At 43.6% G+C, this 144,179-nt stretch overlaps 1 protein-coding gene across 1 annotated transcript; it reads left to right on the top strand.

Moving 5' to 3' along the window:
- Positions 1-12,019: 12,019 nt before the first annotated feature.
- TBX15 (T-box transcription factor 15) lies at positions 12,020-102,942 on the top strand (the record flags this gene model as incomplete). The annotated part of the gene is made up of 8 exons (XM_081113042.1): positions 12,020-12,224; positions 62,747-62,960; positions 67,756-67,857; positions 69,532-69,703; positions 70,774-70,941; positions 79,061-79,125; positions 92,168-92,265; positions 102,158-102,942. 8 exons carry the CDS (start codon positions 12,020-12,022, stop codon positions 102,940-102,942), a joined length of 1,809 nt encoding a protein of 602 aa, XP_080969168.1.
- Between the last annotated feature and the right edge of the window lie 41,237 nt (positions 102,943-144,179).

Genomic DNA, 144,179 nt, shown 5'->3' on the forward strand with positions numbered 1-144,179 from the left:
CAAACTCTGCTCAACGAAGCGCGTGGGGGCCCAGGGGGCGCCGGCCTCAGCCGCCGGGCCTGCAGAGCCGCCGGCGGGCTGTCACACTAAACCAGATCCGTCTCCCGGAGCCTCGCTACCCAATGCCTGGAAAGCCGGGGGCTGACCCGGGTCCCCCGAATCATCGGAGTCCTAGCCTAGTCCCCAGTCCTGCGGGCGGAGCAGGAGTGACCTGGCAGCCTGGGCGCAGGGGAGGCTGGCAGGGAGCCTCGGCCAGGCACCTGAGGAAGAGCATAGCGACTTGGTGGCGTCTCCGCGGGTTGTTCGGGCATTTGGTGACTTGACGGTCCTGTCCTTTCCGCTCACCACGCCCCACCCCACCCGCCGCACCGTCCAAAGTCAGGGTCCCAGCAGGAGCCTCGGGCTCTGGCCTAGCGCGGGCGCCTGGAGGTCAGGCCAGGCTGCCCTGCGCGCAAACGTAGGCTCTCCCCCACCACGCCCCCCGCGAAGCTGAAGGGAGAGAGAATTTGAAATCCACGGGCTGAAACGCACTCTTGAGAACACTTTGAAGTCGGGTAACTGTGACTGCGCCACTCTCCCCCTCTCCTCCCCCATCTCCCGCTCGGCCAGATGCACCAGAAAGCGGCACTTTGATCTTGCAAAGCAGCAATTTATATTTCTTTAAATTTTTTTTCTCTAAAAAGATGATTGGACCGGGGAGAAAATAATGTAATTCCGCGGACGCGGGGCTGAGGAGACGCTTTCTGAGCCGGACCAAGGGTGGGCCGGGGGCGCCAGGCACATCTGTTCGCCCGGGTTTGCAGCGCATTCCTCTTCGCTAGGGTTTTTCTTCTCCTTCCCTGGCGGACCGTCCTCGTGATTTACCCCCGGCAGGAAGCTGGGCATTATTTGTGCCTGACCTAGAGATGCTGGGAGGTGTGTGTGTGTGGGGGGGGCGGGGGAGGGGGAGTGCAGTAGGAAAAGCTAAGACTGAGGCTCCACGTTGCGTGAATTGAATTGGAAGACAGGGGAGGAGGAGCCCAGAGAGAAAAACCACCTCCCGCCTTCAAGTGGAGAACTCGCTACATCCCCCCTCCCGCCCCCCCTCCAGGAAAGGGGAGAGGGCAGCTGCAGACTTGGTGGGGGAGGGCGATATCCAACCCGTTCCCATCGGTCTTTGCAGCCAGGGGACTTACTGAAATAAAACCCACCGGTAACCTTTCCCAGCATTTGGACTAATAACCTCAAATTGGATTAAAATTTGGGAGAATATTAAACTCCTAGAGCGCCAAACTCCAGACTTTCCACCAACTCTTCCCACCCTCACACCCGGCTGAAAAGCCCTCCCTCCTCTGCCTGGGCACCCTGGCCCAACTCCCGCCCCACCGGGCCTGAGCCCAGTCTCTGATTCCCTGAGGTCCTCAGCCCTTTCTCCTCAGAACTACGCTCTCTTTTCTGCTCTCTAACCGGAATCTCTTCCCTTTCCTCTCCCCAGACCCGGGGGTCCTATCCAACACCTCAGTGCTTGAGCAAGTGGCGCAGGAGACTCGCCCATTCCTGCCCTTCAGTCTGCAGGTCTGCAGGCTGGTCCGTCCAGGCCGTTGGGGTCTCTCTCTGCAGGAGTTGGTTTGTGCTAAGAACCGTTAGGTGAGGGCTGCAAACTCTAGGCGGTGGGCCATGGGGGGCTCTGCCGTGCTCAGAAGACCCATTCCAGGTCTCCTCCCTAAACCTCTGCTCTGACTCACCCCAATCCTACTGTGGGAAGATGGTTCAGAGTGGGGGCCCTGATTTTACACCCAGACCAGGAGTGGGGCTGGGTTTCAGGAATTGAAACAGTCCTAGCCTCTTTTTTTCTATTTTTCTTTCTCTTGGTTTTCTATTTTTTAATTTTCCCTTTCTGTTCTTTACTTCTTCCTTAACGTTTGTCTTTTTCTTCCTCCCATCCTTTCACTCTTATATTTCCCTAGCCCTTACTTTCTCCAGCCCAGAGAGGGACTCGGTGGTCTTCCCAGCCCTTTCCTCTTCTTTGCCTAACACACCTCTCCTCACAGCCTTCCCCAAGAGACGCTTGCGAGCTCAACTTCCAATTATAACACGTAAGTCAGGAAAAGCAGATGGAAAGACAGCAAGCGATGTCCAGGGCAGGTAGGAGAGAAGACGTGGTCAGCTGGCTGGGTGGAAAAATGCATCTGTGGCACCGAGGGGGAGGGACGTGGATGGAGGTTACTGGTGAGAATGTGAGAAAGATCGAGGAGCAGCATGGATCTCAAGCCTGGGGCAACACCCCACTGCAGGCGTTTACTGCGGTGTTTGCGTGGAGCAAGTCTGCCAGTGAGACTGGATTTGCCATCATGGGGAGAGAGAAAAATAGCCCGAGAAGAGAGGCTGTCAACATTCCACTGAGACACCAGCATGGCGAGAAGGGAGAGGGAGGCGGGAATGTCTTCTTCCATTTCATCTCTTTCAGGATCTCTCAGCTCCCTTAGCCCTGCAGCCCCAACTCCCCAGGCCCACCTTCCTGGGGTGGGAGGGCTGAGCTAGGCCTGCGACCTGGACGAAGGGAGGAGGCTGCAGCCACCCCTACAGGAAACAGGACCAAACTCAACTTGAGCCTCTCAGAGTCTGAAGGTGGCATAGGACTATGGGGCATCACTGCCTAGGGGCACCCTTTAAGAAATGGGGACACCGATGACAAGTGTGTGTCTCCTGTGCAGCCCCACTTCCCAGGCTGGCCTGTGGCTTTGCTAGAAGCTCTTCTTGGATCCTGGGACCTCTACTTTACACCCTCTCCCCACCAAATTAAGCCCAAAGTCCCCCCCCCCCCCCCGCTCCTCCCACGCACATACACACCAAGCCAAGGTTTTTCTTAGATGCTCCAGTTCTCCCTTCCCCAGGACCTGGGTATTTTCCCTCTCTACCCCCTCTTTTGCAACAAATCTGAGTTTGGAATCCTCAGCTGTTCTGAGGAATAAAAGTAAATGACCCACAGATAGAAATCAGTGCTCCCGTCACAGGACCTGTTTTTTAGTGGTATGTCAAAGGAATCCGAGCTGTAGAACTAGGGATTACAACAGAGGAAGGACCTGGGAATCCAGCCCTGTGAATGTGTGTGTGGGTGAAGGAGGCACGAGGGCAGGAGGAGAACTCAGTGTAAAGACATTGGAGTTCCCTGGGGGGGCGGGGGGGGGCGCGGCAGGCATCCGTGGATGCAGGGAGATGGCCCCCAGGCCTGATCGACACACCCTGCCCTCAGGAAGCTCCGAATCTGAGGGCGGAAATGGTCTGCGCCGCACTGACTACCTTCTGGGACCCCGAGGGCAAAAACCTCTGGAGGACAGGTGCTGCCAGCTGACCTGGATGGAATCGCTCAGTTGCCAAGCGCACGTGTTGTGTGGAGGATTGGCAGCTTGGGGAGGGTGGGGGTGGAGAGAAATCAGGAAATATTCATGAATAGACTGTTTGGGGGTTGAATCAATAATGGTTTGGAGCCCCGGAAAAAGCGCGCTTTACAACGAAGCAGCCCAAGCCGTGAGGGAGGGCCGGCCATGGCGAGTCCGAGGGGAGCGGCCGGCTAGAGGTGGGTGCCGCGGAGCCACGAGCCCAAAGGAGTTTTGCGCCTTGATCTTAGTTGACGGAGCCCCTGCCAGGGATGACAGTTCCCTCCCCAGAAGCAACCCGTGTGGCTGGTAGCTTTCCGTCTTTCCTGCTTAGCGCCAGGCCACACCTTGCCCCGAGGAAAGACCATGGAACCGCTACAAATATGCCGCACTCACGCTGGGAACATCTCCTGCGTGTGTGCATTTTACATGGAGGCAAACCGTTTTCTCCTGTATTAGACAATTCCATCAGTGCCCTCTCCCCAACTCCAGCCTCTCTGCCAGTCACTTGTAGGCAGAGAGAGTGGGTTTGTGCCTAGAGCGACTGGAGGCATAGGGATGAAGAATTCTGGCTTTAGAGCTAGATGATCTGCATTAAAGAATTGTGAGACCCATATCAAATTGCATAACCCTTCTGTACCTCCGTTTTTCTCCTGTGTGAAATGGGGCTGGGAACACTGGCTCTTGGTTCAGAGAACTTGAAGTGGGGGGAATGAGTTAGGGCATATAAAGCACTTGGCACGGGGCCTGGCACAGAGTATAGGCTTAATAATATTAGCTCCTCATAAGTGGTGCCAACCAAAGAAAGAGGAGATACAGAATGGTCCTTGGTGGCAGGAGAGGAAGGTTGTGAAAAGAAACACTTATCTTTTCTCTCTCTGATCCTCCTGGAAGCAGGGGCCTCTCTGGATAGAACCGCCTTCTGCTGTCTTTTGAGATGGGTCAAAAGTTCTCATTTCCAGTGAAGGCAGCCAAGGAAAGCAATATTGGGGGCACATGTCCATGGTACAGTTCCAGCCCACCGTGGTGCGCCTGCCCCACACCTTCCAGGCCCCTGTGCCGCAGACACCGCTGAGAATTAGGGGAATGGGGATTCACGCATTGTTCTGCACAGGGAACGCCTTCATCTGCCTGGAGTTGTTGACTGTCCTATGAAGTCCTTGGAAAGTATGTGAAGTTAAGTGAATATTTTTCCTGATTAGGGATAGAGAGCTTTCCTCGCCCCTGGCTTTCTGGGGTACTTGGCTGTGGGCCAGAGCACAATGCCTTCTGCAGCTGTTTCAGTGAGACCAGTGTGGGGCTGCTCCCTTCCCCCACCTCTTCCGCAGCAGCGGGGCCCTGGAACTCCGCGATGTGGGCCTCTCCACAGAAACCAAGCATATGTCTTTGTTCTGAAAGACCCCGGTCAAGATATAAAGCTGAGATATATATGTTATATAATATTATATAATGGCTTTTTAATATATAAAAACCAATTTCGAGGGCTCATTTGTCCAGCCATCTGGGGCTCCCCTCTCCCCCATTAGTAATCTTCCTACCCCGTTAGTTTTGGTGTCACTGGAAACGCCACACACTTCACCCAAGAGTTCTGGATTCTTTTTCACCCCCTTTCTTTGATTTGGTTTTGCCTAAGAAGGGTCAGAAAGGTGGCCTGTGAATTATGGATTGAAACTAACCAAAAGTCTCCCACAGCCCAGCTCACCTGCCCCTTGCCAGCTCCTCCCTCCACAGTCCAAAGGCAAGTGACCAGCTACCCTAACCTCTACACACCAAGGATTTATTCCGAAGGCCCTCCTCGGAGCTGCTCGGTGATTTCCACTCTCTTTGTATAATGGACAATTCGTTTCCACTCGTGGAGAGGGAGTGACTGATTCATAAGGAGGCTGTAAAAAGTTTGCAGCGGGCCGGGCCAGCTGGCATAGTTCTACCAAGGGCATTTTGCTCGTGGGTGGCCGATTTTTATTAGTGACAAGTGAAATCTAAACACTTTTGGAAAAAAAAAAAGTCATCACATCAAGGCCCTATGCCTCAAATCATCTGACTTTAGTGGATGGTCCTCGTGGCGACCCCAGAGCAGTGCCCTTTCCCCTGCCCAACCCCTACCAGCCCTTCCCCCGAACCTCAGGTACCCTGTTTAGGTGCCAGCTGGCTGTGTTAGACTTTGGGGCCTGGCTCTTCCTTCCCCCTGACCCCTAGAAACTTTAGATAATCCTTTCTCTCAAAACCAAAGAACTCTTAACCTTGTTCACCGAAGCACCTGCGAACCCAGCAGGAATGGGGAGATGGAGTCACGTTTAGGGGACAAACTTGGAGGACCTGGGACTCCGGGTGTCAAAGGAACTGAAAAGAATGCTCCGCCTAGATCGAGATGTCTGGGTCCAGGGGTTTGGCTTTTTGGCTGGTGGCCTGCTGGCTGGAGGGTGGAAGGGGCTACATATGCTTAAAAACTAAAGGACACCAACACCTGCTCGCTGCTCCTGCTTGGTGCCAGTATTTCTCACTGTCCCTTCTGCCGGGCTTTGGAGGACAACCTGGTCTCCCTCAGGCACTGGATGGCTCTCCCAAGGGATGAGGTCTCAAAGCTGGGGGCTTAGCATGTTTCCTGTCTTTTGTCACCTAAGAGACCCTGACCTCACAGGTAGCTCTGTGCAGATGAAGGAGAGGAGGTTGGGGGACAGCCACATGGATTAAGTTTCAGGGGGCCAGGGAGAGCCCCCGGGAGCTGAGGAGTCGGGGAGATAGGAAGCAGGCTGTGGAATTCATTCGTGTACATTTCTGCAGGCTTTGGGCAGGTTGAGTGTATGGCCAGGATGCTTCCCCATACGCTTGTGTGCACCCAGGTGTGTGTTGTTTCACTGTGCATGTTTGATTCTAGAAAGGTATGTGTGTGTACACAAGTGTAGCTGTACATGGTGTGTACATGCACAGGTGTGCAGCTGGATGGATATAACCATGGCTTTGTGCAGTCGGAAAAAATACATGCTGAACCCTGTGCTTACAAGCTTACTGTACAAGTACATAGTAGTTACTGATGTACACACTTTTATTTCGGGAGGTGGGCACTTTGGTGGCTTCAAAAATCCGCTGACTTTGGGTTGAGTTGCTTGGGGCTGCCAAGCAACCCTGAGTTCCTGAGGGTGTGGAATGTTACCTTCCAGCCCAGCCAAACTGGCAAAGGAGAGAGGCGGAGGGCCTTCCTGGAAGCCCCCTCGCCTGGAGCCCAGGGCGACCTTTGCATAGCATCTGGGTGTCCAGAGCCAGGCTCCTCCCTTGCATTCAGTGGGCTCAGCGCAGGCTGGAGGTTTCGCTTCCTGCGAAAGCTGGCAGGGCCGGGCTGGCAGGGCTGGAGCTGGCTCCCAGCGGGGCAGGCGGACACTGAAGGCCAAGGTCAGCCTGCAGGGTGGCAAGATTTGCCCAGGGGAGAGCAGCGGGGCCGGGGGGAACAGGATTTCCTTGCCTGCCGGCTGCACAGGCCCCCTTTGTGGAGGGCCCAGCTCCTGCGCAGACCCAAGTCAGCGAACAATAGCGCAATGTTGCTGCCCGCCGGGCCAGGCTCTCCCGGTTACACTGCGGCCCGCCGAAGGCGAGGAAACCGGGTGGCGCTTTTTTATAGTCGCAAATATAAAATTGGGGCTTTCTCCCCTTTCGCTGCCCCCTACTCCAACGCCGATAGAAAGCAGATAAATTTATGAAGGGCGAGCTAAGAGAATAATTACAGAGTGAAGGCCGTTAAATTTTATTTCCAGTCCCAAAGGCAAAACCTGCGATTTTATTGCAAACATCTGGAAGGACTGAGGGGAGGGCACGCTGCTGGTTTAAAATAAAAACAAAAGATTTTATTTCGCAAAAACAAAAAAACATCATTAATGACCCTTTTGCCCCCACGGACTTTTATTTTTGAAAAGGGTGAGGGGGTAGTTGAATAGTCAACGACTCACGGACCGCAGCTCCCCGCGACTGGAGATGCCATCTACAAAAGTGGGCCTGTGCCATCTCCGCATGACTGGCACTGGGCAGATGTTTCCAGAAATCGGCTCCCTCTCCAGTCCACCTAAAGGCTCCAGGACAGTTAAGCCACCCCATAACTGGGTGCCAATTTGGGATAAGAAGTGAAAAGTGGGTACTTGGCCTCACATTCCCGGAAGATTCAATTGCAACAATAATAAGATCCCGGGTCTGTCCAGTCTCCCACCCATTATCTTGCCTGCTTTGCTTGCTTATAAAGTATTTAAGGCCCCTTGCCCCTGCCAACAGGGAGACTGAGGCACAAGCCATTAAGTGACTTACCTAAGGTCACAGGGTAGAGCTGAATGGGACCTGGCTGCTAGGCTCTGCTTGTCTTGGAGCCGCATGGTTCCCTCCCACACCATAGTCCTCTCAATGTTTTATACCTGCCCAGTCAGGCCGAATTCACTGTAATTCCCAAGCTCCCTGCCCACGTGTTTAAGGGCAGCCTAACATGGCCCGCTGGCCAACTATTTTAAACTTTGTTTTCAATTACTCACTCAAAACTGCAAAAGCACCGTGTCTGGTGGCTCACCTTGAGGCATTAGCAGTGGTGGTATTTCGGGGGATGTTTAGTGTGGAGAGAAATACAAAGCAAGGACAGGCATGGCGGGGGGGGGGGGGGGTTTCGGGCTCCAGACTCTTGTCCCTGTGCTGGAGAATTCTGTCGGGGTTTCTTTGAAAACATTTCAAAGTGTTGGGACAGTGCCCGTTTTAGGTGAGCACTGTGCTGTCTTCCCTTTCTTGGTTTTCCTCCTATCAGGCTAGTCCTGGTTATCTATCCCGTGGGGGGCCGGAGTTCACCTTCCCCTCACCCCTCCCAGAACCGCCCCCCTAGATTTTTCAGAATGATTATCCTCTTTGGGGCCCTGCAGGGGGTAGGGTGGGGCATCCTGCTTGGTCCTTGTCAATGAGCTTCAGGCCTGAAATAGACCTGAACTGGATTCACTACCTACAGACTCTACTCAGGGCCCTAAATTGGAGCCTGTGGTTGGGAAACTCGAGGATTGCCTTGGGACATAGCCTCCTACATGGGGGGCTCCACTCTTATTCCTAAGAGTTAAAGGAGTGAGCAACTTGGATAACCAGAGGAGAATCTGAAAGTTCTTTGATGCAATTCGTGGAAGGAAAATGCATTTATTACTCCCAGATTTTTACATGTAATCTCCCAACCCTCTTTTTCTTCTCCCCAAGCACATAAATGTACACACCTAAGTCACAGACATTAAACCATCCTGCTTAATCTTTCTCCAGACTCTTCCCCATCAGCACAGGTCACACGCTGAGGGGTGCATGCCCCTGGGAAAAAACTTAGATTGACCCCAATAGTCACAAAAAGAAAATGTCCCTGCCCCTTCCATTTACCTAGAGCAGTGGTTCTCAACCTTCCTAATGCCACGACCCTTTAATACAGTTCCTCATGTTGTGGTGACCCCCAACCATAAAATTATTTTCGTTGTATTTCGTAACTGTAATTTTGCTACTGTTATGAATCGTAATGTAAATATCTGATATGCAGGATTTATTTTCATTGTTACAAATTGAACATAATTAAAGCATAGTGATTAATCACAAAAACAATATGTAATTATATATGTGTTTTCCAATGGTCTTAGGTGACCACCCCTGTGAAAGGGTTGTTGGACCTCCAAAGGGGTCGCGACCCACAGGTTGAGAACCACTGACCTAGAGGCAAACTACTCTTTTCCTGATTGTTCCGAACCAGCCTGGCTTCATTACCATCGGATTTGTTTTCATGGCCTAACCTACTTTTAAGGACGTGAGTGTACATAGAATGGGGTGGGGCGACCTATGTAACCTGAAGGATGCAGGGGCTCTTTCTGAACGCTCTCTGCTGAGGGAATGGTTTGGGGGTAAGGTGCTAAGGCCTGCCCTTGAAGGCTGTGCTCACTTCTCTAGGTATGTCTCTGGGACATGTGTCTACGGACACCTACATTGAGCAGGCCTTCTGGACCTGTATGGAGGTGTGTGGATAACCCAAAATTCCTCTTTTTGAGAAGCTTTTACAGCCTCAGGGAGAGTATGTGGCCTATGGTGCACCTACTTCTTAATTCAAATCAGGTCTGTGTGAGAAGGCCAAGGCAAGAGGCTGCCAGAGGGAGGAGATGTGAGGTACAGATGACGGGGACAACACAGGCCAGCCCTATGGCTACCCCACTGGGCCTGGTCCCACTGGGCAGTGGAGACCAGTAGCGCAACCAGAATGTGGAACCCAAAGAGAGGTCGGAGCCTCAGGGGAACATAACTGAGACGTCTCACTGAAGCCCAGGGGTGGTGAATGCTCTGTCACTTTAGGCAGTGGCTCCTGGAAGCAATGCCAGGTGGTGACTGGAGCGGGAGACACTGTGCCTAGCCACCCCAGCTCCTGGGGAGTTTGCTAGGCAGCATGGCGGGAGACACGGAGGGGCTCGGCACCCAGCTCCTGCATCCCAGGGTTTTTAGAGAGCAAGTCAGAAACGCAGGCTCCTGGAAGGCCCGGGAGGCCAAGCCTGGATGAATCACACTCATCCAGTGGCTTTTCCATTATACTTTCTGCATTTGCTGCCCCGTTGGCTGATTCTCATCTGGGCTGAGGGGGCTCTGAAAGTGGCCTGTTTTGCTCTCCTGCAAAAAGGCCCAAGTACATTCAGGACACTAGGTTGTTCAGGACACCAGCTCCAGAGCACTTCCAAGTACAATAGCAAGGACTAGATTTCCCCAGCCCCTCCGCAGTCAGGAGGGGAATGTGGCTTTTCAGAGGGCTTACAAGCCCTCCCTTCTCACCCAAGGGTGGGAGGATCAATGGGCACTCCTTCCAGGAGGGCCTATGACACGTCTGGGCCCCTCTGCCCTAGGCCTGCGTGTTCAGACCCTGCTCAAGGCCTGGCTGTCGGCATGAGTAGTCTGCTGGGCCTGTAGAGCCGTTATTCTCACACCAGGGAGCTGACTCTTTCCTGCCCCTTCTTGGGGGGCATAGAAGTGTCTCCACCAGGGCTTTGGCACGGGAACATCAGGCTGTGGCGAGGTCGTCCTCTGGGAAACCCGAGACCCTTTTCCAGGTTGGTAAGATCAACTTCTGGCCCCTGTGAATTTGCTCTGCGCTGGCCTGGGCCCGGGGTTTCCCTGTAGCCCTTGACCAGTAGCGCAACCTAGGAAGGGGTGTGGGAAATCAGAATAGCCAGAAGAATTGGACTTTAAGTTCCTTAGAAATCCCTAGCGACCGCACTGCCCTGAAATATTTTTTTTTTTTTTGGTAAGGGTGGTGGGAGGATCAGGGGGGCGGGGAGAGCCGTACTCCGGAATGATCGGATTTGAAGGGAATTTTGAAAAAGTTCCTTCTCCGCTGTCCAAGTTCCCGGGCTGCACTCCTCCAGCCCCTCTCCGTGGGTTCCCCAGAACGAGCGCCCTGAGCGGGCGCAGCCCGGCTCAGCGTCCCGCGCCGAAGGCAAGAGGAGCCTTTGTTGCGGGCGGGCCCAGTCGGAATCCTCTGCAGAGCGCGCGGTAAGCCCGGCGCCCCAGCCGGCCTTCTGCTTTGCGGGGCCTACGTCTCTTTCTCCAACAGGTAGAGATATAAGGAGGTCCTTAGATTTTCAACAAGATTCTGGATAGCCAAGGGGGGTTATAATTTGTTTCTTTCGTTTTGCGTTCACCAGCGTTGTTTAGAAATAGTTCAATCGGGAAATAAGAACCTGTGTGTCGAAATCCTTAGGAACCAGCGAATCTGAAAGCATCTATCTAGGCCCTAGATTCTAGGGGCAAGCGCGAGATTATTAGAGTCATTTTCTGGCGTTTTGGTCAGGTTGACATTTTGAGCCCCCAAATTCCAGATCTGTAATGAAAATGACTGCGGGCTTGCAGCATCTTTGAAACCTAGCAGATTTGGGAGGAAAAGGTACGGATTGGGGGCTGGCAGGAGTTTGTAACAGCACAAATCTGACCTCGACCTTCAGCTCCCCTTTCCCCCCATGAGGAAGCCACGAGACACCGGGAAGCCAGGAGTTAAAGTCAGCCCTGGAGCATCTCAGGGACAGCGGGCGCTGAGCCCTGGCCCGAGCCTCAGTCTCTCCCCTCTGCTCATTGGCCCGCGCTCTCAGGGTTTCTCCTGTTCCCTCCTCGCCATTGGTCGGGGGCTGGCTTTCCCCCCCTACACAGTCTTTCTCTTCCTCCCCCCTCCCTCTCCCTCGCCCCAAGGACAGGAGCGCACAGCCTGCCCCCAGCTCCTCGGGAAGGGAGGAATTTAGAAAAAAAGTTTCCCAGAAGTTTGGAACAGAGGAAGGACGGGAAGACCGAGAGAGGAAGAGGGAGAGGGAGGAGAGAAAGGGAGAGGGAGGAGAGAGAGAGAGAGAGAGAATAAAAAAAAGATGAAGTCCAGTCTACACAGCCTGTGAGCGCCTGCCCGGGTGGGTGGGAAGCAGGACACGGGCGCTCATGCTGCGAGCGGGCGGCGCTCCGGGCGCTCGTGCGTAGCCGCTGGGGCAGCTAGGGGCGCCGGTCCCAGCCGGCGGCGGAAGGAGGGGGAGGGCACAGGGGGCGGGTGCCAAGTACCCGCGGAGCTGCCGCCTCTCCCGGGCCCGGCCCGGCGGGCGCTCGGAGCGTGAGGGCGCGGGCTGCTCCCTCAGTAGCGGGGGCGAGCGGGGGCCAGGGTGCGGGCGGCTAAGATGAGTGAAAGGAGAAGATCTGCAGTCGCCCTGAGCTCGCGAGCACATGCCTTCTCCGTTGAAGCCTTGATCGGCTCAAATAAAAAACGGAAACTGCGCGACTGGGAGGAGAAGGGGCTGGACCTGTCCATGGAGGCGCTGAGCCCCGCGGGCCCACTCGGAGACGCGGAGGACGCGGCCGCACACGGCCTGGAGCCTCACCCGGGTGAGTGCGTAGGGCCAGACCGCGGGAGGCGGGCGGCCAGCCGGCGGGCCGAGTGGTGAGGAGGGAGGCCCTGGCCGCGGCCGCCCTGCCCTGCTCCAACGCGGCTTTCTGTTTCTTTGCACAAATGCCTTGAGCCTGCCCCAAATTCGCCGGAACCAACTTGGCAGAACTGGCCTAAGCCTTGCATTTCGTCGCCAACGTCAAGCAAGGAGGCCTCCTTGCTTGCATCCCCTTCTCCTCCGGGAGCGGAGCGCAGCGTTCCTGGTGCCCGCAGCTAAGGGGCTTGCAGGGCCCTGGGGTGAGGAGGGGCGCCGATGGCCGGCAACGACGGGAAAGGAGCGGGGCTGAGACTAACTTCTGAGATCGCGGAGGTCTTGGCCCGACATCCCCTCTTACGGAAATGCCCCGTTTATCCCATTTAGCTTTCAACCTCGGCCCTCGCCCTCCTCATTCCCCCACCAATTTTTCTAGGGCTTAAGTTGTCGAATTTCCCCTCCTCCAGTGACAAGGGAGCATAGTCATATTTCTACTTCGTTGACTTTTACCGAAAGAGGAATGTTAGACCCCTTACCCTGCGCCCTGGGTCATGCTTCAGGGTCCATATCTCCGTGTTTTGGAGGGCATCGGTGCGATTGATTTGTATCTCGGATCCATACGCCCACATCGCGTATAACACAGGGGGGAGGTTGATGTCAGTATTTAACACAATGGGGGGTAGGATGGGGTGGGGGAGACGACTTAACGTTTTGTATTAAGTGCCAAGATTTCAACTGTGCAAAACAGACGGGGGGAACAGCTGTTGTCAGAGGAATTTTGTGCGCGCACGCACACACGCACACACACACACCCGCTTGCAGCTGGGTTAGTGACTTCAGAAACTTTCCAGCCAGGACTTCTAAAACTATTCTGGAGGTGCTCCTTCTGACCAGCTAACGCTGGGAAGTGAACCTGGGTCAGCGCACAGGCCAGCGCGGGGGCGGGGGGAGGAGGAGGAGGCGGTGGCCTGCATAGGGATGGGGGAGGCCTTCGGCCCAGGAACTTGGGGGCTGGAAAACTGGCCGCCCCAAGGAGGGACAGCTGTCGCTTACATTTTCTCTTTCGGCAGTGACAGTTCAATTTCCATGCTCCCGGGGCTAATAATAACGCGATTAGCAGGTGACCTGCAGAGACAGAGTTTTATGAATTCTCCGTGTTCTTGTGGCCCGTTATGGTATTTGGGTTTAGTGTTGGGGAATTATTTTTATTAGTCGATGAAAAGAAAATTAAAAGGAGATTTATTTCATCCGCTCAAGTTTCCCCCTGTATCTGGATGCGGGTGCCTGCCTACGCGGATAACTGCGTGGGCAATCCAGAAAGAAATGCGCCGCTAACGTGTTTCCCATCTCTGGCCAGACTCTATTTCCTCACCACATTTATCTGTTGTCAAAATCTCGCTTGGGCCTTCACACAGTTTAGTGCAAGTTCTTTCAGGCCTTATGACAACGGACGATTTGGGGGGTGGGTTTACTTTACTTTCCCAATGGTGGCAAAGGCACACTTTACTTAATTGCGCGTGGCAGACGCCCTTTCCCCGGGTACTTTTCTCTAGGGAGCAGGTCAGGTCCCCAGGAGCCAGCCTCAAGTCGCATGTTAAAAAAAGACCAACATGCTGGGTCATAATCAGAGACTCAGCAGGAAATTTTCTTTCTTCCGGTCTTCTCAGCCATAAGCCAGGAGAAAATAGTGAGGGCATGGGCACGGAGATGCCAGTCCAGGGCCATGAACCTGGTATCCAGAATGCTGTTCCCTCGCTGGAGCTGGATGGGAGTAGGTGGTGAGGACCCCACACCGAACTTTACATAACAGAGTTCAGTGGATCCGTTCTCATCACCTTTATCATTTTTTAAAAAAAGAAAAAAAATAGGGCCTTTGGCTTAAAACAAAACGAAATATGTCTGTGGGGCAAAGTTCCGGGAGGAGGAAGAAACCGGAAACCAGAGCGCTGGCGGGCTTTCTGCCCAGGGAGCGGGCCTACTGGCGGGGCCTGGGCACATTGCGGGCTGAGGGGACTCCAACTTGGAGATCTCGAAACCCTTACAAATCTCCAATGTGGACAGTAGCCGAGGTTTTCGCAGCAACCGGACGGAGGAGAAAAGATCTCAGAAAAAGGGCGCGGTGGCGGTGGCGTGGAGACTCCGCAGTCAGGGGAGCAGAGGAGGCTGAGCTGTGGGCTCCGGTGCGCTGGGATGGTAGCAGAAGGCAGGGCCAGGGCTTGGGGTCCCCTGCAGGTCTTTTTTTTCTTTTTGGTCTCTAATTCAGCGCCCTAACAGTGGAACCCACAGGGCCTCATTTAAAAGAGTGTGTTTGGTGGTGGAGGTGAGAGATGTGGCCCTTGTGATTCCATTGTGCCCAGGGCCATGCCTCGGTCCAACCGGGCCTCACAATTCTGTTTTACCTCTCTTTTCCTAATTAGGACCGAGGGGAGGGGGTTTGGACCTGCTGCGTGGCTCACCCCTCTGTCTTGATAAGAGCCTGGAACAGAAAACAAACAAACAAAAAACTACAAGAAAAACAAAACTGCCACGGGGCTGGGGAAGGATTAAACGCTGGATCGCACGAACGCGCGCGCACACATACAGGACAATGACTTAGCGCAATTGTATTTGTCACTCTCTCCATCCCCTCTCTTTGACTGATACCATTCTCTCCTGCCCTCCCTTTCCGAGCCTCAAAAACCCGGGAACCTCAGGCAACCCACGGAGCAGATTTAATGTTTCACTTTTATTCAAAGACGTGGCCTTTGCTTTTTCGCAGCCCGTTTTTCTTTCCTTGTCTGGACAGAGCTGGCTTTAGTTGGCGCCAAGCGCTGGCAGCCTGAGGCGCCAACCTGCGGCAGCGGGGGACCAGCCCGGCCTGCACACTGTAGGCACTCACACATCAGAGGGCACACAGTATGCATTTCAAAAATTTCCACCGAGCCTGGTGGTCCCGAGAACTCACTGAGACCTCAGGGCTTTGGAGAAGGGCCTGCGAGGTGCTTTCAATATTACATCGGGGCCAGCACTCCGCGTCTTTTGGAGAAGCCGCCAGGCCTTGGCCGCCGCGATCTGGGGAGGGTCTCAAAACCCATCGTGGAGGAGCGTGACTCTCTAGAGCCTGCTCGCCCCCCCCCCCCACTTTACGCCGCCCCCCCACCCCCAGGGCAACGGAGGAAACTTCTCCAGGAACAGCTGCTGGGGCTCCGTGGCCTTGGAAGTATATTCCAGGCACGTGGCGGCGCCAACGGCGCTCTTACCGCAACCCCGGCTCCCCTGTCTGAGTTTGGGCCTTTCCCGCCCAAATCCATAGCCAAGTGCGCTGAGGCCCGGTTTCCCGCGGAGCGAAATAATTTAAACCTTCTGCGGGGGCATTTTCCCGCTACAGAGCCCGCAGACTTGAGTCCTGGCGGTCTTAGGAGGTGGCGAAATATGCGGGTGGGCACACAGAACCGCACACGCGGGTAGGTCGGCACTTAGCGCATTTGCACACACGACAGGCGCCCGCGCTCGCTTTCTCCCACGCATCCGTCTACACAACCCTAGTGAACCAGACAAGAAAAGCCCTCGCGGGGCCCCAGAGCATTTTATTCTCTGGAATTATCAACTGCCCCCGAGCATTACTAGTAATATGCCAGTTTATGGCTTGTTTGCTCAGAGTAGCGCTCCAATATTTTAATTCTGACACCACCCCTCTACCTACCCCCAACCCCCAATAGGGAAACACTGACCCTTTACTGCCATTTAAGTAAGGGAGAGAAAGCGATCAGCGAAAAGTCGGAAGCCAGTGGGGAGAATGTGCTTAAGCGGGGAAGCACCAGCCAGGTCCAGCTGGGACCGCAGTGCAAGGCTGCGCCGCGCGCGAGGTGAGCCGCGCAGAGTCTGCCTGGTGTACAGTCCCCCGATGGTGCGTGTGCCCCCGCACCCACATAGGCCTCAGGGGTGCCCGGCCTGCGCCCCCAACATGACCAAGGCTCCTCCTGCTTGGTCCAATAAGCGGCCTTTCTCGGTGGCTGTCCCTTTGGTAAGTAACCTTGCGTGAAGGGGAATGGGGGGAGGTTAGGCAAGATCTGAATTCTTCTTAGGTGAGGATGGTGGTTTGCTTGGGATGATGGCCAAATAATTTTTTCGTGCGCCCGTGGGATGGTGGCTAAATCAGATGCCCTCTGGCTGTGTGGGCCCTGGAGGACGCACCCCAGTGGCTTGCAGGCGTGGGGAGGACTATGAAGACGGCCTGTGTAACAGTGCGGCCCTGGCGCAGTGGCACAATAGAAGTCACTAGGAAGGAGATAATTCTAACTTCTTCCATCCCACAGACGGAGCAAATTGTGGGAGACCGGTGGGGAGGACAGGGAATGGGGAGAACCTTGGTGCCCAGAATTTGGACTGCAATGGAAAGAAGGTGGTGTGTGCTATGGTTTGCACCACCTTAGGTCCCCGTTCCCCCAGCGGTGTTCAGAAATCCGTGTGATGGGTGTGAGGTTAACAAGGGAGTGTGTGTGTTTGTGGGGGGAAGTCTTCTGATTCTTGGCCAGAGCAGCCCCTGACCCCCCACTGACACCCACCTGGCCCCTGGGAGACCCGTCCAAGAGCACAAGCCTAATAGGCAACAAATGCTGTCCTAGACAGAGCAGCCCTCAGGCCAGGGACACAGCGATTCTGAATTTGTGACTCCATGGCCCACCCAACACTATTTCTCATTAAACATTTTTTGGGGGGGTTCAGAGTTGGCCACTTTGGGTTTCCTGATTTTATAGAAAAAACTCCCAGAAAGAAAAGTTCACGAGGTGACGCTCATGCAGACGGAAGGGGACTTCAATTTCTTACAGTGGAGTTTGGACTGAAATTATATTGACACGTACCCACTGTTGTTTTCCTGCCCCCCATATCAATTACTTCAAATGGTATCATAAACGTTTTTAATTATAAAAATTGGTTTAACGCCTCTTTAGTTAGCACACCCCGCACATGAATGAGTGAAGAATGGTTTGAGATGCCTGACCTGGGAGCCAAAACTAAATGATGGGGACTGCTGGTTCGTATCCCTTACTGATTTGTATAATTTCCTTTGCGTGTGTGGACTAGAGTTTAATGGAAGCAAGTCCCTCATTATTAATCCTTCATATTAGGCCACAAGGAGAGAGGGACAAGTACGTTTTGGCTCCGAAGACTGAAACATTTTGTTCATCCAAGCCTCTCCAAGGGCATTGCTAGCATTATTGAGTGAAATATTCCAGGTCTGTCACAATCATTCTCTCTGTTGCCAAAAATATATTAAGGAGATGAGAACCCTTTTTGAGATCCTGATCATGGACTCTATTAAAAATTTATTTCTCGTACTAGGGAGGAAAATGATTGCAGCACTTCTTAAATCTAAGTTCCTTCTCTAGGTGACTGTAGGGTTGTTTTTATTTTTTTTTATTTTGTGTGTGTGTGTGTGTGTGTGTAAGAGCAAGGCTGAATTGTGCATATCCCACAGGGATAAAGAGCAGACTGGCATTTCACTTTCTGGAAATACAAACATCCATCCAATGATTATTCTGGGGTGTAGCTGGTTATTGCTTTCTTAGCCCCAAAAGACAAAGGCGTTCAGCAGGAGAGACTATTTAAGTGGTTTTTGAGTTTTGACCTTTTGGGGATACTTTTCCACAGAGAAAAGTAGGGAGCTGTTGGAATGTGGACTCTTTCCTCCTTCTTTCTCTCTTCCATGTGGTTTATTTTTGTTTTGCTTTTCCTGGTTTCTAGTGAGCTTTGAATTTTATATGTGCACGACTGGGATACTCAGGGGTCTGCACTGGGAAGGGCAATTAGCAAATTTATAAATTAGGGTCTGTTTACACTGCTTTGGGCAAGGATAATCATTAGTTAATTTAAGTGAGGCCCTGGCTCTAAGTGTCAGGGTGGAAAATGAGACTCAGTAGGGAGGACCGGAGGTGAAATGGGAAGAGGTGGGGAATTCAAGCGACTGGTGACGACAAATCAACATTTATTCATTGCCATTAATGGCCTCACTTTAAGGGAGGACATTTTGCTGACTACAAACTGATGAGGAGCTTTTGATACCAGAGTGAAAATAGGTCTTGAAATCATACATACGAGTATAAAGTGTATTAAAGCGTCTATACACAAATGTAATTGTTTATGCACAAATTTATGTGGGAATACCAAGTTCTGAATGGGACGTAGATAATATTTCAGAGAAAAGAAACTGCCGTGTGTGTGTGTGTGTGTGTGTGTGTGTGTGTGTGTGGCCAGTTTAAAAAATTGGGAACACATAAAATTTGGAGGCGAAAAATTTTTGTCATTTCTAGACATCCTTTGACAATTCGAGAAAATCCCAAATTTGAAAATTCCAGTTGTTGGGAGAAAACAAGACTCTCATAGATGCAATTTAAAAGAACAGGGTGAGTGGGAGTTTTCCTACCTTCATTTGGCATTTAATTTTGTGTAGAATGCCATCATCATTTCGGATGCATTCTGCTGAGCAATTAACTCACTGAGAGAAACTCGGATAATAATAATAATGGTTAACAGAAGTAACCAGTAAAACAATATGATTCGGGGAAAATAATTTTAGAACGTAGGCGACATATGCAAAAATATAGTTGCTGAGGCTCTAATGGGCTGTTTCCAAATTGTCACACACTTTAGCGGATTAAAAAAACAACCCCCTAATTCTGGATTGCACACGTAATAGCCTAATATAGTCTCCTTTTAAAAACCAACATACTAGAAATAACATTAGAGCTCCCTCGAAGGGATGACTAGAGGTCATTACCATACACCCAGCCTGCCTTGGAGTTTTAGCGCCTAGCCTAGTTCACCGGGTGAATCGAAATTCTTATTCTATTCGGAACTCCTGCTGCCATTGTATTGCCAAAGCGGGGCCACGGAAAGCAGTTAGCCCCCCTTTTTCTTCGTCCCCCACCTTCTTCCCCTCACCTCGACATCCTGTTCCCTTCCCCCAACCTCCTATGCACACATTGAAAATGACTGAAAACACCCATATTTTCCCCCACTCTCAAAAAAGCGTCAGTGACATTTCACCGAGGAGAAGGAATCCGGATTACATCGTGTCCCGCGAAACCGTGCTGGGGACAGCGGGTAGCTCAGGGACCTTCACGAGTCAGGGCGCCCGGGTCTGGCGGCGGGAGTGGTGGCCAGCCTTGGTGCGCACTGGCCCCGCGCTCCCGCCCTACACAAGGGAATGGTGGGTGCCTTTCTCAGCCCTGGAGAAATGCGGGGACACAGGGGTCATCGGGAAGGCCTTGGCCCCCATTCCCCCTTCCCCCCAAAAAAGATCAGGGGAAAAACCCTCCAAGCAACCAAACACCAAGCGGAACCCGCCGGTCCTACACCTCGCGCCGGAGGGGAGTTTGAATTTTTTGCTTTCATCAGGCTGAACAAATTTTCGAGGAATCGGATTGACTTCAAACATTAGCAATTAGGAACCAAGAATCCCTCGGCCGAAGAACTTTTAATCCCTAACCATTTCCAAATGGGTAATTCTAGGGTCAGTAAATATCCTAGCCGGCGTTAGAAAGGAAAGTCGCAGAGGTTCCCCGGGTGCTTAGGATCCGGAGAGGCAGAGGTTCCCCGCCCAGAGACCCGCATCGCCAGCCGAGACAAAGGGACAGCAAACAGTTGCCCTCCATCTTCTTATGGAGATGAAAAACAATGAAGTAATTCACTTCTTAAAAAAAAAAAAAAAGGAAGAAAGAAAGAAAAAAAGAAAAAGAAAGAGAAAGAAACCACGCAACCTTGAAAGGAGATTGAGAAATGGCTAGTTCTGGAAGAAGCAGGGGGCCTGGCTGAACACTAGCAGAGAGGGGAGTGCAGCCTCGAGGCATCCTTGCTTCAAAAAGTCAGTCAACATCAGAATTGTAACCTAGGGGTTAGGTGACTTGGGTGGCTCAGGGCTTCTAAAAAGTACTTGGTTTTCACAGTGGGGAGGCTCAGGCATTTGTGCCAATAAGTGACTGTGAACACTGCAGAGTTTTCTCTGGGTTTGACAAAAATTCCTTAACTCAGAAGCCTAATAATTTGATTTCTTTCTTTCTTTCTTTTTTTTTTTTTTTGGCAGTGAGCTAGGGAAGGGCTGTATATAGGAGCCATACATCTATGAATAATTTAGAAAAAGAAGGTTTAGTTAGAAAACAAGTAGTATAAGCAAGGTAACAAAGGAATACTGAATTGTAAAATATTTCGGAAACCGCAATTGCTCATGTGCGTGTATCTATGAGACTTCACTATACTACAAAGCTTTCATATTCTAGATTATATCCATGTATCCTGGTAAGAAGAGGGCTAGCCCTGCTTAAATTAGACTTAGATTGTAGCTTAGCCATTGATATTGGAACCAGGGATGTTTGTTTTAAAGGCAGACGTGTAAATGTTGAAAAAAAAAGTTTTAAAGTTGCTGCATAGCCACTGACGGGGCCTCGATGCCTGGTCTGTGAAATGAGGGAGAGTGGCTCAAATGACACCTGAGGCCCCTTCGGCAATAAGAATCCGTGATTCTGTTAATTTCTTAAAAAACTACCATTTTCTTCTAATGCGCCTTGGCCGTCACTTGGCTCATCTTTACTTTGTTGCAATGAGGAAAGCTTTGCTGCGGTTGTAGAAAGTAACAGTGCAGCAATACAAAGCCAAAAAAAAAAAAAAAGATTTTTACAGCTAGAATTAAGAGCTTTCATAAAGCTCTTGAAAAGTTTTTAGATTAATATCACATGTTCAGAAGTCCTGGATCGGTGAGTCTGAGTCCTTTGTGTTTAATGTAACCTGTTGTTGCTTGTGTGAACGCCCAGGACCTTCTTGCCAAAAGAATTCCATGGCATTTGTGAATTTAAAGGAAATGTGCGTTATTTTATGCTCTTACCATTTTTTGTGCCATTCCCAAAAAAGGCTGGAAAAATTCTGTGGATTTGAAAAGTGGACTGAGAAAAGCAACTTCATCACTGGTAAATTGAATTGGTAGTATTCCCCCCCACCCGAAAAAAAAAAAATCAGTTGCCCCTCATTACTATTGGAGCCTAATGGAAAGCCCTCATAACTATTTTCCATGTCTAGTCTGCTAAGCCGAGACCTTGATCTGGCAGAGAGTGAGAATGCTAAAAGGATGACTTAGTAACAGGCAAAACGCTTGTCAACAAGATAGATCAGAAGACAGCTTAGCATTCAAGACCTCTATTCATAGCTGCTGAACTTGAAGGCAGGGTCAGACAGAAACACTGGGCGCAGCACTCACCTAGGAGGATTTCTCATGTTTTTATCTTGTGGGACTTTATTTCCTCACCGACTTCTACAGCTGGGCTTCAAACCCCAGTGACAGCTCCCCACCCTCAGTGGATGCCCCCCCTTCTCCGCAGCCCGCACCCCTGTGCAGGACCCTGTCAGCACGGAGCTTGTGGAATGACTGGTCGTCCAATCTCTCTACTGCCCTATGAACTGCTGTGGGGCAAGGACCTTGTCTCATTGCTTTTGTATCTCCAGAGTCTAGCACAAGTGGCTGGTACAAACACAGTAAATAATGAAAATATAAGGATAATACAACAAAAACAATGATAACTAGTAGCATACATTGAACACTATGTGCCAATCAGTGTACTGTTATATGTATATATAATGCTAATTATATATAGTGTTGTTATATATACTAGTATGTATATATATTAAAAATGTGTATCTACACATATAACATATATCCTAAATACTAATATGTAACAATTAATATATTTAAAATAATATGTAATTCCATATATTTATATATATATTATATACTACATATCATTACTTATATATAATACATAAAATTTCAAGACACTCTAATGAGATAGATACTTTTTTTAAAAAATATATTTTATTGATTTTTTACAGAGAGGAAGGGAGAGGGAAAGAGAGTTAGAAACATCGATGAGAGAGAAACATCGACCAGCTGCCTCCTGCACACCGCCCACTGGGGATGTGCCTGCAAACAAGGCACATGCCCTTGACCGGAATCGAACCTGGGGCCCTTGAGTCCGCAGGCCAACGCTCTATCCACTGAGCCAAACCGGTCAGGGCAGAGATAGAGACTCTTATCATTTCTGTTTGGCACGATGCATGAAGGAGTGATATAGGATAGTGGTTCAGGCTCAGGTTCTTGGGGTTGACTGCTTGTGTCTGAGTCTGGGTTCCAACGCGTGCTAGTTGTATGACCTTGAGCAAGTTTCTAAATCTCTCCCAAGCCCAGTTTCTGCATCTGTGAAATTGTACTAGTAAACGTATTCATCAAAACATGGTCGTGAGGATTCAATGAGATAATGTCCATGAAGGAACAAAGGATTGTGCACCGTGCCTATTATTCCTACACAGTTGAATCGACACTGATTACTCACCTCAGTGACTAACCTGGATAAGAAGCTGTGGCAGATTTCATGTCTAGTGGCACCGTCCATTCCTCCAGCCGTTTGCTTTCAAGGAGATGTTGGACTGTGAGTGGGATCACACCTGGTGTATAGCCTATGGTTAGAAACAGAACACAGAATCTGAGCACACGTGCTAATCAGGTGAAATAGGACGTTGAGAGCTGCTGCTATTCAGGGTTTCACTGAGGCAAAAAGCCAGTACCTGAGGGAGCACCTGAAGGAGGAAGAGAGGGCTCCCAAGGGTGGGGATCAGCCTCTGATATAAGGTAGGAAGAGGGGGTGGGCAGAGGGCGGGGCCGGGGAACCCCAGCTTTACCAGCTCCCCAACTTGGCTCTAGCAGAAGGCAGAAGGGCCTTTCTGAATGCAGGGAAGTAAACTAACACACCCATATGTCTCTGTGAAACATGTTATTTCTACCTGAAGCCCAGAAATCCCCAAAAAGTTAGGTTTAGGAAATAAGGAAGATTCATTTGTATAAGGCCATATGGACCCTAGGATTCTGGGCAAGATGAGCCAGGTGTATCAATTAGTTGGGGCTACAGTAAAGGATATGTAGGTGTTGCATGGTTCAGTTTTTTCCCAAGTGTACGGAAAACCTCTAACTAAGCCGACTGATTAGCTGGGAAGAAGAGGTTGGGAAGTCTTTTTAGGGAAACAGCAGAAGCCCCAGCCATCGCGTTAGAATTAACATCTGGCCACACCGTTTTGTAGTTTTCTTCCAGAAAACAGAAGCTTGGATTTGACCATTTACTATTTTAAAAATAATAAAACCAGTTACACCCTAGATTTTGTTTAAATTGATTTCTCCATTTGGCAGTGGAGGGCGAAGGTGCATTCCCAGGGGGAGAGGAACAGAGGAGGGGTCCTATCGAGGCCTCCCCCATTCAGGGAGCCCAGGGCCCGTCATCACAGTGCTCAGCCCCCGCCTGACCATCCAGAGGAGCGGGGAGCTGCTCGGCACCGGCTGGAATCCAGGTCTCAGTGTTCAAAACAGCCTCTCTGCCCCCCGCTTTATTTTCAGGACATGTTTCTAGACCTCCCCAGCATCATCTCACCTCAGTGCCCACAATGCCATCCAAAAGAACTTTCAAGGATTGAGGGTGCATGCTGTACCAGGCACGGCACTGATGTTTTTATTCACATTCTCTCACTGCATCCCCCCAATAGCCCTCAAAGCAAGGTCATTGTTTCCCCATTTTACAGAGGAGGAAATTGAAGCGCAAACAGATTAAATAATTCCCCCCCCCCCCCCACACACACACAGCTCCAATCCACTTGAAGTGGACTGGCCAGAATTTAAACTCCAGAGTCAATGTCCTTAACCACTAGACTATATTGCCTCCCCCTGCAGATGGCTCTTCAGTGCTCCAGGGAGAACTATGAACTTGTGTAGATGGAACTTTATGCTTGCTGTTCATTCTGCCCTCCCAAACAGAAATTTTCAAGTCATAAATGTGAGAGAGCTGGTTATAGTTTCTGGTCTCTATCTTCATTTCCTATTGTTATTTAAATGTATATACTTTTACTGATTTCAGAGAAGAAAGGAGAGGGAGAGATAGAAAGAAACGTCACTGATGAGAGAGAATCATTGATCGGCTGCCTCCTGTGTGCCCCACACTGGGGATTGAGCCAGCAATCCGGGCATGTGCCCTGCCAGGGAATGGAACCGTGACCTCCCGGTTGATAGGTTGACGCTCAACCACTGAGCCACTCGGGCCCCGCTCCTATTGTTATTAGTCTCTCCAGTCCTCAGGTGCCTTCTCCCTACCAGCTAGCAGAAGCTTCTGTGACAGTGATATAGGGCTGAGTTTCTAAGCCATGGCTTTGGATTGGCACATGCACAGCCTTCCCAACGTGACTTGCTTTTTTCTCCGACTGTAATGCACAGAAATCTCAGTGTCTGAAATGCGGTGGCTACATATTGAATGTGATCTAAAACCCCCTCATCCTAAATCTCCCTGTGCAGTGAAATGCAGTGAGCTCTGTTTTACCCATTGCCTTCTCCATTCACAACGGGATGGAAAGAATCTGATTGGTAATTGATTCAAAATGGAACAGCTTAGAAATGTATCAGTTGCAGTGACGAGCAATTCGTGCATTTCTAAGTATGGTTGATTTTTTTCAAACTCAGCAATCACAGCTGAAATCCCTTTGCCATGGATTGAATTTACAAAGGAAGAGATTCTGATTTCCACAGTGGCTTCTTTTTAATGCCCAAGGATTAAGAAACCGCCTCGAGGACCCACAGCAAGTACACCCGCTCTCAGAGTTGTGGCTTTAACTTTAACCTCTGAGTGACTGCTCTGAGTCATTTATTTTGTAACAGCTCTATTTAGGGTGGCCTTGTTTGGTATGGGATCAGTTATTTGCAGAAATCTCTCATGCCATCAAACACTGACACCCCTTTGCTCTTCTGACATGGTAAGTGAACGTGAGCCCAGCAGTGAGTTTTAGGGAACTTAACATTGGTTTTCAGGGGTTCTTGGTCCACCTGTTCACTGTTTCTCCATCACTTTCCTCCCACTCCCACTAAGCATCCTCTCTTAGGAAGTCTGGTGTCTCCAACAGGGATTTGGAGAAAAACTACACCCTCTGCTTTTGGTGGGCGGACTTCGTCATTAATGTACTTCTTGGCTGTCGGACTGTAAGGTCTATCATATTCCTGTTCGTTGTGCCCAGTGATAGAAAAGTGGCTTTTATAACTAAGGAGAGAAAGATGTAAAATCCATGTCTGTTTTAAATCTTTGCTTTCTCCTATTGCCCACCCCACTCTGCAGGCAACGATTGATGGGATTTGATAAGCTCCTGTAGCAACAGAAGCATATGAATCTCCGGGCCCATTTCCTTTCCCAAAGAACCCAGGTGGAGCCAAACTCTTGAAATATAGAGTGTGGCAGAGGATAAGGTGAATGCTGCAATTTTGGGTGATTTATTGGATCTTACCCAGGAGGTCCGTCCTATGAAAAGTGTATATTCTGCAAGATAGGAAACCGGCCAGGCCTGGGCCATTCGTTTTCCCTCCAGTGTTCAGAGCACTAGTTGCATGACCAGCAGTAATCCTGTGAGTGTTGGATCTCATCTGGTGCAAGAGCGAGTTACCCAGAGAGGTGACACATCTCTGATATTCTGATGGCCTGGTAGGGACTGCAGGAGGTGCTTCCTGAAGACACAGGACCACTTAACTGCTATAGGGGTGAGCAAATGGCAAACTAAGCTGTAGGGGTGAGCAAAAGGCAAACCAAGCCCAGGAGAGAGAGAGAGAAAGAGAGAGAGAGAGAGAGAGAGAGAGAGAGAAAGAGAGAGAGAGAGAGAGAGAGAGAGAGAAGGAAGGGGAGGGCTGGGGCAGAGGCCCCAGGCATGTTATGAAGGGCTGGGTGTAACGGTTCCCCAGCCTGCGTGGGCGAATTGGTTCCGGATGTTAACATTTTTTTGCTTGGGGCTTGAATACATTCTCCTTTTTCTTTGCCTGTTTTCCTGCCCAAACTGTTAGGCCTCCACAGCTGTGTGGCTCATTGCTGGCGAATGTTGAGAATGACAGATCTGGCTTTATTGCTGGGCCAGTTTGGGGGCATGTGTTTAGGTAGACTTTTGAGACGTTTTCACCCACCCACTTTCCTGAACTTTGAGGCTTTTTCTGTCCATTTAGTCGGCTGAGTACCAACTCTCTACTGCACTGGATGGCCTGTGCTAGGGAATGAGTATGACATGTTATAGAAAGCAGATGGTCCTTCATATCCTTGAAGCAGAAGAAATGGCTGGTGTGGGGAACTAAGACAACAGAGAGCTTGGGGTCCGGGTCAGGGAGGCCTGACCCAAGCACATAATTCTGGCTGTGACCTTGGGCAAGTGACTTAATTCTGTGCCTCAGTCGTGTACATGTGAAACAAGAGTAACGATACCTGCTGCCAGGCTACGGTGAGAATTAAGTGCAAAATGCGTGGCATGGTGCCAGGCACCAGAGAAAGTGCTCATAATTAGGCTTTTGGTAAAGTGAGAAAACTCAGAAACTCTTCAGTGTTCTTATGAGAAACTGATCAGTGTCGGACACAGGATGGTCCCAAACTACCCTTCTTAGCTTATCCCACTGATGCCCTATTTATAGCACACAGTCTCTGTTTATAATTGACATGTACATTGTATAAGTTTAAGGTGTACAATGTGTTGATTTGGTACACTTATATTTTGCCATATGATTACCACCTCTTATGGTGAGAACATTTAAAATGTAGTCTCTTGGCAACTTTAAGGTATTGTTCACTGTAATCACAACCCTATGGGTTAGACCCACAGAATTTATTTAGCTTCTAACTTCAAGTTAATATCCCTGGATCCACATCTCCCATTTCTCCACTCCCAGCCCATGGCAATCACAAGTCTACTCAATTTCTATTTCAGCTCTTTGAGATTCTATATGTAAGTGATAGCACACAGTATTTGTCTTTCTCTGTCTGACTTATTTCTCTTAGCACAATACCTTCGTGGTCCATTCATGTTATCACAAATGATAGGACTTCTTTCTTTCTCATGGCTGAATAATATTTCAGTGTGTGTGTGTGTGTGTGTGTGTGTGTGTGTGTGTATCTATCCATTTATTCATTGATGATCACTTAGGTAGTTCTTATATCTTGGCTATTTTGAATAATATGTAATAAACACGGGAGAGTGGATACCCTTTCAAGATCCTGTTTTCATTTCCTTTGGACACAGGCTGACTTTTTATCATCCTCCATGTAGTGCTCCTGCTCCTTTTCTGTCTGGAGTACTTTCTCCTTTTCCTCCCTTAAGTTCCTTCTGAAGAAATTTTAGCCTATTTTCAAGACCCAATTTAAGCACTTAATGTGTCAGAAATATTCCTAGATGAAAAAAGGGCGATTTGGTATAAATAGTAACTGATAGGATGTACAGATTCAAACACGTGATCACGACTTCAGAAGAAAACTGCCTATGTCTATGCAGAGCTCACAGATAGTCTGGGTATTGCCACGATGGAAGAAAGTCCTCAGTTGTCACCAACTTTATTTTCCCTTAGAGCCTACTAGAGAGAGATCTTCTTTTAGGGGTCTATGGTTTCCTAGCACTAATGGTGCTAGTGTGCTTCTGTGATTTTATAGTCCCAAGGGAGTCTCAGCTGGGTAATCTGCAATGCTCAAAGGTGTAGCCAAGATGGTAAAAATACAGGGGTCCTCCAATGGCGACCTTCATCAGAAAGCTCCTCTTGAGATGACGTCTTCCCTAAGTAGCCTGATTAGACTATTTCTGAGCAAGGCTCCTGTCCTGCCCTTAGCTTCATAGCGTTCCCACAGGCTTCATATTACCAGCAGTCCAGTAATTCCACGTTAGTCCTTTCTTTCCATGGCAGGAAATACACCTGTTCTCTTCTAGTTGTCCTATTGGATTGGCATTAACCTCTAGGCTCTTGGACAACGGATGCCTGTAGCCAAGGAGAAAGTGGCTTTGGCTGACTCTGTTCTGTGGCTCTCTTTGTGCACACGAACACACCCAGACATACTCACACAATGCTTTTGGTTGACCTTTTCTACATTTTTAAAGTTGGTCACAGAAAAATGGGTAAAGTAGAAGCCTATACCAGTGTAGTACGTTGTACCTTTCTTACACTCAACAATGAAAGCTTTTTGGAGGGTGCATTTGTTTTATAAGCTGATGAGATAAGGGAGCCCTGGAGAGCATTGTGTCTTACTCATCTCAGAATCCCTGTTAGCACTCCGTGAACATTTGTTGAACTCACTTGGTATTTGTCAGAAGTTAGCGATGGGTTTTGTAGCCACTACAGCCACTTTACAGATGATTTGGCTTCAAGATGGTCCTGGAGGCCTGGTAGGAGGTGTCTGCCAGTTGCTTCTAGGTGTGATCTTGGATGTGTCAATTGATATCTTCATACTCTCAAGTCTCTATCTCTAATGGAGATAAGACCAGTGGGTTTTAGTAAGAAGGAAAGGATAGCAAATTATACTAATGACAAGGCATTTTTGTAGCTAGAAACTGCTGAATGCTCTCTGCCTGGAGTCTTATTTCGGAGCTCTCTTATGTCGAGGTATTAGCATTTAGAAATACAACGAGTCTGTGAGAATAACTGTACCGCATCTTTCCCTATTTGTTTCAGGTCTTATGTTCATGGCAGCCTCTGTTTTCTGCCCAGCAAGGAAGAAAAAGAAACAGAGTAAAGGCAGTTTGAAAATCCCCAGAGTTAAAGAGAAGAGCAAAAATATCTCTAAATGAAAGACAGATTGCCCGAGGTTGCCTAAGAACATAGAACTGGGTTAAGCTGAAGCAGAATGATAGAAATTCTTCTTGCCTTCCCATGAGCAGTGGGAAATATGTGAGTAAACTGATGGGGGTGGGGGTTCCCAGCTCCAGGCTCAGCCCCATGATGGGGGAGAAAGCATGTTGTCAGGAGAAAGCCCTCTGAAACACAGGTCATCTTTGAGCAACATGGAGGGCTGAGGGAGGCAAGACAGCTCCTCTATGGGAATGCATTCACAGCGACAAGTCAGGGATAGATGTACAAAGTGCCAGGTAATTTTTGGTATCCATCAAATTACTTATGAGATCCCTAACACTGTCCTGGATCTGGCTCAGATGGTCAAGGAGAAGATGAGCCTCACTTTGCTATTTCCGTGCATTCTTTGTCTTCTGACCTGCCTGCCTCCTGCTCTGTGTGGCTGGAACTTGCTTTGGAGGAAAAGGCTCTCCAAACTCGTTTGTGTGGGCTCTCAGCTACCATGTCCACATTTATACTTTTCAAAAAATCTGGAAGCACCTAAGATTGAATTTGAAGCCTGGTGTCTTAATCTGATCAAACAGGGAAGCTCCCTGTGCCTGGCTCAGGGCCTGTGTTCATTGCAGACTGCAACCCAACACCCAATCACATGCTTCTCTATAGATGGGAAGTATGAACCACCAGCCCCCGAACAAATTTCCACGCTCAGAACATTTAGGTCTGTCCTTCTTAATGGGCAGTAGGTAAACAAACCATCCTGTTTACCTACAAATGCAAAATATTTTTACCATCACTTCTGATATCTGAGTAGCCTATGCCAATAAATTTGTACTTAATTTTAACCAGTGGTAGGACTGTTGACATTTAGGTAGGTGCTGCTATACCTTACTTTTTTTTTTTTTAAAAAAAATGTATTTTATTGATTTTAGAAAGGGAGGGAAAGGGAGAAAGAGATGGAAACACCAATGATGAGATCCCTAGTACTGTTCTTCTGGGGTCCAACCCCAGCAGGTCCAGGGGTCCCCAAAGGTGTGGACAGAGTCGGCGAAGAAGGAATGACACAGAGGCAGCGTTCAGTTGATCAGCATGGTTGGGTTCTCTTGCCTGGTTCTATTGCCAGGTTCTGTAGCCAGGTTCTGACTCTAGGATCTTCTGCCAGGTTCTCTCGCTAGGTTCTGTCTCTAGGTTCTGCGTCCAGTTTCTGTCCAGGATCTTTTGCCATGTTCTCTCTCTAGCTTCTGTCTCTAGGTTCTGTGGCCAGTTTCTGTCCAGGATCTTTTGCCATGTTCTCTCCAGCGAAGTTCTTCTGTCTGTTGTCTTGTTACATCTGTATTTATACTAGTTGATTTTAATCCTGTCAATTTCTGTTGCAAAGGTTAGGGCGTTTCTTATCTCCATTCCAGGGAGTAAAGATTATGTAGCTTAAGCATGATTGTTCGTAGTTAAAGTGATTAATTACCCGCCTGACCCTTAGTTAAGGGGTTTTATTTCCTCCCTAACTTCAGGGGAAAATTCCTACCTGGGGAAACAACCTTTCTCAGAGAGGTGACCTTGGTTAAAACACATAGTGCCAAGAAGGTGAGCAAACATATTAAGAACAGTATGCCATATATGCCAGGTCCCTTGAAACAGCAAGGATGGACCGGCTCCCGGCACTGTTCTGGGTCTGGCTCAGAGAATCATTGATTGGCTGCCTCCTGCATGCTCCCTACTGGGGATTGAGCCTACAACCTGGGCATGTGCCCTGACTGGGAATCGAACTGTGACCTCCTGGTTCACAGGTCGATGCTCAACTATGGAGCCATGCCAGCCGGGCTATACCTCACTTTTTGGAGTATATAGATTTTCACCAAATATGTACACTGACTCTTTGGGCGCTAAACTTACTTTTCACAGTACAAAGAGTATTTGCTGTTTTGGGGTGTTCCAGCATGAAATGCTATGAGAGAGAAAAAATCCGTTGATAAAATGAAGGCTAATTTTGTCAATGCCAGAGTTTCACATACCAAATTTGCTAAAATGAAGTTATGGCTTCCTGTATTTGTGCTGGGACTTGAAAGCAGACTTGTTTTGTACACTTGATGACTTGGATTTCATCTTCTGCATTGCCAAGCTCACCAATTCAATGTAATTCTAATTGAAAACCAAAGTGCCTAGTTTCAGGGAATTTCTTAAAGAAAAATTCAAAATACTTTATAGAGGTCAACTTCTAAGACATTGCTTAGGTCATGGCTCGGGAAAGGGCCCTGATTCCATTTGCAGAGTAGACTACTGGATGGAAAGTCCTACGAGGGAAAATGTCAGGGGCTGCAAGTATCAGGTAACTGGCAATACAGGGTGATCCTCTACCCTCTCTGCATCCTTGTTTCTCATGGAAACGGACGAGAACACAGTCTTCCAACCAGCTATCTTTCAGAGGCAGTGGAAAATAGCCTTGAATGGCAGAGACAGGCTCTGGTTATTACTGTTTTTCTCTTTCAGACAATTAAAACACATTTCATTATGAAAATTTTTCAACGTGAAAACACCATGAACCCTGATGAGCCCCACCATCCACCTTTCAATACCATCTATATTTTTGCTGCACGTAGCATCTCTCTCTCTCGGTCTTGGGAGCACTTTTCAACAAACCTCAAACTTTACATCATTTCACCACTGAGTACTTAGGGCCATTTTCTGACCTACATACAATGCTATCATATATAACATGATTAATACTAATCCTTAGATATCATCGTAGTCAATCATACACATTTTCTGATTTGTTCAGAGCTGTTGCGCCCTCATTGCTACCAACCTTTCTCCTCTGATTTGCTTATTTGTGTTTTTCTTTAAAATTGATTTTTAGAGAGAGGAAGGGAGGGGGGAGAGAGAGAAGGAGGGAGGGAAGGAGAGGGAGAGGGAGGGAGGGAGAGAGAGAGAGAGAGAGAGAGAGAGAGAGAGAGAGAGAGAGAGAAGAGAAACATCAATTGGCTGACTCCTGCACCCCCCTACCGGGGATCAAGCTTGCAACCTGGGCCTGTGCCCTAACCAGGAATCAAACCGGCAACTTTTCAGTGCATGGGACAATGCCCAATCAACTAAGCTGCACGGGCCAGGGCAGTTTTTTGTAAAGGATGCCTCACACCAAACAAGAGTCTCTACTAGGTTGGCTGCCCAGTGTACCTGAACAGTACTTTACCAGGATGGATTCTGGGGTCCCAACCTGGAGACCTGGACAGGGAGGAGGAGGTGAAGTCTGTGCTTTAGAAAAGTACTCAGATCATTTTGATGGGCAACCAGGTTTGGAAACCACTATTCTACATTGCTGTTTTTTTTTTTTCCGTAGGGAAGTCTAGGAGACAAGGAATGAGTTAGCCCATGATTGGGGTATGATACTAGTAAGAGTACTCTGGAGCTTGTATTTTAAAAATTATTATAATAGTTCTACCAGCACCTAAATAAATGCCACAACTGAGAACATTACTTACTGTAGCAAGGCCAGAAAATTACTTTTTGCTTTAATAGGAATGACTTGTGGCCACTGAAATAACGTGGGGGCAATAAGTAATATCTGATTCCTGGCTCTCTAGGCAAGTGAGGCTCAGGATGTTTCTCTGGTTGTGGCGAATACAACTTGTTATTTTATAGAGGTCACGGAAAATGAAACTCCTCTAGGGTTTTCCCATTCACAACAGAATACCATTCTGGAAGTGAATTAAATTAGAATGAAATTTAATTTTATGCAGGTTAACTCAGGGAGTTTTGCCTAACATTGGCGACTCAGAATGATATTTAGACCTAAATGAAACACCATGTTGAACAAAGCACAAGTTTAAAAGTGAAACATTTGGTTAACCTTTTCTTTTGCCTACATGGCTTTAAACCACTGTTTTGTCTATTTTATCTGTACTTGTCCCTTTCTTTCATTTCATGGATGGATGTGATCCACTAAATCGGTGGAGAGCTATTGTTTGGATGGAATACAGCTTATGTTTGTCTGGCACATGGAGGAATAAAACCCGAGCTTCATGCTGATGACATAATATTTGAAGTTATCTTAATTGAAATATTGCCTAATAATGCTGCCACGTACAGGCCATTTAGTTAACTACCAGTGTTCATACCACTGTGAAATTTGAAATGACCACCAATAATGGGGTCATTTTTGGTCCCTTAGATTTGAAATTGTTCAATGAAAAGGTTGACTAAATCAAAACAATACTAAACAAATATATTGACTAATATGCTGTTACAAAAGATTACTAGTAATAACTTGCACATTTCCTTACAAAGACATGTACAGTTTAGTAAGCATTTGTTATTAGTCTATATACACTGGTATTTGGGGAGACTGTATTTGAAGGTTGGTACTGATACTATAGGTATCACAGGGTCAACCCTATTGTTTTTCTCCTTGGCATTTTGCTGGTACCCCTAATAGAGTACTGTAGGGATGATGTTCATGTGTCCCTTTGTCTAGACCAGACCTGGCATTCTCTATAGGGCAAGAGTCTGTCTTCTCTATCTCTGTATTTTCAATCCTCACACCACCCCTTGCTTTCAATAAGTGCTCAATAAATGTGTATGGTAATTAATGACTTAATCCAAGATTGCGTTTGTGTTAGACTCTCAGTATTACTGTTTTGACTGAACCAACTGACTGGACAATTTATTCAAATTGCTGAAAAGTTCACCTATATAATACTGCTCATATTTTACATTTGTACAGCAGTTTATTTTTTCAAAGCACTGTGTGCCTTAGGATGGAATATCATGTTGAAAATCTCATTCTTCTCTCAAAACCACACAAAGTGGAGCCAACAGTCATCTTATTTTAGAAGTGGAAAAACAAATGAAGACAAATGGCCCGAGATCACAGCCAGGTATGAGCACTTGTGGACTTCCCATGTCTCAGTACACCCCACTTCCCTTACCCTGGGCAAATAATGTGGTGGTAGGTTGGAGGATGTGCTGGAGGAAGGCAGAATACTGTATTATTTATTTATTTATTTTTAAAATATATTCTTTATTGATTTCAGAGAGGAACAGAGAAGGAGATAGAAACATCAATGATGAGAGTGAATCACTGATTGGTTGCCTCCTGCATACCCCCCACTAGGGATCGAGTCCACAACCTGGACATGTGCCCTGACTGGGAATTGAACCGTGACCTCCTAGTTCATAGGTCGAAGCTCAACTACCGAGCCACGCCAGCCGGGACAGAATACTGTTTTAGATTCTGAGGGCTTCTGGCTGTGCAGTGGTTTTCCTTTAGTTCTTGAGGGATCTAGCTGAGGGCTGGGCCAACAGGCAGGTGGTAGGAATGTGGGAGGTTTCCTTTACTTTTTTGGAGGAGCCAGTGGTTCTGGGCCCAGAATGTCTGCTGTGTGTTCCTCCAGCTCTGCCCAGCAGGCCCAGGAGCACTGCCCTGCACTGTTAGCTAAACCCTTGGTGAGTGATAGTGCTCCTTAGGGACCTCCTTCCGGGGATGGGCCTCTGCTTACCTCTACACCTGTTAAACCGCTGTCTGCTTGGCAAGTCATTTAGATTTTCCCTGAAAGACTGACTCATACCCTCTAAATCACAAGATGGGTTCTATGCTTTGTTTTTCCTTAAAGTACCAGGCCCACCCCTAAGTCTCAGGTGATCATACTGATGTGCAAGATTCTGCCCTCTAATAGGCTCTGACAGTTGTTACTTAGTCTCCTCTTTTACTTAGTTTTTTAAAAAGTCAGATAATTGGTACACATCCAAACAGTTCAAACAGCACCAAGAAATCGCTGAAAAGCATCAATTAAAAAGTAATCTCCCACCCGTAGTCTCCTAGCTATCATCCTGAGTCATTGTATGAGTGGTGTATATGAATCACTATGTATGTATACAAACATTAAAATTAAAAACATAAAGTGTGGCATAATAAACAGTACTTTGGACTTTATGACTTCAATTTCAAACTGTTATAGTGGAGATTGTTAAATAAACATACTTATAGGTTCCGCCTTCCTGCTGTTTTAAAAGAACCAAATATTCCATTGTGTGGATTTGTCATAATTTTTATTGAACCTATTTTAACAGACATGTAGGTTGTTTTTAATCATTTGCTTCTATAAATAAAGCTCCATGATTACTTTTGGACATGTTTGTGATAGCATTTATAGAATAAATTCTGGAAGTAGAGTTGTAGTGGAAGTTATATCACTTAAAATTATGATGGAAGTTCCAAGTTTCCCTCCAAAAAACGTTGTTCAATTTACACTTCCTCCCACAGGGTATGACAACCTATTTTCCTACCCACTTGCCATCAATATATTAGAAAATGTTTCTACCTTTGCTAATATCTTTGTCTTTGAAAAGTGTTTGCAAAAGTGATCTTGTCATAAATCGCCTTCAGCTCTGCCTCCACTTCCCTATGCTTTGCAGGTACAAAGCTCAAGTTTATAGGTCTGTGGGGCAATTCTTCCCTTTAAACAGGCATAGGGTTTTATTTAATCTCTCAGGCTTCTCTGCTCCTCCATTAATTACCAATCTACTTTAACTCAATTCTTTTAGGATCCCGGGGTGCAAGTCATCAGTGCCCGAGGCCTTCAAGGTATTGAGTAAATAAGATATGGCAGCAAACATTTCTTGTTAGTGAGGGAGAGAATAAAAGGCATGTCACTCAGGGTTTCTGGGTGCAACTTTGGTTCAATTATCTTCAGATGTTTAAAATCAAGGCTGTTTCCAGACCATTTCAAAGAACAGCAGGGCAACCTGCTGAGAACTGTGTGAAATGAACACCCTGTTACAACTAATTAGTGTTACTGTTTTCCTTGCAGTCGGGGGTGAGAGGAAATATATGAAGGGTGTTTATCCCTTCCTGTAGTAGGGAAGAATTGGAACCGCTGGAAAGGCCTGGAGGGGGCCTAGGGGAGGTTTGTTCCCACCTTTCTCCAAAGAATGGCTGAGAGCGGTTATGATCATGTTGCTGGTTTGATTCCAGTGCTCATGCTTTTTTTGGAGCCATACACCAGCTCTTCTGGTTGTTTTTACAACAAACCTAAGACAAATAGTTCCTTCAATGAAATCCAATCACTACTCATTGAACACTTAGAGTATGTAGATGAGTAAGGAATGAGCTCTTCCCTACGGTTTTTCAAATCTAGGCACAAAAAAAAATAAATGTGTAGGTAGGTATTTGAGCCCCCGTAAGATTGCGAGGAGAATGGTGGTCATGGGCTTAGACTGGATTTGAATTGTGACTTTGCCCCTTACTGGCTCTGAAAAGTTGGGCAGGTTGCTTAACTTCCCTTGACTTCAGTTTCCTAATCTCTAAAGGTTTGTTATAAGAATGGCATAAAAGTCATCCATAACTTGTGATTAATATTAGTAGGTGTTTTGTCATTAGGGCTATGCCTCAGGAAGATTCATGTGACAGTAGTAACTGAGATGATAGAGTTCATTTATTTTTAAAAATTGATGAGAGAGAGAGAGAGAGAGAGAGAGAGAGAGAGAGAGAGAGAGAACGAGAACATCGATTGTGCCAGACCAGGGATCAAACCTGCAACCTGAATATGTGCCCTGACCAGGAATTGAAAACACCACCTTTTTGGTGCATATGATGACACTTTAACCAACAGAGCCACACTGGCCAGGGTGGGAGATCACAGTTTAGTCAGGATAGGTTGTGCAGCTGTGACAAACATGCCCTGAGCAGTGCTCCTTTGCTCCAGCAAAGATGGCCACCTCATCCCAACCAGTGTTGTGCAAACAAGGACTGCTCTCCAACATAGCAGTACCCTCTCCATTTCAGGGGAGGGACTGACTCACACTTTATCATGGCAGTAGTTAACTCACTCATTCCATAAGCATTAACCTAGGCAGACAGGCTATTGGGTGCTGGGAGGCAGAGAGGTGAATAAAGAATCCTTGCTCTCAACAAGACAGATATGCACACAGGTAAAGGAAACACAGGGTGATGAGTGTCCCAACAGAGTATGCACAGCCTGGGGGAGCACAGGGCCAGGACACCTGGCCCAGCCTGGGTGAGGAAGGAGCCAGGAAGTCATTTTTAGTCTCCTGATTCCCACCAGGTTTCCCAGAAGCAGGGCCTGGATGAAGGAAGACCTGGCATTAATGTCCAGTCCCTGTGTGGTCACCCCTTCACTGCTGTCCCACAGCCCAGTACATCTACCACTCCTTCTTCTGCTCTCAGCCTCGCCTGCTACTCCTGTCTGTGGGTCTCTGGCTATGGCTGCCCAGTGTCCATGACCACAGCAGTAACAAATTGTCCCTCCCTCACACCAAGAGGATGGGTTGGGCCAAGCCCAGGATGATTAAATTGCACCACGAGTCACTGCTGGGTTGACCAGACCTTGGTTCCTGCCCTCCTTCCTCTCCTCCTGACTTCAAAGCAATGAGTAGCAAAAATTCTGTCTGATTGAGTCAGAGTGGCCACTTGTCTCTATTTCCTCACACCCGCTTAGCTTCGGAACATGAAGGCACAATGCTGAGGGGAAGTCTGCCGGCTCGCACGCTAGCCTGCTTGCGAGGCTGTGTCATGTCCTATAAATGACAACCCTGTGCTTCCTGCCCTGACATGCATTCCCTCAGCCCTTCCCTTCATTCTCCAATATGGCTCCTGCTCACCAAAGCCCAGACTTGGGTGCTTCTTGGGACTGGCTCCCTCTTCTGGGGTCCTGAGAAGCTGGCAGCTGTGGACACAAAAGCCCAGAGATGCCCAGTCGTTGAATCTGGTCACTCAAGCTGGTCACTTCCAGGGTTAGACGGGGGAGCTGGTGACAAGTGCAGTGACAAGCTACAGATGTTCTCTAGGTCTGATTTGCACTGTTTCCATCTGATGGCAACAATGCATTGGGCTCTTGAAAGCAGAGCTTCCCAGTGTGAATCCATGAAACCTGAACTGTGTGGAAGGTGGTGTGTTTTCCAGAGCAAGCCCAACGAGTGTACTTGGGTGGAAAGTCATGTTGGGCCTGTAAACACAGCGAGATGGACAGACTGCCCAAAGCAGGAGCAGAAATAGCAGAGGGTCCCCCATCCTGTCTGCCTCTCCCTAACCCACCAGCTCCTGCCAGACATCCATCTCCCTTATTCCACCTTCTTTCTCATCCTTGTTTTTCTTTCTCTCTCAGCAGTTGTCTTGCCAATCTCTGAGTTGCTAGAGCTTTTCTTGGGGTGCAGGAAGACACAGGGAAACTCTTCCCCAAGGGCGTCTCCTCCCTGGGAAGCCACAGGAAGCATGCATTCTCTGCTCCACCCCAAGGCAATATAGTCCAGGTATCTGGACAGGAGACGGCATTGGCTCCCAACTCAGATTATAATAAGAGTGCTTTTGGATGTGTTGAATTTGCTGCAGATAGTTGTGCTTATTCTGGTTTTGAAGTCAGATTTCATCTTTTTCTCATTTGGTCTACAGGCAGCTCTCCTTGCACACTGAACTGAGTTCACTCTCTATTCTTCCCTAATGATGAACGGGGAGGCTGGAGCAGGACGACACCGTTCTGGAGAACAAAGCTCAGTAATTTTGCTAGTGCTCCGAGTGTTAAGGAGACTTCGGGAAATGGGTAAGAAGCAATGGGAGTGAAATAGGTACTGTACGCTGGCTGCTCCAGGGAGGCCTCAGCTCAGCTTGGCCGGGATGGTGTGATTTTTGCAGTCACAGAGAATGGAGCCCCTGCAGTGGTGACAGAGGTCATGCACTGGCAATATCAAGGATCATCTTTTAGACACCAGCCCGAGACATTTTGTACATTTCATGTTCTGATGCAAAAGGCCTTGTACACCTGGCAGACCATAGCTTTCTGCCTTCCAACAGGGAGCACGGGTGGTCTCTCTTGCAGATGTCTGTAAATACATACTCTTATTCGCCTGAAAGCTTTGAGGTATCAGGCAGAGTGTACCCTCCACAGCCTGGCGCTGAGGTGGGAGGGTTCGGTGCGGTCATGTGGGAAGGAGCACCTAGCACAGGTCGAGGTGCAGAGCAGGCACATAATCACTGATCTTTCTTTCTCTATTCCACCTCCCTTTTCTTCCTTCTTCCTACCTTCTCCCTCAAGGAAAGTTACCAGAACATGCATTTAATTTCCCACTACATATATAATGGGAGATGTTATACTCTTTGCTGTCTGATAAGGCATCATCTCAGTCAGACTTCCCATGAAAGAGTATTGATAATACTGGGACACTAACCATGATCTACCATCCTTTATCAATTTGCCATCTCACTATTCTGATCTCTCTCTTTGCCCCTCCCAGGGTAAAGACATCTGTTTAATATTTTCCTTCTTTGGAACCAGGCCATTGGAAAGCAGAAGAGGCAGAGCTGGCCAGGTGGAGTTGCCTAACGAGGCAAGACATTGCTAAAACGCAGACCAGAAACCATGGGAATGTGGCTACTTCGCTGTGGGAGTGTGGGCTGGTGGCGATATGTGAGGATATTGTGGTGGGAGCATAAAGTAAGCCTTTGACTCTATTTCCTAGGGCGGGGCCAGGACTAGGGTGAGGCAAAACTTCCTTACTAATCAAGATAGGTAATATTTCGGGCATTATTTTTATTTTTTAGCATTTATTTGAGAGAGTGGAAGGAAGGGAAGGGAGAAAGAAATATTGATGTGAGAGAGACACATGGGTTTTAGGGCAGTATTTAAAAAAAAATAAAGTTAATGTAAAAAAAAATCTATGGTTAACTAAGTATAAGAAGTGCAGAGTAATACTGGCACCTGAGGCCAAAGGAGAAGTTAGCAATACTGATCTTGTCTATATGAGTGGGCTTGGGCTGCCACAGAAAAATATGGTAGACTGGGTGGCTTCAACAGCAGAAACTTATTTAGCACAGTGTGGAGTCTGGGAAGTCCAAGATCAAAGTCCAGCAGAGTCGGTTTCTGGTGAGATCTCTTTTCTCAGCTTGCAGGTGACTGCCTTTTCACTGTGTCCTCATATAGTGGGGGTGAGGGTGAGAGAATTAATTCTCCAGTATGTCTTCTTCTAAGGGCACGAATCCCATCAGGAGAGCCCCATCCTCATGACCTCATCTATCCCTAATTATCTATCCCAGAGGCCCCATCTATAATAATAGAAGCATAATATGCTAATTAGACCAGACAGCCCAATGACCTTCTGGACATCCTTCCTGATGATCTTCCAGACAAAGCCAGGGCTGCGAGGACCAAGGCAAGCTGCTGCAGCTTCAAGGGCTGAGCCTCTTGCCCAAATTTTGTGCACTGGGCCTCTAGTTTTCAAATAATATCACATGGCGGCGGGGGGGGGGGGTAAGACAAAGACATTCAGTACATAACACTGTCTTTATTTAATAGTTTATCTTGAAATTTTTGGTGCCTCCTTAAATTTTGCACTCCAGGATAGTGCCTCACTCACTTCACATTAATCTTGGACCTGCCCTAGGGAAACCCCAACTCCTGGGTCTGGGGTTGGAGCACTGGGCCAAGGCATCACCATGAGCTAAAGGATCAAGGTCTGACCTCTCATTGGATTGGTCCAGTGCTGACCAAATCCTTTATTTCCTTTTCCTGGCTTGATTTTTGTCAAGTATTTGGTTGCATTTTCAACACTTAATTATTTTCATTGTTTCACAGTATTTTGCATTCCATCCAACACTGCAGTAGTCAACTATAATATTCCATAATCAAGTCTAATTTCCTAAATTTCTCATTTGAATGGAGATAGACAGGAAGCAGAGAATCCATTGGGAACTTCAGCTTTGTTAAGTAGACTTTTGTTAGAACTTCTGTAGTTTGGGTGTGCCAGCAGATTTCATCTAATCTAAAGAGTATGAATGTCTCTTCAGCTCTTTGATAATGTAGTGACATTTTTCAGTCTTTGATATTTTCTCCAAATTAAACATTTTTTAAACTTTTGGTTTTGATATAATATAGTGTTTATAAAAAAGTTATAGGAACTGTATAAGAAACTTCTGTCTGTATACCTCATACCAGTTTCACTTATTGTTTATATTTTGCGTTATTTGCTTTATGTGTGTGTATGCTTATATGTTGCTGATATATATACTTATGCATGTACATATACACATAAGCATACACACATAAGCATATACACATAAATGCTTATGCATGTGGGTATATATATCTTGCTTACGGGAGGAAACCCATTGATGTTTCTCTCTCACATTGAGGTTTCTCTCTCTCTCTCTCTCTCTCTCTCTCTCTCTCTCCCACTCCCCTCTGTCCCTCCCTCCCCTTCTTCTCTTTCTAAAAATCTGTAAAAACATATCCTTGGGTGAGGATTAGAAAAAGCCCTATGACTGTGTCCCCCTAGAGTTTTTAACTCTCAGATTTGTCCATGTGGAGCCTCAGCAATTCATCAGTTTCAGGTCAGGTTTTCCTACCTGGCTCCGGTGCCTGTGGGGGCCTGTGCTCATGGGTTTCTTCTCCAGTAAGTCATGATTCTCAGGACCCTGACTGTCTCTTCAGTTTTTTGAGAAAGTGGTTTGCTCTATGATCTCATTTCTCTGAGAAGAGTTGTTGATTTTCCAGTTTGTTTGGGTTTTTACTTGTTGCTAAGATGGAGTGATGACGTCTAAGCTCCTTACATACTGGACCAGAGACTGGAAGTCCATTGACGATAATATTTTCATCTTCATCATTCCTTCTATATTTATTAGTTGACTGTCTACTTTAAGAGCTTTTATTTTTTATTAATTAAAATATTTATGTATCTTTATTTACCTATGTATCTATTTAAGTGAACCAAGGGACTCATGGAGTCAGATCTAGTTTATTTAATGGACTGTAATCTGTCCTTATTATTTATTTTGATACTCATATCATTCCGATTAGCTTCTGACATGTTCCCAATACTTTGGAGCATTTTCTTACTTTCTGATGCAACAAGATGTTCCGGGCTGGCCTTGCATTTTTTCTGCCCCAGGGTTAAAACAATATGATTACATTTTAATTATTTTCCTTCTGGGGAAGGTTATTGTAGCAGAGGCTGGAGTTTGGATGTGGAGTCCAAACTGGATGTTATTTGTTGTGTTCACTGTACTTGTAGCACATTCTCTGTGGGATGTCATCAGCATTTCCAGTGCAAAGGGGTCATCTGTTAGCCTTCTTTGAATCCCATTCTCCTTTGGTTTGACATTTCAAGCCTGGGTGTGATTCATACAGGTGCAATGCCTTATTATTTTGATTTAGGTGATTGATTTATTTGGGTACATTTGTTAAGAACTGCAATAAGTACCCTAGTTAACTCAATATGCTTCTTTCTAGTGCTCTGTGCTTAGACTTTGTTAATTCTGTAGAGCATAAAACATGGTCCCTGCCCTTGGTCACTGTGGCTAAGTGGTTGAACTTTGACCTATGAACCGGGAGGTCACAGTTCGATTCTAGGTCAGGGCACATGCCTGGGTTGCTGGCCCGATCCCCAGTGTGGGGTGTGCAGGAGGCAGCTGATCAATGATTCTTTCTCATCACTGATGTTTCTATCTCTCTCCCCATCTCCCTTCTTCTCGAAATCAATAAAAATATTAAAAAACAAACAAACAAACAAACATGGTCCCTGCTCTCATGAAGTTTTATATACTAGCAGGCAAGACAAAAAGAGCATCCACTAAGCCATGGCAAATACCACACGAAAGTATGTAAATCATCACCATCTTCTATGGTGCCAACAGTAAGTCTACTAATTCTGAGGAGGAGGTTATGGATGGGGCAGAGAAGACAAGCAAGACCACACAGCTCATAACTGTCAGGCCAGGAGGTCTTTGCAGACCTAGGATGAACTCTGTGCACATTTACCTTGCCTGAAAAGACAGATTCTTTTCTAGGCCACCTTTTCACACCTGAGCTCTACATCTAATGGGATGCATATAAAGAGGAATGGGCTGCTGCAACCAAGCCTTGGGTCTCACTAAATTTCCATACCTAAGCATTCCTTGCAGCCTAGAAGAGGGTCGTGGAGAAACAGGAGAGCATAACCTTAAGAGATTCTCTTTTTTCACTCCCTGATGGGTACAATTGTTCTTCGAGCTGTTTTTCCTGATCCTCACAGAAAGAGTATCACATTGCAGAAAAGCATGCCGGGGATTTTTTTCTGGCCCAACAATTTTATATTTCCATGGTGTCTACAGTCTAGTTTGTAAATGCCTTGGAAGCAGGGCCCTGCATTGTACACATTAGCACCCACCCCTCCACTGTACATACTCAGTGATAGATTTGCTCCCTGTAACAACCCTGGCTGCTTTGGGATGTGTGAGATGGGAGATAGATGATGAGATTTGTTAATGTGTATAAATACAAAGTGTCTGTGGTGTTAGCTTAACCTTAGGGCCCTGGGTGGCTCTAGACTTTCACTCGTAGAAGCAAAATCACTCTAGCAGATCCAGACCTCACTTTTCCTAAACATTTTTTTAAACCACATTGTTCCTTATTTAAAAAGCAGATGGCCTTTTTAAAAGAAGGGGGCTCCTATACATTGCAAAGTCTCTTAAATAAAAATAAAACCATACTCTAAATCAGCGGTCACCAACCTTTTGGACCTCACGGACCACCGGTTGCCAACCCCTGGTCTAGATGACTTCCACTGTGGAGTTGTAGGCAAACTTAGGGCAAGAGCAGTCTTCCTGGCAACACTAAAATGGCACCGTGTTGGCGACTTCTATGCTGCCTATGAAGACCTCTTCTGGAAAGACTTCATTCTTCTGACTTGATGTTATATTGGGCCTTCCTCTTGGGCCTGATGATACCCGCAGCTTGGTTTTGAGTAATTCTTCCAGCCAAGGAGGTGCTGGAATTCTGTCCTCTTAATGGGAGGGGGCAGGGGCAGGTGCTGGTGGAGCTTGAAGGCTGTACTGGACCCGCTGGATCATGTGGTGCTTCCAACTGGGATGTTCGTGAGCATCACTTGTAAAAACCAACAGTTGGATTAAGGAAATCCCTCAACCTGAAATGAATATTGGTTTGAGTTATTAAGCCCAGAAATATTTCCTGTTTGAATTTTGTAGGCCAAGCTCGCCTTAGGTTAAGGGGTTGGATTTTCCCGTAAGCACTTGAGCTCTCTTGCTATTTTGGGTAATCACCTCTCTGCATACATATGCTTCATCAGGAGCCGGGGCACAGTGAGTTTTGTCGACTTTGTCCTGTGCTGCATTAGGGTCTCTTCCTTGGACGAGTGAATGCTCTCGATGAGTTTGTTCCCTTCCGTGAGCAGGTTGTAGGGTTTTGGATTAGACATTGTTGCGTGTAATCCATCCCATGTTAACAGGCGTTCCTCCAAGTGACGACAAGATCTGTCTCGTGGTGGATGACGGCTCTCCCCTGGGATCTGCTGGGGACAGACTGGTGCTTTTAGAACTGCCGTGCGCCTTGATCTTAATTTATCTGTTGTATTCAATATCATTGGAAGCCGGGAAAAGGCCACATACCTGACCTCTGTTCCAGGGCTGTGATATTGCACCCACTCCAAGCTCCCTTTGATTCCTTTGATCCTTGCCTTGGCAAGCCAAGTAGGGGAACTCCTTAGCTTTCTCTGGTCCCCAAAGATCCATCTGACTCTGTTGATTTGTGACATTTAGTCTTCAGATTAGAGTTTGATTTGATTGCAGGCTGCAGAGAAGAAGGCTTTGACCCTATACTGGAAAGTAGCTGATCGGACTGAGGCTTTTCCTTGTGTCCCCATGAAGATCAGTATTTCTCTGTCATCACCTGGCTGTCATGTGACAGCTCTTGAGGGAAAGGACACTGGGCTTTATTTGGGCTTCCTGGTTATGAGAGCTTAGAAGGGTGGGCAAGGGCGACTATAGACAGCTTACATTATTTATATGAAGTCCGCTCCCATTCTAAATAAGGACGACTCTTCGGCCCTGTTTATTTTAGAATGTTTATTTGGGATGAAATCAACTCTACTGAAATATTATCTACATTTGTATGGGGGGAGAGCAAGAAAATACTCACTAAATATTTTCATGCAGTAAAGAGGAAAATTGTTGACTTTCTTGAGCATCAAGACCAATAAACTTGAAAAGAAAGAAGGAAAGGAAGAAAGAAGAAAGAAAAGAAACTTGAAACACCGTGTGTCAAATATTAGTGCTGGGTTAGGAGGACATGGGTTTCAGATATAGTTCCCATATATGTAACATTATACATATTATAAGCACACAGCCTTTCTCATGTATTTTCCATTCCCATCTGAAATCTTATTATGTGAACTGTGAAATAATGAAAGCGCATTTTAAAATGTGTTTTATAATTAGAATCAGTGGCCTTAATGAATTTTACCACAAAATAAAGTCTTATAGAGAATATCTTCAGCTGTCCCAGGCCAGAAACAAGTCCATGACAATATAGAAAAGTCAGAATTTGGGTCTATATATTTTTTAAAAATACCCTCCTTTTCTCCAGCCTTCTTTCATGGCTGCTTTCTCAATTTCTACACTGCTTTAAGAGGCCTGAGCTGAGCTTAGATCTAAATATAGGATGCACCATTCCTTCAAGTGCCGAGGGCTTTTTCTTGGTGGTTTCCTGCCCTTGGTTTCTGAGACATCAGAATTTCAAGTAAAAGAAGTACTTGACTTCTGTCTTTTATGGGCTCTAGTGAAGGTTCTTAGTCCAGAAAAAAAGTCTTTGTCAGGTTTCCCAGAGCAAAGAGTAGCTCTAATTCTTTTGCTGAGCCTCCTTTGGCTAGTCCACTGGGGAAGTTCAGCAATACTTCACGAAAATGCCCAGTCTGGACATTGGTGGGTGTTTAAAGTTATGTTAGGGCAGGTTGCCCAGGAGATGGAGGGATTAAATACCTGGAACTGATGGTTGGCTCCAGGATTGTAAAAAGTCTTATAGAAAGAGTGGGCCTAACACTGTTGCCTCTCAGTGAGGGCCTTGGGTAGGGAGAAAACTCACACTGAAAATAATTGAGAATGGAGTCTTGGTCTCAATCTGAAAACATGGTTGGCTTTAAGCACAGAAATTATTTTAAAAATTACACTGCTTGCTGAACACTCACACCATCTTCCACTCCGGCGCTACATTCCTGTAAGCTGAAGGCACTGCTAGAGTCACATTCCTATCCATAACAGGGTGGGACAGGGTCCTCTCACATCTGTGGTAGGGATGGCAAAGGCGAGAGAACTTTGTCGGGGCCATCGGTCTGGAGAAGCAGTGAGGTGGGTGTAGGGACAGGGGACATCAGACTGGTGACCTTCAGAGTGAGTGCTGCAAACTGGCAGGGATGGGAGCAGATCAATGGTGCCCTTCAGGTCTCACCCCCTCCACCCCCCCAACCCCCGCCTCAGGGTCAGGAACAATGGGGTATTGCAACCAAGGCCACGAGATGAAGCATAAATGGCCCCTGTGGCTGCAGCAGGTGAACTTTAATGACAGCCAAGAAGAGCTCAGGAGCCATTTGGAGACCCTGCCAGGCAGAGGGAGGACCAGGGCCTGGGATTCCACATGTCTCCTGCCCCGGGCTAGGAGCCAAGGACTGATGTTATTGTGAGTGAAAACCCCTTCAGGGCCTTTCTCCAGCAGGGAGAAGCAGACCAGCACAGCTCACTGCTGTTCCTTAGCAGCGACACGTCCCTGCTTCTCATTCTGTGCACTTGCTCCTTAGCAACGACTTGTGTGTGGCACAGCACAGAACTCAATGGAGGACTCGGCTAAGAATTTACAATACCACACCAACTGGGGACAGTGCCTCCTACTGTTGGGAGATTAAACTTCTTCCCCATTATTTTGCTACCCTTCTGATAGCTGGAACTTGGACATTCTAGACTTCGAGGAAGGAGAGGCAGAAAAGGTAGCACCTGCTTCTGTTGTGCTGAGACTCAAAGGCCTCAGCTGAGGGCCTCCCCACCAGGTCCCTGCCAAGGCCTTTTGCTTTCTTGAATGACTTGATAGCACACTGATGTTTCAAGGCTGGGTGCTCCCCAGCTGGAGCCCTGGAAATGCCTGCGTGGCACGCTAGAGAAAGGAACTAACTTGAAAGAAACTCCCATGAAGTAAATCACCAGGACCGGATGGTTTTCATCCAAGAGTGGAGGAAGGAAATGAAGTGTGAAATAGCACAGATACTGATGAAGACATTAGTTCTCCATTAGATCCACAGACGTGTCAGAGCAGAGGAAGTTCGCTAACATGGTGACCTATTGCTACAGGCCAGAGATCAGTGGCCCGTCTGCTGCCTCTGGAAAACCTGCCCCACCTGAAAAGAATGACACAAAATATAAACAATGACACAATAGCTTTTGTCACCTTAAAACAGGTAAGAGGTACGGTGTGGCTATTCATGCATGGCAGCATTTTAGTACAAACCTTGGAAAGAGTAAGACAGTGAGTATATGACATGTGGGGTGCTTTCCCCTCATCCTGTGCCCATGGCAGACATCACTAATCAATCCCATACTCTCCTCTCTAAGCTTGGATCAGTCTTCATACTTTTTAATTTTGTGCTCTCAACTGCCACCATCCAATGACCAGAGTTGACATATACGTTAAAACTCACTCACCATTCTTGCCTAAGAGGATGTATTTTATCATGGACCATATTGGCTTCTAATTAAATTGTAAATAATGGCACAAAGGAAGCCCTTCACAGGTAGTTTGGTTTAGGAGCATGACAAGAAACACGCCACATTCTTTCTTCTAAAGGCCGAGTTAGCAGAACATCTATCTCCAGGGACAGCAGTTTTGTGAGAACTGAATCCAGATGTGTAATCCCCGCCCCAAACCAGGGGAGGGTCTCTGGGAAAGCAGGGGAAGTCACTTCCTCTCTGAGGCAAGGAGCAGTCTGCTTCAGAAGGTCCTTTTAACAAACGAGAATCAACAGCAACATTCTTCATTAGCCTGTCCTTGTAGAATTTAAAGAAAGTTGTAAGCATGGTTGAAGAAGTACATGGAGAGAGAAGAGACAGGAACGTTGGATCCTGGAGAAGCTGAATAACTTGGTGGAAAACTGGAGGTTTCACTGGGACTGGCCTTTATTTCACATGTAGGGAGCAGAGGCCAGGGACTCCCAGGGGCTATGCGCACAGCACTTTGCCATCAAACTGATCAGAGCCTCCCGTCACTGGTTATGATTAAAGTGATTTGGCTACAATCACTATCCTACAGCCTAGTAACCTCCATGTTGAGGGATTTGTGATGGGGCAGATCTGGAGTGGACTGAAATCTGGCCATTTGAAGAATGAACCTGCCTGCCCCATTAGGGGATGGGCTGTTTTGCACCCCTATGTTCATAGCAGCACAATTCACCATAGCTAAGATTTGGAAACAGCCTAAGTGCCCATCAGCAGATGAGTGGATTAGAAAACTGTGGTACATATGCACAATGGAATACTATCCTGCGGTAAAAAAAAGGGAACTCTTGCCTTTTGCAACAGCATGGATGGAACTGGAGAGCATTATGCTAAGTGAAATAAGCCAGTCGGAGAAAGATAAATACCACATGCTCTCACTCATTTGTGGATTATAGAGAACAACATAGACTGATGAAAAGGGACAGACCCAAAGACTGAGAAACAGCGACCAGGCTATCAATCCCCAGAAGGAAAGTAGGGGAGGGCGGGGGTAAGGGGAAGAGATCAACCGAAGAACTTGTATACATGTATATAAGCCAAACCAATGGACATGGACAACAGGGGGATGGGAGCATGAGTGTGTGTGTGTGGGGGAGGTTGGGGGTTAATGGGGGGGATGAGGACACATTTGTAATACCTTAACTAATAATAATAAAAAAAAAAGAAAAGAAATGATGCTACACAGTTATTAACAGAGAATCAGAATGCAGTAAAATTCACTTATCATGGGCGAGACCCTCATTGTCCTGTGATTTCTCATTGATAATTCAGGATCTTTGTGCCACAGGTTGTCACTGGGGGCAGGGAAGGTGCTGTGGTTCTGAGGCCATGGCAGCAACGATAGGATGGCATCCAGTTGGTCAGCAGACCTAGGTTCTAGTTCCCACTGCACCCGTGACCTTGGTCACATCCAAGTGGAGTCATAGGTCATGGGACGAGATGCTGGGTGACTATTTTGTCTGGATCTTTGCCTCATGGGAGCCAGGGATTATAACCTTCATCTTTGGGACAATCAGTAGATGAAGTGAGCAGCATGGGGAGGCGTGGATGAACGAAGAGAAGAGACTTCAAGCCCAGAAAGCAGGTCTTCTCACTTCACCGCTTTGCTCCTGAGTCTCAGTTTCCTGTCTTTAAGGGGTGCTGTGACGTGAGCTCGGGTTTAGTGAGCTCGATATTTACAGCCCCGGGAGAACTCTCTGTGGGTAGATGATTAAATGTAGTGCTGATAGTGTACATTTCTAAGGCACTCACAGTTTTCCAAGTGCTTTCATCTCCATAATTTCACCCTGCTGAAGACTCACTGAGTTGGGTAAGCAGTTGGATTCCTTAACTGCTTTCCACAGATGTGTCAACCGGGACTCAGCTGGATGAAAAGGCTTCCTCAAGCTCAGCACCAAGGCTCAAACTCCTCCTACCTTGTGATTCTGAATCCAGGGTTCCTTTCCCCATAGAATGATAGAGAATGGAGAGTTTACTCTAATTATTTTGACAGTAGAGTCTTCGGCGTCACAGTGTGGTAAAAATAGACTGTGAGGACAGGGAGGATCTTGGGAGCAAACAAACTGAGCTCACCAAGGTGTTCTCTCCAGCAGCTTGGTGGCCATGGCCTTTAGGAAAGTCTTGGCAGTCTCACCATGGGCACTGGGCAGCGGGCATTGGGCAGCGTCACCTTCTCACTGTACCCAGCTTTCCCTGGGGAGCTGTCCTGGAGGCCCTGGGGCAGGGGTGGGGAGAGGAGGACTTTTTTTGAGGTGTGGGGACCAGGGACGAGACTACATCCCAGGTGAAGGGCCTGAATTGTATGTCCCCCAATAGCCAACAGGCCGTGGCTGTGGCACACGTGGGGAGGAACAGCCTGGGAGCCCTGGTTCCTGTGCCACAGAAGTTTTTCTGAGAGGCAGGGGGATGGAGGAGGAGAGTCTGGAAGAGTTTATTTAATGCAGTCTCATTTTCATTCACATAAAGATAACTTCTATTAATTTTTATATATTAATGAATTTATTAATAGCCATTATTATTAATTCCCTACTCCCCAAAATGATATGGCGTACAGTAAAAAACAAACCCATCTATACATACATATATATGTGGTTAAAATAAAGGTAAAAAGGGACTTGGAAGCACACAGAGGAAGTTGGGGCAGTTCCATAGGGCCATTTCACACTCATAGAGAAACACAACCACTCTGTCTCCATAAGAGAGACAAAGGATAGATTTTTATTAAGCTTCAACTCTATATTCTGTCGTATTCTTTGGGATCTCTCTCTCCCACTGGAAATACCTGGCTGAGGGGAAAGGCTTTATATGACAGAAGAGAGGTTGGCGAGTGGACGTTTGTCCCACGTGAGGAAAACCTAGACTGCCAGCACTCTTTTTTAGGTCTTAGATTCCTTTGTGAATGCCATAAATACTCTCCTCTTCCCAGAAAAATGCAAGCTCTTACAAACGTGACTTAAGATATTAGGTCACTTACGAACTCCCAAAGCCCCATCTATTGACTTTAGGTGCATAAACTCTTCATTTAAAAAATAGGAAATGAAAATTTTATGGAATAATTTTTTTCTTTACAAAAAGGTTCATTGCATGCAGGTGAGATGATTGCAATGGAACATGTCCTATTACAAAATATTCTGAGGTCTATGAAATTCCCTAGCCTATAACATTTACATTTACATATGTAGTCATCGTACATTCACTTATAATTTTTCTTAGTCTTTTACTGGTTCTTTTAAAGATGCTATATAATGTGTACTCCACTGTATTTGTATCTGATAACATGAGCAATATTTGGAATAATAAGGAAAATCTGCCTTTATTGTTAAGTCCATTTTGATTACATGTAGAGTATGGCATATAAAGTAATACTTTAATATATACAACAGCCCACACGCCATCAATAAGATTTCATCCTCCAGACTTGTGAATTTTTGGAAAAAATTACTTCCACATGTTCTTAAAACTACTTAAGATTTTTGACTGGTTGGTGGTCTATTGATTCTAAATATCTGACCTGTCAAAACGCCATCTTTAAACTTCAGTGATGCATAGAGGTTTGGAATTAGTGGGGCTGAATTTATTACAGAACAAAGGGAGGCGATGATTAACACACCCATCTGAGCAGTAGGGGAGAAAATAATCCTTGAATGGATTAGATGCCATGATCCTAAAACCACATTCTCTGAATGTTGGGTCCTTGCCCAGAAACGGGAGAAGCCAAACACTGATGTCTTTTATATGATGGGGTAAATCCATGGAACTCTGATCAGGAACACTGGGGCTGAGAGTGGGGGGATCTAGACCACTGTGTGTGCAGTGACCCTCAAAACTGGGAGCCCACTCATTAAGTGTTGTGCAATTATCAGTCTGCCTGCCAGGTGGAGGTTACATGAAAATGCAAATGAGTGAGATTTTTATTTTTTTATTTTTATCACTAACCAGGAATCACAATTTTTTTTTTTATTCCAGTAGGCTATTTCCAAGGCTGGCACAGGGGCTGCCAAGATGAAGCCAATTATTTTTCACTGTCCCACTAGGAGCCAAGAGTCACAGGCAGGCTCTCTCTGTTTACTGGCAAATTCTGGTAGATTCTGAACTCCCAGGATATAATTTCAGGGAAACTGATCTTTGTAAGAATAGTCCATGAACAGAGAACACTAAACCCACTTTCTGGTGGACTTTCCCCATTATTTTCTACTGATTCCACCATGTCTTGCAAGCTTTACAGAAAGCATGGCTTTTTCAAATATCATAGAATGGCATTGATGGAGACTGACTCTCTGAGAGAGGTCTCCAACAGATAGGTACCTTCCCGAGACGAAAACAGACCATTAGGAAAGTCATTGTGACCCCCATTCCCTGGGAGGGGAAGAGGAGCATTTGAATCACAAGCCCAGGTGCTCAGGAAATCTCCTGTCACTCTGAGATGGGCTGGGACATGGTGCCATGTCCGAAGTTTCTAAATACAGTTCAGGCTGGGTCATCATGACAGATGCTGAACTGGCACCACTACAGGGACCGGAGTGGGAACTCTGACAGCACTTAAATGCCACAGCCCCTGGGCTTGAAGTCTTCCTGGGCTGGGACAGGGACAGGGACAGGGACAGGCAGTGCAGAGGCTTATGGGGAGGCAGGCAGGAGCCGCTTTGGCAAGGAGATCCTGCTGCTTCGGCAACACCACTGCTCCTTCCGAAGGCCATGGACACCCAGCCACGCTTCAGCTATTTTAGAAGTGGTCAGTTTCTGAATTGCTGGCACACTTGGAGGACACTGTCTCTTCAATGGTCATTCTGACCCTTCAAGGTAGGTAGGCCTGGGAAGAAAGAGAGGCGTGCTTTGTATGGCCAAGGCGGTGGATGAGGAATGAGTGGAATGAAGTGAGCTGATCAAGATGACTCAAGGAGTCAGGAATGGAGGTAGGAATAGTATGTTGACTTTGGGATTCCCAAATCAGTCTTTAGTACACAGAAGACAGGGTTAGGCACTTCCTTACCTCACTCCATCCTTCTCTTTTTAGCCATCACCAAAAATCTACCCTGGGGTTAGCTTCCTTTAACAACTCATTCTCTCCTGGGAAGGGCTTTAGAGGAAAAAAGGAGACAGGAGAGACTCGAAAGATAGGCTTTTGCTGGAGGGGCGGGGGGTGGGGGGGAGAGTCTATGACATGGGATGTGAGGGTGGGATTCTAAGTTTTGTAGGCGTCCCAAACTGGGGTTGGTGAGATGTAAATATAAAGACACTGCTACGAATACAATCAATCCAGGGTATTTGTTTCATTCTCAATGTTCTCCCCGTGCCCCCAAAGTGGATCCCTTTCTGTTGTCAAAGCATTTGATTTTAGGGTTACTGAAGGTAGTGTGGGGTGGTGAGTTCAAGCCTTGGAATAAGACCACGGTTCTTTTCTTCTCTCTGATGCTTCTGGGTGGGTGTTGCTGGGCACGCTTGTTACCTTGGCTAAGTCTCAATGAACTCACTTGTCAAATAGGGTTATAATGCCCAGGTCTCGGTCAGCCTCACCCTCATTACTTTGGAGACCCCCTTAGGCACTAGGCCTTTTCTGCCTCCTCACTGTGTACTTTTCTCCTCCCGAGCCACAGGGTGAATGCTGTTGACAAGGTTGCCAATTTGGAGTCAGGGGACCCTGGGGTCTCCCAGCTGTCTTTCTGTATTCCCACCTCTCATGAAGTCTAGGGCTGCTGCTTCTGCTAAGGTTGATCTCTCTGCTTCTCTGTTCAAAGCCCCAATTCCTTACTGAAGATCCAACATATATAACTTTTCAACGGACTACCCTGTTCTCGCTTCTTTCAGATTCTAGTCACCTTCCCTCTCAAATAGTGTGGCTGTCAACTTGGGCCAGGAGAAGCAGACCCAATGAAGTAGACCCACACAGAAACAGGCTCTCTCAGCTGCATGTTTGCTGTTTCTTTGCTTTACCTCCTGCCTTTCTGAAATTTCTCTTTCTAGCACCATTGAATTTTGATAGTTTTTGCTTGGGGCCCTGGAATCTTTCCTTCACCAAGCGATTGATCGCTTCCTGTTCTACATTAAAATTTTTCTTTATTAGGATTTGCTTTTCTCTGCTTGAAAGAACACAAACATCCTTTTTCCCTCTCAGATATGGTCAGAGAAATGACCAGGAAAGATCTAACCCTTGTGGTCACCTCCTTTGCCAAATGATGGAAGGAACTAACATTTAAAATACTTCTATGTGTGAGCCATCAGCATTTCTACTGTTTTGATGAGGAGACTGGCTCAGATAGGTTAAATTGCTTGCCCAAGGTCATGGCTGCGTATGTGTGATTCTAGAGGACTGTGCTCTTTCCCCTTCCTGGTGGCTTCTCTGGAAATCCCACTTCACTGCAGGCAGTAGGAACACCAAGGGTATAGAGGGTGCAGCAGTTGTCTGTGCAAGAGTCATTCTGTTCTCAAAGGGGAGGACATCTCCACTGTCCTTCCTGCCACGCCCGACAGCTTCTCTAGCTCCAGCACTTGGGGAAAGAGCTTGTTCCTGCCCCCATTTTATCCTCAGGACCACAGGCACCTATCTGAGTTACTATCTGAGAATTTTCTAGATGACTGACCTTGACTCCTACTCATAGAAGTGACTGAATTCACTGAACTCATTTGATGCCCCTGAAAGTTTTAACACAACTCATAGTTGTAGAAGGAAAACGTAGTTTCCAATAGTTCAGATTGTGTGTGGAGATGACATTTCTGAGATTTCACTGGGAACATGGCATTCAATGAAGACACCTTGTTATTAGGGATATACTGGTCTCCTAAAGAAGATCAGAAGACTAGCATTCCAGGTTCTACGTCTGGCTCAGCTTACCCTTCCTCCCAGCCCTTCTCTGGACATACCTCTTCTCTTACTTGGTTACATATACAGCAATTCATTCATTCATCCATCCATCCATCCATCCATCCATCCATCCATCCATCCAACTAAAACAACATTTTATTGAGTGCATAATAGGTAACAGACCTTGTCACAGGTGCTGAGGATGCAAGAGGAATAACACAGGTGTGTCTGAATTACTTGCTGTTCTCTAATCTGCTAGACTTTACTGCCATGCCTTTGCCATAAATTTCCCTTTTCCTGAAGATCCTTCTCCTTTCGCCAGCTCTGCCTTTTCATCTTGCAAACATCTCTTCATTAGGCCCAGAAAAGACCTCTGGGCTCAAAGAGGTGCTTTTCCCATAGCATTTGATTGATACTACTCTTAGATAATAATACATGGAAATTAGCATTTATATATTCCTTTTACTATTGATAAATATTTACATGGACACACTTTGTTAGCGATTCATAAAAATTTCACAAAGTGGAAAAAATAATTTCCTTATTTTACAAATGATAAAACTAAGGCTTAAAAAGGCTAGGTGACTTGTTCAAGATTAGACAGTTGAAAAAAGAGGAGGTGAGCTTTAGAACTCGGTTCTCAACATGCTATGTGCCATGCTGGATTTTGACTATTTTAACTTTATTAGCTTATTTATTGACCTGTCCTGTCTCCTGAGTGATTTCTCCAGGTTTGGCTTGGTAGGTTGGGTGGATTTAATTTTTTTATTATTATTACTTTCCCCTCACCGTTTATCCTCCATCTATCCTCTTCCATCTCTCACTTTCCCCTCTGCACTCACCACACTGTTTTCCGTGTCCATGAGTTCTTTCTCTCTTTTTTGTTCAGTCAGGTTGGGTGGATTTTAAACCTTGAGTAGCTGGTGGTCTCCCAAGCATAATTTGAAAGGCATTGCATATTCCTGGCTGTACTCAAATGTCCTACTTACATGTTTGTAATTGCCACCTCCAAAGGGGACTGCCTCCAGAAGTCATCATTAAATTACACTTGTTGCTTAGAAGTTGGCGGCTTAGTTCTTCCCTTTTAGATTATTAGCATGAACTTGTTTATTTATCGGTGCATAGTGAGAATATCCTAACAAGGTATAAGGCAAGTTCTTCTAGGGCCTTTGGGGGAAGGCTTCCTTTCACTTCGTGGACATTTAAAGACCAACCAATGTGGCACACGTCTGTCAGTGGTGGTGTTGGGAGGTTGCAAGTAGTTGTGGTTGCAAAGAGCAAACAAGCGCTGGCTTGGGGATGAGTGAATGTGTCATTTCTCCCAGAAAAAAAAAATGCCAAGAGCCTCAGGAGGGGCCTATGTTGACAGCTGCTGGCCTAAAATCGACTGGTAAATCTTGAAGACCACCTAATCAGAATCAACTTTTGGAGGACCTCTGATGCAAGAGATATTTAGATTGAATATTGCCATATGGCTTGAGACCAATTGTTGATTATTCCATTTATGCACTGTCTGTGCTTTCATCAGGGATATTTTCTGAACCAAAAGTTGGTCTCAAGAATTTTAGATCTAGCTGATTTGGCTCAGTGGTAGAGCATTGGCCTGTGGACCATAGGGTCCTGGGTTCAATTCTGGTCAAGGGCATGTATCATGGATGCAGGCTCCTCCCCGACCCGGGCCCTGGTCAGGGCTTGTGCAGGAGGCAACCAATCGATGTGTTTCTCTCACACTGATGTTTCTCTCTGTCTTTCCCTATCACTTCCACTCTCCCTAAAAATCAATGGAAAAATATCCTCGGGTGAGGATTAACAACAACAAAAAAAGTTTTAATTTTATGGGGAGAATGACATAAAATATTTGAAATTAGGACCATTCTAGAAAATCCAGTACATGTAGGTGTCCTTATTTTTTCTTGGTCTTCCTGATTAAATTGGTTATTGGCATATAACCTTCTATGTTAATCTGATATACTGCTATTTATAAAGTGCTTTCAGATACATTATTATCAGATGAATTCTCTTCAAGAATACATATCCATTTAAAATCAACAACTTTGGGTCCTAAACTCTGACCCGAGTTAAGCCTAAATAAGCCAAATTTTGCACAAGAACTATTTCAGTTGCCTTTTATGTCTTCCAATGCTGTCATTACTCATTTCTTCAAGTCCAGACATCTTCCAATGTTATTTTGTACCTTCTAATGTTATGTTGCTATGGTCTAGGACCGTGGTCAGCAAACTGCGGCTTGCGAGCCACATGCAGCTCTTTGGCCCCTTGAGTGTGGCTCTTCCTAAGCCTTAGGAGTACCCTAATTAAGTTAGTAACAATGTACCCACCTATATAGTTTAATTTTAAAAATTTTGGCTCTCAAAAGAAATTTCAATCGTTGTACTGTTGATATTTGGCTCTGTTGACTAATGAGTTTGCCGACCACGGGTCTAGGATAAAGCAAAAGAGTACTTGACGTTGACTGTGATCTTCAGTGGTCTGTCACATTTGGATGTTTTACCCAGAGGGTACTGGGGACAGGAAATAAAATACAACAAAGAGGGCCTTTACCAATGTACTTACTTATTAAATAATGTTAAGTTTGAGATGAGACCTAAAAGATTCATGAATGTAACTACCATGCTACTGAGAAAGACAAAGTCCCATATGACCTTGGTTTGAATATTCTCCTCTCCCTAAAGAACTGACAATGTTTTAGTTTCCATAGAGCTATCTTCTGACTGAGCCTGAACATGAGTTCTGCACTGCCAAGATCAGAGTGGGAAGCACACAGCTTTTCAGGCCTGGTTCTGAAAATGGGCAACAGTGTCTGGTAGCCAGAGCATCATCTCTAATACCAGATTAATTTAGGTCCCACTCTGACTCCTCCCAGTTATGTAATGTGAGAAAAGCCCCTTCATCTTGTCAAGTCTCAGTGTCTCCATAGCAGCAATGATGCCTACTTTCTAGGGTTTTCTGTGAAAAATTGTGTGAGATGATAGGGATAACTAACTATCTAGTGTAGTGCTTGCTACTTCTAACCTGCTTTTTTGCTTCCACCTTCAAAGCATGCTGGAGCCCTTTAAGGCTGAACCTTTGATGACACTGGACCTTTGATCAACAAGAAATAGATACAAAAATTACTGCTGCCACTTCTTTGCAAAGCCTCTTTGCAGAGGCTTAGATCTCAGGGATGACTTTGGGTCCTCACCTCTGGTTCTGTGTACCACCAAGAGAGGTGCTGGTTGTCGGGTGGACAGATATGTGCTCTTACTCTCCTTAATTGGCTTATTGGCATGAAAATTGCAGGCTTCAGGTTACCTCCCCCTTTCTTCCAAATAGAACTCGGAGGGCATGGATTGCTTAGAGACTTCATTCCATTACTAATCATCTAATGGGATCATTTGAGTGTTTGCTATCATCATAATTTTATTTTAATCCAACCTGGGTTATAGTTCATTCGCTTGAAACTCTGGACTGGGTATCAAATTTGGGCTCAGTCCGTACTCAGGTCAATGCCAAATGCTCTGCTTCTGCCATATTTAGAATTACTCCATGAAAACTTTCATCACCAGATTTCTCTAAGCTCCCTAATAAAATCTGACGTCCCAGAACCAATTTCCACTGCAGAGGTCCTCTGGAAATAGGAGTTTACTTGAGCCTGGTACAGAGAGTACTGCCTGGGTTATAAGCTACCGATGTCTGTCCTGGTGTGAAGGGGAGCCTAGAGATGGCTGTGAGTGTTGGTTTAGAAACTTTGGGGCTTAGGAAGTAGACCAAGGAATGGTTGCCCTACCATTATCAGATAGGAATTACCACTCAATATAGTTGTGTCCCAGTTATTGGCAGGAAAACACCCCAAACAAAAACACCACAATTGTTTGATTATCAGATGGGTGGGGTCTTTCTCCTTTGTTTCAAACTATTTTCTTCCTTGGGGCAAAATATGATAGCTGAGGTGCAGTATTATGGAAGTGGCACTGTGCATCTAATGTAAGATGCACATCTCTTATCTACATCTCTTTTTTTTCTAAATATATTTTTATTGATTTCAGAGAGGGGAAGGGAGAGATAGAAAACATCAATCATGAAAGAGAATCTTGATTGGCTGCCTCTTGCATGCTTCCTACTGAGGATCAAGCCCACAACCCAGGCCTGTGTCCCCAACCGGAATAGAACCTGGGACACTTCAGTCCCCAGGCCGATGTTCTATCCACTGAGCCAAACCAGCCAGGGCTCTTATCTACTTCTCTTATCTGACTATAGCAGTCTTCCATCACTCATCTCCAACAATGACACCAGGCTATCATAGCATACATCATTCATTCAGGAAAGGACCTACCTTCTAGGTCATATTATTTTCTATTTTTCTTAGTCTCAATTTTCTCATTCACAAAATGGACATAAAAATATATGTCATGGCTACCTCATCACATGGAAGGGCATATTAGATAATGCACAACATATAAATTAAGAAATTATTTCAAAAATGCTAGTGTTTTGCATAAATTGAGAATTGAACTTGCTCTAAGCTAACCCCCACTTTTTGTGGGAACTGAGTATCCATTTTATCCACACAAGATAGGTAGAGATAGAAAGTGAGTAACACTATGAACTGATGGTTAGAATTTCTTTTTTAAGGATTTTTTCGATGGGATATATTGATTTGATCCTATGTCACACGGTGTTCTTCAGTGACTTATAATTGGCTCAGTGCAGGTTCCCTAAGTTTTCTCCTCTAACTTCCTTAGTTATGTGCGATGTTATCATTTATGCTCCTGATTTCCTGAAATTCCCCTTGTTAAAGTACTATGCACAGGAGACATCTGATAGCCAAGAAGTCTTTCCAGGTCATTCAAATGAGTTTCTAATGATTATTTTTTGAAGGCAGGAAGTCACAAATTGCCAAGAGTAAAAGAACTTGAAAACACAGAGGTGTTTTCTGATCTTCAAGGGACTGATTATATTTCTGAATGGAAGGCCTTATTTGATTGAAATAACCTGCTGTGCATTTCTTATGTTCATGACTTAGGTAACTCAAGTATACATTGATTAATAGCTGAAATAATTGATCTGATTAGTCTATTTTATATAACTATGATTTAGAAATGTATTTTAAAAAGAAGTAAACTTTATTTTTACCTAAGCTGTAGATCTTGACTCTGAGATTACTATTTTAAGGATATTATAGGTAGCTTATATTGCAGGTAGCCCTAACTAGAAATGTATATATATAGTGTCCCAAAAATGTATACACACACATTGAATAATTATAAAGGAAGTGTTTATTAAACTACATTTCATTTTCAAAATTGAGCTATCAGCTGTTAAAGTGTGTATACATTTTTTTTGGATACCAGTGTATATATATAATGACATTAATTTTACTTCCAAATTATGACATGTAAGAAACAATTGAGAATGGAAAATTACATGGTACCTTCATGTTATTGCAAGTGTGGGCCAGTGTCTGTATTCTGTATATAACAGTCACTGGGTTCTATTTTGTGGGGGACTGAGAATCTAGGAGCACCAGATATTTCCAGGGAAACAAATGACTGTCTCCGGAAATCCTCTTCATGGGCAAATATGACCTGTGCCTCCATAGACTTGCCCATTTCTTTTCCAGTAACCATGGGTTCCCCAGGACTGTTCTCAGGTCCCTCTCTTTTCTGGGTTCCTATAACATATAAGACTGTATATAAAGGTGTGGAAAACTGTGTGACAGCATTTGCCTTTGTCTCTAATTATTTGTGGATGTGCCCAGTTCCCACTTGTACTGTAAGTACCTTTAAGAGGAGCCCCATTGTGTACTTCGATATTTCCCAGGATCTAGCACAGTACTGGGCACAAAGTAAGCACTCAATAAACACGTAGTTAATCAACATTAACTGGGAAACTTCTCAAGGTCTGGGATTCTGTTTCAAATTACCTACATGGTACCTAATATAAGGCCACGTGCTCATAGGTGCTTATTGATTGATTTGATTGAAACTATAAACAGAATACCCATTCAAGTCTTTAACTCCTGTGATGATGCAAACTTGGGCCCCCAGTCTTTTCCTCATTTAACTTATCTGGCCCCAACAGTTTTAAATTTAATGTTTCTATCTGAGATTGCCTCTAAAAGTTGCATTAGAGAAGATTCTTAATTCTTCAAGTCATCAGAGGTAGAAGAGATTAGAAAAGTTTTCACTTCAATCCTTCTAATGGCATGATGAGGAAATCAGTCCATTGTGGTTAAGTAATTTGTCCAAGGTTATCCATTCATCCATTTAATGTTACATTTGAGTACCCATTTTATTCCAGATGACACGGTGAGTTAAGAGTAGAGACTCTTATTTCCTGACTCTCCAGCCATAGTCCCTGTTCCAATCCCAACCACAGTTTGGCTACCATTAAATATTTAGCACTTAGTGCAGTGAAATCGTTCCCTCCTCTCCCCTTTCCTAAACACACATTAGAGAAATCATATGTCCAAGCTTTCTGCTGGGCCCTACTTATGATGTCTATTTCCAACTTTTTCATAATTACAGCAGCCCTTATGGCAAGGAGATTTCATAACAAAGGTAAGACAAGACTATTTTTTTTTAAATCTTGCCGAGAAGTTTTTGAAAAGTTTACAATGTTCATGATAAGTGAGGAACTCTTGGCAAATCACAGAAACAAAATGGGATTTGGGAATCCAGTTCTCAGAGGATTGGAATGACTGTTTGGCTGAGTATGTGATGACTTAAGGGCTCTGATATTGACAGGCTTACAGGACCGGGCTAGGAAAGAGATTTGTCACTCCACAGCAGTTCTCGTCTTAGATAAGTAGCTTCACTTTTCTGTGCTTGAAGGAAACCAAAATTAGTAGCTCCTGTTAAGTCCAGGCTATAAAATTATATGCTTAGCCATGTAAAACTAAGTCACAATTTTTTTTATTTTTTTTTTTAATTTATTTTTTGGTAAAGATGGTGACTGGAATAGTGATTGTGGATACACTAAAGATCATGGGCAGAGACTTTTGTGTGATTTAGGAGCTTGGTTGAGTTCTGCAGCCCCCGGATGCCTTCAGCAGTGAAGGGTGAGGAATCGGGGAGGATGCAGAGAGGTGGCACTTTGTTCCCTGTGGCCTTTGCAAAGCTGTGGGATATTCCTGCCAGAAATGCTGCCTGGGTTTGTGAGAGAAACACACCAGGGCTATAAGAAATGGAAATTAAAGGCATCATGGGCAGGGTTGTTCCCAGGCCTAGAACCTGCTACAGGTAAGTGAACATGGCAGCAAGGTGGCCTGGCATTCTGGGCCATCCTTCCCCCTCCCTGCTGGTGTCAAGGACTGATGCCAAAAGATCATAACCTCTAACAGCATTGCAAAGTTAGGTGCCAGGGTAACACACCGCTGTTTCCAACCTTTATGTATGTACCTATTTCCAGGGGAAGCAATCAGATGGATGGCTTAGAGAAACAGCTTCTTAGGTTTGGCTTGAAGTATCATTTAGCCTAAGAAAATTGTCCTAGCTAATCTGAGCTTGGAAATTCTTAGGAGATACAGTTCTTGGCACTGGGGCTCTGAAAGTAAAACAGTTAAAAAATTACAGAAAATACTCTGGTAAATCTGACACTGGCCTTCTCCATCAGTTTACTTGCTGCCCCCTCCTCCCCCATGGGTACGGAAGACACACAAGGAAAGGACCATCTGGCCCAGCATGCCAGCTTTTTATTTGGTTGCTCTCAATCCTACCTTCCTGTTTGGATCACCCCTCTCCTCTGCCTATACTTCAGAAACCAATCAAGGTGTCTCCTGAGCTCATTTATTCCCTTTGTTTCAGCCGCCTTCTTGGGTAACTTTTTCCATATGCTTACATCCTTGCCTCACAACGGACTCTTTTTTTTCTTTCTCATCCAAAATGGCCTGATTGAACTCTTAGAAAAGGCCATGTACTCGGATATGGGACAAAGTGCTTCTAAAGATCCCCAAGAACATTTCATTACTTTTGATGACCAGGATATATATGGGGGGTGGGGGTGGGGAGAAATTGCTATGTTTAAAAGTAATTGACTGATGGGCAGTGATGCCAAGTAGGATGGAATTCAAGAACACGTTGTTGTTAGTATTGAAACCTCCCCCTCCCACCCGAAGTGAACGAGTCCAATCTAGGTTGAAGCTAGAGTCTGTTGTTGTTGTTATTACTACTATTATTAAAATGTGGCCTTTATGTACTTTGTTGCCCCAGCTTGGCTTCAAGCCCTTCAACATGGTGACATTAGTATTCTTTATATTGCCTGTTGTGGACCAATTTTCTTCAGCTGTTGCTAAAACTTACTAAAATGCCAGATGTCATGTTGGAAACATGAAACCTGAAAGAAGGTCATAAATCACAAAAACAAACCATAAAAAAAATAATAAAATACCCTGAGTGCTGTGCTCTGGAGCTTCCCAGCTTCAAGTCTCCCTTTGTTCACCTCTCCCCCTCTCCACTCTGCCGCTCTCCCCACCTCCATTTTTCAGGGTTGGGGTGTTGAGGGGTGTCCAGCAGTTTCTCACCCAAGGCTTGATGGTGTGTTTTGCAGATTCTGAGCAGAGCACGGGTTCAGACTCGGAGGTGCTGGCTGAGCGGACTTCCTGCTCCTTTGACACGCACGCTGACCTGGGCCCGGGTGCTGCAGGCGCCGTGCCTGCTGCCATGGCTTCCATGGAGGAGATCCAGGTGGAGCTGCAGTGCGCTGATCTCTGGAAGCGGTTCCATGACATTGGGACTGAGATGATCATCACCAAAGCGGGCAGGTAAGAACACGTTCCTTCGAATGGCCACATTTAAAGAACAGAGGTCAAAGCAGGAGCTGTTCTATTTCTTCCTTTCACTTATTGGTGGTAGGTAGCACTGGTGAAGCCAAAGTCACATGCACTCATGTTTTTGCATCTGGACATCTTGACGAAATGATCTTGTGTTTTCTGTGACTTTGCCATTTTTCTCCAAGGGCCACTGAAACCTAAATCACTTCTATCCTCACAAACATTTCTGCCTACACGTGTTTCCGTTAATATTGGAGATCCATGGTATGTAACAGCCAAACGGATTGCCAAAGCAAGTGTTTCTTCACCATCCATCGTTCTCAACAGAACAAGTTTGCTCCCCAAGCAAAAGCTTGCATCTTCTAAGGCATTTAAAGCAGCCAGAGGTTTTTTTTTTTTTTTTTTTAAATATATTTTATTGATTTTTTACAGAGAGGAAGGGAGAGAGATAGAGAGTTAGAAACATCAATCAGCTGCCTCCTGCACACTCCCTACTGGGGATGTGCCTGCAACCAAGGTACATGCCCTTGACCAGAATCGAACCTGGGACCTTTCAGTCCGCAGGACGACGCTCTATCCACTGAGCCAAACCGGTTACGGCCGCCAGAGGTTTTTGTAAGAATTTTGGTTCTGGTATGAATTGGGCTTGGCTTATCTTCTGAACTACTGATCCATTGTATGTATTGAAAGTATTACAAAACTTTCATGCAACCTGATGGAAACTCTTGAAAATATTTATGTAGGATAATAAAAGTTTTTAAAACACAATTTCTTTTGAAATACACTAAGCTATTCCTTCATTGGTATCTTTCAATTTTCTTGAAGGACACTGTTTTGTTAGTTATCTATTTGTGCTGGACACTCAATGTATATTACATTATTTAAAATTCACAGGAATTCTATGAGGTCAGATATGATAATTCCAAATATGGGTGAGGGTGTGAAGGCCAAAAGAAATTAATTTGACTACAGCCACATGGGCAATAATGGGCAGCTCCAGAATTCTACACAACCCTGTCTGGCTCTAAAACTATGGTCTCAACTATTTATAACTCTGCACTGTTAAGAAATGGTTGCAGTTCTTGCCCCTTGGGTTCAAAATGGAAATGATTTAAATAAAGATAAACTGGGGCTACACTTCTTGAGTACATAGGGACAGTTCACTGAAATAAAAACAACAATGCTGCTTTCATATTTTCCAAGCCATTATATGCATATATACTCCATATGCAGTCTCACATCATGGAGACCAAAAAGACCCACCTCATTGATCAAGAGCTGTCTACATGAACATGGACATTTAAAGTAAAATAATATTTTTATTGGGTCCAGTTCACTTGAATGAATATAGTGAAACCTCCCAGTATAATAAAACACCACAAAAACATGAGGTTAAAACGAACCTGAAATATTGTTCATTTTCTTTCTCTTCCAGAACTAAGTTTTCTTTCTCTAAGTTTTAGCAGCGAATAAAACTATTAAAATGCTTCTTAGGAGGCACATCTTTGAAGGATAATTACTTTCCATACCATTTCCTTTTTGTTGCTTGGGTTTCAGTTCTACATTTTGAGATGTTATGTCGTGGAAGGAAATAGAACAATTCAAGGAAAAAGTGTTTATTCTTTTTCTTAGTTTTGGGCAAGAGGCTTGATTGGAGAGCGAGGGAAAATTACTTTTTTTTTGTCTATAAGATTTTCCAGTTTTTATCTTGGATTTTCACTTTCTACTATTGAGTCTGTGTATTTTGGTCATTTTTGTTCTCAATATCATACCATTGTTTCCTGCACTTCACTGAATTCAGTTCATCTGAGAACCTCACTGACAACTCTTCTGTGACCTCCTTTTGTGATTTCTTCTGCAGTGTTTTCTTTTCCATATCTCTACCTTCACAGATTGACTTTGATTCCTGAATTTATGCGGATATTCACAGGACAGACATACAGTTTGTTCTTTAGTTGTACCCCTTTATTTAGATTTATAAATTACATTAATTGTTTCTGCATTGCATTGCCTCAGGTGTTGCAAAGAAGGCTTTCTCTTCTGTGAACTTTGTTTCCTCCCTCCCCATTCCCACAGTTATTTTCTTCCTTTTCACTTCCTATGTAGTATCCTTTTCAATTTCCATTTTCTTAGTTAATGTTAGTTATGTGTGACTCTCTTTTCTTTTTCCTGCTCAGGAGGGCTTAGTTACCATCTACTCCTCACAACCAAACTGTAATCCTGTTATTTAGAACCACTGTTGTCTACAAAGCTCTCAGTCTTTGAATATAGCAACATAATCTGTATAATCAGCACCACGGACAGAGGTGCATGTAGGGATTAATGGCTTTAGAAGACAAAAGAATTGGCCTAAATTTAGTCATAAAAATAAAACCAAACATATCTCACTTTGTAAATCTGAAAGATTATTTTTTTCTCTAGGGTGTTATGACTTCACTTGGTATTCTGTAATAAAATGGTGACAAAAAGAAAAAGCAACTTTTGATACATTTTAAGAAGAGAATTAAAATATAGTCATAGGGATTTGAAGCAGAGGGTACTTCGGAGATGATCTAGTTCCTTTCATTTGTGTTATAAGGGATGGGGTTAAAGGACTTATCCAAAGGCACCCAGCTCATTCATTTTAGAACTTGGGTACAGGGAAGAGACAGGTAGCTTTTCTTTTCTAATTTTATATATATATTCATATATATTCTTATATATACACACACGTGTGTATATATACATATACATATATACATATATTCTAATATATACACACACATACACATACACATACACATACACATACATATACATATATATTCCAGAGAGGGAGAGAGATAGAAACATCAATGATAAGAGAGAATCATTGATTGGCTGCCTTCTGCAAGCCCCTTACTGGGGATCGAACCTGCAACCCAGGCATGTGCCCTTGACTGGACTTGAACCTAGGACCCTTCAGTCTGCAGGCAGATGCTCTATCCACGGAGCCAAACCAGAAAGGTAGCTTTTCTACTTTAGGTCATATAAAATGTTCCTGACAAAACAGTTAAAAGACACCTAATCCCTTTTAAAGTCACCAGAAAATAAATTAATCTTTTTCAATTTAACAAATCTCTACAGGTGGTTGGAAGGAACCACATTTTCTTATCACAGATTGCAAGTAAGAGGACTTCCTCTCTATCTCTGGCAAGATGCCTTCTAGCCACTTATACATACAGGACAATTCTAAGTCATTGGTATTAAGAAGGGAATTACTAATCTATATTTAAATTTATAACCAAGGTTCTCAAATTTTTGGAATTAGTGTGGAACAAGGTGCCTAACAAATGTTAGATTTAAGCATTATGAGTAGCCCACCATCAAATTTCCTTAGTGCACTATAATACTAAAACATAGGGTTTCCTAATTAAACTTGTGAGGGCAGAGGGAGAAAATCTAAATATACTACTAATAGAAGCTTCTGAAAAATTATAAAGTGGAAAAGAAGGAACAGTTATATATATATTCTTTGAAAATACTTAAGAATTAGCCATCATCCCTGTTGTAAGGACTATGGTCTCTCTTATGCGTTCCCCAAATATGATTATGATGTCACTGATCTCATACAGAGGACGTTTGCTTTTTGAGTTGCTTTTGTTGGAATGTGAGACTAGAAAGCCCCTCATATAAACAACCAGTGCACATTTGCAAGATGGCTGTCTGGGGCCAAAGTATGGTCTATGGCCGTGAAATGAAGCAAAGCCAATTAGGCTGTATGTGGATCAAACCTGTGACCTTGACCTCATTAGCACTGTGCTCTGCCCAGCTCGACTAAATGGCCCCAGATGGTTAAACTTAATGTAGCATTTTGTGTACAAGTACCCTACAGAACATTCAGGCAATCCAAATTTTTGAACCGAGCACTTTTTATGTCTGGCTCCTAAATGAATGACATACAAAAAGAGCTTGATGTTTTTCTTCTTTCTTATGGTTAAAGAAGAATGGTGAATTTTATTCTAGACTCCTTGAAACACAATACCTCTTTGGGTTGCTCCCTCTTCAATTATGAGAGCAGTTGTAAAGTGCCATATCCTGACCTCGCTTGCTTTGGCAAGTTTAACAAGCCATTGTGGTAGAAACAAGGTATTGCCCAGAGGCCACTAGAATTCATTTGGTATTTGCTCCCTATTCCACAGGGTCTTTCTCATGACACACATGTTGACAGCCTGAGAACTTGCAGAAATTTTTCTACATTTTACCCATTAAAAAAACACTTTGGTGGCCCTTTGTTTGGGAATGGTAGCACCTTCCTTCTTTTTTTTCTTAAGACATTATTTTTAGAGTGGTCACTTTCAAATAGACTCAGCCAATCAGAAATATTTTATGATCAGCAACTAACAGCTGTGATAAGCTACTTGGAGAGGAAGATGATTATAAATTATTCAAGTATGGTAAATACATGAGTATAAGTATATTCAAGAATGTTATAGCCTAATAAGAAATGTGTATGTGTGGATTCATACACATCATCCATCTATCTAATTAAAATGATAAAGCAGGGCATTGTATGTGCCCTTTGTGTATATGAATCATCAAATAGTTCAATGTAAGTTAAGAAGAGGTGCTATTTCAGCAATATAAGTCCTCGGCATATTTTATAGTGATAATTCCCAAAGTGAAAAAAAAAAGCTAATTTTGAGAATTACAGGACACTAACTTTGGTGTGCTTAAAGTGCCTAATGAGAGAAGACTTTCTTAGCTTTTACTCCTGCTGCTTCTTCCCCTCTGATTGCTGAGCTTCCTACTTTATTCCCCTTCACAGGAGGATGTTTCCTGCCATGAGAGTGAAAATCACTGGTCTGGATCCACACCAGCAGTACTACATAGCAATGGACATTGTGCCTGTGGACAATAAAAGATACAGGTAATGAATGACTCTGAAATGTGGAATTGTGGGTATCACTAAAATTCCAGAACTATCCTTTAAACTCATTTGATGAAGCATTTTAACAGTGCACTGTACAATGCTCTGTATAGGGAATAAGGATGGAGAATATGCCAATGGCCTGTGGCAGAGCACTAGGCAGGAAGGAGTCACTAGAGGCAGGAAATCAGAACTCAGTAATGGTTGGGTCTGGAATCCATCTCCACTGTATCTCTGGAGAGAGTGGGATTGCATATAGTCTGCCAGGGTAACAAAAATCCAATCCAATGAAATTAAGTCTAAAATTACTTCTGTTAACATAGAAAGTAATTAACATATTGAATGATTTGGTATATGAAATGCTGAGGTAAAATGACTGATTTTGAAGAAGGGAAAGAGAAGTGGACCTGAACAGTACATTCAATCATATATTTGATGGATCACCCTGTGGATGATGGAGGAAAAGAGTAGGAGAATTGGGTGAGACCTCAAGAAGAACATCTAGTTAGGGAGAGTTTTAATTCATTAATATGGGTTGCGAGTTTACTAAATATTTTTCCTTCAAAGTCATGAAAAGCTAACATAGTCTCCATGTCTCTTGGATTGCTCACATGGAGGTCTTGTCTGAAACAAGTTGGGGCTTAATTGATCTCTTGAGATCTCAATCCAACCAGTGAATCATGGCTGATTTTTGAAATGCCTGAGAACTTGGCCCTAAATCCATGAATTTGGAAGAGAGGGAGAGATGAGTGGTGAAGACCAGGACTAGTGTGGCGGGTCAGAGAGTTGGCCCAGAGAGAAGTGGTCTTGAATGCAGGACTTAAGAAGGGAGAGGCTTCTAATCTTTTTAGAGGATCTTGGGAGTTGAGATTTGGACTGAGTGCCTCTGTTTGCCAGGACCCAGGGCCCACTAGCTCCTTTACTAAGAAATAGGAAGTATCAGATCCATGGAGAGCACCCTTCAGAACTACAGGGCAATTGGCAAAGCCTGGAAAACTGACCTCCTTTGCTACCCAATAGCATCTCATTTCCAGTGGCTTTGTGGGAAAATAATGTGGGAGATGATGACGTTCAAGATAGAGTTCATCAAAGAAAACACTGGGAAGACTTGGTGTTGTTTCTGGGGATGGTTGCACTAAGGCAGAGGCCCTCCATTTTCCTAGAAATGCCTCAAAATCAAGATCCCTGGCAAGGAAATGGTTAACAAGTGAGCTGCTTGGAGGGTCTCTGCACATGGCTGTGTTTTATAGGACGATATGGAAGATGTTTTTAATAAGGAACCAAATCCTGAACAAGTGGCCAACGGATTATATGGTTTGCATTTGAAAGGTGAAAGGTTGCAGTAAAATACCTTTTCCATAGCTAGGCACGTGGGTTAAGGATGCCTGTGTGCACACAGGGGTGCAAGGCAAGGAGAGGGAGAAGAAAGAAAAAGGACTGTGAGAATGTTTTTCTTATGAGAGCTGCAGCTTTGATCATTAACCACAACACCTTTTTGCTCTCCCCCACCCCATCTCATTCTCCATTTCCCCTTATCTCTCCTTCACTTTTTCTTTGTGTACTACTTCTCCATTCTTGTCATCTCTTTGCTCCTCTCTCCTGTCCCTACTTGCTCTCTGGACTGCTATTCCCTCTCTGCACACATCTCTGAATTCTCCTCTCTCCCTCTCTCAGATACGTGTATCATAGCTCCAAGTGGATGGTGGCTGGCAACGCTGATTCCCCTGTGCCACCAAGAGTTTATATACACCCTGATTCTCTAGCTTCCGGAGACACTTGGATGAGACAGGTGGTCAGTTTTGACAAACTCAAGCTGACCAACAATGAACTGGATGATCAAGGACATGTGAGTCAAAGAATCCCATCTCCCACTTCCTCCTCCCTGCTCTTCCCCTTTTTGCTTTAGAGCTGACCAGCCCCAGGCTTTTGCAAACAGGTAAAATAAGAATCTCCATGCCACTCTAAGTCATCTTAAGAAAATAAGCATGAAGTTCTTTTTTTATTCCTGTGACATTTCATTTATTACAAATCTAACATTTAGCAAATGTCTACTATGCATCAGGTTGTGTTTATTAGAAGTCTTGTGCTCCAGGTACGCATAGTCTAGTCAGGGGAGAATTCAGAGACAGAAATACAGGACAAATAAAAAAATGGTGAAAGAAATCACAACATTCAGTAGAACAATGCACAGGGAAACAACTGAAGTGACAGTTTTGGCTGATTGTCAAGAGAAGAATTTATAAGAGAAGAATAGACCCTAAGGCTTTCCAGGTGTAATTAGATCACCTGATGCTATCAATTTACCTTTTGCAGTAAAACATATACTGAATTTTCACTGAATGCCATGATCCATATTGGGTGCTATGGGAAGATTGAAGGAGCTAAAACCCTGGCTCCTATCTTGAAGGAAATGACAATTTTCTGAGGAAGGGATAATGTACTTACACTACTCACTCTCATGTGACATAAGAGAATGTCTATAAATTCAGTAACAAAGTGCAAATAATAGCTTGTAGAATGTAAAGACAGCGTGAGCCCATGTTGCAAATTTGAAGCAGGAGGGAACCACTGTTATGTGGCAGAGGTCTGGGACCTTTTAGTGGAGTGACGTCTTCTGGTACCAGAGCAGTCATTCAGCATTTACCCAGTTAAAGCAAGCATCCACCGCCCATGATCGGGATAATCTGCTGTATGGTTCCATGTGATGCTTTCTAATCACTTAGTCCTGTCCGTGGTGGGCAAGTATACTGATTTCTGGTTTCTTGTACATCCCACCCCCTGATTTCTGGTTTCCCACCCCCAATCTGTACTCTTTCTAAAATGCTTCTACTCTGTGATTTTATTTGCATGAGAGCTTGAAAAGATGTAAGGACCATAGCGTCAACCCTGGCTTAATGTTTCTCCTTCTCATTCCAGATCATTCTGCACTCCATGCACAAATACCAGCCTCGAGTTCATGTGATTCGCAAGGATTTCAGCAGCGACCTTTCACCCACAAAACCTGTTCCTGTTGGGGATGGAGTGAAAACATTCAACTTTCCTGAGACCGTGTTCACCACGGTCACAGCCTATCAGAACCAGCAGGTAGGAGGCTGCCTTGAGAGTTCCTAGCGGTACCTCCTTTTAAAAGAGCTTATTCAGGAGGCTTTTGGTAAGAAAGGCTTTGTCCTTCCACCTGGTACTGGGGAGCATGGAATGAGAGACAGCAGGCTTGCAGGGCACACAAGGCACCCATGATGACAAGGCAGGAATGCCGAGGAGCAGCTGGCATGGTCTCGATTTAGATCAGAGACCAAATCTTTGCCCAGGAGGAGCAAACCTAAGTCATCTTCATGTCTCTCTGTACGTGTAACCATGTTCATAATCTCTACCACATCCTGGCAAGTGTTTCTCATTTGCAAGTTCTGAGGTTTGATCCATTCCTTCCCTCTTATCTGCACTTTTCCATGTATCCCAGCACCTGGCTACATTAGAGTCAACAGGCATCTAAAATTCCATTTAAGATCCACGGCTTCACTTACACTTTCAGATGAAACTTACCTGTGATCACCAGCTACACCCTAAGATCTGTATGTTTTAATGTCAGTAATATGTCCATTCATTCCATACATATTTAGTGGACACTGATGAATGAACTCATTAAGATCAGTTCTGGAGACCAGGAGGGTCACTATCATAACTCAGGCTGAACTTAGAAAGCCACAGATCACTGTGACAATGAAAGGAAACTGAACACGGGTACCTGAGATCCCTTTCTCTTCCTCAAACTTCTCTCGTAGGCATTGTCCTGTGTCTGAGTACATTCTCACTGTATAAATATTTTGTCTATATCTGGACTGGGGTAGGGGCTGTGGTGGTTTGGTAGGGGTGGGAAACCATAATTAAGATAATGAGATTTGACAGCAGACATATCTGGTTTGATTTATGACTTTTCTATTGATGAACTGTATGACCTTGAACACCTTTCTGACCCCCTTTCAACCTGTTTCCTGGTCTGAAGATGTTCTAGCTTCACAGAGCTACAAAGACTAGAAGAGGTAACATGTCTAAAGTCACTGACACAAACCTGGCATCCAATTAATGGCAGTCAGACATTGCTAAATGACTGGGTCCATAGACATGAAGAAACATGGGAAGTAGAGTCATTTTAAAAGAATAAATTGCTCAGCCCCGACCAGTGTGGCTCAGTAGTTTGGAGCATCATCTCATGCAGCTCTCATGCAGATAGCAGCTCACTTCCTGGTCAAGGCACATGCCCAGATTTCAGGTTCGATGTCCAGTCGGGGCGTGTTCTGGAGGTAACCGATCAGTGCGCTTGCACGCTCTCTCTCCCTCCTCCTCATACCCTTCTTCTCTCTCTACAATCAATAAAAAACATATTCTCGAATGAGAGTTAAAAAAAAAAAGAATTGCTCATTAAGGAGAAAGGGGATTGTTGGGAACTGGAAGAGCTGCGTTGGCTCTTCAAGATATTGTAATCAATAGGTAACTACTTTGATCTCTCTGTTCTCGTGTCATGTTCGTGAATTCATGATGTGCTGACATTCAAAATAGATGAGTCATACTCAATTCTGCCTATTTTGAAGTCAAGATAACAGCTTTTGCCTGTTTAACAAGCCTCCAGTCCCTGGATAAATCAACAAGCACGATTGTTTAACATTCCCTTTGGCTGCATAGATATGATTTAATATAATGCAGTGACTTACAATAAAGCAAACTAACCTTAGCTCTTTCCCCCAGGAATCTTGAGGTTTGCATCCTGTAAGAGAGCTGTGAGCGAACAATAATTTTCAGACTTGTGTCGAAGATGCTGGGCAGCATAAACGGTTCTCTTTTGTGAGCTATATGCACCTATTACTGTGTTTGTATTGCCCTCAACCTTCCAGAATGAGAACAATTAATATTTTATGGCCAAACTCCTTATATTTCTTTTTAAGAGAATGGTTAGGAAGCCTATCAGAGTAAAGAGGAAAAAAATGAGTGGTAGGTTTGTTGTTCTCAGGAGCTTGTTTGCAGTAACACAATGAAGAAAGTAGGAGAGCAGAATTGAAATGAAATGTTACCCAGTTTCCTAAAGAAGGTGTCTTGTCCACAGAAAACAATGGGCTAGACATTTGGAGACCTGGGCTTTAGTCCTAAATTTCCCACTAGTTACCTGTGTCACTGGGCTGTGTCTTTCTGGGCTTCAATTTCTTCAACAAAATGAGCAGTTGGCTTATGCTTTCTAAGGTTTCTATTAGCTCTGAATTTATAATTTCTCCCTCCTTTCCTCCTGCATGTTTTTTTTAATGAAGGTTGGGAGCAATTTATCGTTATCAAACAGAGGCAATAGACATATGATTTTCAACTATTAAAAATTATGAATGTTTATGTTTATAAACTTGTTTAAATCCCCACAATATTTTAGACCAGTGTAGTTTTAGCAAGTCCATCCTTGAGAGGTGGGAACATGGTGTTTTGATGCTGGTAAACAAAACACTGTAACCTATACTATTCATTTGTGTCTCCTCCCATCCTCTCCATTGTTAACAATGCTTTCTATTGACTTCCATCTTGTCACCAAGACTGGACACCTGACTCTCCCACATCCAATCTACCATTAAACTCTGATGCTTCTACTGATGCAGTATTTTCTTCTTTCTAATCTCATTGCTTCTGCCTTTATTCTGGACCTGCCCCCTTTCTCCCAACCTTGGGGTATTGTGATAGCACCCGGCAGAGTCACCTGGACTGCAAGCTCAATGTCTCATTGCCGGATGCATCTTCCAAAAGCACAGCTCTCACTGCATCATTTCTGTGTCAGAAATTGTCAATGACTCCTCAGTGCCTTGGGAGCAAAGTCCAGGATCCCAAGTCTTTCAATTAAGGTCCTCTGTGCCAGTTACCAACTACATTTCTAAGCTTATTTTTAATTAATCCTCATTAAGCATCCACAAGAGTTGAGCAATCTAGTTAGAATTTTACTATTTGTACTTTGCAGCTGCCTTACTTTTGCCTATGTTCTTCTTTGCAGAAATGTGCGCCTCCTTTCATCTTTATCTGTCTAGTGTCCTTCTATTCTTCAAGTTTGGTGCAATTACTATCCCCCACCACCTTCCTTACTTTTTCAGGTGCAAATGAGCTTTCCCTGATGAAAGTGTTAGTGAGTGTACCTCTCTCGTGACCCTATCACTTGCTGACCTGTGTATGTTTGTTTAGTCTTCCTCTCAATATCTTAAGCATTTTAAAAACAAAGGTTGAATGTTCTACAAAGAACAGTGAGACATGGTAGAAAACACCAGGTTGGTAGTTAAGAGACTTGAGTAGTAGACCCAGCTCTGCAGCAGATGAATTGCACTGCCTTTGACGAATCCCTCCACCTCAATATTCTCATTTGCAAATTGGTGGTTTGATCTGAATCAGTGTTTCTATGTCCTCAAGCCAATGGAGAAGCTTTTTATGGTCCATTGAAAGGTGAGAAAAATAGAGACAGTATAGAGACTTTTCATACATGTAAACATTCATTTTAATAGACTGTACAATTTTTATATTTGTCCTTTCAACTTTTTTGATGCTAGAGTGTCAAATAATGATGGCAAGAGATAGTGGGCATGAACTCCCTTCACTTGGTAGAATAAAAAATTGGAATATCAATGTTGATCTCTCAAATATTGGAAGGGAGAATTAGAATTGTGAAGCCCAGAAACCACTAATAAGATGAAGGACAATTCCATCTCCACAATTCTAAGACATTTGTGTCTGTCCCATAGTGCAGAGCTCTGAATATTTCCTTGGAAAATGGCTGAATGATTAGTCAACACCATTCTACTACCACTGTCTTTATATATCTGTGGTTCTTCTTTTTTTGGATATAATAGTAGTGAAGTGTGAAGAAAGAGTTTCTATTTCATGAAATATCTCATGCTTTTCTTTCCCCTATTCCCATTTCTTCCCCCCCCCAACCCCCCCGCGGACTGACCCATAGACTCCTGGGGCTGCTAGCATACTGAAGTTATTATTAGTGCTATTTGCTCACAGTGTGCCAACTTGGCCAGCCTGTGGCAGAGAGGAAGGTACCCCATGCCCAGAATCTCATCGTGGAGAATAAGGTGGTAGAGGTTGGAATAAAGGTGACTCCACACTTTATGTGTTTTCTTGGAAGAGGCTGATGCCAACATGTTCTCATGGAATTAGCAGGAAATTTCCATTACAGAATCTGTCTTCTCTAGGGGAAAAAGCCTGCTGAACCTTGAGGGTTTTTTATTTTTCCCAAACAGGAAACTAGATTTCCAAAAAGATATAGCCCCATTCTCCTCAGGTAACACAGTCTTATTTCTTGATGAGAATTGGCTACAGGAACCAGCTAGGAAGTCTGCAACCACAGCCAGGTTTGTGTAAGCAAATCCAATAGGATTTCTGAGTCACTCATTATATATTAAACTAGTGAGCCAGTTTTACCGTAACTTTCCAATCAAATCAGTGCAGAATTTTCTTTTTCATACAGGCTAAGGTTTAAAAAAAATCCCAGTGGAATACCCTTCAAGCAGTATGATGAAAAATAAGCATAACTAAGAGAGTGTTAATAAGGGCAGGCCCTGTCCTGTAAAAACCATACTAAAGATTAATTTTCTTTGTAGGTTGTGTTATTTATGTCTGCACTCTGCATTGTGAGGTATATCTCATTTATTAACTGCCTCTATGTTACTAGGCAAAAAAAGTCAGTGAAAATGATTAAAATGAATGGTGGCAGGCCAGCAACCACTCCCTCATGTGCCACAGCCTTCAATAACTCAGACTGCACCAATCAGTGTAAGGTTATGGAAATAAAATCAGTGAACAAAAATTCTTCCATAACCTCTGTATTTTCCATGTCTCCTCATTATCACTGGACCGAGTTTGCATATAACTCCTGTAGAGTAGCTTTGGCTGCACGGGAAGCTACTAATGGATCTTGTTCTCACTGGAAGTACATTTAAGACTTTTGTCTGTAATGCCTGCAGTGAAAGCAAATAGGATTGAGGGAATTGTTTGGTCTGTAGTTTTTAAGGCTTTTTATGGTGTTGGGACTGGTGATCTATCTTCCTTCCTTCCTTCCTTCCTTCCTTCCTTCCTTCCTTCCTTCCTTCCTTCCTTCCTTCCTTCTTTCCTCCCTCCCTCCCTCCCTCCCTCCTTCCCATATTCACTCATTGAACAAATATTTTACTGAGCATGAATAGCATGTCATATTAGATCCTCCTTAATAAAATGTATATAAAACAGATAGGGTTCCTACCTGTAGAGCAGGGGGAGAGATAAATAGTAAATATGTGAACAAAAAAAATGTGTAATTGCCAACTAGGTTAAGAGTAAAGACTGAATTAAAGAGGGTGCAGTTAAAGAGAGTAGCAGGCCCTAGCCAATTTGGCTCAGTGGATAGAGCATCTGCCTGTGGACCCCCACGTTTGATTCTGGTCAAGGGTACATGCCCAGGTTGTGGGCTTAATCCCCAGTGGGGGGCATGCAGAAGGTAGCCAATCAATTATTCTCTCTCATCATTGATATTTCTCTCTCTCCCCCCCCCTCTCCCTTCCTCTCTGAAATCAACAAAAATATATTTTAAAAAAGGAGTAGAAGCATGCTATTTTGGAGGAGTGATCAAGGAAGACCTCTCTCATGAAATGACATTAAGAGTGAGGCTTAGGAGGAAGAGTTAGCTATGTGAAGAATACAGATAGGAGCATTTTTGTCTGGAGATAGAGTGAGTGTGAGGGGCTTGAGCAGGAAAAGTTTGGCACATTCCAACACTGACAGTAACTCAGTGGGCTTGAGCCCATGAACCAGGGGTAGCAGAGTGTGGGTGGGGCCAGGCATGGAGTACAGTGGGAGTCACTGAAGAAAATGATATGATCCAGTTACATGCTAACAAAGATCACTTCGTTTGCTGTGTAAAGAAGAGATTGGACAGGGAAGAAGGAAGATCAATCTGAAGGTTAGGGTAGTTTAGTCAATAGATGATGGTGACCTGGTCTAAGGTGGGGTGATACAGACAGACAACCATATTAGGGTCTAATTGATAAATGTAATGATGGAGCAGGGTTGAAAATGAACCACTCAAATGCATCTCACATGTTATCTCCTAGTGCTCTGAGAAGCACTTCAACTTGTAATAATCCCTACATTCTCTAAGCACTCACAGCACTCTAGCTTTATGGCAAACCCAATCACTTTCTGTTTTACATTGTAATTATTAGTGCACGTCTGCTTTCCTAGATTATAAGCTCCTTGGGTTGGAAGAAAAGACAGTAACAGCCATGTACTGACCACCATTCTGCCACCTGCACTACCTGTCACAGTGCTTTGCACACAAAAGGCACTTGACAATAAATCAGTAATGAGTAGCACAACCACACTCTTCATGAAGTTCTCTGAATCTCACATTAAAAACTTTGAAACAAGTATAGAGATGTTGCTTTCCCTAACATTTGGTGGCATTTGTCTATTAAACTTCTGTACAGGCCCCTTGGCCTGAGATCCAGTGAATTGTGTGAAACAGGTTTTCAACCATTTCTACCAGGCCCATGAAATAGAATGTCGTTATATTTACAAAGGTCTGTGGAGGTCCCTGAAACACAGCAGCACAATCATATATCATAAACCCCTATCATAAATGGGTCGGACAGGATAAGCCAACTTGAAAGAGAAAATAAAATATTATAACCCTGACTTGAAAAGAAAATATGGTGTGTGGTTTATTGCTGTGGATTATGGAGGAAGAAAGAACTGATTTTTAAGTCAAGAACAGAATGCAGTGACAGTCTTTAAACTCAATTCAGTATTCAGAGGGCAGACAGTAGACGCTGGAAAGCTGAAGCTTCAGGCTCCTGCTCTGGTCTATAAAATACATGTAAAATTGTTTTTGCTGCATTTTTAGTGCTACATTATTAGTATGTCATTCTAGAGGCAAGGAATGTTGAGGAGGGGGAAAATAACAGGTACTTTCAGTTTTTTTCCATCAGAATCTCACATTGCATTTTAAAGTCCTTTAAAGACTGTGGCTTTGGGAAATTCTGCTCTGATGGAAGAGGACTGAATGTAGATTTGCAACACTGGAAAGAACTGGAACTATCCCAGCGATAAGTTCTGCAATTATCAGAAAAAGATGATATCAAATAATGAGATTCTCTTATTTCTAGAATGACTTTCCATTGAGCATGCCTCCCCGCCTTTCCTGAGCTCCCCAGCCTCCACCCCTTAGTCTCTATTGCTTCAATATAGAGAATCATTCACATCTGGTTCAGACATGAAGGTATCAAAATGCGTCCCATGACCAAGGCTGAAAGCAGAAACATTAGAGCACATATGGAATTTGTTGGTCAGGCTTGTTCTAGTCTAGAGGCACAAGGACAATGCATATAACCACTGCAGAGACTGACAGAACTAGGATAGGATATGATAGAGAGGAGCTTATACACTAAGTGGAGGTTGACCAGATAGCTCCTAAGGACTTGTTTAAGCTGGGTCACATGGTTGTTTTGCTGCGTGTGCTCAGCCTTATGAAACTGCCTCTCTATTTCTTCTGATTCTCTTATAAGCCTTGGAGATTGAATGAGATATGTTGCATTCTATCCCCTTCAAGTCACACATTTTTAGCTTTTCCTTTGGGTGCAGCCTTGACAAAAGAATAGCTACTTCTTGTGTCTTTTATGAGACCATTTCAGGTCATCAAAGGAACAATCACTAGTGGCTCGAAGACACAATTTAAGTAAAATGGGTAATGCAGCCAATTATTTGGATCCTTCAGATGAGGCAGGTTGTCTTGGTGATTCCTCCTGATTGGCTTGGCTGAATGCATTCATTCATTCTTCATTCACTTACTCACTTATTCATTTACTCACTCATTCAATAACCACTTTTTAGGGGCCTCCTGTGTATCATGTACCATGGACCCAGTTTTCCATTTCAATACCTTTACCACCATTTTGGGGCAACAAAAGTGAATGAAAAAGAGTTTATGGAGTCATACTGGGAAAAACCTTGTTTTTAGGGAGAAGAGGGTCAGGTGGGTCGGACATCTGTGTGCCAGGCCTTAGTCCTATATCAACTTCATTTAAAGCTTCAACTAAAAGGAAATGAAATAAAAACACTAGCTGTTATTAACAGAGTGACTTTTCTTATTTTTCTAGAAGCAACCAAAAAAGAAGTCCATTAATGAAAATATAATTCATGCTTCTTTGTTTGTTTCCAGATCACCAGATTAAAAATTGACCGAAACCCTTTTGCTAAAGGATTCAGAGATTCTGGAAGAAACAGGTAAGAACTGGGAAAGAGACTCACTGACACTTCTTTTATATGTGATGTTATTCCAACCACACCCCATTGGCTCCTGCTTTTTGGAAAACACTTGCATGTCACAGTGCAAAGACAAATAGATAGCTGATCCAAGAATGAAAAAGCTGCCCTCTAAAGGCTGAATTATCCAGATTGGTTGGTAAAACACTCTAAAATACCAGATCAAGTCCTTCTCCTCTACATCATACTTGGTAATTCAGGCACTTAAAACAAATTTTATGGTGATTTATTATCATCAAAAGATTACTTTTTCTGTTACACATTTACATGTGGCTAGAGAACCTACAGTGATATCTCATCTATTTTTCATTATCAGGAAATAAGGAATTGTGGACAAATAAAATTTTTCACACAATTATTACTTTTAAGAGGTAAAATGGTGTTAAAAAATTAACCATTTTTCTGAAATGATTAATATGAAAACATATGAGATGTTTCTGCTTTAATAAATAGAGTTTATAGAGCAGCACCTCTCTGGGTGCCCTAACATCACCATTGATTAGGTTGTTATATAGTGAAGCTCTTAGGAATTACTGACGTTTATAGAACTATTTGCTCCTGTTATAAACGGCCTTGGAGACTCTGGTGTTTTTCTAGTTAATTCTTTATTCTCTCTAAATACCTCCTTTCTAAAATGAAAACCTGTTATCCACAGAGTAAAGAGAGAACTGAAATTGCCAGGGAAACCAGACTGATCTAAGGTTATTCTATCAGAAAATGTCACTTTACACAAACCACACTGAAACAGCAAATGTGACATGCATGTCTCATAAAGTGTGTAGGCTTTGCAATTACTATTTAGTGTTAAGACATTTTCCAAATTGGGGGCATTTCTTTACATCGGAATGACGTAAATTGTCAGGAGTTATCTTTGCTATTTTCTATGCAAGAGTTTTCAGATGAACTAGTTTTATATTTTTCACTCCATGAACCACATAGCTAGCACATATTAGAATCCAGATTTATGCTAAAATCAGTGATTATTTCCTTTACAAAATGATTTATGGAAGTTTTTATGAGATCCTTGTCATATATGTAAAAACATTTAGATTTCTATATAATTTACCTCAGAATTTTTTTAAAGTCTCATCTATTGAATAAAGTAAAAGCTACTTAAACTTCCAGTTTGCAGATGACAAAATTGAGTAATATGTTTTAGGTCAGGCAACTAGTTAGTGATACAGCTATGTGAGAACTCAGGCATACGGACTCCAGGCCAGATGCCTTCCTGCTTAATGGCTCTTTGTTTAAAATAAGACAAAAGCCTTTGTTTTCAAAACATAGCCAATGAAGAACGAATCCCTATTCATTTCAGTTCAGAGGGATGGTCCTCTTCCTCACAATGAGTTTCTAGTCCCTGTTCAGGTCATAGAAGATACGTGGGAGCTATTTCCTGTTGCCTCCCTTCCTGGGCTGGCTCTTTGGGCATATTGAGGACCTTGTTAGTGATTGGAGCTCAAAATAGAAGCTGGCCCTTCAGAAAGAAGCCTAGGGTATTGGAGATGTTTAACTTGGATTCCAGGGATGGACATCGTGGGTTCTGTGTGTTTCCAAATATTGTAAGTAATATCGTGTGTGGATGAGCAGGTGCGCGTTTTTCCAGGGAGAGGTCTACGGCTTTCTTCAGATTCTCAAAAAGGTCTGTGAACAGCAGTTAAGAATTTCTGCTCTAGACACAACTGTATTTGCCCAGGGCCCAACCAACCCTACCGTCTTTAGTTATTCAAGTACTTTTCTTTTCTTTTTTTTTTTTGGCCTCACCAGTGGCATTTATTGTGTTTATTTTCTTCTTGGAGATCCAGAGCTTTTCTTTTTCTTTCATTGCTTTACTTTCCTAGTGGAATCCTTGTTTGTCAGAGACGTGACCTGAACGGAGAATCTGAGTAGATAGGCTGTACTGACCAGCACTAGAGCTGGGCTATGGGGTTGGAGCCACATTTTAATGGACTTAATAAGGCCAGGCACCTTGAAGCATTTGCCTCTGGTTATGAAGTTGTGATGACATCTCAGTTCAAGTCCTGAGGTCCCCTTGCCTCCTCAGTGGGCTGGAAGGGACCTTGACTCATCATGGGACCCTGGCCTGTGTCTGCTGTTATGGCTGGTAAATGTCTACTGTTCAGTAACTGCCTGTCCTGCCTGGGGAACTGCTCTTTGTTGTAAGGACTCCAGGAAAGCAGAACTACAGTCTTCAATTGCCCGTTTCAGTGCTTTATCTATTTATTAGAGGCCTGGTGCACGAAATTTGTGCACTCGGAGGGGGTCCCTCAGCCCGGATTGCCAGAGGATGTAGGCCAGGTCAAGGGACCCCACTGGGGCATGATGGGGGCTGGGGAGGGACATGGGAGGTTGGCCAGCTGGGAAGGGACCGTGGGAGAGCTCCAGGGCCCGATCTGCTGGACCCCAGCAGCAAGCTAACCTACCGGTCAGAACATCTGCCCTCTGGTGGTCAGTGCACGTCTTAGTAAGCGGTTGAGTGGCCTTAGCATATCATTAGCATATTATGCTTTGATTGGTTAAATGGATGACTGGACACTTAGCATATTAGGCTTTTATTATATAGGATTTTTCTCATAGCCTGGAAATATCTTAAGTCCCATTAAAACCTGCATGCTGTTTTAAGTAATATTAGTAATTATAGAAGTTATCTGTGATCGAACGCTTACTGTGCTCCAGACCTTTTACTTACGTTCCTTCTAATCTTCAAAGCAACCTGTATTTTACAAATAGGGAAACTGAAGCTCAGAGAGTTTAAGCAGCTTTCCTAATGTCACACAGTAGAGCTGGAGCAGGAACTAAAACCCAAGTCTCCCTGACTTCCAAACCCGTGCACTTTCTGCTCTATGAGGCCAACGACTGAAACTGGACTTATTTTATGTTCAACAGGTATGGAGAATAGAATTCTTTTTCCAAAAAACCTTTACCTATTTAAAGATAAAGAACCTCCTATTTTCTAAATAAAACAACCTGTATATACTCTGCCCATCTTTGTCTACTTCCCCAGGACTCTGTCATCTGCTTTCTGCACCCCTGTAAACAAGGGGCTCCCTAATGGAGGCAGAAAGTCAGGCTGAACTTTGCTGGCAGGTGAAACTGCGATACAATGACACTAAAAACCTGTGTCATGATGGGACAAGGATGCTCATTAAAGGCAGAAACCATTTTTGTCTCCCAGCACTCTGGGAAGCTGAACTAAAATACACTTGTGGCCCTTGTATTCTCTCTTTGAAAAGCTCCAAATTATCCGGTTATGACAATTTAATTATCACTAGCTGCCTGCAGGATCTGATGAGGGCGAGAATGATTAATGCCATTGTGCAGATGGGATGGATTGATGGGAGAGGATCTAGAGGATTATCTGTAAATCTTCTGGTGGTTTGTGCCAACATCAGAGCCCAGTTTGTCACCTTCCAACCGGTGCCTCATCTGTTGCCTTTCTCCTGCTAACAGAGTTCTTATGATCTGTGATCCTCCCCAGGCCTTTTGGACATTGAATGACTCATACAGACGAGCATGGTTTGACGAGTTGCATATAAATGTACCCCAAACATACGGATTACATTTCCTTTCAAAACACATGGGCTTAAAAATTAGGGGAAAAAGCGCTCAGCCAATGTTTTTTGGTTTTGCAGAACACAAAACATTTGTGGAATACTTTGGAGTCCCAGAATTTGCCAAACCTCAAACCAAAACACGTTCAGGTTTGTTGATCTCAACCCATCCTAGCGCAACGCAGAGGCCCAAGAAGGGAGAAGTGTCAGAGGAAGGATGAGGAGGACACAGCCACGTGATAGTCTCTTTAGATGCCTCGTGCCAGTCTCTGGCCCAGTAAGCCTTTCATTGCAGCACATCGTCCTGTGGCGGGGCTGACAGCAGTGCCCGCTGAGGGTAGCCAGGATGAGGATACTTATTTCCCATTCTTCCTTTTTCAATGTAAAGAGATATCCATGGAGAAATACTTCTGGCTTCTTGCCCCATCGTTTCCTCCTTCCCCTCAATGGGAACCAAGGGAACTGATCTGATTGCTGAGTCTGGGAGGAGGAACCCTTCAGGACCTGCTTGCCTGCAGAGAGCTGGCCTTTTGGGCTCTTTCCATTGTATGGTAAACCCAGCAGAAGAGGCCCACAGTTTGGGGGAGTAGCTTATTTCAGTGGAGTTCTAGCCCACTGATTCAGCCTTCATGCCTGTGCCATAATCTCCAGACACTTTTGCCAACAGTCAAACTGGTATTTTGGTCTCCATTGCATCAGGCTCCTAGGTCTTTCTTGGAAATTATTCTGAGTTCAAATAAGGATAAGAGGTGATATTCATGGGGTCTTCCAGAACCCCAATGGGAGCCTCAGTGAGTCCACTGTGTCAGTCCTGTGGTGTCACCATCATTGGAGCCTGTTGTGGTTCTCCTGCTTCTTTAGGAATCGTCATTCACACTCTGGTGTGAGAAGGTCATCACCCTTCAAACTCTACTTACGAAGCTTCAACTTTTTTTCATTTGCATGTAACTAGGTCCCTGATGAGAAGTCTCCACCAGAAAGACATGTGTGTGTGTTTGTGTGGGTGCATGTATGTGAATGCATGTGTGTTTGTTTGTGTTGTGGGGAAGAGTAGTAGTCATCTGGGCCTTTCAAAGTGGAAAGCCTCACTGATTTTGCTTCCAGACATGGTCTTTGCAATGGGTAGAAGATTTTATTTACTTCTATTGTTCCTCCTCCTAGATTTCTCAGAAATTATGTGGTCTAAATCTGGCTTTGGGTGGCGAGTGGGTCAATACATGCTTACCTTTAATCAGATCTAGCCCCAGGACACAATTTCCAGTGTTACCTCTGGGAGGAAACTCCTCCTGGGAGGAGACAGTAACACCCTCCTGTTTGGGGGTGGGGGGCGGGAGGTAGATTCCTTTAGCTTGAGATGACTGTTGTCTTTTATTCTGGGTTCTAGGACTCTGCCCCCTGCTGGAATGTAAGCTCCTTGGAATAAGACTACCTTTTTCAGCTTTCTATTTTTAGATTTTTTTCCTATAGTCATGTATACAGAGTAAAATAATACTTGTTTGTTTAGTACAAAACAGTAAACACATCTAGGGAATAGCAGAGAAATGAAAACCAGGAACTTTGGAGCGAGAAAGCCTTACCCCAACCAAGGCCGATGGGGAGCTAGCTTTGGACCAAATAAGAAGGGAAGAGAGAACGAATTTATAAATAGGCTTATTTTGAAAGACTAAATGCAATTTTGGCTCCAACCTGAGATAGACCGCTGCTGTGAGACACTGATTTATCCTAATTATGGATTAGCCACCCCTCTCACTCCCTGCCCTTCAGGCCAGCTGAGCTGGCTCTGGATTGTGGGGGCGTGTCTGCACTGCCTGGCTCCCTGGAAAAGGAGGACACCCAGTAGGTTTCAGAGTCTGTGAGCCTCAGGGAGGCAGGGGCCCCAGGGGCTGAGCCCAAGCACAGTACGATTTGGTTGAGAAAGGTCAGTAGCAAACTGAGAGGTAAAATTCCATCTTTGGGGGTTTGCCACCCCAGTGGGAAGCCTGTTCCAAAGAGAAGACAGAGGTCATGGAACTGCAGAGAAGAGGCTTCGCTCTGAGTGTCATGGCCCAGAAGCAGCTGTAGGAGGTGCGTCCGTCAACATGCTGGACAGTCCACTATGCTCAGCTAGAGGGAGCATTGTAACCACAGACCTTGCGCTGGGAGGGAGCAGCTGGAGGAGCAGAAAAGAGAGGGCTCCTGGGGCTCTCGGCACACATCTGATGTGAGAGCCTCTTTGTTGTTAGGGTGGCTGCCAAGATTTTCCAGAAAGCCCAAGTCAGCTTGGGAAATTTCATATAATTCCCAGGGACTTCATCCAAAGCAAACACATACATAAAAAAGGAGAGGATTGAAATTTTGATATGTCTGGGGACTGAGAGGTTCTATGAACTTGCTTTAAAAGTGCCATGAAGTCCACAACTCTGGGTCCTCCTCTGTCAACAGCCTCCATCCTGCCTTTGACCTTGTACTTTACCCTGACTTCCAGTCTCATTGCGTCTAAGACAACTGCAGAGGGGGGCTCTCTCGTGACGTGGTTTCCTCCACATGCTCCTAGCTGGCCTGGTGGTTCAGAAGCTGTGCTGTTGGTACCACGAGACGTCCCAGGTGGAGTGGCCCTTCTGTAGTTCAGGGAATTGGAATACTTTAGGAAAGTATCTTTTTTTCTAAGGGGTCCACTTTTGGAGGCTTGAACCAGGACACTCAAGTTCCACATCAGAAAGGAGCTGGTGGCAGGCCCTGAATGATGGGGAGGTTGGTTTATATGGGCAAATAGTTTTAATAGGTTGCCCCTCACTGAAAAGCGACAGAGTCTGCAGGATGAGGTGTAGGAAGCAATCTGAGTTTGAGCTAATTGTTGGCCAGCACTGTTGTTTGCTGGGAATGTGACTGGCTGGTGGCAGTCCGTCTGGGTGCCTAACGTCCCTTCGCATATTGTTTCAGGGGATGGTGATCTAAAAATGGAGCCATTGAATGCATTACAGGGGTGAATGTATTTGTTTGCTGGAAGAGGATGCAAAATGAGGCTCATATTTTAAGCCAAAGAAAGGAATCTCTACTGGTGGTGAGGAACTATTTGGGAGTAAGGAATTTTCCATGCCCCCTCTTAAGGAGCTGCTATCCTAAGGCCATGTTCATAGAGGGAGAGACCATCTCCCTGAGCATAGACAGGAACCCTTGTCAAGGTCTAGTCTAGCCCCTCCTCATAACACCCACTCAAGGTCGAGTGTGCAACTAGAAAGAGATCTGTGAGATGAGGAATTAGAGTGGCTGAAGTTCACAGACAGGAAAAGAAAAAGTCAGCTAGAAATGAGCCCTGGGCCAGTTCATCTTTGCTTATATCCTGCAAGAAACAGCTTTTCTTTGGGAGTTGGGGGAGGAGGTGTGCAGGGCGAATCTCCGTTACAACTGGTTAGTAGAGTTCTCTATTATAATCAGGCATCTCAAATCTTGTCTACACTCTAAACTATTAAACTGAACATACAAAGTTACTATGGTAAAATATCAGCAATTTTATACAGTTCAACCTCATGCATTTATTCATAGTCATATAAATAATAGTAATAATCATTTCATGTAGTATCTGTGGTCTAAGTCATCCACTTTTATCTCTGAGTTGGTCAGTACTGGTACAGTGTTACCCATTTTACTGATGGTAAAACTGAGTACAGTAAGATAATAGCTTTTAGAATTTGCAAATCCAGCAGGGATAGCATCCAGAAAATGTCGTCACCCTCCTCGCTAGGCACTGCTTGCCAGTCAACAGACAACTTCCCCCTTGTCCACCTCTAGTCCCCTGTTGCTCCTGAAGGCTCACGTAGCCAGCATAGAGCCAATGAGCTAACCACTTGCCTACTTTCAAAAGCATGGCTTTCCAAGTGTCTCACTTTCAATTTCTGTATTTTCATTTGTCCTCCCTAGAGCCATTGGCTGTATTTTTTTCCAGCCAATCTCCTCCTGCTCTTTCCTGGCAATCTTTCTAGCCTCCGTAGATTTTGCATACTCTTTTGTTATCCCTGGCAAGGGTAACATTTAGCTGAGCTATGGGAGTAATCAGTACTGGACTCCCTCTCTGGCCAGCGTGGCTGCATCTACAGTTCAAGGTAGCTGGCCCAGCACTGGACTCTGGCAGTTGCCTCCTGCCAGACTCCTCCTAGTCACCCAGGCCAGAGCTGTTCATCATGTCCCCTGGCTTACGGTATTTAACAATTTTCTCTGCCTTGTTATTTGTTCCCCCTCCTCCATCATGAACCTTTTCCACCATTGTCCTCTTGGCCATGTGGATTTGCCAAGGAAGGTTGGCAGCTGTTTTATTATCTATGGCTCTTGCCCAGCAATGGTGTCATCTAACAGAGTGACGTCTTTTTAATGGCTAACATATTGGAGTCTGAAATATCTGCAAGATAATGAGGCCTACAGAGGCTTGAGGGACACGTTTTTGGTTCTTGGAGGAGAGAATAAGAAATGGGATTAAGTAACACACAGATCCTTCCACATTCAGTCCAGAGCCAGAGGGCGGACACAGTTTTGAATTCCAGTGAAGTAAGAAGGTTTTCTCTTGTTTCAGGTTGTAACCTAAGCAGTTGGAGTGATTTCTTTTGCTTGAGTTAGACCAATGGTGCTCAAGCTTTCATTGTTTTCTCTCCTTTTGATATATTTTGTCTTTAATCAATCTGCATTTATTAGGTAACAATTAGGAGAGAGTAGTATCATGACCTCCATTTTACAGATAGGAGACTTAGGCATGAAGAGGTTATGTAATGTGGCCAAGCTGGCATGAATAAGCAGCAGGGCTGCAATCTGAACCCAGGCAGTCTGGCTCCAGAGCGTGTGTTCTTAACCACGATGCTAACCTGCCCCTCATGTGATTTAGTATTACCAATTTTTTTTTTTTTTACCAGTCATCTTTCATTAGGTGTTCATTACAATATGGAAGGATTCAGAGGTGCTGGGCGAAGGTCCTGATCAGGGATGTGGACTCCACATTGGGCCCTCTTCAGTGGTACATGCTTAGTGCTCATATTTGAGTTCCTTATAAGAACGGCAGTAGTTCAAAAACACATAAGCTGCCAGTACCATAGAAAGCTCAGCAATGTTCCCTTTCTTCTTCTGGTAGTAACCTCTTTGAAACACTCCAGGAATGCCTTCAGGGGTGGAATCCCACATCAGTATCCAGCTCGGCAGTTCCTGTATTTTGATATCCATTAGTTTCTTCTCCTTCAATTGTATGATTGACACCATCTTGGAGTCCAGGGTCAGTATTACCAAAGTAAAGTTAGACCATTCCAGTCAAATGCAAAGAAACTTAGTATTTTAGTTAGCTTGCTGTATGTTTTCATTGCTTTTTATTGTACTTCTTGAGGCAGTGAAAACTCTCTATGGACTGCCACTGCTACTTATTCAGACTCACAGGGGACAGGGTTCCCAAGGTGGAATCACTGTGTAAGAAACACTTTTAACTCAACTCCAAGCATTTGTCCACTGGACATCTACCTGCGTTTCCAAATTATAGGGCACATTAGTGACAACCAATTCATCATGGAGATATACTTTTTGTAGCATCTAAAGCCCAGTTTTGAATTTTGGCTTGTTTTGTTATGCCAATTTGCAGACCTCTAGTTGGGAGGTCTTTTAAGATTATCCCCACACAACAAATACTCTGAGGAATCTATCTAGGTGTCAGAGCTGATTCCAGATCCAGCAAAGGAGAAGGATGCGTGGAAGGTTTGACCTCACCTTGGTGGACCAAGGGAGGATAAGAAAGTTGAGATACAGTAATGAGATCTGAAAGAACAGTATGTTCTTGTTTTGTGTCTTTTCAAATGTTGGAACAGGAAGAAAAAGGAAAGGAGCTCAAAGACACAGTACTACCCATTAGATAAAATCCAAGCACTTAACATGGAATAATTATCTATGGTTCCCACATCCCCCCACCCCCATCTTGCTGAATTATTTTCAGTTCCCAGAACATGCCTTCTTTTTCATACTTCCAAGTCTTTGCATATATTGCTAGCCTCACTAGGAAAGCTCTTTCTGCCTCTTGTCTGTGGAGAAAACTGTTGAGTACCCTTTAACATGAAGCTTAAATAACTGGCCTTTTATGGATTCTTCCTTGAGTTTTCAGGCATATTAAGTACTTCTTGCTCAGAGCTCCATGGCATCTATATAACTCCGGTGTCGGTAGCATTTGTCACAGTTCAGAAATAGTCATTTATGTGTGCTCTTTTTGTTGAAAAGAACACACCTAAAGGGTAAAAGATCTTGTGTCTTTTTTACCTTAATATCTCCGAACTTAGAATAATTGTCTCCTGGTTGATAACTTGTTTATGTCTTCAAGATCCTGATCAGTAGACTTCCCTTAGCTCTTGACTGTCTTCTATTGAGAGATAACCAATGGTTTTATCAAATTCCTAGCATATGTTCCCTTTGTTACCAGCAAATAGGATGGGGAAAGAGTCAGAAGGAAGAACTACAGAGGAAATAAATAGAAGAAACATAAAAAGCAGCTCTTTATTTCAAGAAAAGAAGCAGAAATCATGCACTGGTGTGCTACCTAACAGGCTCATGAATGTAGTTGTAATTGTTATAACTGTCAAATATTTGCTGAACTCCAAAGGGATGGCCCCAACATTTTTTTTTTTTTGAATGAGAAGGTTGAAAGAATATTTCTTCACAGCCTGGCTGTTTTTCCAAATCAGTTATCTCAAGGCACAATCAATTTGGAAAAGAGCTCTTTGGCTTGCTTCCTCTCTTTCTCTTTTTCCCTCCTCTTCAGCACATTCTGTTGGTTTGGCCAAGGAGCAGATTGAAAAGTCTAAAAAGACAAGGCCTGGAAATCAAAGAAGTAATTACAGCCAAAGGACTAAACAAAGAGGGTTTGGGTATGGCCCCTGTTGTCACTGGAGCAAACAGCGAAAAGTAAGCAAGAGGGCGACACTTGCCAAGTTGATCATCTCTGATTGGAAACCTCAGCGATGACATCAGTCTCCGGTGTGCAACAAACCCAGAGTGGCTCACCATGTGGAACATGTTGATGATATGTGGTTACCTAAGACCACTTTTTTTTTTTTATTTGTTAGACAAATAATTCACATTTAAGAACCTTGAGATAAAATTCTGCAAAAAATAGGGTTTACTGATGATGAATAAGTAAACAATGAGTTACACAGGATAAACTTTGAAAAGACATCCAAATGGCTGAAGATGTAAATAAGTGGTTGGCAAGGACTCTTGTAAGAGATGATGAGGGTGGAACTATTGGCCTCGGCTAAGGAGACTCAGACTCTGTTCAAGGTTAGAAATTCCATGACCGGAACGGAAGAAACCAAAGGAAACCAGAGTCAAGAAAGGCATAATCAATAGAAATGACTCCCAAATCTCCAGTGCTAGAGGATTCCTTCTGTCTTCAGAGTTTTGATTTTACATCAAATTTTTCCCCCCCAGTTTTAGGCTTTGAAACTGAATGCGCGTTAAAGTTCATGAAATAATGACTCATACCACTGAGATCTTGCCAAGTAACAGGCATTGTGCTAAGCACCGGGACATAAAAAACCCCCAATGAGATCTCCAAGTAAACACACTAGTAGTGAGACAGGCGAATTATTTAATACTTATCTTGCCACGGCACTTCACCAAATCCTGATATATAGAGCTATATTTTCTAACAACTAGATCTAGCCAACGAAGCTTAATGATGAGGTTTGAGGACAAATAAGAGGTGGCATACAGTAAACAAATATAATTTTTCTACAAAGAGATATACTTTGAGTACATAAATAGATTCTAATAGATCTGTTAAAAAACTGAATATTTCCCTTGGGAAATACTCCAACAGAGGCTGGAGAACCATCCAAACGGTATCATCGGGTGACACCCAACATCCCTCCGGTTTTTAAATCTAGGATTCTGGAACTCAGTCTTTCAGGTGGACTTTAGATTTGGATAAATGATAAATGGTCACTATCCTATATACAGTTGACTGCTTTAAATAAAAATATCAATAAATTTGCCACAGGTTTTTTTGCCTGTTATGAAAGTGAAATAATAGTTAATTTTCTATTTTTTTTAATGAAATAATATTGAAAATATTATCAGAGTGTTATTGGTACTTTACAGTCTTCTATCACCTTATTGTGAAATGAAAAGGGACTGCTCCTTGTTCTTGAGCTAATATTGTTACCATCATTGATACATGTTCTTACAAAGAATGAAATAGAGGAGGTCAAACAATAAATAGCTCATCATTTATAGTAAGCCTCCCATGCCACCAAAGGGAACCCTAAGATATTCTGATGGGCCACAACATTCCAAAGCAAGGCAGTAAGACCCAGTCTGTCCTGTTTCTTAAATTCAGCAAGGCTCAATGTGGCTGTACCTGCCTATCCCCTTAGTATTCGAATGTCCTAATTGCTTGGACTCTTTCTCTCCACAAATAGTTTCATGTACTGTATTCAACATTAATGTAAGGTGACTATGTGGAGATGTCTTCTATTCCTACTTTTAGCAGATTAACAGCTAATAAACACCATGCAACACCCTCTCCTCCCCACCTCTTCTAAAAATACAGTGTTTGATTTGCCAGCATTGGTGTATTTAAAGCCTCCAAGATTCCAGAGAAGACTTGAGAAAGTTAACTGTGCAAGTAAGGCATGTTCAGAGAGGAAGTTCCAATACAAAAAGCCAATCAGTTTATCAGCAGCTCATCTGAGAAGAACCTCAGGGTATTTTATAGTGATTTAAGAAAAGGATATTTGTTCTCACTTAAAATAAAACTCACTTTCCTCTTGGGATGCAAGACAGAAGAGAACTCTGGAAATGTATTACCTGGGGAGATAAGTTTCATCTCAAGCGGGAAAACTTGTCTTTTCCAGGAAGGGACACCATGTTATATTCCAGTGACTTATGCCATTTCTCTACCCTCCTCCATAGTCCCTAGACTTCCCTTCCTCTACTTAGACAGAAGCAGTTAATTCTAAACAAAAGTCAATAATCAGAAGCTGTGTTTAAAACTTTAAATGAAACCCCATCTAATACTCTATTTTGATGATATGTAACATCCGCAAAAAAAAAAAATGTCTGAGATAACCTGGTTATGTTAAAATGATGTCCGTCAACACCTCATATAAATGATACAGACTTTACTGAAGGGTGAAGTAGCTACTCTCTGCCTAAGTCTACTCATGATATTTGTGACCCTGACCTTAACTTGTTCTTTTTCTCATGCAGACCAAACCTCCTTTGAAGGAAGGTCAGGGTGAAAATCCATTACAATTATGACTTGCTTGCAAATAATCTTCTTCTTCCTCTGGCCACCCAGTGTCACGTGTGCCTTGTGGTCTTCCTGATTAGTTTACTGGTGTTGCTGTCTCTCAGTGCTTCTGTATATACCACCTGCCAGAAAAACCACCCAGGCCCTGTAAAAAGTCAGTGTGTTTCTTGGGATTATTTACGACTTCCTTTACTGGCTTTTCTCTCTGCAGAACCGGACTGGAAGCCATCATGGAGACTTATGCGTTCTGGAGACCCCCTGTACGCACACTCACCTTTGAGGATTTCACCACCATGCAAAAGCAGCAAGGTAAAGCCCTGGGCAAAGCCTCTGCTCAGAGGTAGGGCCAGGGAGGGGGTGGGAGCTGAACTAATATAGCACATCTAGCCCCAAGCCCAGCCCAATTTTCCCGGAACGAAGATAATTTGGTAGCTCTGTAAAAACCAGAGCATCAACACTTGCACAAACAGGCCAGTTCCAGCTTTTCACCTGGCACCCCAAATTCTCTCTCCTTCTCAAAGCAAGGTTATACATTCATGATTATGATGGTGGTGAAATCATTTCCATCACTAAGCATTCATGAAGCCCTTGGCATTGGAAGAGGTCTTCAGAATTACTTCACTTATTCCTCATGGCAGCCTTATCAGTTCTCTTGTTCTAGCTTTGTGGATGAGAAAAAACTTAGCTTTGGCTTCAGCACTGACCTACGAAGCAGGAGGTCACGGTTTGATTCCTGGTCAGGGCACATGCCTGGGTTGCAGGCTCAGTCCCCAGTTGGGGTGTATAGGAGGCAGCCTATCAATGATTCTCTCTCATCATTGATGTTTCTATCTCTTTCTCACTCTTCCTCCCTTTCTCTAAAATCAATAAACATATATTAAAAAGACTGCCAAACTTAGCTTTGGACAATGGGAATAAATCACTCCAGGTCTGAAAGTCAGGAGAGGGCTGCCTGAATTGGTAGCTTGTGCTCTCTCCTTGGCTTATGTGGGACCTGCCCCTCAAGTTGATGTGGTAGGTAGAGTCCCCTTCCCCCACGGCTTTGTGCTTTTCACCCAGTTTCGAATATCCCTTCCCTCACAGCTTAGGTTCATAAACCTGTGGCCACGTGTATAGATGGCTCCTGGGCTGATTTCACCTCCTTTTCTCCATCTAGTCAGTGACTCTCCCAGGAGCAACACTCATTCATCTGGGTACCAGAGTGAAAGCTTTCCACTGTGTCAGACACCTTCTGAGTCTCCCTCTCCAGTCTTTTCTTGCTCAAAAGTGACCGATCAAAATGATAGATTAAGCCTATTCTGTTCCATCAACAGGCCACCGTTCACAGAATTCTATCTTTGAACTTGTGGCTCTGTGATATGGGAGGCCATTCTAGGACTTGACAGTTCATTAAATTACATTCCCTCTCAGGGGAGCTCCTGGCAATCTATATACTAAAAAGGGTTTGTAACATAAAACACTGAAATGTCTCAGGTTTTATGATGAATAACAGAGATTAAAAATATAGGCTCTGCAATCAGACAGTGTGGGGTAGGCTCTTCTCACTGTTCCTTCCTAGCTTTACAAACTTGAGTCAAGTCCCTCATCTTTTCTGACAGTTTTCTCATCTGGAAAAAGGGAGAATATAATAGAATTCTTATAAGGACTAAAGGAAATGCATTTAAAAAGACAGAAAGCACTCAGTACATGCTAGCTCTCATCATCATCATCTCACCACCACCATCATCAAACCTATGTCTCTGTATATGGATACCTAAGAGGAAGATGAATCAGGGGCAAGAGATGTCGCTTTTCTAATGATTATTCAAAACATGATGAGCCCATTCATCTTAATTGGCATCTAGTGAGGCAAATGATCCAGAATTCCCATTTCTATTTTTATAAGTGGAAGAGACTTCCATTTCATATGAAGTGACTTGCTCCGCATAAAGCTTTAGTAGAAGCAGGTCAATAAATATTCAGAGTGTTATACTTCTTTAAAAATTCTCACCCAAGGACATGCTTTTATTGATTTTAGAGTGAGAAGAAGAGAAGGGGGGGAGGGAGAGAAACTTCGACTGGGGATCAAACCCACAACCTGGGTATATGCCCTAACCCGGAATAGAACCTGTGACCTTTCGGAGTATGGGACAATGAACTACACTGGCCAGGGCCAGGGTGTTATACTTCTTTTAGTCTTTCATGGCCCTTTTGAGGCATAGGTTTTTTGGGCAGGTGCAGCAATGGGAAACTGCATGAGTTGTTTAGGTATACAATATCTCAGGTTTCATGGTGTTTCTACTAAAAATTTATCAATACAAAGACTTATTGCTGATACTTTGCAAAGAATGGTTTAAGAGAAATTGAACTTTTGAAGTAAAATGTCACACTTATTCAGTGACTCCCTTTTTCATCAGTGGGGGGAGAATGAGCCTGAATTATTGGATACATATGGCAGTGGGATGGGCTGGAGGAAAAGCCAAGACTTTATTTAACTGAAATACATTTTTGAACCATACACTGAACTTGATCCAGATTTTCATTATTAAAATATATGTTAGTTTCTTGACGTTAACAAAGGACATAAAAGTAACAATCCCCATTTCCTCTTCCTTTAAGAAGTAAGAATTTCAGTAACTGTGGACAGTATCACTCATAAAATGAAGTCAGAGCCATCTGTGTTGAACTGTTTTTGTGTCTTAGAAGAAGTACAGAGTGGTGAATTTCTAGAGGAAACTTCAGTGGCAGACCGATTGTGTAGCAATTACCTTTTAGTGAGTATATTGACAGTGTGGGCACTGAATCTAACATCCAAATGATGACTGACTCACCAAAGTGTCCATATTACCTCACTGCTTCAAACACATGACTCTCTGGCATGTCACATACATGGCCCAAGGCAGTTTTGAAGCTGCTGCTGCTACACCAACCTAACTGCTGGATGAGGTCAAGGGTGCTTCATTCATTCTGCCCTTGCTTAATTTTTATTATGTTTTATTAAGATCCACTTTTGATAAATTTCAAGGAAAGCACTTAGTTGAATTAGCCACAGGTTGTAAACCTAATCCTTCTGTTTTTAAAAACATAGTGAATGGGCGTCCTCATTGTTTTCTCTTATAAGAATGCATGGGATTCAGTGTCCTCTGCCTTTTGCACAAAAAGAAACCGAGGCATAGAACAGTCTTGTACCATATCTGCAGTTAAGTGGTGGAAGAACTGAGTTGAGAACTCCAAAGTGGATCTCCTACTTGACAGGACAGTTTCCACCAGACCACTTTATCTTTCCTCATTCTACCTTAGTACAGCTTTAATTTTCTATTACAAAATGTAGTTTATTCTTCCAGTTGATGGCTTATTGTTCAACAGCTTATGCAATAACTTTCAATAGGTCCATATTTCATTTTAATGAAGTCAAGTGCTTGGTCTAACCTTCAGACATATTCATGTAGAATTAACAAGGGAGTTTATATTTTTGGAGAGTCTGGGGGTAGAAATTTTATTTCAGGAATGGCTTCTTGTTGAACACTGCTAGTGACAGGGCCAAAATGAACTAACCAACTAAGTTATGCTTGGGGAAGTTGACTGAGACAATACAGAGACAGAAGAAAAGAAATAACAGCCCAGGTTAGTTACAGCCAAGTCCAATCCTGTTTTCCCGATGATGTTCAGATATTGTTCTGATAATGATGTTATAATGACATATATGATGGAGCTATTTGTATGGCCCAAACTGAGAGTACCTTTGTGAGCAGTGTCTCCAGGTATATCTGACAACTGTAGTGCTAAAAGGAACCCTCCCGGACCAGTGACACCGGAGCTACAATATGTCTCCATCTGTGGAAGTGAGAACTGCTGTTGACAGAAGCCCTCCCTCTCCTCAACTGATAGCAGACACCACTAGGCAGATTTCAGCACCATTGGGTGTTTTAATGTTTGTGAGGTAGCTGAAGTTAGGATTATGAGGGTCTCTGTTGGTTTTTGGGATTTGTTTTAATTAGAGGTTGGTTAGTGAGAGGAATCAGTTACTGAGCAAATTTATACTAGTAAGAGATTGGGAAAGGAGAACAGTTGAATGGGTAGCAGCCTTTGAACTACTGTGTGATCACTGTAATGATTCAAAAATAGCTGATTTAACTTATCACTGAGATAAGGAATAATGCCCATGAGGAGCTCATGACAAGGATTGGAGAACATTTTAATTATCACTAAAACCAACAGTTACTGGTTACATTTTCTATTTTGTTCCAAAGTCCCTTATACTCAGTGTGTCCAAAAGTGATTCTGATTTACCTCACAGATTTGGCGCCCTCTCCTGGAGGAAGGACACCACCATCCATTAATCCCCCACCATATCCAAACATTACCAAGTTCTTAGATCCATCCACATCTTAATTTCCCTTGCTACCACCCTACTCCCAGGTGTCATCATTTCTCATTTGAGTTTATTCTCAGGCTCCCAGGGGTGGTAACCAAGCTGCCAGCAACCCTGGATATACATTTTTTTTTTAGGTTTGAATCTGTTGGGAAGGTTATGTGCCTCTCTCCTAACATTTCTAGCCAAAATCCCACTGAGTCTCATGGACTCTAATTGAGTCACCTGAACCAATTGCTGAGGCAGTGGGGGCGGTGAACGTGATGCCTGGATTGTCCAGATGCAAGTCACGTGCTTTTCCGAGTCATGTGCTTTTCCAGGAGGCTATGCAAAGGTCAGATGTACACTGCAGCAAGGAAGGCAGTAAAATAAGTAGCAGAGAAAAAACAAGTTTATGGAAGGTGAAAAAAATAGGGGCAGTCCACCTAGGGAGTGTGGAAGGCATAAAACAGGCCATCTAAGAAACAGAAGGACCAAGGTGAAGAGTGAGAATTGGGCAACTATATAAAATGCTGTTTTTAGGGGAAGAGGTTTGGATCTGTGCATATCTTTAAGCTTTATAGAGAAGGATGCACTAGGAGTCTTTCTAGACTGAAACCACACAATTCCCATTAGTGCTCTAATGTTTCACCTTTGCACACTGAGCGGGGTACTGATTTCCACTAAGGGTAATTCCTTGGTTGGGATGCACAGGGCTGTGATCATTAAACTTTATGGCTACTGGGTTGATTCCCTGGAATCAGTCCACAGGATGCTGACATTTTACCTCTTACCTGTTTGAAAGCCTCAAAGAAAGCCACTCAAGGACACATAGCGAATCAGCACTTCTCAGGGACAGGTGCCATCGAGTTCTATGAGAGGGGTGCCTGGCTCATGGAACCAAGTAATTACATGGAAATCTATTCTTTCCTAGCTCAGATGGGGTTTTGTTTTACCATTTTTAAGTTTTATTTTTTTGGGGGGGATGGGGAAGCACAACAAACTGAACCCAAAATGAAGCTGTATGTGAAAGCCTCCATATTACAGTCTGGAAGTGATCAATTTAAAGATGCAAAAGTCAGCAGGTTTGCTATTCAGGATTTTCACGGTCACATTTAACTGTCTTCATAGTGCACAAGTATATTCTGGGCTATTGTCTTCATATGGAATCCCTGCTACACATGGATTCTTTTTGGTTATTTTGGCTATTAGCCTTGAATATTGGAGCAAATTAAAGTCGAGTTTGAATGTTAATGAACACCTCCTCACTTTGGTCAACAAACTAGGGTGCAGAAAGGTAGAGTGGGTGGAGGATAGGTCCTGGAATGCCAGAGGGTTTTTGGTTACTTAGGACATTATGTTTTTAAAAACATTATATTAGTTTCAGATGTACAAAACAGTGATTTGACATTTATATACTTTACAATGTGATCACCATGGCAAATCTAGTCAATATCTGTCCCTATATACAGTTATTACAATATTACTGACTATATTCCCTATGTTGTACAACCCTGCTCATTTATATGTGGAATCTAAGAAACAGAACAAACTAACAAAACAAAACAGACTCACAGAGACAGAGAACAAACTGATGGTTGTCAGAGGGGAGAGGGATAGGGGGATGGGTAAAAAGGTGAAGGGGATTAAGAGGTACAGACTTCCAGCTATAAACTAAATATCATGGCCATTACATTTGAATCACCTCTCAGAAGTGGATTAAGCCCTTTGGGTAGACTCAGTGGTCTTCATCCACTGGGAAAAGTATCCATCTATCTATTTGTGTTCAATTCTGCTTTGTTTGATCTGAGAAGAGATGGCGACATAGGGCATCTAGTGTCCATGGGGGCAGAGCTCAGTGGGGAGGGGCCAATATTCAGAGAGGAAACAGAGTTGGGAATATGGCCCTTGTGAGTCCATAGCTGTCACGTGCCCAGTGATCTGTCTTCTAGCAGTTACATCGGGGCATCTACCTATGACACAGTGCTCACCAGTGCAGAGGCCGAGCTGCTCAACTCCATGGACAGAGGCCAACATCTGTGAGCCATCTCAACAGAACCCAAATGCACCAAGATTCCCTTCTCCTTCCTTCATTCCTTCAATCGTACAAGGGAAGAAGAAAGGAAACAAATATTTAATGCCTATATATACTTTGTAATATATATTATCCCATCTATTTCTTAAAACATCCCTACCAGGTAGAGATTCATAATTCCATTTACATGGAGAGGCTAACTTGCTAAGCCAGAAAAACATCTGGAATTAGAACTGAGTTTGTTTGACTCCATAGACTATGTTCATCATTATGTAAAGTTTAAATCAAGACCCTAGAGCAGTTGGACCTGGCGGGCAGAGAGGGGATGAGGGAAGCACGCTTTTCTCCGAGAGGCAGTTCCGACCCCTCTGTATCAGCGTGGCCTGGCCTCCCACTCTGCCCAAGCTTCTCTGCGATGAGAAGTGTTGAAATGCACAGGGAGGGTGGCCTGCCTCCTTACACTTACTTAGCACTTGGCTGGCACTCCCAATCTTGTTTAACAGCTGACAAGTTGTTAGATCATAACAGTAAAGACTTCTCAGTATCTCGGGTTGGTTCTCTGCAAAATGCATACCATGGTCTTCTCTATTGGACTTTGAAAACTTGCTACTATCTGTACTAAGCACATTGGAACATTTCTTCAAAGCCAACAGAAGCATCGTGACCTCTCGGACAGGTTTGCTCTCCCCACTTCAAACACTAGTTCATATGGGGGGCTCCCACCCCCTGAAGCTCAGCAGGCCACCAAGTCTCATTTCCAGTTGAGTATCGTTTAAAAGCCAAAGCAAGCTGACTACAAACTTTTTAACATGTGCCTCTCATCTGCTCAGCAGAAATCCCTGTAACTTGTTAATAGTTCCCGTCTTATTTTTTTGTAGTGAAACCAATTGAGGGCTTAAATCAGTACCATTCGTTCCATCTTGGGTCACCCGAAAAACCCATTAGAGTTGTAAAAAGTCATCTGCTCCATCCTCCACTTCCTGCTGCAGGGTGAGGGCCAGTGCCTGGTGAAGCCTACCTGGAGCAGGACATTGCAATGCCCTGCACAGGGGCCCTCGGGGGGACTGCATAAACACCAGACCTGGGAGAGCAAGGACGGGCTTCCAAAGAGAGGAGACCAGATACAGAGCCCATAAAACACAACCCTCTTTACAGCTGGAGTCGAGTTTCTCCATTTGTGCTGTAGCAATTATTTCACGGAAGCTCACAGCATTTGGGGTGAAAGATAAGGAAAATGCCTCTAAGAGGAACTATAGGCTTACAGAAAACAAATTCCCAAGCTTCCTGTAAGGCCCTGCAGGCTAGGCATTCAGAGATACAAAGACAAGATGCACCAGAGGTTTTTTCTCACTCTCCCCAGTCTTCCCTTCCAGAATGCCTTCGTTCTATTAAAAGGATTCCTGGAAAGGATTTGTTATTGGCTATTCGCACTTTAGCATCAATTGAATTCTCAGACACAAATGTAATTTTAAGAAAAACAAACTGAAGTCTATCAGTTCAAGCCCCTCATTTCACAGGTGAGAGGAATGAAGAGGTAGCCCACCTCGCCCGTGGTCATGAGCTGGGTAGATGGAATCAGGCTTGGTGCTCTTCCTACCATGGTCGGCTGCTGGCTGATGTCTTCCAGAAGTAGTTACAATATTGGCCTTATCTCAATTTATGGAATAAAAGTCTTTGTTACCTCTCTTAAAGGAATTTAAGGCATAAACAAGAAACCAGGAAGGTGAATTTCCTGAAATGACTTTAAAATCAGCAGCTATTTATAACTAATCCAATTCTACCTTAGAAGCTCATTGGGGAAATTACTAGTATTTTGACCAAGGAGAGATATTAGTTGGGCTCTATAAAAATCTGACACTGAAAAGAACTATTAAGAACTAAATTTGTATTTTTACATCCAACACTATTACCATTTCTGCATATGTAGGCTGAGGCCTTTCTTTTCCTGTTAAAAATGAACTTTTGGCTTCTCTTTGAGGTATCTGCTTCTTTATGTGCAAATCTGGGCCATCCTCTCTGGTACCCTATCGGTGGTTTCTTTGCATCCCAATATCTGGAACCTGCTGGTTTTCTTCACATTTCCCTCACTGATAAAAACTTTATTTCTGCTTCTTTCCACTTAAAATGTCCTTGACCCTTTTATAACAGTCCAGGTTCTTAAGAGTCCCTACATGAGTTGTGGGTGACCTTGGGGAATCATAGCTCACTATCATTCTGGGGAACTCCCAACCTTGCCCTGAAGGAGGAGCTCCACCATGGTAGATTCCCTATGGAAGACAAAGCAGCTGCTCATTCTAGAGAATTCAAAGGAAAGGTCCAACAGCCCCAGAACCCAACCACTGTCTTGAACTTCCAATGGGGAGACAGGAAGTGGAGGCTTGAGAAGGTCCTTTTTGGTCTTCTTAAACTATCTGAAGGCAAAAGCAGGTTGTATTGAACTGGCCCTTCGCCTGTTGGTGCACCTGCCACCAGTCCAGTTCTAATATCCACATGTCACAAGAGCCCTTTCAGATCCAGATCCAGGGGCTTTATGAATTGAAAGGGACCAAGAGGCCCTCTAACCCAATATGTGCTCCCTAGACCAGCAGCATCAATATCACCTGAGAACTTACTGGAAATGCAAATCCTCAGGCCCTGCCCCAGACCTAGAGAATCAGGAACCCCGGGGGGTGGGGGGTGGGGGTGGTCAGTGATCTGGGTTTCAAGCCCTCCATGATTCTCAAGCACACTTGAGTTTAGTGATCACTATTCCAGTACTTAGAAATAAGGAATTTGGGTTGTATCACTGGTTCTCAACTAGGGCTGCACATCAAAATCACTTGGGGAACTTTAAGGCCATATGAATATGGAGGTTCCATGCTCAGAAATTCTCATTTAGTTGGTTTGAGGTGGGATTCTGGAACTTAAGAAATTTTTAAAGCTCCTCCTACCTTGAGAACCACTGATCTAACTCAAGTTATCATCTTCTAGATAAGGAAACTGAAACTCAGAGGGGAAAGTGATATGCCTAGGGTCAGATGGGGGGTGGTGTGGTGTAACCAAGCTGAGATCTCTAGACTTTACTGCCTGATTGGCTCTTGTCCTGGCAAATATCCCAAACCCAAAGATGGCATTTGCAATATTTGTTCCAGGCTTTGAAACTGGGCAGGCTTTTATAAAAGGAGACTTTGTTTTGGTGAGCTTTGCTTTATGCTTAATCTCGCTCTTGCAATTGTGCTCATAATGTATTTCATGACAGAACTGCAATCCCATACCTCAGTTCCCACTACCTGGGCCACTCTGCTCAGCCCTCCCAGGCCTCAACCTTGACTTGGCCCACCTTGCCCCAAGTACTCCATTTCCTCTGCGATTAAGACCCTGAGATTTGGTATTCTATATTTTTAGCTGGAAGTCTAAATATGGTGAAGCAAGCAACAGTGCCCAATTAAAATACATATATAATGCATTTCCACCGAGAATGGGAAAAGTTGAGCTACTGGATTTCAGTGCTGATTACGAGGTCTTACTGGAAAATGAGGTTGATGGCAAAGTGAATATTAGAAGGCTTATTATTATTTTTTCTGAAAAGCAAGACTTACTTCACAGAGAAACAAGAGTTTGGTATTCTTTTCTGTCACCCTCTTTGTCCTCTTTTTGGGAGAGGACACGCACACACACACACACACACACAGGTGTTATCACTTACCGTAAGTTTGCTGAGCTAAGAGAAAACTGGTTCTGTAAAAATCAGCCCATCTTGGACATTTGAGGGTACCTCCTGCATGGCTTGCATCTGGCCTAGACAGACTCGACTTAAAAGGCCTTTGTCTCAATGGAATTCATGTTTTATTTTTCAGGGGGCAGCACAGGCACTTCCCCGACCACCTCCAGCACTGGCACACCATCCCCTTCAGCTTCTTCTCATATTTTATCTCCATCCTGTTCTCCTCCAACTTTTCATCTGGCCCCCAACACTTTCAATGTGGGCTGCCGAGAGAGCCAGCTGTGCAATCTGAACCTCTCTGATTACCCGCCCTGTGCCCGAAGCAACATGGCTGCCTTGCAGAGCTACCCAGGGCTGAGTGACAGTGGCTACAACAGGCTGCAGAGTGGCGCTGCTGCAGCCACTCAGCCCTCCGAAACCTTCATGCCTCAAAGGACTCCATCCCTGATCTCAGGAATACCAACTCCTCCCTCGTTGCCTAGCAACAGCAAGATGGAAGCCTACGGTGGCCAGCTGGGGTCCTTCCCCACTTCCCAGTTTCAGTATGTCATGCAGGCAGGCAATGCGGCCTCCTCCTCCTCCTCGCCACACATGTTTGGGGGTGGCCACATGCAGCAGAGCTCCTACAATGCCTTCTCTCTCCACAACCCTTACAATCTGTACGGATACAACTTCCCCGCTTCCCCTAGGCTGGCTGCCAGCCCAGAGAAACTGAGCGCCTCGCAAAGCACTTTACTCTGTTCTTCGCCTTCCAATGGGGCCTTTGGAGAGAGGCAGTACCTGCCCACGGGGATGGAGCACAGCATGCACATGATCAGCCCTTCGCCCAACAACCAGCAGGGGGCTAACACCTGTGACGGCCGGCAGTATGGGGCGGTCCCAGGCTCCTCCTCCCAGATGTCGGTACACATGGTTTAAAGGCCAGTCCAACTAGCAGCCAAGGCCCCAGAGTCTCCATGGGCACCTCCTCCTCTTTAGGAGCCCAAGGCCCTTGAAACACAGGAACTGCATATATATGTATTTTTTTTTTTTCTGGAGGAGGAAAGCATATGCCCAAGAACAAGAGACACTGAAGCCACTGAAGTACACTCATGATGGAATCATCTTCAACCCAGTGGCCATGCTCCTGCCTTCCGAAAGCTTAGTTTTATAAAGCATCGTCTACTCCAGAGTGTTCTTTGAAGAAACTGAATAATCATTTTATAATAATGTTAAGGGAGATGCTAGTGTCTTGCAGCCATGAAGTTAGCCACACACACATACAGAATGACCCATACATACATACATGCATGCATACACACATATGTTCACACAGACTCATACACACATACATATACATGCACATAGACTCAGAACTGGGTGAACTCTGTGGAGGGAGGCCCGCAATGGGTATTTTCGCCGAGAATTGTCTGTGTATGACACTAGATGGACCCGGCCGGCAGTACTGCCCACCTTTCTCCCCTGCAGCTGTCTGTTTCTGGAATGAACCATGTATCCTGGAACCCCTTCCCATCGATGAAGGTGGGAAGACATCAGAACTACAGCTGGACTTGGCTTCTTGAAGAAAATTGTTTTTAAACTTTGGTTGCTTCAGTCAGTGTGATGTCCCCAGTGGTGCCGTGAAAAGATGGAGAGAGAGAGAAAGAGAAATAGAGGGCAAGAGAGAGGCCGAGAGCAAGACTGACAGAGGAAGTGCGAGGAGTGACGAGAGTTTCAATTCACCAAGGAATTGGTTTTGGTTTGTTTCCCCAGCCTCCCTACAGGTTATAGAAGGAATCATGGTGTTGTTGAGGAGTGAGCTTCTCTGGGACACTGTGCCTGGTCAAGGGCAGTGGTGAGAGGGACCGTGTAAGGAATGAGTCTTGATCCCACAGCTCTGATCATTGTGATCCAGAAGACGGTGCACCACATGGGAAGTGTGGATTCTGGAGCATGTAGCCTAGTGTGAGAAGGGATGTAGGGGGAGTGTGAAGATGGAAAAGTATTATAACCCTGGCAGATGGAACCAAGTGCAGAGGCGACAAAAGAAGCCTGGCCTTCACAAGTCAGATGCAGACACCTGGCAGGAGAGATCCTGTCATGTCTCAGAGAATTGCAGATGGACCTTCAACATCCTTCCACCTGCCCTCAGATCTCCATTTTTATCAAATAGTTCATTGCATTTTGATGTTTTGGGTTTTTGCCTTCATCTTTCCCTTCCCCTTCAAATCCTTTAATGATAAGAAAAACAAGTGGGGTTTGGTGCAAGCTCAACCTTTTAAATGGTGTGGAAATGCAAATAATACCAAGTAAAATAATACAGATATTATTAAGATTTTTGGTTTTGAGGTGTTGTAGATAAGTGTATTTATGTGCCTAGTGGGGAATTCAATATTATGAATATTAAAAAAGGGGGCAATAAAAAGGGTATGTAAAATATGTATGAAGAAAAGGTGTATAAAAATTTGCCCTAATGCACGGAACTCTGTTTCTAAGTGCCAAGCACAGAAAGCCGCTAAATAAAAACTTTGCCATTGTTCTCTGTGTGTTTGTTTCTATGGCAAATGTGAATAGCAGCCTATGCACATGCCCTGCACTTTACAATGAACACGGTGCTCTCATCTCCAGTACTTTACATGACCTTTATTCAGATCCCATGAAGAAAATATTACTGTCCTCATTTTATGTTAGTAAGTGAGCTCCAGAGAAACTGAGCAAATTATCCCGACCGAATCAGAGTCCGTCAGAGAGAGAGGTAGAACTGAAACCAGGTCTGATTTCAGTGGGACATGCACTTTCAGATTAGCCCTAGAAGCCTTCATGAGTCTAAGAGTCTCCCTTATCATAGTCATGTGCTAGCTAGACATTACATGAATATCTCACCAAATCCACCCACAATTCTGCAAGGTAGCAATTATTTTTAGCATCATTTTATATACCGTAGGTCCTTCGGTTACGTCGGAGATCCGTTCCTACGGTGCGACGTAATGCGATTTTCGCTGTAAGTCAGAACCCACCTACATAAGCACCTACGTCACTCACATGGAGCACATACACAGCAGTAATGAAGTAAAACAGTAAAAAAAAATTAAGTGAAAGATAAAAATTCCTGACCTTTACTTGTGGTAAATAATAAAAAACATAAAGCACATATGTACATACATCAAAATGACAGAACTTTTTTTTTTTTATAAATACTATAAATGGGAGATGGTGAAACGATGTACGTAGAGTCCGACTACCTGTATCTGGAAATAAGCTTTAAAAATGTTAAGTGCTTGACCAAGGCCCTCAGGTGGTAAGTGGTTCAGCTGGTGGAATTTTGACTGTAAGATCTGCGCAATTAACACTAAGTCCCCTGGAGCCTCAGCAGTCCTGAGGAACAATTAGGAAGACATAGCTTAAGCAGTGGTAGGCAAACTGTGGCTCGGCAAACCGAGGTTCGTGAGCCACATGTGGCTCTTTGGCCCCTTCAGTGTGGCTCTTCCACAAAATACCGGCTCTTCCACAAAATACTAACTTCTGCTCATGGGCCACGAAGTTTCAATCGCACTGTCCGTGTGTGCCCGCACGTGGAAGAGCCACACTGAAGGGGCCAAAGAGCCGCATGTGGCTCGTGAGCAGCGGTTTGCCAACCACGGGCCTAAGGGGTTGAATGAAGACTGCCTCTGTGGCTAGATTTACTTGGAATGTTTAACTGTAAATATATGCGCTCTCCTTTGAATGTACCACCACAGCATGGGAGGGGTGATTTTGAGTTGTCATGCACTAAATAATGACTTCTAAGACACTAATGTGCCTAGGGCTCTTCCACATGTAAGCACTTTCCCATATCCCATTTGAACTCTGCAAGAGCCATGAGATGTGGACAAGGCAGGAAGTACTGTTTTGTAAATGGGAGATCAGGATGATAAAGGTTGTAACATGCCTGTATTTAAATGGGCATGGGAAGCAGCAGAGCCAGGACCTGAAATCTCCTGCCCTGACTGTTCCCTGGTGGACAGTTACACTGGGAACCCACTGACCATTTCACCAGGGCTTGATTGGGGGGTGGTGGCAGGCTGCCGACCATCACACTCATTAACTAGATATGGAGCTTGGATTGGGGGAGCAAAACCTTAATTAATCATCACTTTGGTTTTATAAATAGCTCCAAAGAGTGGCATGCCTGTTAATTCCATTAGCCACCAGACCATTGCCAGAACAGCAGGGACAGTGGCTGACTGAGGGCCTTGTGGTTTGTAGGCTCTCTGGGCATGACATGTCTCAAATTATATTAGGTACAGACAATTTCTGTAATTTGGATGAATTACAACAATACAAATCAGTTACATCTGAATCATGGCATATGTTTCTATCTGTAACTGAGAAGTAATAAAACTATTTTTAACCAAAACTGGATAAATACTCAAGAATATGCTCTACCCAATTCTCTCCAATGCAATCGTGAAAATTCATTGTAATTGGTACACTGGTTACATACAAAGTGCTACTAGACGTTATTATATACAAAGGCCTATAGAATTATATTCCTCTATAGTAAAGCTGCTCCTCCCTTGCTCCTGTTTCTTGAGGAAAACTATCTTGTTCCTCTTTGCATCCTCAATACCCAGGACAGCTCCCGGCCTCTTACAGAATCTCAATACATATTTATTCTTATTGCTGAATTTATCAACCAATCCCATTTGTCAAGGATAGTGCAAAATGGTTGCATTCACTCCAAATTAACGGGGCCTAAATTTACAAGGATTTATTGTTCTTCATGCTGTATTCTTTGACAGATTAATGTGAATTTAATTTAGATACTAGCTTGTCAGCATCCTTACACATAATGGAGAATAAAAAAATGTTTCTTGGTTTCTTTCCTGAAAGGGTTCACTTTTTACACAGCCAGGCACGTGTGAGGCAAATGACAGAAGATGCTCTCTGCAAACTCAGAGAAGATGCTCAGTGTAAAAAGGTGAGGCTGGGGAGAACTTGATTCAGTTTTGAAGGATGCTCAGAATTTTTATAGAAGGAATGACAGGCTAAAAATAAAATAACATTTTAAAAGTCAGTGAAATAAGTTTTAGAAGAAAAATGACAGCATCTCAATTCAAACCTAGTAATTTAAGAAAATGAGACATTCAGAAACTTCTTTCAGCCTATAGACCAGCGGTTCTCAACCTGTGGGTCGCAACCCCTTTGGGGGTTGAACGACTCTTTCACAGGGGTCACCTAAATACATCCTGCATATCATATATTTACATTATGATTCATAACAGTAGCAAAATTACAGTTATGAAGTAGCAATGAAAATAATTTTATGGTTGGGGGTCACCACAACATGAGGAACTGCATTAAAGGGTCGCGGCATTAGGAAGGTTGAGAACCACTGCTATAGACTAACATCCTCTTTTATGTAATACTTTGTCATTTGTGAGAGAATCGAGGGCTGAGACTGAAGGGAAGAGAATCGAGGGCTGATACTGAAGGGAAGAATCAAATGTCTGAGTCATTATTGAGCACTCTAAGGATTTCAGAAGCTCTGCTGTACCAATTTGCATTTAATAAACTAAAGGAGAGAGGTCTTCCCAAGGAAACCCAGCCACAAAGATACATTTTCACCAAGCTTATCTGCTTATGACTGTCATTTGGAAATCTGATTTTATCTGGACATAACTTCATTGTAAGTCAAAGTATATACAGGGTTTGGTACCATCCCCTGCTTCGGGCATCCACTGGGGTCTTGGAACGTATCCTCCTGGAATAGGGGGGAACTCCTGTCTCTAGCAAACAAATGGATAGTATAATTTTAGATTGCAAAAATCATTTTGAGTAATTTAAAAATAATAGGATGAGAGAGACTGATGGGGGAGTAAGGATAAAGGCTTATGCAGACATTACCTTAGAACAGGGGTGGGCAAACTTTTTGACTGGAGGGCCACAATGGGTTCTTAAACTGGACAGGAAGGCCGGAACAAAAGCATGGATGGAGTGTTTGTGTGAACTAATATAAATTCAAAGTAAACATCATTACATAAAAGGGTACAGTCTTTTTTTTCAATAGTTTTATTCATTTCAAAGGGACCGGATCCGGCCCGCGGGCCGTAGTTTGCCCACGGCTGCCTTAGAATCTGCATACTCCAACTTATGCTGAGGATGGCATGTCCTCATGGGAAGATGGGTTCTGCTAGCCTTGCGTCAGATGAAACTGGGCATATCTGTCCTCCCGAGGGCTTTGTGGCATTGACACTTATTTACTAAAGCCCTACTGCTGACCTTCTGGGACTGGGGCCATTTAGAGATGCCTCAGATCTCAATCTATCTACTTCATGGCCACAGTGAAGTCCTATTTTCATGACTCCCTTGGCAGAAGGATGAGAGTCATTCCTTCTATCTGACTTCATTAAAAGGTTAAAACTGATGCTCAGAAAACCAATTAATAACAATCAAATTACTAATGAGTGATAAATAATAAGAAAAATATTAAGTACAACTTGGTATTCTACAATGTTCTCAGGATTATTCTATGTTGTTTGGCCATGTAGAAAATTTCTACCTTGAAGATGATGTCAGCCTGGTTAAGAGGAGTAAATATATAAGCATATGAAACAGTGAACAATGAAAGGATTAAATTGCTGATAATGGCCATGCAGGCATACCTCCTCTTATAGTACTTTGCTCTACTGCATTTGCAGATGTTGAGTTTTCATCAATATGCAGGCAAGACCCTACACCAGCAAAAAATTATGACTTACTGGAGGCCCAGGTGATGTTTAGTATTTTTTAGCTAAAAAGTATTTTTAATTAAGTTATGTATATTATTTTTTAGACAAAATGCTATTGCACATCTAATGGACTACAGTATAGTATAAATATGACTTTTATACACACTGGGAAACCCCCCCCAAAAAAATCATGTGACTCACTTTATTGCGATATTGACTTTATAGTAATGGTCTGGAACCAAACCTGCAATATCTCTGAAGCATGTCTGTATATGAGGCACAATTTTAGAAAGGAACAAATTTTTATTGAGTGTTTATTACATGTTACACATTATGCAAGTTATCCTATAATCCTTGCAACTACCTTGTAGAACTTGTATTTCAGTCTCTATTTTATAGATGGTGTGGATGAAAGGGGCCACATGCTAACCTGACAAACTCAGGGAAGGCCTGCATAGCAGTCTTGCAAACTCAGAGACCTAAAGTAACCACAAAGGATGGTCTGAAATTAAACTTTAACTACAAGCAGTTATGGTGGGTAGTTACATCTTAGGCCGGTATCTTCACTGACAAGGTCAACCTTTACCTTAACTGAGCCTATCTGTCTTTTTGCATCTATAATAACACTAGTGGCCCAGTGTGTGATATCACGCACAGGAGGCCATCCGCCACTTCCATGGGAGCCCGTGGGAACATGCTGCTTCTGCAGGAGCTGGCAGGAGGGAGCCATGCTGCCTCCACGGGAGCTACACCGCGTTCGCGAGCTGCCGGAGCCCATAGGAGCTGGGAGCAAGCTGTGCCGCTTCCACAGGAGCCCGGAGGAAGCCGTGCCGCTTCCACAGGAGGCGGAAGTGAGCCGGGAGGGAGCCGCACCACTTCCGTGGGAGGTGGGAGCAAGGCACTGCCACCTGCGGGAGCCAGGAGGGAGCCACGCCGCTTTGGGAGGTGGGAGGGAGCTGCCACTGCCGCCTGGGGGAGCGGGGACCTACAGGTGCTCCATGCATCTCCTGGTGACCAGTTACACATGCAGCCCCGCCCCTTGCCATGCCCAGCCCTGCCCCTTGCCACACACAGCCATGCCCAGCCTGTTGAACGGTCATTAATGTGATGCAGTAACAGACAATTTGCATATTACTTCTTTACACACACACACACACACACACATAGAGGCCCGGTGCATGGAATTCATGCACAGGGGTGTGTGTGTGTCCCTCGGCCCAGCCTGCACCCTCTCCAATCTGGGACATCCCTCTCACGATCCAGGATTGCTGGCTCCCAACTGCTCGCCTGCCTTCCTGCCTGATTGCCCCTAACTGCTTCTGCCTGCCAGCCTGATCACCCCCAACCACTCCCCTGCCAGCCCGATTGCCACCAACTGTCCTCCCCTGTAGGCCTGGTCGCTCCCAACTGCCCTCCCCTGCTGGCCTGGTCGCTCCCAACTGCCCTCCCTTTCAGGCTTGGTCCCTCCCAACTGCCCTCTCCTGCTGGCCCGGTCGATCCCAACTGCCCTCCCTTTTAGGCTTGGTCCCTCCCAACTGCCCTCCCCTGCTGGCCTGATCGCCCACAACTGCCCTCCCTTGCCAGCCATCTTGTGGCAGCCATCTTGTGTCCACATGGGGGCGGCCATCTTTGACCACATGGGGCGGCCATCTTGTATGTTAGAGTGATGGTCAATTTGCATATTACTCTTTTATTAGACTACCCTTTGAAATGTCTAGGTAACTTGTAACTTCCCTTTTTCTGGAACCCCTTGGGCACAACCTAAGGTGCTGGGTGCCAGGACAGATGCCACAAATTCCTTCATTATCATGTTAATCATTCCTGTACCCACCTAAGTATGTGTCTATCATTTTACTTTTTATACAATCCCAGGGGTTTCCTTACTTTGCTTTCTCCTGCCTCTCTAGTCTGTCACCAATGGATTTCATGTAACTCACCTATGTCCCTTTCCTTTTATTGCAATGTATAAATACAGATATAACCTGCCATTCTCTGGAGCATTATCTCAATTCATTGAGGTTCTGCTTCCTGGCATATGTCAACACTTTGGCTCAAATAAACTCACAAAAATTCTTTACAGGTCTCAATGGTTTTTTACGTTAACAATGGGGAAACTGAAACTCATGGAAGTTAGTAATGTACACAAAATCATAGAGCTTGCAAGTGACAAACAGGCACCAACCCAGGCCTTTCCCCCACCATATTCTTCAAAAAGTGAGATTTATAGGGACTATGATAGAGATGTTTTCATAGAGAAGGTTGAACTTGAGTTTTCCTTTGAAGAATTCATCAAAACTGCATAAACTGAGGAGAAAGGATGGTGTAAGGATGGGAAGCAGCACAGTTAAGAAAAGTATGCTCCATACGGGACAATGAAATATGGCGGTGGGGTTGGAGGAGAGCATGTTCACTCTCTTAAGTCAAATCTCAAATCTCTTCAGTCAAATGTTCTCCCTGCTGTTCCTGACACCATGACTCTGGATTCTGTTTTTCTTATGTGAGAGCCCTAACTTTGTAATTTAAGCAATTCAGGATTCCATTGTATCTCACTGGGAACATTTACCCTGGGAAGGACCAGTGGGGGCTGGGAGGTGATGGCGGAGTCATGCTACATCCCCTGTAACACTGCCACACATACTGCTCCCCTGGCCAGGGCCTCAGGGATAGGTCGACTGGAACCCTCCATGCGAGCTCTGCACACAGCCCCTTGCTTTCCCCAGCCAGGCATGCAGTGCCACGTGGGATGGTGAAAGGGGACCTTGCTACTTAAGGCTGAGAAACACTCATCATGCTTTCCTTCCTAGCTCATTTTACTGCGCAGAACACTCATCTTTTATGGGCCAGTCTAAATGGCCTTTCCCACTTCAGATGCCTCCTTCTCACACTTTCTGCCTCTATTAGACTTTATTACAGGTCCTGCAGAGGCATAAAAAAGCAAAGAGGTTTTGAGTCTTTTTTAGTGTTTTCATCCAGTAAAGCTGAAACAGACAAAGCAAACTGCCAGAGGATTGCCAAGTCAACCCTCCAGCAATTCCCTAATCTAGCAGCATTTTCTTGACTCCATGAAGAGGATTCTTGGAGTCCTCCCCATATTTCCACACTGCACACCTTCCTCCACTCATGCAAAGATAAAGCTTTCCTAAGTTTGTGGAGAGCGGCTACAGTGTTTGGACAGGTTCAAGCCTCAGACTAATGAGAGGGCACAGTCCTCTCATGGCCACGTGCAAGTCCCAGCTTGGAGGGCAGAGCCCTCCCAGCACAATTATAGCCAACAGCTATAGTTGTAAGCTTGAACCTATGGTCCGAACACATGGCCCCACGTGTCTGAGTAATGTGGGCTTGATAGAGTTCAAGTGCATGTAATTGAGATTAGAACAGTGTAAACATCTTGACCACGCCCTTATTTTACCTCCTGGAATCTGGCTATAAAATAAAGACTTAGCTTGCCGGCACTGTCGCTGTCTCTCCATCAGAGAAACAGCGTCCCGCTGAGACCCAGCTTTCATTCTCTTGTCTGTCTTTTCTAAATCCTTCACCGCCCCTACTCAGGTTCACCCTTGGCTGTGCTGGCGCGGCACAAAGTTGTCTTTAGATGATGTAACAGATTAACTCCCAAATATTAACACATTAATGTTTATTGAGTGTTTATCTCACAGTCCAATATGGGCTTCCTGGTAGGGTGACTCTTCTCAAAGCAGTGATTCTGGGAACTAGTTTCCTTCCCAGATCCACTATCTTCAACACATAGTACATACGGTACCTCTCTATTCAGGTAGCAGAGGAAGAATGGAAACTAGTTCCTCAATCTTTCATCTAGAAATGGTTTCCAGAAACACTTAGGCAAACTACCAGAGGTTCCAGGTTCCATTTCCAGAGTCTAAGGAGAGTTTCATGCTTCATCAATAGAGCCTTTTTCCTAAGTGCTGGTTTTACATCTTTGCAATGTGGGCTTATGTACATACACCTTTTCATTAAAGCTCTCCAAGCATCACCCTAACATGGGCTCATTTTCTTGGGCCAGGGAAAGCCTTCCTCAGTCAGAGAAGATTGAGGCCTAAGTAAAATAATCAGTGAAAAAGTCAGAAGATCCAGAATGGGAAAGACTTCATTTTCTGCTTAAACCACCATGATGCAAGACTCCTTATCACCCAGCGACACCCTTTAGTATATAACTGAGCAGAGATATCCTCAAGCAAACTGACATTGTTGAAATTAGCCAAGAATATCTCTGGGACAGCCAATCTGTATCTAAGATAGAGCATGCTGTGTATTGGGGGTATGGCTGGAAAATTGATACAGAAGGTGAGGGGTCCATATGTCATATCAGATGGTTTGATAATGTCCATGAAGCTCAGCAAAGCCTTTTGGGAGGACTTAAGGAAGATCAATTAGACAATATTGACTTACAGTCCAAACTAAAGGCCAATCCAAAGTAGCTACTAAATTTGTCTGTTACAAGGTGAAAGCAAGGGGGATATCAGTCATCCCCCTCCATGTGACCCTCCACAGAGCTGGTAATTACCCTTTGAGTGTTAAACTACTTAGTCTTTCTGTGGTGACAACTCATCTAGTTGTGTGTTCTTCTATTTGAGTGTCAACACAAGCTATACGTAATATTTCATGACAAAGTAATACTGGCAACAAAACGTTTTTGGAATAGAATTAATCCACAGGCCTGGAAATAATATTACCCCAAACTCGTTCAAACAAACCTTCAACAATGACTCATGAACATGTACTGAACATCTATTTTGTGCAGGACATAGTACTAGCTGTTGGTAATATGTAGATAAATAAGAGATGGTCCATATCATTTAGGACCCCACAGTCTACTATGGAGACAGCAGAAACAAAAACAATTATTGTAGTGAGGAAATTCTATGATACAAATAAACATGGATGCTATGGGAGTAAAGAAAAGAAGTAGTTGGGTGAATCCAGAATTTAAGGAAGACTTCCTGGAGATAACGATGGTTAAAAGCAAGACTGCTTAAAACAGACATAGAATAAACTAAAGACTAGGCTGGTCTGTAGTAATGCTCCAAGGAAATGCAGAACTCCACTGCCACAAAATGCAGTATGACTGTGGAATTCTGGGAAACTTCCTGTAAGAGGACATGGCTCTGAAATGTTAGGAAATAACAGTACATGCTCTAATATTTAGAGCACAAGGGACTAGGTGTCATTAGATATGTGTAAGCTCGGTTTTATTTTTTTAAAAAATATACTGGCTAACTCAAGGAGATCCAAGAGGCAGAGTCATGGAGACATGGAGGGCATGTGTCATCTTGCCATATCATTTTTATCCATAATTATTCCAGAAAGAATTACAGGAACCCAAGCAGAACTCCAACCCTCTTGCATGTCTGGAGAGCAAAACCATGCATGACCACGTCATCTTCACACCAGGAACCTGATGATGAGAATGTGTGCAGGCACTTAACCCACCACAGAAAAGCCAAGCACCGAGTGAAAAGGTCACTGTGGGAAGGTGTGAGATGTGTAGGGAAAGCCAAATTGCAGAAGAGTTACCCAGGCAAGGGCCAAGTCAAGCAAGATTCAACAGGGGCCGTCTTGCCTGTTCAGGCATTTCATAAGCCCACACTCAAGAGTGCTAGCAAACCCAGAGATCAAAAATTATGAGTTATTTAACTTGGCCTCCAGCATGACTAGCTCTTTTGTGACTTGGCTGTTCTTGGGGATGTCACACCTTGATTTCTACTGGGTTTTACTGAAGAATATTTTTTTAGGTGCATTTTATACTTTCAATGACATAGTGCTTTCTGTTTAGAGAAATAATGAAAAAAGAATCAGTAGTAGGGATGTATTCATTCCAGTTCATTCTTTCAGGGAAAATGCCGTTTTGCAAAGAGTTGTACCACAGGCATACAAGCTCCAATGGGACCTGCTGTTGAACACAAAACCATCCTTATTCTCTCACCACATCTAACAGTAGACATGATCAGAAATAGGAGACACTAAGAAGGAGATCAGAGGATGGTAGAGTAACCCTTAGACTTACATGAGGAGCATCTATTTTTGGTTTCAGTTCTCCTGAATGCCCACCTCCAGCAACTCAGAGGAGGATGTTTGTAGGATGTTTAAGCCTAAGACCTATCATCTAGTCCAGTGGTTGGCAAACCGCAGCTCGTGAGCTACATGTGGCTCTTTGGCTCCTGGAGTGTGGCTCTTCCACGTGTGGGTGCGCACGTACAGTGAGATTGAAACTTCATGGCCCATGCGCAGAAGTCGGTTTTCGGAAAGGAGATAGAGGAAACAAGTATACAAGACAAGTGTGGATGGGAGAGTTGGAAGGGGTCGACCTCAGCGAACGTACCTCAATCAGATTGAGGACGTTTTTTAGCAAAGGCCAGTTTAGGAGTACCCTAATTAAGTTAATAACAATGTACCTACCTATATAGTTTAAGTTTAAAAAATTTGGCTCTCAAAAGAAATTTCAATCGTTGTATTGTTGATATTTGGCTCTGTTGACTAATGAGTTTTCCGACCACTGGTCTATTCCAAGGGAGCACAGATTTCACAGTGTCCAAGCACAGAATGGAGTGCTGCTGTGATCAGCAGAGAGCAGGAAGCTGGACTGAAAACAAGATCCAGAAATCTGGAACAAGAGACTTTTGTAGAGCCTGGAGGCAGTGACTCTCCAAGAATCAGGTCTTCTAACTCACTTTTAGAGGTCAGGAGATGACAGAGTGAAATTCACTCTTATTTGATTTCCATTGACTCCCCTGTGGAAGCAGGCATTTTATTAGTATGTTTTGCTTCTAAAGAAGCTACAGTCTTTGGGCCATATCCATTGGTTTTCCTGCTACATATACCATGGAAGGCACCACACAAGGAGCCCTAGATATTTTATAAAAGGCTTGGATTTGAGCCCTTGATTCTATCAATTTATTAGCTGTAAAATGGAGATCATAATCCACCTCCTAGATCAGTGATGGCGAACCTTTTGAGCTCAGCATGTCAGCATTTTGAAAAACCCTAACTTAACTCTGGTGCCGTGTCACATATAGAAATTTTTTGATATTTGCAACCATAGTAAAACAAAGATTTATATTTTTGATATTTATTTTATATATTTAAATGCCATTTAACAAAGAAAAATCAACCAAAAAAAATGAGTTCCCGTGCCACCTCTGACACGCATGTCATAGATTCACCATCACTGTCCTAGATTGTTAAAAGAGTATGTCATCAAAAGTCCCACTCAATAAGGGTTGTATAATAGGCACTTGATAAATGCTAGTTGTGATGGTGTTTGTCCACCTGTCTTCCTGATATAAAAGAACAAGTTAGCAAAAGCTGTTTCAAAAAAGACATGAATGGCATGACCGCCTGTTCCATTAAAGCTGATCTGAGGAACTCTGAACCAGTAGAATCTTGCCTAGGTCAGATTGTAATTAGTGGGAACACCTGCCTGGTAAACAGGGTTACCTAGGAATGTTAGTTAGATGTCTCACTGGATCTTTCATGAGAATGAGCATACCACACATGGGCCAAAATGATAGTAGATTCAAGTTTCAGCCCTGCCAAGTTCCAGACGGCTGTATTACAGTCTTCAGGCCTTTCTGGACTACAGTTTCCTGTCTTTAAACTAGAGATATCAGAGGGGTGATTTCTAGTGTCTCTGTCTCCTCTGATGCTCCATGAAAAATAGCTGGGTTGTGTCCATGATCTTTGGTCAATCTTTGAAATAGATTCTGCTTAAAGAAATAAGTGAAAAGCAAGATCAGCAATAACGTGACAAATCTTACTTGTGTAGAAAGTCAAACTGGAAACTTGGGTATCTCATCTTCACCTAAGCACTTCTGAATGCTTCTTAATTAGTCTGTGTTGAAATATCTTTTCTTCTTCACAGCCATGACACTCCAGCAAATATGAAACCCAAAGAAGACATTTACTCTTGAAGCATTTGATAGTGAAGATCCCCAGATTAGAACCAGAACCCAGTTCTTTCCTTTGATGTCATTCATCTTCTTTGAACCTCAGTTTCCTTCATCTATAAAATAGGAATAATTATAGCTTTCTTACTTATGAAAGGGGAAGGAGTGGATTACTTGAGTTAAGCAATATTAAAAAGTATATACATCCACTATGGGAGCATAAATACAGGATGGGGCAAAAGTAGCTTTACAGTTGTTCATATGGAAAATAAATACAAAAAAATCTGTTTTATGTCCTCACAACTAACTGTAATCCTACTTTTGCCCTAGCCTGCATATCTATCTATCCTATATAATAAAGATGTAATATGCAAATGGTTTTTATGCTGTGAAGCTTAACGACCGAATCACGGATCAGCAGGAGGGTGGGGCAGCTAACTACAAGAGGGCAGCAGAGAGCTACAGGAGGGGGCAGGGCAGCGGGCCAAGAGATACAGGAGGGTGGAAGCGAGCTACTGGCAAGCTACTGGTGCATGGATTGGTGCACAGGGCTACTAGTATATGTATAAAAGCCTAAACGACCATCCGACTGTTCAACTGTCTGACCAGTAGCTATGACGCGCACTGACCACCAGGGGCAGATGCTCAACATAGGAGCTTCCAAGCTGTGGTGACTTGGCAGCTGCGGTTCTTGGGTGATGCACCTGGAACAAGAAAGGAGGAAGCCCGATTCTGGAGTGCGTCACCTGAGAACCACCCTCTCGCAATCCAGGACCCCTTGGGGGATGTCAGAGAGCCGGTTTTGGCCTGATGCCCACATACATATGTGGATTATAATACTCAAAGATAGGAGGAGTTTTTGTTTTATTTTCTTGATTGAATATAGCACATTATTGAACTCACAATAGATGCTAAATTAATTATGAGTTAACTTTATCTGATAGGGATTAAGTATTTTACATATTCACTTTTAAAATTTATAAAATGACTTTTTGCTTGTTGTAACAAAATATATTCAATAAAAATAAAATTTTTTCCTGGCATACTATTGTTTGGTATGTGTCTTTCCAGATTCTTTCTTTTTTTTCCTTTCTTTAAAAATATATTTTATTGCTTTTTTTACAGAGAGGAAGGGAGAGGGGATAGAGAGTTAGAAACATCGATGAGAGAGAAACATCGATCAGCTGCCTCCTACACACCTCCTACTGGGGATGTGCCCACAACGAAGGTACATGCCCTTGGCTGGAATCGAACCTGTGACCCTTCAGTCCCTAGGCCGACGCTCTATCCACTGAGCTAAACCGGTTAGGGTCCAGATTCTTTTCCTAGCTTTTTTAGCCCACATACCGATAATCTACTTACATTTACACATATATTCACATAGGGTTTTATTTCCATTAAAAGTTTTTAACCAAAAATGGTAATACCATACATTTTATTCTATAGACAGCTTTTAAAACGTAATTCCATTTATACCATAGCTGGCTATATTTGTTTCATAGATGTGCTATAATTTTTATCCAGTTCTCTAGAAATAAATATTTAGGTCCAATCTATCTATCTATCAATTATGCTAAGCCAAATGATGTTGAAATAAAAATTTTAAAAATACATTTTGAGCACTTGTAGGCATTAAATCTTAGCTTACCCTAGCTCTAGCCTTTATGGGTTAAATCTGTTGGAAAATTATGCTCGTTTCCAAAGATAGACTTTGGCTCTTAGCAATTTATCAAAGCTCCTTCAGCTCCCTCATAATGTTCAAATGAGCAAAGCTTACTCAACAGCTGCCACCAGCCCTGCTATCCCCAAATGGATCATCTTGTGGGCTTCAGCAGACTGACCGTGACACAGTGGGTGCTGGCTCCAATAACCTCTGCCTCGCTTCCACAGATGCGGAGGGCAGGGGTGGGCACTCCGCTTCTAACCACACAGACAATTTTAGCAACAGCTTGCCTGGCATCTGTTTCACCAGGTTCTTAATCTCAGCACCATTAGTAAGTGACACCATAAATAAGATCACCGGTGAGTGCCTGGAATCTTGGGATGGGCCAGGAATTTGACCTGGAGATTCTGGGGATCTGACAAGAGCAGTCTTGTGGTAAATTAATATCTGCGACAAAAAAAAGGGTGACTCTAGCACATAGCTGAGTGGACACGCAGGTTTCCCAGCCTGGAGGTGCTCCATAAATAAGATAAAGTTTCCTGACCTATCTCTGGGATTATTTGTAGTCATGGTTACAGCATGTGGTAACAAGTCCTTTCTGTGACGAGAAGAGCGGGGATTCAGACTTTAGATTTTAGGCCAGGGGTTGCAAACTGATGGTATGTTGTTAGTAACGTGTTAAAGATTTAAAATATAATTTACCAATATTTAAAATTTGGGAGATTTTACAGGCTTTGGGTATCTCTTGGGAAAATTTTTTAAAAAGATTTGTTAATACAGAGGCCCTGACAGATATTAGAGGAAGCAAAGTACCTCAGTTTCTGACAAGTTCCCATCTTCTTCACCAAGGAGAAGTGTCTTACTACTATAAAGTGTAGAGCAGATATAATTAAAAAGGAACTGAAGGCCAAGGTAGGTGAGAAGACAGAATGAGAGTCCTAATAACAAGACAGCTATGGCTCAAGGGGCAGGCAGAACCTGGGCTTGGCCTTGGACAGACTTAGGTTTGCCTCCTGACTCAGCCTGACTCTAGTTGTATAACCTTGGCCAGCTCTCTTCCCTGAACCTGTTTTCATGGTCAGGATGAAGTGAGTTGTGTGTTAAAGGCCTGGCACACAGCAGACCCTCCGCACATAGCTGAGTGGACACGCAGGTTTCCCAGCCTGGAGGTGCTCCATAAATAAGATTGGGTTTCCTGACCTATCTCTGGGATTATCTGTAGTCATGGTTACAGTATTTGGTAGCTGCAAGTGCTTTTTGTGACTTGAGGAGAGAACTTCAGACTTCAGGAAGTTCAGTTCTTTAGATCCAGATGAATCAGACCCTGCGTACCAGAAGAATTTATAGATGAGTTGAGGACGCTATCCTTGGTAATGATTAAGAAATCACAAATATTGAGAAAGGTCCTAGAAAAAGTGAAGAAGGGCAGATGTCATTATTTTGAAAGAGGAGTTGAAAGGAAGAGAGTTTAAATATGAGACTTGGTGTCAAACCCCGGCAACATTCTGGAATATATTAATAAGCAGATGGTTTGAAAGAAAGACAGCAAATGGTTTAGAAAAAGCAACAGATGGTTTAGAACAGCCAACAGTGATTACAAGGTGTCAGCCCAGGATTGTTAAGAAAAAAGTTATTCTAATCAAATCCCATTTTAACTTTTTGTCAGAATTACTGAACTAATTAATTAGAACACTTTGGATCAGCGAACCACACCACTGGTGTGACATATGACAAAGATTTCAAAGTATTTTGTTGACAAGATCGTGAAGCTTGGGTTGAATGCAACACAGTCCAAGCTTAAATAACTCAAATACTGTTCATAAGTAGACCACTCTCAATTCTCAAGGGAGCCCCCTGGCCCTGGGCTATGACACAGGATTCTCTACTTGGCCTTATCCATATCAACCATTAGGATGAAAATAGATTGCATGTCAGACAAATTCATAGTTCATATAAAAGCTGAGAGAGTAAATAATACACTGAAGGAGGAATCAAGATCCAAAAATACATTGCTAATCTTAAAAATGGGCCAATGACGGAAACCAAATGAGCAAACTCACCAGAGGTGCTTATTTATTTTTAAATTTTAGAATGTCCAGTTCTTGAAAGTACAAAAAGGAGAATTATATTGAAAGAAGCACATGTAAAAAAAAGACCTGATTTTCTCTATTTGGAGTTGTTGAATGAAATTTTAATATAAGTCAAGTATATTGTGACTCCCAAAATGGTGGATTCAATTTCAAGCTGAAGTGAGATAAAGTGAGATAATAAATTGGACTCCAAACAGTAGTGATTGAGGTGCTGTTAGTGGTAAAGGTGCTAATATTTATCAAGTACTTTATACCTGGCACTGTGTTTTTACACAAATGAAATTAGCTTAACATACATAGCAGTACTAGGCTAATGGCTGAAATAACTCTAAAATCTCAGTGACTTAATATATAAAATTTTACTCTTGGCTATGTGTGGGTCAGGGGAGAGGGATAAGGAGATGCAGTCATACAGAGACTCCAGTTCTTTCTATCTTTTGATTCCCTCTTCCTCTAGGTCTTCAGTAGACAGGTGAAAAAAGAGAAGAAATATCATAAAAGAACACTATTGGGGGAAGAGAACAGATCTGAAAGTGGCATCTGCCCATCTTTCATTGCCCAGAACTCAGCCTCCGCTGACTTCAAGGGAGACAGAAACATGTACTCCAGCTGTGTGTCTGAGAGAATGAACAGAACGCAGATACTGGTGAGCACTCACAGCCTGGATTATTTCTTTTAATATTCAACACATACCTGTGAGGTAGATACTACTATTATTCCCTATTTTAAAAATGGGAAAAACAGATTCAGGGTGACACAGTTTGGATCTATGTATTATACTTAAAGAATAATGACAAGTTACATGTTTCAAAGAGATGGGACCAACCTCTTTATAGATGTTATGTGAGTTTGCAGAATTGTTTATGAAAAACTTGGAAAGAAAAAGACAAATGGATGTCTGGATAAATATCTTCAAGTAGTTAAAGCGCAGATTTGAACTTGAAGTAAAAGAAATGATTTTCTAAAAGTTGAAGTTATTCCATAAAGCCATGATCCTGGCATTGCTTCTAAGAGCTCTTTGTCCCTGGAGAGTTCCCGCGGAGATAGGAGTATCTTTGAAAGAACTCCCAAATTGGGTAGAAGCTTTGGTTCTATAATTTTATGAGGTGGGAAAAAAAAAGACACCCTAGCTATTTAATATTTTTGTGATGGGCCTCCACTTTCTCATTTGGCATCTTGGATGGAAACAAGCTTCTACAAATTTATCGTGCAAACACAGTAAAATTTCTTCAATTTGGATGAACTGAGCGGGGTGTGCATGTGTGAAGTTGTGGGGGTGGTGGTAAAGAGGAACTAGGTAGGATATAAGAAGGCTGCTTTGAATTACATATTAAGAATTAATAAGATAATATTTTTAAAAGAAATTTGGTTTTATTCTACAATTTTCAACTCAACTAAATCTTACCTCACTTTATATGTTTTTAGCAAATAAGCCTAACTTATAATGTATGTTCCTTTTTAGGCAAATAAATCAATGTTTATAAATGGGTAAATGGTTTTCATTTTTTATTCTTGAGTTAATAGTAAATTCCCCATATTCTTGTATTTTTCCTCTGCTAATTGGTTTAGACCATCTTTCTTAATATGTACTAAAAATGCAAACTAAGATTAAGGCCCGGGTCTAAGCATTAAAAATTGACTTTTAGGACCATCTGAATTAGGGCCATTTGAGTGAATGAGAAACATAAATAATTTCTGTTCCTCAGGTAAATCTTTGAAGGATTCCTACTAAAACTCCACTTAGGTGAAAACAGTAAAGTAAACCTGAATTACTTTGGAAACATCCTTTATTTGGATTCATGCTAATTAGAACTAGACCTCGATTCTCTTCTTCCTTCCTCTTTTCCTTAGCCCACCATCTGCTCACTCTTGATTAAGTCTGGCTGTGTGGTTTTGTGATCTTCCGTTCTTCCCATGAATGGTGGCAGTGGTCATATATCCTGGGCTCTAGAGCCCTAAGGAATCCTGGGGAGGGTACTGAACTGCCAGAATAACGATTTGCTGAAATCACTAACATTTTCTATGATTCATTTCAAGAACTTTACTGGTGGTGTGTAGACCCAGTCTTATTGGAGGAAGGCAGAGGCCTGGGCTAGAGTTCCAGCTCTGCCTTTCATGAGCTATGGAAATCTGGGCAAGAAGTTTAACCTTTCTGAATCTCAATTCCCACATATTTAGAATGGGAATAATAAGGTCACCCAACCTATCTTCACATACTTCTCAGAGTAATGGGTCAACATTGAGTGTATGTGAACTTTCTTTGTAAGAAAGGAATTGCTTTCCTCCTCCCTCACCCCCATATCTCCTTCTTTCTTTCTATTTTCCCTCAATTTCTTTAAAAAATATTTCATGCACAAAACAACAAGAAAGCCCACTGCATGGGAGAACGTATTTGCCAATGTTATCACCGATAAGGGTTTAATCTCCAACATTTACAGAGAACTCATATAACTTAACAAAAGGAAGATAAACAACCCCATCAAAAAATGGGCAATGGATCTAAATAGATACTTTTTGCCAGAGGACATAAGGAAGGCCAAGAGACATATGAAAACATGCTCTAAGTCACTAATCACCTGAGAGATGCAAATCAAAATGACAATGCTGTACCATCTCACACCTGTCAGATGGCTATCATCAACAAATGACAAGTGCTGGCGAGGATACAGAGAAAAAGGAACCCTCGTGCACTACTGGTGGGAATGCAGACTGGTGCAACCACTATGGAGAACAGTATGGAGTTTCCTCAAAAAACTAAAAATGGAACTCCCATTTGACCCAGTGACCCCACTTCTAGGAATATATCCCAAGAAACTAGAAACACCTATCAGAAAGGATATACTAGTATGCACCCCTATGTACATAGCAGCACAATTTACCATAGCTAAGATTTGGAAACTGCCTAAGTGCCCATCAGCAGATGAGTGGATGAAAAAACTGTGGTACATCTACACAATGGAATACTATGTTGGGTAAAAAAGAAGGAATTCTTACCATTTGCGACAGCATGGATGGAACTAGAGAGCATTATGATAAGCGAAATAAGCCAGTCAGAGAAAGATAAATATCACATGATCTCATTCATTTGTGGAATATAATGAACATAAACTGATGAACAAAAACAGATCCAGAGACAGAGAAGCATCAATCAGACTGTCAAACCTCAGAGGGAAGGTAGGGGAGGGTGCGGGTAAGGGGGGGAGATCAACCAAAGGACTTGTATGCATGCATATAAGCCTAACCAATAGACACAGACACCAGGGGTGTGAGGGCATGAGTGGGGGGTTCAGGGGCAATGGGGGGGATAAGAACACATATGTAATACCTTAATCAATAAAGAAAAAAAATTTATATACCATTACAGCCAAAAGATACTTTGCCTTTGAACTATTTCCCCAGTATGACCATAATGTATGGAGTCATGTCTTCATAACTGAATGAGTCTCCTCTCTGAGGCTCCAAACCCCAGAGTTGAGTTCAGCAATGAGAGAAGCATTCTATGGAAATGATTCACTTCGTTGAGAGACAGGACAAAGGCATCTTTAGCAGACAGACCCCTCAGTGTCCAGGGCCAGGCAGAACTGCCAATTCAGAAAGCTGAATGTTCTTTGACAAAACAATGGCTCAAGAACAACTTCCTTCATATTCCAGGAAGATGTTGGACTAACTGAATTTCTTGCAGGTAAGAGTCAAAAGAGCATCTGGCTTTGGCACCAACGCAAAATTAAGTTTGATGTAGTGGTCATGAAAATGAATCTCAGAGCTTTCCAAATACAAAGAGGATGATTGGCCAAGGGCCTACATGCTTTGCCCTGAAATCCAAAGCCTTGTTTGCACCTAGGCCAGGGGTGGGCAAACTTTTTGACTCGAGGGCCACAATGGGTTCTTAAACTGGACCGGAGGGCCGGAACAAAAGCATGGATGGAGTGTTTGTGTGAACTAATATAAATTCAAAGTAAAAATCATTACATAAAAGGGTACGGTCTTTTTTTTTCAATAGTTTTATTCATTTCAAACGGGCCTGATCCGGCCCGCGGGCCGTAGTTTGCCCACGGCTGACCTAGGCCACGCTTCCTGTGGGCTGCTCTAGCTAATAACTGAGCATGACTATCATATAAGACCATTCCTGGGAAATGTGGGACTCAGTTGACAGCTGACTAACTGGCTGAAGGGCTCCCTTGCGCTTCTTCCTTAGATAGCACAGTACTCTAGGACACTTCCGTCCAATTTTCTCTCACTCTCCCTTTCTTTCAGAGTCAGACTTGCTCCTGATATGAGGACCACTTGGTCTGATGGCTCATCCATCTTTTTTTTTTTTTTTTCTGGCTCCCTCCCATTTCACTCACACAGGCATTTTCCTTAATAAAATCTTTGCACATTTAATCTGAGTTTGAGTTTTGCTTTTCAGAGGACCCAGAATAATACACATGGCAGATAATTTAAAACTCTCAGTTTTCATTCTTACATCTTGCAAATTAGGAGAGTTAGGGGAGAGAGAGGAGAGCCAGAAGAGGAGAAACACTTATTCAGTGTCTACCATGTGCCAGACACTGCCACATATATTACTTTACATAATTATCACATCAACTCTACTGTGGCAGGTAGTACTACTACGCTGCAGAAGAGGAAGCTGAGGATCAGAAAATTTATTGAGAATTTCAAGATGCACAGCAGAGAGTTAATTAAACCAAGTGTGGGACCAATGAAGCCAGCCCTGCTAACAGGAGAATTGTCAATACAGGGCCAATCAAATTAAGACTGTAGAAAATTTTCTACAAGAATAAATCAAGAAGTTAATTTTTCAGAGAGATAATGTACACAAAAATTCCTATGAGCTATGGAAATCTGGGAATGTCGCAGAAATTATCTTTGGCTATATTTGGGAGAAGCCACCACACATGTCAAATAAAAGAGACTTCAATAATGTTTATGAGAAAGCATGGGACAGAGGGCAAGATGTGTCTGTAGCAGTTCCTTACCAGCTCCAGCGTTTCTGGTGCTGGATGTCTAGGTTTCTCCTAAGGACATCCAGGGGCCTCTGCTCCAAGTTTAAGCTCATGGAAAAGCACAGATCCAGCTCCCTTCCCCACTGAGCTCTATAGAGCCCTACCTGCTTAGTTAGTTCTGGGCTCAGTTTTTGAGGCAGCTTGCTTTCTTGAGGGCAGTGTTGCTTTCTTCAAATATGGAGCAAATTCTCTTTTGGGCCTGGCAGAAACTCACACTCACTCTGCAGACCGGTAGCACCATGGTTCTGTACTTTAGATTCAAGCAGCCTCATTAAGGGTCTCTGGATGTAGTATAATTACGACATTTTAAGGTAGGCAAAACATCGGTATGATTTATCCCGGTATGTGGCTAGGGGTATAATGGGCTGGATCAGGTATCCATTTGTCAGGAAAAACCCACATGAGCCTGCTTCTAAGGCAGTACAGGAAATATACACACACACATACATACATACATACATATATACACATATACACACATACATACATATACACACACACACAGACACACACACACACACACACTATTCTGTTCCTTGGTACAGTTAGTGAGCATACGGATCCTCTTAAACTGGGAGGGAAATCCATCAGCATTGTCCTCTCCTGTTTGGGTTTGACCTTCCACTTTGAGCTTCTGACATGGTTAATAAGAGCTACTCTATCATTTTGTGGCATAAAAGCTGGTGACAGCCTGGAGGAAAATAGTCATGAATCTTAGTTATTAAATGGCCAGGACCTCAGTTGTCCATCCCTGTGCCTTTGGGCAATCTAACACTAGCCCAGGGGTGGGCAAACTTTTTGACTCGAGGGCCACAATGGGTTCTTAAACTGGACCGGAGGGCTGGAACAAAAGCATGGATGGAGTGTTTGTGTGAACTAATATAAATTCAAAGTAAACATCATTACATAAAAGGGTACAGTCTTTTTTTTTTTAGTTTTATTCATTTCAAATGGGCCGGATCCGGCCCGCGGGCCGGCGTTTGCCCACGGCTGCACTAGCCTCATCTCTTACCACTTCCCCATTTGTTCTTTGTGCTAACGCCATACTGTTTTACACTTGTTTATTCTTGTGGATATAATGCAATTGGCCTGGAATGCCCTTGTCTACGTTGTTCATATGAAGAACAGCTACTTCTTTAGGATGTTGCTGAAAAATGTCAATTGCTTGCTTCATCCTCTGGGGTCTCTATAACTCACATAGAGTCATCATTAATTTACATGTTGTTGTCCCAAATAGTCCGTGAGTATCTAAAGAACTGGAATTGTTCTTCCTGGTCTCCATAAGCTTGAGGGCTGCAGTGTCCAAACCATAGTAAATTTTAATTAAGTGATTAATGAATAAGAAGTGAATAAATCAATCAGCCTATCCAAAGGTTCTTTCCCAGCATCCTTCCACAGAACCAAATCATTTGCTAGTCCCACTTCCTCTCATTCTGGCTTAGCTGTCCCTTAGGTGCTGGTCACTGCACAATGGGATAAGGCTTTAGCTCTTTCAGATACCAGATTTGTTAGATGTACCACAGTCAGGGGTTTGTTTCTACAGCAACAATTGCAAGGTGGGTAGGCAAGATCTAGTCATTTATACATCTGTCCTGTGAATCAGAGAGGAGGCTGATATGACCCACAGAGGGAGGCCTCTGAAAGATGTGTGAGCTCCCTTTGTGTCTGATCACCTGGCCTTTTTGTGGCTGATTTCTGTGCAGTAGGGGAGGAGAGACTGGGGGAAGAAGCAATGATACCTCATGATTCCCCTGAAGAATTTCAGGTTGGACTACATTAGTGGCACCAACCTCATAGGTTTCTCATGATGGGCTAAAAATCTCTCCTGTGGCTGACCATGAGGGAGAATGAGGCAGGACTGTGTACAGAAGGCTCAACTTCGTTTAGATCTGTCCCGATTTCAAATCTCTTGTCTTATTTTTAGACTATGTGTCAGATCACATTGTCTGATTTTCAGTTAAGAACATATGGTTCTGACCAACATGATCAGGTGCTTCTCCCTGAGGGAGCTCATTGAAATTAGGTATCTGAGAGGACTAGCACACTGCATTTCTAACACTTCCGAGAAGCATTTCCCAATAAACTGTTAATAGGTGCTTATTAAAATTCAGAGCTGTGGTTTAATAATTAGGGACATTGTGTTAAACAAAGTTAAACAGACAGCTTTATTCAGGGACTTCTCAGAGCCCTTAATTTGCTAACATAAACTGTGAGTATGAGAAGATGTGTGGGAAATGCAAACTTACTGCCTAAGGCACCTTACTGCTCTGGGCACCTTTTGCTACAATCATTTAAAAGAACCCTCTTTAGAAATCAGAATTTGTAATGGAGTGTCTTTATGACTTGTCATTCAAGCCAGGTCAATTTTGAGAGAAAAAGTAGCACTATTACATCAGCACAAGTATAACCTAAAACTGTCTCAGGTCAACTGGGAACATCTGGTCAGCCTCTAGGCTTAGCTTCTCCCAGAACAGTCTGAATGGCATGGCTCTGGTGCATTGGGATTTTTAGGGAGGAGGTAGAATTGATGGAGGCTCTTGCCAAGGATGTAGGAAGCATAAACAGCAAATCCAGAGGCTTAGAGATTCTCAGTGTACAGTGAAGGAGGTGGACTTTGGAAGGCACCTTGGCAGAGCTGCAAACAGAAGCCATCAGTAACAAAGGTGGGAAATGCATTGCCCTCCTTGGACCTGGCCTTTTGCCGCTCAACTAACCCTACCCAAGCCCTGTATTTCAGTGAAATAATGTGGTCAAGAGTGACATCAGCCCTCCATGTGAGTGCCTGTGACCCTTCCTTGTAAAATGGCCAATTGCAAAAACAAACAAGCAGCTTCAAGGACCCTGGGAAAAGAGGATGCCATTTCACCCAGGATCTGCCAAATAAAACAGTCTGGGAAACACAAAATAAATAACTTTCTTAGGTCTAATGAGAAACAGCAAGTGTTTCTAATCCAGGCTTCCTCTGGGTCTCGTCTCACTGATGGGCCATTGGAACCTGGTCTTGCAGAAGTTGCTCTCTTTGCCCAGCCGATTGGGCCTGGTTCACAGTTGGCTTACATGGCCTGGGTTTCCTCTAAATGGCTGCACATATTTCAGGTAGCACAGTGCCCATTTCCTCCTCCCACATCAGATGATTTTTCAAATCTTTCATCAACTAAGATCTTCTGTTTATTTTGCTTGACTCCAATCCTGGGGCCTCAACCAGAGGGAGTCTAGCAGAAGACCATCCCTACCTCCTCTCTTTGTGGATCAGAAGCTGGCAAACTCTGGGCCATTCATCAATTCATCATTTAAATATATTCTTTTGGAAAAGTTTTTAAGCACAGAGTCAGTGACATGATTAAATTATTATTATTTTATTATATTTTTAAATGACTCTCTTAAATTAATAATCCAGTGGAAAGACTGGATTGAAAGGGACATTCTGGGGGCAGGAGTTTAGCAAGGAGGATTTTGCAGGAGAGTCCACTAATGTCTCCTTCTGTGCTAGAGGCTGAGGGATCCCAGACTCTCCAGCATTCACAATGATTTTCCTGTTTCTTTCAAAGCTATAGACAAAAGACAAGATAAAGCAGCTGCCTGTAATAAAGGCTTATTTATTATTTGTACTTTTATATTTATATTTTTATTTATTTTTAGAGAGGAAGGGAGAGGGAGAGAGAGAAACATCGATGTCAGTGCAAAACATTGATCAGCTGCCTCCTGCATGCCCCCTTCTGGGGATCAAACCTACAGTCCGGGCGTGTGCCTTGACTGGGAATGGAACCAGCAACCTTTTGGTGCACGGGATGATGCCCACCCAACTGAGCTACACCAGCCAGGCAATTATTTTTAGTTTTAAAAGCACTTTCACTGCTATCTATATAATCTTCACAGCTATCTTGTGCATTTGGAAGTGTAGGAGCCTATATTTCCATTGCAGAGATAGGGAAACTGAGTCTCAGAGTGGTTTAGAATTTTTTTTAAGCATTCCTTTTTAAGTAAAATTTAAAATTTTATAAATTATTTTATTTATTGGGGTGACACTGGTTAATCAAATTATGTTTTAAGTGTCCAATTCTATAATACATCATATCTGCATATTACAGTGTGTGCTTGCCACCCAAAGTTAAGTCTCCTGCCATCACCAAATATTTGACCTCCTTTACTCTCTTCCATCTCCCCCATTCCCCTTCCCTTCTGGTAACCAGCATACTGTTATCTGTTTCTATGAGTTTTTGTTTGTTTGTCTTATTTGTTCATTTGTTGCTTTCTGTTTTATATCCCGCACATGAGTGAAATCATATGGTTATTCTGGTTTTTCACCTGACTTATTTTGCTTATTTAGCATGATATTCTCAAGAATCACCCACACTGTTGCAAATGGCAGTATTTCATCGTATGGCTGAGTAGTATTTCTGCTAATGGCCACTGTAGTGGTTAATGAGAGCCAGGGTTAGAACCTAAGTCTCCTAATTTCCAGTCCTATGTTTTACCTCAGCTAGTATCTCACCAGATAGCAGATCTTTGTCCTAAACACAAAGCTCCTCAAATATCCACTGCTCCTCTACCTGGGAGCATCAGGTCTAGCTCTGCCCCTGGTACCACCACATCTGGGATAGATGGGATGAGGCAAAATTCCTTTCCAGACTTGCTGCTTCCTCACTATGTTCTAGGACCTTGGCCTGGCTGAACCTCGCTTCAGCTCTCTACTTTCTCCCAGAGACAAAGGATTCTCAGTCTTCTGGCTCCTTCCCAGATATTCATCGTCCGAAAGCATATACTTAAAGACACGTTCTTCCATTTCTCCCTTACAATGATGCCCAGGAGTGAGAAAGCAACCATGGGTCTGAGTCTGTCACTGACAGACTTTCATGCTGATTCCAAAGAGATGCCCAAACCAAATGTTACAAAGACAAACCATATGGGAGCCCCAGCACTCTGGGCCATTAATACGAATTTTTAAATGACTGTGATTGATGGTGTAGCTCTTACAAGTCCAAGATCAATGAAAATGCATCCTGATCTTTTGAACTCCCTCATTTTTTCTTGGATCCTTTTCCTGTACAACGAAGCCCATTTCTGTGATGCCTGAAGGCATCTGGGGCCTCCTCAATAGATTTGCCATCCATGCCCTTGCCAGTCAGCCTGATGGTGGAATGGCAGAGGGTGAGGTGAGGGCCTTGGAAAGCAGAATTATCATCATGAAGTTAAATGCCAAAATAGGCCTTTCAAAGTAGAAATTCCACATCCTGCCTAGAAAAGGACTCTGGGCCAAATTAGGAACATCACTCACCTTGTTATAGACCAAGGGGTGGTAATATTAAGATAGACATTCATGTTCTTGAGTTTGTTTCTGTGTGCTTATTTACCTGGGCATATAAGAAGCCCCCTCCCCCAACTGCATTGTACCAGGGTATTGAAGAGGGGCTTTGTAAAGAATTTACCTTACTTTGGAATCTTGAACTCCTCCCCAAATTTGACAAGCCTCTCCTGATAATACATACATGAATACAATTTTGCACACAATTTCAGGGCACTCACAAATCTCCTGTAACCCACACATGGACCTTGCACTAAGGATAATTGATGCAGAGTAACTATTATGGGATCAATAGCCAAGATACAGAAGGAATCAAAGTGTCCATTGGTAGAAGAATGAATAAAAAGAAGTGGTATATTACACAAAGATGGAATATTACTCAGCTATATAAAAAAAGAATGAAATCTTGCCATTTATGACAACATGGATAGACCTAAGAGAGTATTAAACTAAATTTAATAAGTCAGATAAAGGCTACTATCATATGATTTCACTTACATATGGAATCTAAAAAATGAAACAAATAAATAAAACAAAACAGAGATGACCCATAGATACAGGAAACAAATTGGTAGCTACCAGAGGGAGGAGAGGTTGAGGAGCAGGTGAAATAGGTAAAAGGAATTAAGAGGCACAAACTATCCAGTTATAATTAAATAAATCATGGGGATATAATGTACAGCATAGGGAATATAGTCAGTAATACTGTAATGACTTTGTGTGGTGTCAATGGTGATCATTTTGTAATGTATATAAATATTGAATCAGTATGGTTTACATTTGATACTAATACAGTAGGATATGGTATATCAATTTTACTTGTATAAAAAAAGAGAGCCATATGATGCTTAACTATACATATACATATACATATATATACACACACACACACACTGAGTGGCCAGATTATTATGACCACCTGACGTTTGTAGGCAAATTAGCTATAATTTCGCGCTGAAGTTGCTAGAGGGCCAGACCATTATAAATAGGGAAGCAGGTTCTTTACCTCGACAGAAGTGATTTTTTTCTGAAGATATGGGTAAACAACGCGATTTAACAGCCTTTGAACATGGGATGGTTGTTGGCACTCGGAGCCACGGAGCAAGTATCAGCAAAACAGCCGAAGGCCTGTTTGAACACCTTTGTTGTGTGCAGTTACCAAGATAAAACGTCTCCAATTCGCACAGGAACACAAGGATTGGACAGTCAAGCATTTGATAAAAGTCATGTGGTCTGATGAATCATGTTTCCAGTTGCATCATGCAGATGGCAGAGTGAGAATTTGGTGGAAACAGCATGAAAGCATGCACCCCACATGCATGAGTACAACCCTTCAAGCTGGTGGGGGCAATGTTATGGTTTGGCACATGTATTCCTGGCATGATTTGGGCCCTTTAATTGGTGTGGAACAATGTCTGAATAGCACAACATACATAAGTATCGCTGCTGATCAAGTTCATCCTATCATGTTGATGGCGTATCCCAATGGAGATGGCTTTTTCCAACAAGACAATGCGCCATGCCACGGGGCTTGTATTGTGCAGGAGTGCTTTCAAGAACACGAGGGAGACTTTACCTTGCTTAGGTGGCCTCCACAATCACCAGATCTCAATCCAACTGAGCATTTGTGGGACGAAGTTAAAAGAGCCATCAGGCAGCTGGTTCCACAACCATCAAATCTCACAGAACTGGACAGTGCTATTCATCAGGCATGGTGTCAGATTCCTTGCATCACCTTTCAATATCTCATGGAGTCAATGCCAAGAAGAATCGCTGCAGTATTAAAGGCAAAAGGTGGCCCAACAAAGCACTGAAGGGGTGGTCATAATAATCTGGCCACTCAGTGTGTAACACACATACATACATATATACATATATAATTTTGTTAATTCTCACTAGAAAATATTTTCCCATTGATTTTTAGAGAGAATGAAAGGGAGGTAGAGAGACAGAGAGAAATATCAATGTGAGAGAGAGACATCAAATTGGTTGCCTTCTCGCATGAGCCCTCATGGGGCTGGGGATCATGCCTATAACTGAGGTACATGCCCTTGACTGGAATTGAACTTGGGACCCTTCAGTCCGAGGGCCGATGCTCTATCACCAGAGAATGTTATTTTTGTGTAACACCTCAAACATCCCACAGAATATACTTTGGGAAACACTGAGCTATATCACATGTGGACCAATGTGTATAGACCATTCCATATCTTGGTTTCTCCTATGGAAACTCAGTCCTACCTTTTTCTCCACTTCAAACCACAATGTGTGGTCCTGTCTCTACTGTGTGTAGGTAGCATGGCCATCAATGCACATGGCTAAGTGTGAGGAGGTTGGGCTATGAAGTAGTACAGCAGGGCTGCCTTTTTACCCAGGAGGCATCCTGCACATTTTATTTTGCTGTAGAAAGTGCCACTGTCATAGAATACAATGTTAATTAACAATGTCCCCTGGAGTTGTGCAGTGGGAAGTACTGGAGTACAGACTTAGTTCTCAGAGATGCTCATTGGCCTTTGCTTTTTTCTTTGGTTTGTGGACAACTAGGATTTCTCTTTGGTGACAGCTCTCTGGAGCCACTCAATAGAAGTGTAGTCGTCAGCCTGTGCGGTAGACCTGGTTGAAAGATATTCAAAGAAAATGTCTCCAAAGCACTGAAGTTGGGCCTTGAGAGACATGAGGAATTTCATTTGGCAGCGAAGGGCCTCCTTGGCAGAGGGGGTGGTATGGGCAAGGGCATGGGGACTTAAATTTCGTAAGACCATTGGTCCATGGGGCACACCGGAAAATGCATCTACACAACAAAAGGGCATTTGACTGCATTTTTCTTGGTTCATGTTGGGAGAAGGCTGCGGAAGCATACAAACTTAACTTCATTTAGGCTCCGTAGTTGTAGTGGGCTAGAAAATGAAGGCCCTGACAGAGGAAGGTGTTTGGCAGGACTTCCCAAATCCTCCTTCAAGGGTTCTTACTTGGACAGTTGCCAAACATGGTTTCCATTTTAAACACCTTTTTTTTTTTGAGGGGGGGGGGTAATTGTTAAATCCTGGGTATTCTGTGGGAAACAATCCATCTGTTTCTGATTGTTTCACACTTAACTTATCGAAATGTTATTTTGTAAGAACTTTTGGATAGCCAAGCATCTTTCAGAACCATTTCCTTAAGCCCTTTAAGCCTATTTACTTTAAAGCAGGAAGTTGCTATTTTGCCAAAAGAACGTGGATCTTGGGCCCAGGAATCCTACTGCAAGACATTCTGCCAATGTCATGGGGTTCCCCACATGGCCAAAGCATCTCTCCACTCTGGACATGAGGCTTCAGGGTTTCCCCCAGTTCTGTGACTTTATAGGTAGAATTGGTCCAATATTTTCTCGTGTTTGCCATGGAAGTCACTGCACCTAGAAGGCTGATTAGTTTCTTGGCACGTTTAACCTACTTCAAGCACCAAAGGAAGTGAGCTCAGCATGCAATTTTCAAATTTCCAAATCAGATTTCTTCGAACAAGGTAACTTGCAGGAACATGTGGATACCTAGTTAGAGGGCAGCTGCCTCTCCAATTTCCCTTTGGGCACGATGTCAGGAACCACTTCTCACTTATCGTTGAATCGGCACTGTTTATCACTGGGCTCAGCATAAGATAAGCGCTCAGGAAATGCGTGCTGACTGAATGACTGCTGGCTGAGGGGTCAGTGTGTGAAAACTAAAATCACAGAAGCTCTCTGCAACTGAACTGAAGTAAACGAAACCTTCTTTTAAAAATTTCTCAAGGGATCCTTGCCTGTATGGATACTAAAGTATGCGTAAGATCTTAGAGGCAAAATTTTAACCTCTGCTACCTAAAGAAAATAATTAGTGCCTCAATGTCAAGAATATCATGCTCATCAGCATTCCAGGTTTAATTTCCATGTGGGAAGATGGATGGGTTTGAAAAATATAACTTTTTTTCTTATGGAAAGTGGAAAACTAGTAGACTGTACTGGTTCATGGTAACTGGCTTTTGCCTTAATGGTTTTGATTAGACTAGTCAGAGTTTCCAGGGGAATTTGAGGGTTTGCGATATAAATACTTCTGATCTGAGGGAGTAAAAATCCTGAACAAAACCCAATCAGACAGGAGGTGTGGAAAGAAGCAGCAGGTAGAGGTATTGGCACCACAAGGCTGAGTTTGGTGAAATGGTAAATGCTTAGTAAGCATTTCCTAGCTGTAGACACTGTTGTAAGTGTCTAATTTGCACTACTTGGTTTAATTCTCACAACAGCCTTATGAGCTAGGAATTACTATTTTCTCCACTTATCAATGAGGAAACGAAGACACAGAAATGTTGCTACTGGCCTGAGGTCACACAGCAGAGGCCAGTTTTGATCCCAAGTGTCAGAACTTCAGAATCTGTGTTCTTAATTCATGCCTTATAGTTGCCTGCACTACTTCTCAGCTATGAAATATTGAGAAGAGCATTTTAACTCTTTGACTCTTGATACTCAGGACTATGACAGGCAGGTACAAAATAATAATTTAATAATTGCTTTGTCTACATCACAGGATAATTCTATGGACCATTTCAGGTAATGAATATGAAAACATTTCTAATAAACCCTGAGACACAGAGCCTCATTCAGAATAATGGCTCATTTTTTGAACAAAATGAGGAAGAATAGATTTGTAATAAAGTAAAGTCACTTTTCTCTCCAAATCCACTATGCTATCTATTCACCACATTAACAAATTTTAAAACACACTTACACTTACGCAAGAGTTATAATACTTGACATGAAAGGAGCATAGACCTACACTCTCCCAAGGATCACCTGCATTTCAGAGACATTTCAGGATCCCTCCATCTTGAATGCATTTTACTTAATAGTGAATACCAGGTAAATTGGTCTTTTATGGGCTTCAGACAAAAGAGAGGCAAGATTTAAATTGTGTATCCTAAATATTAGCAAACCTTATCTTTCAAATATATGTAACGTCCCTTGCCCCATTGCTGAAAATTACTCTAATTCAAGAGGCCTGTGTCTCGGTGAGGAGCACTTGTGAGCTCCATGAGAGCAGGAAATGTGCCTGTCCTGTTTAACCGTTGGATTTTAGAGCCCAGAATAGAGTATGGCTCATAAAATATTGAACTATCTACTGAATGGATACATTTGATAGAGGTCATTGTCCTGTCTTCCCTCTTCTAGACAGAAATGGAAGCCCAGGCAGAGGTCAGCATTGGGGGCATCGCAGCAGTTAGTGGGACACTGCCTGGGCACGGGTCTGTGGGGTGAGTGCTGTCCCAGGAGGCAGCCATCAAGGAGGCATTATCCCTGGTGGCCTTCCTCCTCAGCCATAGGGAACAGTTTTTCTCTCTATGAAGCTTTAACACTTTCCTGTGCACCCAGAGGTCGCTTTCAACAATCAAGCTCAGTGCTTAGTGACAGGATAAAATGAACTTAGATAAAAATTAAGATATGCTTATCTGTGCACATGCACAGACCTGATACTCACATATCTATGTACACAACATGTACAAATTCATGGGCCTGAACTAGATCAGGAACCCCTGGCTGACCTACTAAACTCGACCAGAAACTACCTATGACTCTCTTTCTGAACTTTGAACTGCACTGAAGCCTCTCCTATAATAATGAGAATAAAAACACTCAAACACACACATGCACACCAAAGACATAAAAACACTCCTAATGAATCAGTTTGAATTAAAACTGACCCTCATAGTTATAAAAACTAGTGAACCCCAGATCAAAATATTATTCAAACAGAACATTAACCAAAATCATTTAAGTTCACTTAAATACAGTGACATTGATTTTTATGGAAAGGTAGAGTCAATGAAAGGTTCATGGATCTAGGTTTTGTGAATCAAGCATATTTTTAACAGTAGCAGAGAATGGGATACATCCAATAACCCTATTCTTTAAAAAATGTTTTTTTCTTTATTGATTAAGGTATTACATATGTGTCCTTATCCCCCCATTGCCCCCCCTCCTCCACATCCCCCATCATGCCCTCACCCCCTGCTGTCTGTGTCCATTGGTTAGGCTTATATGCATGCATACAAGTCCTCTGGTTGATCTCTCCCCCTTATCCCTATCCTCCCCTACCTTCCCTCTGAGGTTTGACGGTCTGATTGATGCTTCTCTGTCTCTGGATCTGTTTTTGTTCATTGGTTTATGTTGTTCATTATATTCCACAAATGAGTGAGATCATGTGATATTTATCTTTCTCTGACTGGCTTATTTCACTTAGCATAATGCTCTCCAGTTCCATCCATGCTGTTGCAAATGGTAAGAATTCCTTTTTTTTTTTTTTTTTTTTTTTTTTTTTACCACCGCATAGTATTCCATTGTGTAGCTGTACCAGTTTTTTATTCTGCTCATCTGCTGATGGGCACTTAGGCAGTTTCCAAATTTTCCAAATCTTAGCTATGGTAAATTGTGCTGCTATGAACATGGGGGTGCATATATCCTTTCTGATAGGTGTTTCTAGTTTCTTGGGATATATTCCTAGAAGTGGGATCACTGGGTCAAATGGGAGTTCCATTTTTAGTTTTTTGAGGAAACTCCATACTGTTCCCCACAGTGGTTGCACCAGTCTGCATTCCCACCAGTAGTGCACGAGGGTTCCTTTTTCTCCATATCCTCGCCAGCACTTGTCATTTGTTGATTTGTTGATGATAGCCATTCTGACAGGTGTGAGATGGTACTGCATTGTCATTTTGATTTGCATCTCTCAGATGATTAGTGACTTAGAGCATGTTTTCATATGTCTCTTGGCCTTCCTTATGTCTCCTTTCAAAAAGTATCTATTTAGGCCCGTTGCCTATTTTTTGATTGGGTTGTTTATCTTCCTTTTGTTAAGTTATATGAGTTCCCTGTAAATGTTGGAGATTAAACCCTTATTGGAGATAACATTGGCAAATATGTTCTCCCATGCAGTGGGCTTTCTTTTGTTGTTTCTTTTGCTGTGCAGAAACTTTTTATTTTGATGTAGTCCCATTTGTTTCTTTTCTCTTTAGTTTCCATTGCCCTAGGACAGTGATGGTGACACGCGAACTCATTTTTTTGGTTGACTTTTCTTTGTTAAATGGCATTTAAATATATAAAATAAATATCAAAAATATAAATCTTTGTTTACTATATTTGCAAATATCAAAAAATTTCTGTATGTGACACGGCACCAGAGTTAAGTTAGGGTTTTTCAAAATGCTGACACGACGAGCTCAAAAGGTTCGCCATCACTGCCCTAGGAGCTGTATTGGTGAAGATATTGCTTTGGCATATGTCTGAGATTTTGCTTCCTGTGGATTCCTCTAAGATTTTTATGGTTTCCCATCTTATGTTTAAGTCCTTTATCCATTTTGACTTCATTTTTGTGTATGGTGTAAGTCGGTGGTCTAGTTTCATTTTTTTTTTTTTGGCATATATCCGTCCAATTTTTCCATCACTGTTTATTGAAGAGACTGTCTTGACTCCACTGTATGCTCTTGCCTCCTTTGTCAAATATTGAGTATAGTGGTTTGGGTCGATTTATGGGTTCTCTTATCTATTCCATTGGTCTATGTGTCTGTTCTTGTGCCAGTACCAGGCAGTTTTGAGAACAGTGGCTTTGTAATATAGCTTGATATCTGGTATTGAGATCCCTCCTACTTTGTTCTTCTTTCTCAGGATTGCTGCAGCAATTCGGAGTCTTTTTTAATTCCAGATGGATTTTTGGCGAGTTCGTTCTAGGTCTGTGAAATATGCCATTGGTATTTTAATGGGGAGTGTATGGAATCTATAGATTGCTTTGGGTAGTATGGACATTTTAATGATGTTGATTCTACCAACCCATGAACATGGTATGTTCCTCCATCTGTTTATGACTTCCTCTATCTCTTTTTTCAGTGTCCTGTAGTTTTCTGAATACAGGTCTTTTACCTCCTTAGTTAACAATAACCCTATTCTTAATAGTTTTCTAGAGAAAGATTTGTAACAAGATTATTTAAATCCTGGTTTACCTTTTAAGTGAATTTTGAGTTCCATATCTTAGCTTTTCTTAAAGTGGGCCCACCAGCATAACATGTAGACATGTTTCAATGCTCTGGGTCAGGTTGACTTGGTTTCCTCACAGCCTCCTTTGTTACTGAACTCCTGCTGTGAAGGACAGTTGACCCTTGAACAACATGGGGGTTAGGAGCACTGAGCCCCCACACAGTTGAAAATTCGTGTATAACTGTCAACTCTCCCAAGAACTTAACTACTAATAGTTTACTATTGACCAGTCAGCTTTATAGATAATATAATCAGTTAATTAAAATATATTTGGTATTTTATATGTTATGTATACTGTACCCTTACAATGAAATAAACTGGAGAAAAGAAAATGTTAAGAAAATCATAAGGAACAGAAAATACATTCATTTTTTAAAGTATTTATTTAAAAAAAATCGTGTAAGTGGACCTGCACAGTTCAAGCCCGTGTTACTCAAAGATCAACTGCACTTTATTGGGCCAAGTCCAAAGACTTTCCTCTGCTGTGGCCTACTGTCCAGGTTTCTGGTCAAGGTGTTGGCACCCGAGTCTTGGTGCCACTGTTTCCAAGATGAATGTGAGCCAAAAAAATATCCAAACACCCTAGTGGTGGTATTGCCTCCAGTCCTGATCCAAAGGGAGCTGCTACAAATCAGGGCACTGTGAAGGGGCTGGGCAATGTTGGCCTCAGACTCATCCCAGGACACCCCAGAGACTGCACATAGCACTAAACATAAAGTCGACTTCTAGCCCCAGGTCAACTTCAGTGACTTATGCTATCTCATACTAGTTTGTGACTATTGATTCTGCCAACCTCATCCCAACTCTGCCATCAGTGACATCACATTGGTAGTTTGAAAACCTGTATTTACATCATGGAAATCTGCACAAAATACAAATGCCTTTGTCTCCTTTGAAACCTGACTTTACCACTTTTCGTGCGTACTTTGCTTCTCCCAAGAGGGAGACCATAGAATTAAGCCATGGGAGTGGAAAAGGGACATAGTTCCCAGAAACCTTTGCCGAAATATGTCATATTAGTTTTTGTGACTGAATGAACTATAAAAAAGGTCCGCAACCAGAGAGCTCCCATTGACCAGCACTCAATACCCATCCTCAGTCCCCCGCCAATCACATTTTATGGAAGTTGTGCCAATGTTTGCACACTCTTAATGAGGCCATGTTTCAAGTCCTGGTACTTTACCATCTCTTCTGAATTTCTCTAGGGTGGAAGGGGTATTATGAAAATCTAGTTAAGCCAAATCTTCAGGGACTGATTATACAGGTCATGGATAATCCAGGCTCTCTTTCCCCCTCCTTCTCCTCATCACCTTCTGGCCTTTTTACTGCTCATTAGCACCTTCGCCAGAGACCTGAATTTGGGAAGAAGTGGGTGTGGAACTTCCATCAGCCCATCTGGCTCCTTGCCAACAACTCTTGTATAGGTTTGTTGGGAGAAGTAACTTAGAGACAAGTTAATGGATCCCTAGCATATGTGGATCTTATTCAGCTGAGCTCCCCACCTTGGCCTCACCCACTCCTAACACACCCTACACTGATGACAGATCATTGAGTGTTGGCTGCATTAACTGTTGTCCTGCCTGATGGCTGTTTTATTCACTTCAATACATCGTACTGTTGGCCAATTTAGTTAACTCCAGTTGTGGATATGGCCAAGCACTGTGCAGGGTCAGAGTGGGGAGAGACTTCAAGTAATACTCACGGGTTGGATAAGTAAAGGACACCTATGGCAATATTTCAGGGGCATCTCATTAGCTTCTGCCCCTTAGTGCTTCCTGATTTTGCACTAGGTGGATAAAGTATTTTAATATATACTACTTCCCCCCCAAATACCTTATATACATTACTTCATTATAAAATAAAAGCATGCCCATTAGTCAAGTCTTTGAGTATGACCATTTGCTTGGTTATGAATTTACCTTTCATTAGTATATTTATCCATCAAATATATTTGAGCATCTACTATAAGCCAGACACAGATATGTGGATGTATTGCTAAGTAAAACAGTCATGGTCCCCACTCTTAAGCTGTTAATAGTTTTCTTGGAAAGATAATCAAGCAAATAAACTAAATAAAAGTAATACAAGATGAGATAGGCAGTAATAAGGAGGTCAGTTAGAGGCTGTTAAGAACTAGATGAGAGAGGATGATGGGATGCACCATGGTGGTAGCAGTGAGGAAGAAGACACATGGATAGGTTCAAGATACATTTCAGAGGTAGAGCTTATGGGACATATTTAATGAATTGAATTTTTTCTCCATGATTTTATTATTTTTTAATGAACTGAATTTGTGTCTGTGTGTGGATTAGAGATCAATATGATTCCCAGGTTTCTGCATAGATGGTGGTACCATTTTTTAGCTGGGGAACTGGGGTGAGTTAGGTTAGACAGCAGTGGGGAGAACTGAGTTCTGATTTAAACATGTTCCTCTTGAGATACCTTTCCCCTAAGCTTCCACTCATCATGCCCATAAAGACACCAGGAAAGACTTCCTGAAATAACAATAAAAAACAGCTTTTAATAACAACTAAAATGTTTGAAGTTTATGCATTATATATTATGAATGAGCCTACACTGGCTTCTAGTGATTTTTTCCCCCAGAGTACTCATACTAATCTAGTGTGCACATCTGCTTTAGAGTCTTACTAGAAATTATTTTGATTCTCAAAAGCATTGTTTTGCTTTTTAAAGATTAGTTAGTATAGTTATCTTTAATCTTATGCCACCTTCTTCATACTTGTAATGCATATGGAATTCTGAGCTCTCATCTGCCAGTTCCTTCAGCATTATTAACAATTAGTCACATGTACTGGGCACTTACTAGGTGGCACTTTTCTAACACTTACTAGGTGGCACTTTTCTAAGAACATGACATTTATTTACTTGCTTAAACCTCACAACAAATCTTGGACACTACTACTATTATCTCCATTTTTAGATGGGGGAATTGAAGAACAGATAAATTTATTTAGTTATCCAAATTCATGGAGTTATCAAGTTATAGAGCCAACATTATATCCTAGATTGTTAAGATCTGTTATATACAAAGAGCACCCAATTTCTTAACCATCAGGTTCTATTGCCTCTTGATGTTTAGAGAATAATCCATGTGAACATGCCAACTTAAACAAATTTAATTGTTTTAGTCAATGTTTCCCAAACTAGCCGCTCATCAGAATCACCCAAAGAACTTGCTAAAATAAGATTCCTGGGCCCACCCAGACCCAAATCAATGTCTGTTAGAATTAGTACTTAGACTCTGTGTCTTTAACAAGTTTTCCATGTGATTCTGATGTAGCCAATCTGTGGAGCAACATTTGGGAATGAGACAGGAATTCTCTTTTATTGTCTTCTCTCCTTCTGAGAATAAATTTCCTTGTTTTATTTTTTTAAATATATTTTTATTGATTTCAGAGAAGAAGGGTGAGGAGGGAGGGAAGGAGAGAAAGAGAAACAGACAGACAAACATAAATGATGAGAGAATCGGTTGCCTTCTGCACATCCCCCATTGGGGATCAAACACACAACCCAGGCATATGCCCTGATGGGGAATTGAACTGTGACCTCCTGGCTCATAGGCAGATGCTCAACCACTGAGCAACACTGGCCGAGTTAAACTTCCTTCTTAATGGCACTTGTCCAATTCTTCCCAATTTTTGAACCATTCTCCTGGATAATAGGAACTGGTAATTTGCTTTCTGCATTTTGTTCAGATCATTCCTCAACATCTCTCCATTTATTCAAAGCACAATTTACATTGAGGAATTGTATTTTTACTTCTGCTATCCATGAAACAGGCATGATTTCTCTAAGACATTTTTAATGGTCCCAACATTTCACCACAAAGGCTAGTTTTTTTCATTTGAAACAACTAAAATGAAGAATGAGACCTTCATTTTAGATTTTCTTCTCAGGAGCATACCAATTTATCTAAAATAAAATATAACCATTGAATATGGTTCCCATTTTATAACTTTCCTGCTTTTTAGTCCCAAACGAAAAATGGGTTAAAGCTTTTCCTCATTCAAAACTTGGACCCCATACAAAATGGTGAAGGATGCAAAGCCAGTCTATTGTGTTGTCCCAGTTACCATTTCATGCCCCTGCCAGTCCTGATGTACCCCTCCCCCCCATCCATGGTGACTCAGGACTTGACTTGTTCTTTGATAGGGTTGCCAACCTCATCTTAGCAGGGAATGGGGGCTACCTGGGATTTTTTTTCCCAGTGCTAAAGCTGGGTCCCATGGCTGGGACAGTTATCTGTATTATAGCAAGAGGACCAGCAGAGGAAGGATTACTCTACTCTTCTGTGTTCCTGAGATACTATCAGCAGGTATCCCAGAGTAATAATAGATTTATATTCTAAGTCTGAAAGACACAAATTATTAAAGCTATGTTTAGGCAAACTACTGTGTCAGTGGAACCTGCTTGGGCAAAGGAAAGTTGAGAACTGAAAAAATAATCCTGAAAGGATCCTCTTTTCTCCTTCCACTGAGAAATAAAATATAGTTTCTTGGCATATATCTATATGAAAGATGTAGTCAAACCATTTCTGTTTTAACTTCAGAGCATTCCCATAGTTCCTTGTGCATTTTAACAGTGGATTCTTTCATAACAGATGGGCAAATTCTTCTTATTAGGCCTGAACATTACTGCTTAATCCTGATACACTGGACTTAGATTTCTATCTTTTGCTGCCAGTATTTTCATAGAGAGAATTTGATGGGTAATAACGTAGTCCCTTTATGAGAAAACACAAGCAAATTTTATGTCCTTCTTACTCAATGCCAAAAAAATTTGATAGGGTGTCAAACATAATTGCTAAACCAATTCATCTTTTAACAACAGGCCAAACAGGGACTCTTTCATAAGCAAGCTTCTTCCTGGAATATAAACCATGGTGCATCTTGGGAGAGTGCTTGGGAAAGTTCAGCTCCTTGGGATCTTTGGGAAAAATGTTTTGACCCATACATAGATTCCCTTCCAGGGACTTAAAGGGTAGGTACTCAGATGGTGCATGACCATCTATCTACACTTTAAAACTTGGTTTCAGGTTTACAACTATAGTTTTCCAACCTATTCTTCTATGCATTCTCTATATTCTTCCAAATATGCTTTAAAGAGGTGACATGTGAAAGTGGTGTGTAAGTGGTAAGGGGCTGAAACTGAGTTGAGAGATGGTGCTGGAAAATCATTTGAGAAGATAAATGGGGTGTCTGACTTAGCCCTCACCAGCCTTCCTCATGTCACCCATCAGACACCCTCTCTCATTGCGCTGCCATCTCTTTCTGTCAAGTGTAATTCACAAATTGTAAATATATGTTTACTGGTGTATTTATTTACCTGTTTAATGTTCAGCCTTAATTCACCCTCATGATCCCGTACCTTTACAATGCAGGTTATCCATCTCTAGTCTGCTAGTTACTTAGTTCCTTCCCATTTGTGGGACCATGTACTAGGTTTCTCAGAAAG

This window comes from Myotis nattereri, assembly GCF_964212035.1.
Source record: "Myotis nattereri genome assembly, chromosome: 18".
Lineage (NCBI taxonomy): Eukaryota > Metazoa > Chordata > Mammalia > Chiroptera > Vespertilionidae > Myotis > Myotis nattereri.